We start from the raw sequence: 144,179 nt of genomic DNA, 5'->3' as shown, positions 1-144,179 counted from the left end.
ATTGATGCAAGAAGGTCGATTTGTGGCCTATCGTCGAGGCAATTAAAGCCACATGAGAAAAATTATCCGACCCATGATCTCGAATTGGTCGCCATCGTATTCGCCTTAAAGATTTGGCGACATTACTTATTTGGTGAGAGGTGCCATGTGTACTCGGATCACAAAAGTCTCAAATATTTGATGACCCAAAGAGACTTAAATCTGCGACAAAGACGTTGGCTCGAGTGTTAAAGGATTATGAGTGGTCATTGACTATCACCCGGAAAGGCGAATGTGGTTGCGGATGCCTTGAGTCGTAAATCATTATTCGCTTTACGAGCGATAAATGTGCACTTGTCCGTTCGATCCAACAACGTGTTAGTAGCTGAATTGAAAGCCAAACCATTATTGATACATCAAATTTGTGAGGCTCAGAAGGTCGACAATGAGTTGGTTGCAAAACGGGCCGAGTGTGTTCGAACAAGGAATCGGAGTTTCGGATCGATGATGACGATTGTTTGAGGTTCGAGAAGTCGTCTGTGTGTCCAAAGAATTGAACTTATTTCGATAATTCGAACGAAGCCCATTGTAGCCAAATGGCAATCCACCCGGGGAGTACGAAGATGTACAACGATTTGAAACGTCGGTTTTGGTGGCATGGTATGAAACGAGACATCTCCGACTTTGTTTGGAGGTGTTTAATATGTCAACAAGTGAAAGCGGAACATCAAGTGCCTTCAGGATTACTTCACCGATCACGATACCCGAGTGGAAATGGGATCGAGTCACAATGGACTTCGTGTCCGGACCGCCATTGTCGTGAGTAAGAAGGATGCGATTTGGGTCGTTGTAGATAGATTGACTAAGTCGGCTCACTTTGTCCCCGACGTCACGGATTTTTCAATGGACAAATTAGCTTTGAATTGTACGCTTCTCGATTGTGAGATTACACGGGTGCTTATTTCTATCGTGTCGGATAGAGATCCGAGATTTACCTCGCGATTTTGGAAGAAGTTGCAAGAAGCTTTGGGTACCAAGTTGCATTTCAGACCGCCTTTCACCCCAAACCGATGGTCAATCCGAGTGGATAATTCGGATACTTGAGGATATGTTGAGATGTTGCATCCTCGAGTTCGATGGTTCATGGGAGCGGTATTTGCCTTTGATTGAATTCGCTTATAACAATAGTTTTCAATCAAGTATTAGGATGGCACCTTACGAGGCTTTGTGCGATTAGTAAATGCCGTACACCATTGTTTTGGACCGAGCTCGGTGAAAGCAAAATTTTCGGGTGGATTTGATTAGAGATCTTTGAGCAGAAAGTGAAAGTAATCCGTGAAAGTCTCAAGATAGCCTCCGATCGTCGAAAGTCGACGCGGATCTGAGCGTAAGGACATCGAGTATCGGTGGGAGATAAAGTGTTTCTCAAGGTTTCGCCTTGGAAAAAGATACTCAGATTCGGTAGTAAGGGCAAGTTGAGCCCGAGGTTCATTGGACCATATGAGATATCTGGCGAGTCGGTCCGGTGGCATATCGTCGATTTTGCCCCGAACTCGAAAAGATTCACGATGTCTTTCATGTTTCGATGCTTGACGCTATAGATCGATCCATCGCACGTGATTAGTCCATCGGAGGTTGAAATTCAAGCCAATATGAGTTATGAGGAAGAACTGATTCGTATCCTATCACGTGAAGTGAAAGAGTTGCGAAACAAGCGGGTTCCGCTAGTGAAAATGTTATGGCTCAAACACGGGATAGAAGAAGCTACTTGGGAAACCGAGAACTCTATGAAAGAGCGATACCCAACCCTATTTACCGGTAAGATTTTCGGGGACGAAAATTTCTTAAGTGGGGGAGAGTTGTGACAGCCCAAAATTGACCCTAGTCGGAATGTGGTTTCGGGACCACAAAATCGAGGCATAAAAATAATTTAAAATTTATTTTGATGCCTATGATATGTGTTAAATTGTGTGTGACATTTTTGATAATTTGATTTAGTGTTATAAATGTGAATTTCACTAGAAAGGGCCTAGTAGTAAACTTTGAAAGTATGATGGGAAGATGTGGGATGACTAGTTGATCATGCATGCAAAAATAAGGGATTTGCATGTCAAATTTCCCCAAAAGAAGCATAGTGGCCGCCAAGGTAGGTGTTGATGGGCAAGGAAACATGTTTCCAACATGTTTGGTTAGTGAGTTATGTATGAAGAAATAAAATAAGAATTAGCATTAAAGAAATGAACAAAAAAAAAGATGAGCATGGATGCCCCCATTGCCGTGCAACCAAGAAAGAAAACAAAAAATTTTGTTCATCCTTTTCTCTCCTTTTTGGCCGAAAATACTAAGAGGAAGAAGAGATTTTTGCTTCATTTTCTTTGTTTAGAAGAGATCTAGAAGGAAATTTGGCTAAACTTGCATCAAGAGTAAGGTATGTATGAGGTTGTGTTATGAGTTTCATGCATGTTTTAGTTGCTAACTTGATGTTCATGTTAGCCATGGTTCAAATCCTTGTTATGCCATGGGAATGGTATTTGGCCAAAGTTGTTATTGTGTTAAAGCCATTGCATGCTAAATGTGAAGCTTGGTAATGATGCATGCAATGATGGATTGTCTACTCTTGAAATTTCTTTGTAGCCATCTTGAGTAAGACATTGAGTTTTCTTTTGTTTAACCATGATTGAAGTTGAAAGGGCATGATTGTGATGTATTCGGCCATGATGCATTCATGAGCATGGTTCATGCTTCTTGCATGTTAGTTAAAATTTGTGTTTTGGATGGCTATGGACACCTTGAAATTGACCTTGCACCTATATGTGTATATATGATTGCACATGATATTTTGATTATGAAGAAAGTGATAAATATGTTGTTTAAAGAAGAAATTTGTTGAAGAATGTTGTGAAATTTGCATGTACAATCGGCCTAGTACACATATGATGTGAAAATCTTGCAATTTATTGTTGATTTTGTGCAAGTATGACCAAGTATAATCGGCCACATGAGGGGAATTATTGTGCATGCATTCGGTTAGAGGCAAGCTTAATGATGCCTATTCTTGACTTAGGTAATCGGCTACCTTGTTGTGAGCTAAGGCCGAATGTGTGCGTAATTAAAGAAAATTGACTAAAGTGCTTAGTTATGTGATGTTGAGTCAATGATATGTGTATTCGCCAAGGCTAGCAAGCGAGACTTTAATGAATTGAATTTGTTTGAATTAGCTCAAGAGCTTAGAGGGCCACAATTGGATAAGGGAAAGAAAAAGTGATCGATTAGCCGTCGAAGCCGTTCGACAACATCCGAGGTAAGTCCTCAAGAAATGACCCTACTCAATTATGTGAAATGAAATATGGATGTGTAATGATTATTGATTTATGTGTGTATGAGTATTTGAATGATACCGGGCTAAGTCCCAAGGCAATTATGCAAGTGATATGTTTGTGTTTGAGCCTTAGTAACGAAAATGAAACATGGATGTGTAATGATTATTGATGTATGTTAGTGCATGAGCAATTGAATGATATCCGGCTAAGTCCGAAGACATTTATGTTAGTAATTATATCCGGTTAAGACCAAGGCCATTGTGCTAGTGACCACATCCGGGCTAAGACCAAAGGCATTCGTGCAAGTTGTTAAATCCGGCTAATACCAAGGCATTTGTGCAAGTCGTTCTATCCGGGCTAAGACCCGAAGGCATTCGTGCATGTGGTTATATCCGGTTGTATTCCGAAGAAGCTTGGGCTGAAGGTGAACGTTGGTTGCTGTAATAAATTTAATTAGTACGCTCGAAAAGCCCAAAGGAAAAGGTATGTTTATATGTGCATTGGAAAAGTCGATATGTTTGAGTAACATTCGTTCAATCGACTAACGAATTTTCAGCTATTGAATTGGTTGATATCTTGTGAAAGTATACAATGATGAAGTGTGAAGTAAGTATGATTATGTGAATGTGTATTAATGAAATGATTCATTTGGCTATGTGAATGTAATGCTTTAGTTAAAGCTGATTTTATTGCTTGAGACTTACTAAGCATAAAAATGCTTACCCGTTGCTTTGGCTCTCTGTTTTATAGATTTTGCTCGTTAGCGATCGGATTCGGGATCATTAAAGTCGAAGTCATCTACACTATCAAAGCCTCCATTTTGGGTATAATTTTGGTTGAACTTTGAAATGGCATGTATAGGACTACCCTATTGTAGAAGGTCATGTACCTTTCGGTTTTATGTAAGCTTGGATAGCCATGCGAAAATGGCTTAGATACGTTGTTAGTATGATTCTATAATCGTTTGTATGATGATCATTATGGGGTATGGAATGGTTTTGAAAAGATTAGCCATTGGAATGGTTAATCATGATCACACTTGTGCTATGTATGCAAAAAGGGCCAATTGAATCGTGGAAATCATGAAATAGGTAAAGGTTACCTTGAAAACAGATGCTGGCAGCAGCAGTGGTGTGGTTTTTGAAAAATCACCAAAATTTGTAGGAATGGTATTAAATAGTGAATAAGTTATGTAAATGAACCTTGATGAGTCTACTTTCATATGGAAGAAACGAAATGGTCATAGGAGTTACTTGTTAAGAGATATTAAAGTTATTGTGAGATAGGGCCAGAACGGTTTCTGGGTCCCCTGTCGCGACTTTAAAAATTTTCTATAAATTATCCGGAAAGAATTAGAAGTCATGCCTTATATCTGAAGATTCCATTTTGAGTCTAGTTTCATTAGAAACAAACGGCACCAGTATTAAAGCCCTGTACAGAGAGATATTCAAGTTGTAACGCGCGAAGGTCAGAGCAGTCGATCCCTGTAACATGGGTGACTTTAACTAATAAACTGTACCAATTGGCAGGACCAAAAATTCTAGAAATAAATCCATGGAAGGATATATGAGTCTAAATTCAGGGAAAATTTACGGAATCAGTTTCCGAGTTTTGAAACTCGAGATATGATTTTTAAGACGACAGTGACGCAGTTTTCCAGCCTGTCTGGAAATGCCAAATTGGTCGGTACTTTAAGAGGATTTAGCTCGTCAACCCCTCGCGTCCGACACCGGCGATGGTCTCGGGCTCGGGGTGTTACATTAGGAGTATAACAGGTTGGGATAATATTTTTTTTTAATCTGAATCTAATTGAATTGATTTAAGTAATAACTCAATCAATATCAAACTGAATTTAATAAAATCAAACCGAATAGTATGATTAGAATCTATTTTTGATTTTTTCAATGACATTAAATTGGAATCCGACTCTGTAAAATGCTTGTCGTAACCATTTTTTGGAAAAAAACGGGTATCGACTTGGAGAAAAAAAAATGAAAATAGGAGTCGCCACCAATCTTTTTAGGTGTGATTGGATCACCTTAAGTTAATCATTTTAATAAAAGTTAAGATTTACTAAAACGATAATTTTGGTCTCGAAAATCGAAAATGAGTTCGGGAGTCGGTTACGCATACGAGGAAGGATTAGCACCCTCGATCGCCCAAAATTGGTACCTAGTTGATTAATTAGTGTCTTAGTGTCGAAAATTTGAAAACTTGAAAGAATTTAAAATCGATCCTCTTTGTAAAGAAAATGCTCAAATGTTAAGGACCTTCTCGTCTCACAATATAAAATGTCACATCCGTAAGTTAGGACACGACATCTTGAATTTTCGAGAACGAGCTTGCCTTTTATATAAAAATTGTGTATTTCAAAAGGTTATTCAGTTAGTTAAGGTGAACGAGGAAAATCGAAACCCGAGTAAGTTAGGCACGTTTTCTCGAATTCCCAAACACCGAATATTGCCTTTACTTGCAAAAATCTTATTTCGAGGTAACAAAATGCCATACCCAGTAAGTTAGGGCACAACACCTCGTATCTCCGAGAATAAGCATTTTTCAAATCTCATGTCGCGATTTAAAAGAGTATTCCGTTATTTAGGTTAAAGGAGAAAAATCGAAACCCAATAAGTTAGGGCACGATTGTCTCGAATTACCAAATACGAATATTACTTTTATGAAAGAATTATTATTGGGTTGGATATAATGATAATAAGAATAATATTAAAGTAAAGTAAACAATAATACTATATATAAATATATATATATGTATATAATAGAAATACACACTACTATATAATAATAATAATAAATATAGAAATACAAAAAGCAAATATAATAAAAATATTAAATTAAAGTAATAAAAACAATACTATATATAAATATATATATATATACATAAAAATATACACTAATATATAATAGTAATAGTGATAGAAAAATAATGAAAATATGAGTAATATTAATAATATATTAGAATACAAAAGTAAAGTAATAACAATAGGGTGATAATAATAATAATGATACAAACAATAATACATATATATATAATAATAGTAGTTAGAAATAAAAATAATAAAAGTAACAATAATGATAGTAATAATATAAATAAATATGGAGATGGCATATATAATATAATAATATAAATAATAATATATACATGAGGAATAATAATAATAATATAAATAATAGTAAAAATAATAAAATAATAAAATAAAGCTCTCAACTCTCTTTTTCCCTCTTTTCTAAATCCGGCCGTTGGTCCGGCTTTGCTTCGGTCATGGACCCCCCACGGGCCGCCATCGGCACCACCGTACACGGCGGCCGGACATCAAAAAAAACCTTTTTCGGTAATGAAAATATGGGTAAGCTTCTTACTTTTATTTTTACTTTCGTATAAAAAAACAAAATAAAATTGAAAGGAAAACAATAAACAAACAAAGAACTAAAGATGAGAATAGACAAAAGAAACCTCTTTTGCTTTGATCTTTGATTAATCTCCAAAAACTAGCCTTTCCAAGAAACAAATACAACCTTCTTTTCAAAAAAACAAAAAAACACCTCCAAAAAAACAAAAAAAACCTCCTCCAAAACAAAGAACAATCCTCCTCCAAAAAACCAAAACCCCCCCTAAAACAAAGTCTTGAATGGCTTTTATAGCCAAATTTTACAAGTGGAGTGGTTGGGGTGGTTTAGGTGGCCAAGGGTGGTGGAGTTGGTGGCCAAGGTGGGTGGCCAACAAAGGTGGTGGAGTAGGTGGCCAAGGTTTTTATTTATTTATTTATTTTTATTTTTTGTGTTTGGGTTGGGATTAGGCTTGGGCCAAAATTGGGTTTGGGCTTGTAACTGGATAATAGGCTAGGTTTAATTCGGGTTTGGTTTTATTGGGTCCCAGGCAAAATTTGGGTCTTACAACTGCCCCTCTTTGCTCATTATCGTGTAACGCGAATGGAGCAAAGACTACAAAAGACCAATTTTGCCGTGGCTCACGAGTCTTGAGTTCTTGATCTTCTTTAAAATGGCCTCTTGACGGCTTCAATCGCTTCACCGCAACTCGTGAAGGCGATATCCGCTATCTTTGATCTGCTTCATCAGTAAGCACAGGAATGTCGATTTGCTATCTTCGATCCGTTCCTATAAGCACAGGATACCAAATCGATGTTTTCAACTTTTCCCTATAAGCACAGGGGATGCCAAATCGATGTTTTCAACTTGTTCCTATAAGCACAGGATGCCAAATCGATGTTTTCAACTTGTTCCCTATAACCACGGGGATGCCATGTTGAAATCTTTGATCCGCTTCACTTGTAAGCACAGAATGTCGATCTGCTATCTTCGATTTGTTCCTATAAGCACAAGGATGCCAAATCATTGTTTTCAACTTGTTCCCTAAAAGCACAGGGGATGCCATGTTGAAATCTTTGATCCGCTTCACTTGTAAGCACGGGAATGTCGATCTGCTATCTTCGATTTGTTCCCTATAAGCACAGGATGCCAAATCATTGTTTTCAACTTGTTCCCTATAAGCACGTGGATGCCATGCTGAAATCTTCGATCTGCTTCACTGTAAGCACAGGAATGTCAGATCTGCTATCTTCGGTCTGTTCCTCTGCAACTTCAGGGAGATAAGACTTGTTTTGATCTTCTTCTACTGAAACTTCAAGGAGATCTGCTGTGGCTTTAAGCCTCTCCAATGCCATTTCTGGAAGAAGAGGTTTGCTGAAACTTGAAGGAGATCTGTTGTGGCTTTTAGCCGCTCCAACGCCATTTCAGGAAGAAAAGATCCTCTGAAACTTCAAAGAGATCTGCTGTAGCTTTTAGCCGCTCCAATGCCATTTCAGGGAAAAAGAAATTTGTAATTTCCAGCCTGTTACCCTACTACTTAGGGGTTTAAGGCCCATCATCTTTGATCTATTTCCCAACCGCTTAAGGGATAAGATCTAAATTCAACTGTTACCCTCTTGGTTGGGGGTTAAGATTTGTAAATCTTCAGCCTGTTACCCTACTGCTTAGGGGTTTAAGGTTTGTAAATTCGGCTTGTTACCCTACTGCTTAGAGGGTTAAAGCCCATCATTTTTTATCTGTTTCCCTACTACTTAAAGGGTTAAGATCTGTTTCAGCCAGTTACCCTACTGCTTAGGGGTTTAAGGCTTGTAAATTCGGCTTGTTACCCTACTGCTTAGGGGGTTAAAGCCCATCATCTTTGATCTGTTTCCCTACTGCTTAGGGGGTTAAGATCTGTAAATCTCCAGCTTGTTGCCCTACTGCTTAGGGGGTTAAGGCTTGTAAATTTGGCTTGTTACCCTACTGCTTAGGGGGTTAAAGCCTATCATCTTCGATCTGTTTCCCTACTGCTTAGGGGGTTAAGATCTTCATCTTCGATCTGTTTCCCTACTGCTTAGGGAGATAAGATCTGTAATTCGGTCTGTTACCCTACCGATTAGGGGTTTAAGACCCTTCGTCTTCGATCTGTTTCCCTACTGTTTAGGGGGTTAAGATCTGTAAATCTTCAGCCTGTTACCCTACTGCTTAGGGGGTTAAAGCCCATCATCTTCAATCTATTTCCCTACTGCTTAGGGGGTTAAGATCTTCATGTTCGATCTGTTTCCCTACTGCTTAGGGAGATGAGATCTGCAATTCGATGCATTACCCTACCGATTAGGGGTTTAAGACCCTTCGTCTTCGATCTGCTTCCTTCTTGCTTAGGGGTTAAGATCTGTAAATCTTCAGCCTGTTACCCTATTGCTTAGGGGCTTAAGGCTTGTGAATTCACTGATTCTAGGGACATCACCTGTAGAATCAGTTCCATATATCTATGCTTATGTCAAATGATTAGGATGCTATGATCGAAATGAATCAAATGCTCCTAACTAGATGTGTTATGAATGTGTCAAATAATTAGGATGCTATGATTGAAATGAATCAAATGCTCCTAACTAGATGTGCTATTATATGAATGTAGAAATGTCATGAGCCCTTTTAAAAAGGCTTAAGGTATCATCGTGTTGTTCATTAGGACATTATCAACGACGATTACGTTGGCATCTTGTTCTACCGGTATTCTTGATGAAAAGTCAAAGAAACAATCACATTTTGCTTAGAAAGCTTGCCCCACTATAATTTTAGAGTCCCTTCCACTGTACCTTTTAGGACATAAAGTTTGTGCCTCCTCTCGCAATTTCGGAGGAATAACATTTGGTTTCTTCCATCCATTCCATTTGCAACTCAAAGGCATAGTATTTGTATCATCTTCAATCAGTTTGATCTGTTACACTATTCCCTAGGTGTAATGACCGATGTACATGAATGCAAAGTATCAATTCTTTTCTCGAGAATGACCCTCTTTTACACTTAGGTTGACATTACTCGTCATTTGTCGAGGTTGTATCACTGATGAAATGTCTCGTCTTTTGGTTCAACCAATAAAAAGTCCAAAGAGATAATATTTCCAACCTTTAGGCTTGGTGAGTTCTAAACAATAGTCCTGTTTCAGGTTCTTGTATTATTTAGAAACTTCCAGAGTAATATGCAAAACTTCTTTTGTGAAAGTGTTATTAGTCCATTAATCATTATTTCAATGCAAAATGCTTGAAAAAGATCAAAACAATTAACAAAAAGGAAATTGGTTATGAGCATAGCTCAAAATGGATAAATTAATCAAAGATTGCAAATGCAATAAGAATGAAATCAACTCAAAACGAATGATTTAATCAAAGATAGCAATGCAATAAGAAGAAAATTTATTTGGACATATCTTGAGAAGAATCAAAGATAAAAAATTCAAAATGGGCAAAATGGAAGCTAGATGCCCCAGATATCGTAGCCTGAGCTTCTCTGTACCAACTTCTTGAGGACCTTTCTGAGTTCAATATGTGTTTAGGGGATCCGGAGTACTTTGTCGATGCCCCGAGACGTAGCATACTTCTTCATTGTTAATTAAGGCATAGCAAGACTAATGTATGCCCCACTTTGATCCAAATTTGAGCTGCCTTTTCGAGTTTTCAACTTGAATCCTTTTAGTCTCAAGGCTCCATTTATGGGTTTCGCCCGACTTCTTTTTTTCCGCTTTTTTAGAATTTTTTGTTTTTTTGTTTTTGTTTTTGTTTTGTGTTTTTTTTTTTTTGCCTTTGCCTTTGCCTTTGCCATATAACGCCTAATCTTTAAACAGATGCGACCTTTTGATATTGTACAATTTGTGTTAGACATGATTTTTGGCACTCTTTATTGGCACCCTTTTTGAAATTTGATGATTGTCGACCTAGTGACATTGGCATATGAAACAACTTTTATCCTTTTCATGGGTAAACGATGACCCCAAAGGCTAATCGGTATTGGTTAGAAGCTTTCAAAGAGATCGCCCATAACCTCCATGCCCCACATGAAGGGGCACATGAATTTTCTCTCTATAAATTTGGCATTTACAACATACTGTTGCAATCCCTTTCTATGGTGGGCCAGTGAGAACCCAAATCTCATGATTAGGTGGCCATCGTAAAACCATTAGCATATGTCATTCAAAACCCTGCAACATCCTCCTATCTTAGTAGCCAGGCGTATCTTGATATGACCATGCAAAAAATCTTTAAATTCTAGGAAGTGACTCAATGACGTCTCGCTTTGCCTTTGTGGTAATGCAGACTCGATGTTTGCATCTTTCTCTTGTCATAGGCCCTCTGGTCTACTGTCTTTTTGTAAGAGAGGATCTGTTTTCATCTTACTCTACCATCCTTAACAAATTAGAGAGTAGTCTACATCTCTATCATCTTCAGAGTGTTGAGATCCCTTTAGGCCCATATTTCGCTCAAAAGGAGACTCGGAGTCAATGACAGTGTTACTCACATCATTGATATCTGGGGACCCGCTGAAGGCAGATTCCAAAGAAATAAATGATTCTAAGGATGATTATTTGTATGGTATGATCATGAATGAAGAATAAATGAATATTTGAAATAAATTCCAAAGAACAAAAGAATCTAAGAACAATTATTTGTACCGTATGAGATGAAATCAAAGAATATTTACTCAAAAAGATGCATTTTATTGAAATAAAGACTTAGGATACAAGCCTATTTCACAAAAGGGGTTTAATTGCTTCCAGGCTTAAAGCAACAAGCGTGTTTTGAATATTACTCTAGATTAGCTCTAAAAACTACAAGAGGTTCCTCTACAGACTAATCATTCAAAACATTTCCAGGTTTGTAAGGACGAATGCCTCACAAGTTTCTCTACTCAGGATCCGATGCTACTAATCCTCTTCTTATTTTTCTATCTTTGATAGAGTCCTTTAATCATTTGCTCTTATCATCGTGATTTGGTAACGGACTCTTTGTACCAGGGGTGTCATCAAACTTCACAATCCCCATCTCGAGGAGTCTTTCAACCGCCTTCTTGAAGGCGATCAGCTTTTCTATTGAATGCCCCGATACTTCGCATGATAATCACATTGAGCGTTTGAATCATACCATTTGGGGTATGGGGTTGCAACGACCTTATATAATATGGGGACACCACGTGTGAATCAAATAAACTTTGATATAACTCCTTATATGACATTGGGATTGGCGTAAATTGGAGCTTTTCAAAATTTTGCCTTACACTTGATTCTGCTTTGTCGAACCTTGTTGCCCCTCGTAGTCACCTTTGGTTGATTGATGTTATTGACCTTGAGTGATCTCTATTGTATGAGCTCATCTGTTCACTTCATTCTCCTTTTCTTTGAACCGACCTCTTGGTAGTTTCTCCAACTTCAATCTTGCCACCTCTTATGGCATTCTCAATCATCTCTTTGCCATTACCATATCGAAAAACTTTTGGTAGCATTCCCAATCATATGGGTGATGAATGGGGCCTTCAAAGTATTAATGAAGAGCATGGTCGTTTCCTTCTCCAAAAGAGATGGTGGACTTGCATCGCTATTTCCCTCCACCATTGTGCATCTTGCTGAAACTCTCACTCGGCTTCTTTTCCATGTTTTGTAGTGTGATCCTATCTGGCGTCATATCACCACATGGTTATCTTGTTGCATGAAAGCTGTGCAAGATCTCTCCATGAACCGATCTTTGCAGGCTCAACTGATTGTACCACCTAGTCATTGCTCCCATTAGGTCATCTCGAAAACAATGGATCAATAGTTGATCGTTGTTCACATAGCCAGTCATCCTTCCACAAAACATTGTTATGTGCGCCTCTGGGCAAGTAGTCCTGTTGTACTTTTCAAACTCTGGCATCTTAAATTTATGAGGAAGCACCAAATCTGGAACCAAACTTAAGTCTTTGGCATCGATCCCCTGATAATTGCCAGCGCCTTCTAAAACCCTAAACTTCTCCTCTAACCACCTACAACGATCTTCCAATTGTTTCGAGGATTCAGTGGCCATTCTTTCCTTCTCTATTAAATCCAGATCAGGAGTAATAGGGTTAACCGAGCTATCACCCAAATTATTTCCCAACCCAGATGGGAAATTTATGGGGATTCCAGTATCCACTGGCCCATGTTGAGGCCTCACTGTGACAGATGGCCTTCTAGGAGGTGCCTCGGTTTGCAGGGGCACATGAGGTGGGGTAAAACCCGGAGGGTAGGTAGGATCTTCATTATCTTCTCCCGCATTGATCAAAGGGCTTTTCCCCTTTTCTAACCCGCCAGCCAATAGACGAGTTAATTGATCCATCATGCTTTTCTGGGACTCTAACATATGGTCCCTCATATCTTGATGTATCTTAGCCAGTTGCTCTTGCATCTGCTCTTGTAATTGTTCTTGCATCTCCCTTTGCATTTGTTCTATCCTTTCTAATCTCTGGTCCATTGCTTTGGTTTTACGGCGGGTATAGTGGCTGTGTTCGATTGCTTGATTCTCGTTGGTTTCCAGATTAACTGAAATAATTTTGTTTAATCAGGGTTCTTTAGTGAAAGTTTAATGCAAATGTTGCAATGTAATGCAAATGTATGGAATGAATGCAAAAGAAAGGAAGATGTTGATCTTGAATTCAATTCCATTAGAATAACTTTTCTAGAAAACATATTTCTTTACATGAAAATATATTACATATGCGGTATTGCCCTTCATATCCCAAGTAAACGCTGATCTTTTCTTCATGGTCGAATCTCAGAAATTCTCTAAAAGATGCCTTTACTAGTTCCTTGTCGCTTAATCGAGCCTCGATCTCTTACTCACTTATCTCCATGATATTCATCAAAAGTGCCGGCTCTTGAATAATCTTCGTTGGCAATTAAATCAAGTCATGTATTCCTTCGTGGACTTCCAGCTTTCTCTTGTCATGCCTTTGTTGGCTTGAATCTCTGGCAATTACATCATGTATTCCTCCGTGAACTACCAGCTTTCTCTCATCGTGTTTACTTGGACTATATTCAGGCGATCGCACTATAATCTACTTTATCAAGAAATTCGTTTCCTTATGACAAACTATTCTATTTAGGAATTGAATTTTGAATCAACATATTCTTTTCTTTAATGTAATGTAATGCAAATGCATGAACGCAAAAAAAAAAAAAAAGGAAGGCATTGATTCTAAATTTAATTTCATTAGAACAACTTTTCTAGAAAACAAATTCTTTTACATAAAACGGACTACATATACGGCTTTTCTCTTGTATTCCAAGTGAAGACACCTATCTTCCTCTTCATATCCGGATCTTGTGGTCGAGTCTGACGAATTCTCCAAGAGATGTCTATATTAACTCCTTTTTTGCTCGATCCAGTCTGCGACTCGTTGCTTACTTATTACTGTGATACTTGTCAACTCCTTTAAGAAGGTCAAGATGTGACGGCTCTCGAATAATCTTTGTCAGTTTCTGTCTTCAGGCAATGAAGCGAAGTCTTGTATTTCTTCACGAGCTATCAGTCTTCTTTCATGTGTTCACTTGGATCGTATTTAGACAACCGTATTATAATCCACTTTATCAAAAAATTCGTTTTCTTATGACAAACTGTTCTATTTAGCAATCAAATATGAATCAACACCTCCTTCCTAGGATGATGTAATGTAATGCAATTATAAACAAAACAAAAATAAAACACGTTAGTGCAGGATAAATAAATAACAAATAAAGCAATTCGGGTGACCACTAGTGGTTCGGAGTGGCTCTACCTAGGGTGGGCTCCTAGGTCTCTCTATATGTGGTTTGGTTCTAGAGTAAGGATACCTGAACCAACAGATTCCTCGATCCTCACCCATTATAGGCTCATTTGAATCGAGTTCAATTCAGGAGAATACATTTCCCTATGGCTACACGGAGATGAAAATCTCACGAAACCATAGGTACGGATGTATTCCGAAAGTGATCCACTATCCTGCACGGAGGTGAAAACCTCACGAAGGCGTAGTTTCTCACTCCCACTTAAGGGTGTGACCACAACGGTCATGCAATGCAATGCGAGAAGATATATGCATAAAAACTTGAAACAATTAAAGAAAATAGGAATAAAATGATGAAAACAGTACGAAAAACGGGTGAAACGCAATAAAGTGATCGTATATCAAAACCAAATTCTCAATTTTCGAAAAAAGACAACAGTTAATCAACTTGTGGCTTGACTCTCTTATAAAACTCCCTAGTGGAGTCGCCAAGCTGTCGTAACCATTTTTTTGAAAAAAACGGGTATCGACTTGGAGAAAAAAAAATTAAAACAGGAGTCGCCACCAATCTTTTTAGGTGTGATTGGATCACCTTAAGTTAATCATTTTAATAAAAGTTAAGATTTACTAAAACGATAATTTTTGTCTCGAAAATCGAAAATGAGTTCGAGAGTCGATTCACATACGAGGAAGGATTAGCACCCTCGATCGCCCAAAATTGGTACCTAGTTGATTAATTAGTGTCTTAGTGTCGAAAATTTGAAAACTTGAAAGAATTTAAAATCGATCCCTCTTTGTAAAGAAAATGCTCAAATGTTAAGGACCTTCTCGTCTCACAATATAAAATGTCACATCCGTAAGTTAGGACACGACATCTTGAATTTTCGAAACGAGCTTGCCTTTTATATAAAAATTTGTGTATTTTAAAAGGTTATTTAGTTAGTTAAGGTGAGCGAGGAAAATCGAAACCCAGTAAGTTAGGCACGTTTTCTCGAATTCCCAAACACCGAATATTGCCTTTACTTGCAAAAATCTTATTTCGAGGTAACAAAATGCCATACCCAGAAGTTAGGGCACAACACCTCGTATCTCCGAGAATAAGCATTTTCAAAACTCATGTCGCGATTTAAAAGAGTATTCCGTTATTTAAGTTAAAGGAGAAAATCGAAACCCAATAAGTTAGGGCACGATTGTCTCGAATTACTAAATACGGAATATTACTTTATGAAAGAATTATTATTGGGTTGGATATAATGATAATAAGAATAATATTAAAGTAAAGTAAACAATAATACTATATATAAATATATATATATGTATATAATAGAAATACACACTACTATATAATAATAAATATAGAAATACAAAAAGCAAATATAATAAAAATATTAAATTAAAGTAATAAAAACAATACTATATATAAATATATATATATATATATAAATATATATATATATAAATATATATATATATATATATATATACATAAAATATACACTAATATATAATAGTAATAGTGATAGCAAAAATAATGAAAATATGAGTAATATTAATAATATATTAGAATACAAAAGTAAAGTAATAACAATAGGGTGATAATAATAATAATGATACAAACAATAATACATATATATATAATAATAGTAGTTAGAAATAAAAATAATAAAATTAACAATAATGATAGTAATAATATAAATAAATATGGAGAGGGCATATATAATATAATAATAATATAAATAATAATATATACATGAGGAATAATAATAATAATATAAATAATAGTAAAAATAATAAAATAATAAAACAAAGCTCTCAACTCTCTTTCTCCCTCTTTTCTAAATCCGGCCGTTGGTCCGGCTTTGCTTCGGTCATGGACCCCCCACGGGCCGCCATTGGCACCACCGTACATGGCGGCCGGACCTCAAAAAAAACCTTTTTCGGCAATGAAAATATGGGTAAGCTTCTTACTTTTATTTTTACTTTCGTATAAAAAAACAAAATAAAATTGAAAGGAAAACAATAAACAAACAAAGAACTAAAGATGAGAATAGACAAAAGAAACCTCTTTTGCTTTGATCTTTGATTAATCTCCAAAACTAGCCTTTCCAAGAAACAAAACAACCTTCTTTCCAAAAAACAAAAAACACCTCAAAAAACAAAAAACCTCCTCCAAAACAAAGAACAATCCTCCTCCAAAAACCAAAACCCCCTAAAACAAAGTCTTGAATGGCTTTTATAGCCAAATTTTACAAGTGGAGTGGTTGGGGTGGTTTAGGTGGCCAAGGGTGGTGGAGTTGGTGGCCAAGGTGGGTGGCCAACAAAGGTGGTGGAGTAGGTGGCCAAGGTTTTTATTTATTTATTTATTTTTATTTTTTGTGTTTGGGTTGGGATTATGTTTGGGCCAAAATTGAGTTTGGGCTTGTAACTGGATAATAGGTTAGGTTTAATTCGGGTTTGATTTTATTGGGTCCCAGGCAAAATTTGGGTCTTACAATGCTTATGCATGTTGATTCAGACCAGACAATGATCAAGCTTTGCTATGGCTTCTCGTTCTACATATATCACAAACAGAGAATGGGATAGTATTGCATGGCAGACTCACTACTTAAAGCAGGGTTGGTCCAGGTGCAGTTGTTGGCGTTCAAAAATCAGACCTTAATTCCATTGTTACTTTTATTGGTTATTTAATTCCAGCAAATCAGTTCAGAAAGAAAGAAAGAAGAAAAAGAAGTAACCAGCGAACAAGTACTCCGCATTACAGACCACACTTTGGCAACCTTACATTTCTAGATCATAAAGATACATCCATTTTGTTTTTAACCAATTCTACACTTTTAACATTCTGGTTCTATATATATGTCTAACTTCCCCCTGCTTGTACCACTACTTTCAGAACAAAATTAACCACTTTACAATGCCCATTTCCTGTTATACCTTGCTCTTCTTCCTTCCAATATTGCTTCTCACTTCATCACCACAAGTGGCCTCATCATCGCATTGTCTTCGTGATCCAAGATCTGCATTTTCCAATGTTTTATATTTAAATATATATCCACCAAACATAAAAGGAAACGCAATGTAGTTACTTACATGACAATGATACACGTAACCGGGCATTCCAGTTGGATCAAATGAGTATGAAGTGTTGGAATGTATGTAAGAAAACCTAACTAATATCCTTGTCACATATCCAGGTGTCATCTTGTACACATTCTTCCACCCTTTCTCATGAGCTGCCACACTTAACTTTTTGCCACGTGCGTGTTTGCTTATTTGGCACTTGATGGCGTCGTTCATTTTCGACATGCATGCCTTAAACTCCTCTGCTCTTACTAGCTCCGTTTGATCCAACACCGTAAACAGTGCCAAATGAATGTGCATCGGATGATTATCTTCCGTTAAATTAATTACGTTCCAGATCTCACTCGTTCCTGCCTTTGGAGTCTCCGTTGCCGGCTCCTCGTACGGTTTCCCATTGATGTAGAGATGCGTAGGCTCGCCGATGTCGCTTGTGTATTCGTACATTGCGATGTATCGTCTTTGCGTCGCACTGGATAAATCCGGGGAAGGATATTGGATCAATTTATCGGGTACTCGCCACGTGTCAAACTCTCTCTTTTTCTTGATTGTAAATTTCATGATTTTACCGTTTGATCCATTGACTGGGTCACCAGAAGGGTAAGGGTAGGGTGCATCGTTAGCTAGAACAGCTTCATCCGTCTCTGATTTTGAAAAGTCAACGACCACGTCAGCAATCTCTGAGGGTGCCAGCAGAGTTTCATTGGTCACCACGGGTTCCCCGAGGTAAGTCGAGTCAGATGCCACGTGGATGAACTCCAAGCCATTTGTGAAGAAAAATCTGAAGAATCTAGCATTGCTAGCGTTGATTATACGTAATCGGTATTTACGACGTCGAACCGTCATCTTCGGCCATGCCTTACCATTCACTATGATTACGTCGCCGAAATATTCCGGCTGCCATTGCGGATGTATAGAGGGGTTGTTTCCTGTGGAATTCATGTATATGGATCCATCCCTACGAAAGCTACGATCAAAGACGATCAAAGGCCGATCGAACTCTACGCCGTGGGGAAGTTCAAGTGGGCCCTCAACCTCAGGGTGTCGAATAACATAGGCTCCAATCAGACCGGCTAATAGGTTGACTCTGGTCAACCCCATGGCATGATCATGGTACCAAAGACTTCCAGGCTGCTGATTATTGTTGTAGTGATATGTTCTCTTAGACCAGTCAGGACCGTTCTCTTTGAATCCAGCAGTGAACCATGAGTTTGCGTTTCCATCATTGGCGGGTTCATGCATGCCGCCATGGAGGTGCACTACGGTAGGGATTCCCGTCTTGGTTGCAGGTATGGCAGTGGGAATTGTCGGATCCCATGGCAGTATGTGCTTTGATGGGAGAAAGTTTTTCCATGTCACGTAAGTGTCAATTCCCTGGAGTGCCTCGATGGTCGGACCGGGGACTGTTGCCCTGCGGCTTGAAGCACCATAGGCGAACACTGGCGTTGGAGGCAAGTCCCTGTGGAATTTCTGAAATCTCGAATTAAGACAAAGTAGAGCGATTATGATGATGTTGTAAGACCCAAGCTTTGCAAAAAGATTAAACATTTTTCCCTCGAATTTACCAACACAATTTAATTACTCTGTTAATAAAAAAGTGTAAAAAATAAACTAATCAATCAAACAAATAAATAAAATAAGACTACAACTCATAACTTATTATTATCACTCACTTCGCTGTCTACTTTATATTATTATTATTATTATTTTGGTAAATATATTAAGATGGGAAAGCACCAAACTTTACAACTGGCCAAGGTGTCGAAGATAGCAAAGAACCAGTCTCAGTTTTTAACTATACTATATTTGGGGGTTATGTAATTACATGAATTTGCAGCAATTTTTGAAGACAAGAAGGTAAGGTGACTGAGGAACACGCTTCTTTTTAGCTACTGGAAGAGGAGACTTAAAACATTTTAACTCTTTTCTCTAGTTTTGCGCTATAATTCTTAAAAGAAAAATAAGAATACAAGTTGGAGGTTGTCAATAGCTGTAGATTTTGAAAAAGAAATTCTCCTATTTGCTTAGCAAGAATATTTGGAATAGAAAAGAAAGGAATATAGTTACCCATTTTTTCTTGAACATGCCAATCATGAGTGACTTGGGTTTGGGGGAAGTATTGAGCATACGAAAACCTTGGATTTTAGGCATATCTGGAAGCTCATCAACGAACATCTCCAGTTTTGATGGATTCAGAAGCCTATCTTCAGCGCCGAGCTCCCCAAGGTGAGCTAAAAGTAGGAGAGAAAGCAGAATCCTCCTCATGGAAACCAGAGAAAACAAAGGGAGGAAGCGTGAGTACTGTGTGTGAGTGAGAGAAAGAGAGAGATAGGCTTTGAAAGGGAATGCCTTCATAGAGGTTAACTTGGTAAAAGATATGGCACTTCCTTCTGTTTATATAATTTTCATGTGTGTGTTTTTACTATTATATCATATTCTGATATGAAAATGATGGTATAATCATTCCATGCCAGAATCAAAATCCATATAAAATAGAGTAAAAGGTAATTGACAAAAAAACATTGTTATGAACCAAAAAAAAAAGTACACCCAATTACCATAGCCAGACAGATAAAAACAAAGGGAGATAAGTTTCCAACTCCACCTTGGCATCTCCGATAAAAAGAAACTCATTGATTTTGCTTAAATTTCTATGAAAAAGTTAAATAACATTAAAAGTTTGGAGCTGAAAACCTACAGTTACTTAAGCTTAATTAATGTAGTTATATATTTTTCATCCCCTTCGTATTCAACTACATTTTTATTGTTATAACGTTTGGTTTTACTGTTTAAACTCACGCAATATGTTTTATTTTAATTTATTAATTTCAAAAGAAAATTTAAAAAAAAAAAATCTTGAACACATAATGTTAATTGTTATCGAATGGAATGAGCATAGAATTGATTCCAAATTAATAGTACATATTCTTTAGTTTCTTCTCAATGTGACTGCTGTTAGGTGTTTGATTTTTGTTTAAACAGCTTTCTCTTTAATTGAGGTGTGAAGTTGAAGACGCTAGATTTCTCTGGTTGACTAATAAATATGTGTACTGAGGAGGACCCTATATTGGTCCAAACTAATTAATCTTTCCATAGATTCCATGTTCCCTTTGTAACTTGATGTCTGCAGAATTTTAAACCACAACCAAAGCTTTTTGTTTGGTTGATTAACTGTTAACATCACTCCCAAAAGTCTCCCACTGCTTGACTTAATTTGCTCGGTTGATGGATTCCATCAGACCATATTTCAATACCAACCATCAAGATTTTTTTTATTTTTTATTTTTGATTAATTCGTCAAAAAGGAATAGTGATGACGCCTCAATTGCAACATATCAGAAACGTGCTTTACTTTTCCACAATATTAAGAGTGTGAATGGTATTATCAACTGGAATTATATTAGATAAATTAGTTTTTATACATTAGATTAAAAAGTAAATTGGCTCTTTTGTTAAAAATTTATTTATCTCCACTATTAAAATGAGTTAATGTATGTCAATATGAAGTACACGTAGCACGCTAAGTATCATTGTCTGGTTATTTTGTTAGCTATGTCGGTTTTTAATCATATAAAGATATGAAATTTTAACAAAATGATCAATTTACTTTTTGATCTAATGACTAATTTATTTATTTTTTATAGAAAGACCAAAATGTAATCTAATTCCTAATATATTACTTTTATCGAGTTTCAATAAATTTTAGCATTCTTATCTTTATAAAAACCACATTGACTTTCATGATGAGCTAAATAATAACCTGCTTGAACCTAATTTTAAAGTGAAGCAATAGCAGTCTGGACATGATTTTCATAATGAGCATGAAGAATATTTATTTACTTACTGATTTTGTGGATGTCCAAAGTGTAAAGCATTGGGCACAAATTCATCACTTAGTGAACACCACATGCTTGTGCATTTAAACTAAATAATTAGGTCTCGACCACCAACATTGAATTTTTCTTAAATAATTAGGTTTCGACCGCCAACTGTTTCTTTTGGAACTTTTGCCCTTTGCTACATCTTTATTGTCTTTTGAAATAATATAAATGGGAACGAATCAATTAGATTAAGTTTAAATAATCTGTGTCAATATTTATATTGTGAAGCATTATGATGAACTGAAGTATATGAATTTGAATAAATGAAAGGAATCAAGTTATCAACAGGCTGTTTTCCCCTTTAAATATAGGGTAAATTACAAAAATATCACTAAATTATTGTTTTGGTCATTAAATTATTAAGTTTTTCAATTTACTCACTAAATTTTTCAAAATCAAATATGTTGGTCACTCTCTTTAGTGGCCATTACATGAGTGATAAGTACTTGATGTAGACTTTTTTATTGATTTAATAATAAATTTAGCCATCTAATATTTATATATTCTATCAATTTAATCCTAAATATAAAATATTTAACAAATTTAGTCCTCAATATTTATAAGATTTGTTATTTTAGTTTTAATTTTTGAAAATTTTAATAAATTTGTCATTTGTGGGTGCTCACCTTTTATACTTTGCCACGTTTAAGTAACATCCTCACATTAACCTTACTCATTATACAATGAATGAGTGAATCAGCAAAAAGCTCTAATAGGAAAATCCAAGAACCAACAATATAAAGAAATCAAATAGTCAAGCAAGACACCCTCTCAAAACATATTCATCGGCAATCCACAGTCATTACAGCAGAAAAATCTTCCAAACCCATGAAAAATAACAGTAAATCAAGACACGACCCCATAAAATGTTCAATAAGAGCTTGAGTAAATAAAAAACATCATTTTTTCTCTTTCCTTCTTTAGAATCTCCATTGATAGTTATAAAATTTAGTTTATTTCAGAATCTGCCAAGAATCAATAAAGATATTCATGAAGATGAAAAAGAAAATGAAGGAAAGGATCTCTAAGGCTATTTTACCCATCTTATCTAAAAATAAAATATTTACAACAATGACTCAAGTTTAAAAATAATAACTAAAATTATCTGAAATGAACAGTGCTGGGGGTTTTGGTCACTCCATGGCCGGCACCCACATAAAATTCCCCCCGATCATTACCTTATAATTGATACAGACTTAAAAAAAATAAATTTTTTTGGTTGTCGCCATTCCATGATCAACATCCATGTATAATTTTCACACCGTATCATACTAGTATACAAAATATATTAGTATTTAAAAAATTTTCGGAGTGCCGTGAAACAGTTGACCGACACCCCTTTTTTGTATAAAAAAATTTGGGGAGGGGGGTTGGACACATCATAGTCAGCACACTTTGTCATTCAAAACATTGTTCAGGTGTCGTGTATCAAGTGGCCGACACCCTAACTATATTTTGAAACAAAAATAATTTTCTTGGGTGTCGAACATCCATTACCTAGTAGTGAAGCCAACTATATATAAATAGATCTTCTATTCGAGTTTTTTTTTTTTTTTTGCTTTATCAATTGAAAAACAAAAATAGCCATACCGGTGTTTTGTTGAGGAGGAAGCAAATATTGTTGAAAATGAGTTCTTAATTTTTTTTTAGTGTACGTTCATTTCGATGGAGAAATGATAAATACAGTTGAAGAAGGTTGTGTATTTTAAAGTCGCCTAAAAATCGGAATGAGATTCAACAAGCGTGTTTTGATAGCAAAATTGAAACAGAATATCAGTGCAAAAATAGCTACCCGTTGTGAGAAGCAAATGTTAAGATTGTTTTACAAATTTTCAATTTCAACGGATCCACTCAAGTTCTCAAAAATAAAGCTTGAAGATGATAATGATTGAGGCACAATGATTGCAATTTATTGCCCCTTGAGATCGAGAATCCCAATTCGGTTGAGTTGTTCGCAGAGATAGCCGATCTTAAACTCGTTTAAGTTGTAATTCAAGTAAGTCAGCATTTTGGATTTGATTTTGATCTTAATGTCTGCTGGGAAGATCAGTCAGGCTGTATAGGGTCATTGCAAACTCTTGAAAATCCAAACTACGGTGGATGTTTGTGTAGCATCTCAATCAAGGGCTCTCGTCTAGAGATACATCCAGAGGTATTGGGCACCATAACAGGTGGTGATGAAGGTTCCGATAATGAAGATCAGTCCCCCTATGATCTTGAAGATTTTAATATCCTCGATTCCGATGAGGTCTCCAAATATATAGACGATGAAGGGGGTGGTGGAGGGTGAAGATGTGCATCACCATTCGGCCAGTAACACAAGATCTAGTATAGTTATTCGTAATAATCTAGAGGCCTTCATGTTGAATGTAGATCCTGATGTAGCGTATGCATGAGAGTCTCTCGAATACCTAGATATAGTACCTGCTCACCTACTTGAGAGAGAATCGGACGCTAGAGAGTTGCTCGTAGGACAACAATTCGATAACAAGAAAGACTATGTACATGCAATAAAGCAATACAACTTGAAGTTATGTGTCGACTATAAAGTATCGAAGTTTACATAGTCTTTATATGTTGGAGAATTTTGGAAAGCCAAAAACAGTTGTAACTACCGTGTTCGAGCTACATTAATGCAACAGACTCAGATGTGGACAATTAGGAAAATAGAAAGGCCTCATGCTTGCACAATAGCTTGTATGATGCTAAACTACTGAAAATTGGATGCAAAAACTATATGCAATTGCATCATGCCGTTGGTAAAAGACATGCCCACCATCCCTGTATCGGTTCTTATTATAGACATGCAAGCTCGATTCAAGCATAAGGTTTCCTACAGGAAGGCATGGGAATGCTATACCGTGAGCTTATAGTTGGGGGTCTACAAGCTTAATTAAACAATGTCGGGGCTTACAGTCGGGGGTCTGCAGTTCTAGCGACACTATACTACGAGTTTTGTCAAGGGACAAAGCCAAATACAAAGGACATTGGCGGTTGTTGCTGTAACACTCCTTACCCAGCCTAGTTGCTAAATTCGAGTAAAGAGATGCTATAGCTAAATTCAATCATCGACAAATACTTTATTAAACAAAGATTCTATTATTTATAAAGTTAAACACACATAATTGAACATATTAAGAATTTGAACTTTACAAGAACCTAATTATGAAATCCAAGCTCGAAATAGGTTTATTTACAAAAAATTTAAAGCTTTAAAGTTAATAGTGAAAATCCATAGTTGGTATCGATACTACATTGATACCTTTTTGAAAATCAATACCAAAATTGAATATTGTTTTCTTTACAAAACAAGGGTATCAATATTTTATGAAAAAATATTGATACTCAAATAAAAATTGATACCATTTTGGCATTCTATTTGTTTTAAAAACTGTTCATATGGTCAAGTATCGATACCAAATGTAAAAATATCAATGCCTAAGTTCAAAATGGTAAAAATATCATCTTTAAAAGTTCATTTCATGCCAAATTTTCCTATCACACAAAAGGCATTAACAATATCTATTCAAACACTTAAAAATCTAACCAATGTACCCTCATTGACAGCACAATTCAATATTCAAATCAAACTCACATGCCATGCCAAATTAGATTTCATTCAAAGTACTCAAATTTTATAAAATTACATGCCAAACCTATCATTACCAACCAGACCATTCACAACTATTATATCATATTTCAATTACTTCCTTAAGACTTATGTCAAATAGACAAAATCAAGTTCACAAGCAACCTAATTATACCAAATACTGAAGAACATTACAAGCAAGCTAAAACAACTATACATCAAACTAAAATATATCATACAGAGTAAGTATCTAAACATATACTAGCACACCTATTACATGTCATTTAACCCAAAAATAAACACCCAAAAACTACCAAAAGATATCTAGATAGTGTGATTCTTCGAGTTGATCTGATCGCTCAATTTCCACAAAACGTAATCTACAAAGAAACAGAAGAAATAACACGAGTAAGCTTTACTAGAACTTAGTAAGTTCAATGGTTAAAATGATAAACTTACTATAGAAATATATATTATTCACACATTAACACTTAATAAACTATGGTATTGTTGATCACAATCACTCAACAGGTGAGTCTTAATAGCAATACATTAATGAATAATCTATTTAATAATACTAGATCACTCAATATCAACTCAAGTTAATCTATCAGGACATCATATAACCATTTAAAAATTGCCCAATAAACAATATAACAAATTCAAATACACGATTAACCATTCAGAACACACCAAAACACTCGAATGAGCTTAACCAATCGAGAACACACCTTGGCACCAAGTGCCTATCCGTAGGCTAACATCCCTCCGAAACACAGCTGGGCACCAAGTGTCCTGCCCGAAGGCTTTACATCTGGCCCTGGTAACACAATAGAATCACTAAATGCTAGACTTTGGTATATTCAGTGAATGGTAACGAATCAGTAATCACCATCTCATCATAAATCAAACCCGTATTGCACGCATTAAAACATATTAACATGCCAATTATATCCTATCCTACGTTTACCGGCTCAATATATTATCGAATAACAATGTTCAAATCAAATACTTTCTTGATTCATGTAACACCCCCTACCCGTATCCATTGCCGGAATAGGTACGAGGCATTACCGGAGTTTACTGAATATTTTCAGATAATTTTGAGTCATTTATAATTCATATTTTGAAAATAATCATAACGTCTCTCTATTGGGCCCTCGAAGCCCCAAACATACATTAAAAACCAACCAGAATTAAATCGGGATCATAAAAAAATTTCGCAAAATCTTAAATTTTATTTTCATCTAGGTACTTACCATTTCAATACTTCTTATAATTAAACATGTTACCATTCAATCAATAGCTTGACACTTGTCTAAGCGTCAAACAACATCATTGTTAGTATACTTGCATATATTTCATATAAATTCAATATTTATATTACACTTAAGTTTAATAATTGTCTTTACTTACATAATTTCCTTGTATTAACATATCAAAGATAATCATATATGTACATGTCATGAAACATATCATTCTCTTACCATTTCTTCATAAGTATATATCAATTATTTCATTATATCAATATTTCATGCACCATCATTTCCATATATTTTATGTATATTTATTCCTAAAGTTTATATCAACCTTAACATAAATTATATTCCATGTACTTATTCTTATTTTGTTTATCTATCTTCATAATTATTTCATACAACTATTTTGTACATATATTTCCATATGACCAGTTCTTGTAAACATTTCACACAACTATTTCATATAACCATTCGTCATCTGATACATATTACCTAAATATCAATTGCTCAATAGATGTCATCGCGTCTCCCATCCGCGGTCTTATTTATCTTTGACATGATGCCATAGTGTCTTTCAACTATGGTCTTACTCATTTTTTGCCATGTTGCCATGGTATCTTTCAACCATGGTCTTATTCATTTCATGTCACGCTGCCATGGTATCTTTCAACCATGGTCTTATTCGTTTCCGTCATGTTGCCATGGTATCTTTCAACCAATGGTCTTATTCATTTCATATCAGGTTGCCATGGTATCTTTCAACCATGGTCTTACACATTTCATATCAGGTTGCCATGGTATCTTTCAACCATGGTCTTACACATTTCATATCGAGAGCACACTCCGCGAACCTCATCCTTACAATGGGATTACCGGTCGAGCTAAATCTCTGTAATATAAACTCATAGAGTATTGTCGGATTACGGTCCGAGCTAAATTCCTGCAACGACAATTACTCTAATGAGCTTGAATCAATTACCAGTCCAGGCTAAATTCAGACCCTAATTTGGATTACCCGTCTGGGCTAAATCCATTTACACGTATTCTTCTGGAGGGCTATATCAGGATAGGATCACCCATCCGGGCTAGATCCTTTTTACCGTCAATTCCTTTTCAGAGATCCATCGAAATTTCCTTTTATTCAACCGGGATTTCTTCCCCTTTTTATCAAATATCAATGTTCCATCAATTTTCATACAATGAACATTCAAATTATTTTCACAACAATAACATACATTTCAAGCATTTAAGAATATAATTCAAGTTACACGAACTTACCTCATTGCTTGTTTGTATTTATAATTTCATTAATCCGATATCTTTTCTTTTCTACGATCAAGTCTCATATTTGAGTCGTCTGAATCTTTATAAATAAATTTGATCATCATTTTCATTCATTTCATATTCTAATGCATTTAATTAATGCTCTAGGCAAAATTACCATTTTACCCCTAAACTTTTAATTAATAACAATTTTATCCTTAGGGTCAGAGAAAATAAAATTCTTGCAATTTAATCCTTATTTCCAGCTATTATTCCCATATGTGTTGATAACAGTTCATGAATTCTATAAAATATCAGAATTTTCCATAATTTCAACACTTTTTAATTTAATCCCTAAAACATGTTTTCCCCCGATCTTGAACTAAATTAATAATTTCATTCAATTTTGTAATTTAAATAATAAAATAATCAATTTCATGCAATTTGGTCATTTCTGACATTTTTACAAAATTGCCCATAAAGTTTTACTTTTATTCAATTTAGTCCCTGAGCCTAAAATATACAAATTAGCCATGCTAGATGAATATTAATACATATTTTTCCTCCTCATCCTCTCCATTCCACATCCTTAATGTAGATAACACACTTGTAAGTAACATTATCCATAATTTTTATTATTTACTTTTATGAATATTCAAGTTGTCTATCTGCGTCATAGTCACTAAATTATTTATATCTGGAGCTATAGAACTCAAAATTAAGATCCTATAATTTTCCCTGAAACTAAACTCATATATCTTCTTACCATAAAATTTTCAGAATTTTTTGTTTAGCCAATAAGTACAGTTTATTCTTTAAAGTTACCCCTGTTCTGCTGTCTAACATTTCTGGCCCTTCTTCACTAAAAATTAATTATCTCCTCGTACAGAATTCGAATGATGTTCCCGTTTGTTTCTATTGAAAATATACTTATTAAGGATTCTAAAAATATAAATTTAAGCCCATAATTATTTCTATCCAATATTTTATGATTTTATAAAGTCAGAATAGGGGAACCCGAAATCATTCTGACCTTGTCTCACAAAATTCATCATATCTCATGATTTACAATTCCATTGCTTACATTATTTCTTCTATAAGAAACTATACTTAATAATATTTAATTTCATATTTTATTCATCCTATAATTAGATTTCTACAATTTTTTTATGATTTTTTAAAGTTAGACTACTGTTGCTGTCCAAAACTGTTTTAGTACAAGACATTAATTACCATGTTATAACACCCTTATTTTCTTTTTCTATACCATTTCTCATCACTTTCTCTTATTTTCTCTTCACTAACATATCAAGAACATAGGACCTTATATAAGAAAACTCTACTATAACATTATTTCCATGCTTTGTCAATAATAACAAACTTAAAAACATATTGAAATCTTGATATACTTACCTTGTTCTATTGATACTAATCTTTAACTTGATTTTCTCTCTCCTCCAGCTTCTATTTCTTGAATCCAACTTGATATTCTAACTCCCCATGGTCTCCTTAACATTTTTCTCTCCTAGTAGCTATGGAAATTCTTTTGATTTCTAGGTGAAAATGGTGAATTTTTGGTGGAAGGACCAAATTGTAAAGAAAACAAAATTTCTTTCTTTTCCTTCTCTTCTAACGTTGGTTGCATGGGAAAGGAAATGTGATGTTAATTCGTCATCTTTCCTTCCTTTTATACTAAATAAATAATAATATAATAATAATAAACATCTCATAAAAATATTAATAAAATAATATTTATCTAATTAATTAATTTAAAATATCATCAACATAATCATTACATTCTAGAATTCTCTCTCTTACTAATTGACCATTTTGCCCTTCATGATCTTTTAGAATTCCACCCTTGAGTCATCACTTAATTTGGTAAAATTGCAATTTAGTCCCTCATAAATTTTCACCTATTCAATTTGACCCTAATTCATCAATTTTTCTTGGTTTCTAGATCATTCCACTCTTAAAATATTTGCACCATTAGTCCTTCAAATTTTTTATATTTACACTTTAACCCCTTAAATTTTGAGTATTTACTCTTGTGCAACAAGACTTTTCTCATCTTTGCAATTTAGTCCTTTCTTGAATTAATATATCATAATATACTTCCCAATATTGACATAACTCAAAAATTCCCTTTTTGTCACTTTATTTCCTTATTTTACTATATCACGGATAATATTTTACTGTAAAAATTTTCGGGGTATTACAATTCATATCCATTTACTACAATTCAATACTTCTCAAATATCCCACAACCTTAATTCACAATTAATATAACATTTAATTTAATACAAAATGAAACCATATGAACTTACCAGGGCTAAACTGCATAGGTAATGAAAGTTCAGGGACTACTCGGCAACTTTCCTTTTTCCTCAGTTTTCTACTTGTTCTTAATCTATAAAATAGTTTATTTCAATTTATCAACCTCAACTTCATATAATATTCAATTTAGTGCAAATGATTTCCTATTTATTAATTTTCATATTTACTTTTCATATTTACTCCAAACTTTTATACTTTATTCAATTTGATCATTAAGACCAAAACATTTTTATTTTCACAATTAATCTTTATACCCAATAAACCAAATTCAATTATACCAAAATACAATCCACATATGCTAAAATTTTCCAAGAAAACCTTGTTTATTTTAATTTATTTTCAATTAAATCCCTAAACTTAAAAGTCATACAAAATTACTTAACAAAATATTTCTATTTAGCACCCAAGCATAGTAATCCACCATTAAACTTCAAAAACACTCTAAACTCATCAATGACATCTCCTAAAACATTTAACATTTTTACAAATTAACCCTTGGGTTATCTAGATTAAGATAAAACGATCTTAAAAATATAAAATTCATGAAAAACAGGTGGAAAAATACCTACCTTGCATATGAGTAAGCTTTGGCCGAAAGCTTCCTTCACCTATCAATGGTGTTTCGGCTACCAACATTGCAAAATGAAAAAGATGACACTTTGGTTTTACTTAATTTTAAGTTTAATTAATTATTTACCATTTTACACTTTTAATTTTAAATCAAATTTCAATTCAAAACACACTTAAACCGTCCATTTAATATATACATGGTATAATTACCTTTTAAATCCAGTATTATATCTTTCAATTGTCATTTAGTACCTTTAACTAATAGAAATCAAATTTTACAGCTTTTATGATTTAATCCTTTTAATTAATTAACTATTTAAACGTTAAAATTATTGGACCAAAATTTAATACGACACTAATGACTTCGTAAATATTAAATAATTAATATTTAAAAACTAACACATTGGAATTGTGATTCCGAAACCGCTGAAAAACGGGCTATTATAATTGCCTTCTACTGCATCCTTGGGCATTATACCGGATGTCATTTTTGGCATTAGGGAGTTACCAACCACTTGTGTGGCTACTTGTTAATAGGTAAAAAAATTGATTTAACTTTTTTTCAATATTATTAAACTTTTTGTGTGCCAACTATACTAAAAAATTTTAACCAATTTTTTATATGGGCAACGATACCGGCAGTTAGGAGATCGTACACGGTGCCCATATATCGCCAAATGATTGAGGCTCATTCCGAGGACAATGTAAAATTACTATAATTTTTTTCTTATTGTAACATTTGGAATAAATTTACTTAACTATATAAATTGTCAATACTGTGCAGTTTCTATGGATGTCGTATTCGGGGCAAGACGTTGTGACAATCATACCATAATGGGTCCACGACAAGAAACTAGTGTTTGTAACCAACGTGTCATTGATTAATTTTAATATTTTCGAGTGGTACAATGCAAATCGGGTTTTGAGGCAATTTGGGTGAATGCAACATATCCCGGACCCTCCATGAGATTTCAAACACACTCACGGGATAGATAAAAAGGGTAAAGACACCAAAAATTGGGTTGTCGAACATTCTCCATACATCGTTTTATGGAATGTCCAACATGAGAGGCATTCCTCCTTGCATGTTTATGTTATAAAGTTCATGCATTAGCCCGAGTATGCAAGTTGGTACATGGAGAACGAGAAGTCCTTCATATATCATGGTTAGTACATGGTGGTCTAGCTACACACTCAACCAAAGGGGTCTTGATGGCAACAAAAGAAAACCCAATTGCATCGTAACTGAGTTCCTCCGTCCAAGAACACTGAATCTGACTCATACCCCAATCTCGAGCCCCAATATTTCGTATCTAAATCATACTCACACCTTTCCCATCCCTAAGAACAACCATCGTCATTCGAGGACACATTTGGCCCAGACCCCGACCTCGAGCCTCAACATTCGACACACTCCGAACCATACTCATACCACATGGAACTCTAACATCAACACCTACCATGGAGGATATCTTTTGCTCAGTACCTCCGATCTCACAAAACCCTATCACCCCCGATGATGGGGAATACGATTTTACCGATTTATTTAGTACACCTATAGGAACATCGAAGGCTGGTTCGAGCACTTATGAATTACCACATGAAGGTGTACAAGGTCGTTGACAGAGGTAGCCCAACCGTTACCTTCCAGAGCCGGGGACAGCGCCTAGGTCCACACAATTTTTATTTTTTTAATTATTTACTTTGTAACGTTTTTTTGTAAATCGTAAACTGAATTTCCAACATAACTATTTTTTTTTTGCATTAACAAGTACAGAATATTACATAAAATGTTAACCGTGAAAAAATATAAAATTCAATTTTAAATGAAATGAACCATAATTGATTTACAAATACAAAAAATCCACACTTAGTCTTTTTCTACTTGAATCAGGCCTATGTTGTATTTAGTAATATTGACCATGTTCGCCCGCCATCTTGTGTAAATCGTAACTGGTCTACATAGTTAGTCACCATCGGCGAAAACTGCCACCAACTTGTGTAGACCGTAATTGGTATCTCCACCCTTTGATGGCATAACCTTTAAGTTCTCGTGACAGTATATAATTCAACCTCGTAACGTATGACAGTACATAATTCAACCCTGATAACAGATATCTGTAATTGATGGTACACTCCCCCAAAAAAAATTGTTAACAGTATCCCGTTAAAGAGAAAAAATGGAGAGAAAGAAATGGGGGAAAAGATGGAAAAGATTCCACTGGTAATGGCTAGATGTGATGTTTTATACTTAGATCTAATGTGAAATAGTGGAGCCCTTGATTGTTTTTAGGGTGAAAGAAGGCTTTTAAATTACTAGTGCAATCTTTTCCCCCATTTCTTTCTCTCCATTTTCTCTCTTCAGCAAGATACTCTCAACAAATTTTTTTTCCTGAGGGTACCATTAACACAACCCAAACTGCATCCATATATATAGGCTACTAGTGCAAGCAAAGAAAAGGTCGTCACCAAAAAAATTACTTTTAAATTCTGACAAAGGGGTGTTGACCATCTGGTACACGACACTCCAAAAAAATTTTGAATGACAAAGGGGTGCCGACCATGGGTTGTCCAAAACCCCCCAAAAAAAATTAATACAAAAAAGGGGTGTCGACCATAAGGTGTCCAAAACCCTCAAAAAAATTTTATACAAAAAATAGGTGTCGGCCATCTGTTTCAAAGCACCCCAAAAGGTTTTTTTTTTAAATATTAGTATAATTTGTATACCAGTATGATATGGTGTGGAAAAATATACATGGATGTTGGTCATGCAATGACCGCAACCTAAAACATTATTATTTTTAATTTATATTAATCATGAGGTAATGATTAGGGGGAATTTTATGTGGGTGTCGACCATGAAATGGCCAAAACACTCCGACACTGTTCATTTTAGGTTATTTTAATGATTTTTTTTAACCTAAGTTATTGTTGTAAATATTTTATTTTTTTGATCAGATGAATAAAATAGTCGGATCTCAATGAAAGACCAAATAGAAAAAACTTGAGATTTAAAAAACAAAACCCAAAAATAGAAATTTGCCCTTTGATCAATCAAAGATAATGAAAAACGAACAGAAACTTAAAAAAGGAAAAGCCAAAGTTAGAATATAATCTTACGAGTAAAAAAATAAAATAAAAGGTCATGCTTACCATAGGAGTAATTTGGGAATTAAAAGTAGGGTAAATTACACCAACAGTCACTCAACTTTGGGGTAGCTAACAAAACAGTCACCTAGGTTTCATTTCAGTCACTAAACTTTTGAAAAAAAATAGTCACTAATGTTATAAAAAAGTGACAAAATAGTCACTGATTAATAGTTTCCGTTAATGTCTTAACGAGACATTGATGTGGCAAATTAACTAGCTAATGTGGCCAGTTAACTTGCCACGTTAGATTTCCATAGTGGAAACCCACCCAATTTAAGAAGAAATTGAAAAAAAAACCCTTAATAACAAAGGAGAAGAAGAAGAAGAAGAAGAAGAGACTATAAAAAAAAATATGTAGTCGTTTGCAGGTGGGTGAATCAGTGACCAAGCTTGATCGTAAAGTTCCACCAGTCATCAAACAGGTCTCAACCGAAGCCATCTTGGCAGCTCAAAAGGCTCCTGATATTGCCTGTAGCGTAGCTTTTGAAGTCCACCGTGCTAGAGTGGTGAACACTGTCTCAGGATTAGCAAAATTAGTGTACACCAAGTATGAACTCACAACAAAAGAGCTTTATGTGAAGTATGAACCCAAAGCCAAACAATGTGCGATTTTAGCTTGGCGTAAACTCAACAAGCTCTCTCTTTTCCCTCAAGTTGCCTCGGTCATTATCCCAACAACTGCTTATTGCGGCGACAAGTATAATGAGACAGTTGTTAGCAGTATAGAGAACTCCTATTTACCTTTGGTCCCTACTAAAAAAATCGCTAAGGTGTTTGGTGAGTAGACGACTAAAATAGAGCCATTGGTATCTAAGAGTTGATCTACTTTGAGTCTTGTTCATGTGGGTTATGACTTGTGAAGATAACCTGGACCTATTTTATGGTTTTACTTGTGACTGTCTCTTATGATGGATAGAACAATGGGTTTTAGTTTTCATTTTTGTTTACATTGTAATTTATTTTTGTTTAAATAAATTTTTTTATGAAAATTGTTTATATTTTATATTATGGGGTTTGAGTCTGCAAATTTGTTCTTAATTTGATCAATTTTCTTAATTTGATCAATTTTGTTTGAGTTGCTTGAATAGATGATTCATTTTGATTTGTTTTAAAGCCTCTTCACATATATGTTGTGAAATTTATTTGTCGTTACTTTACGTTGTCACCTTTTGTAGATAGTATTTGGTGCAATAATCTAAAAGGTCGAGACTATTTTTCTCAAATCCATGCTATTAAAATGACTACATATGCTATTCCTTAGACCAAACGACTACAAACATTTTTTTTTACAGTCTCTTCTTCTTCTTCTTCTTCTTCTTTTCTATTATTAAGGTTTTTTTTTTAAGTTCTTCTTAAATTGGGTGGGTTTCCATTGTGGACATCTAACTTGGCAAGTTAACTTGCCACATCAGTTGTCCAGTTAAGACACTACGGAAATTGTTAATCAGTGATTGTTTTGTCACTTTTTTATAACGTTAGTGATTGTTTTGTTATTTTTTAAAAGTTGAGTGATTGAAATAAAACCTAAGTGACTGTTTTGTTAGTTACCCCAATGTTAAGTGACTGTTGGTGTAATTTACCCTTAAAAGTATAATGTTTTAATATAAAATTTAAAAAAAGGTATTAATTTAATCTTAGATATTTATTTATTTTTGATTTCATGTCTATAAAATAGTATAAAATAAATTAATTTTACATAATGTAAGTGGACACTTCCTATTATAAATATTTTGTCATATTTATTGAAATAATTTTTTTGAATGAAATAAAAGAAATTTTAAACTTTATTAAACAAATGGGTAGCATTTATGGCAAAATTAAAACTGGTGGCAAAATTAAAACTGGTGATGTGTAAGACATGTGGCAAGTATAGAAGTACTTTGGAACAAAATATTCCAAAGATGCTTTCCTTACTTTTAATATACACGGTAATTTACTTTCGTATGTTATGCATGGGTTTGTAATGTATTAATTAAAATACAATTTATTCATTATAAATATGTTTTTAATATAATCATTCATTATTTATTTAAATATATTTTAAAAATTAATTGAAATTAATAAACTAACAATCATTATTTAAATTAAACAATAAAATGTTAAGATAAATAATATATTTTATGACAAATTTTAAAATTAATTAAATAGTTAGAAATAATTTTCTTTTAAAAATAGATAAATGTTATAAAATAATCAAATAAAAGAATACTTAAAGTAAACAGATAATTTCTCGTATTTCTTTTTCATTTACGAAAGAGTTCTATTTATAAGTAAATTGAAATTCAATGCAATACAATAAATGAAGCTTATTTAAGTGCTTCATTAACACATTAAACAACTTGCATAATGAATGAGAGGTTTTCCCTTATAAATGAGGGGGTTAGAATATGGACATTCACATTTATTTGTAACACTCTCCCTTGGATGTTCACTAGAGAAAATTGTGCCTCATTAAAACCTTTATTAGGAAAAACCCTGTGGGATAAAAACTTAATGAAGAAAAAAGAGTACACAATCTCCTATTACAAGTTGCCTCATTAAAAACCTTTACCAAGAAAACCCAGTGGGACAAAACCTTGGTTAAAGGAAAAGAGTACAACGTGTTTTAAACTCCCCCTAATGGCAACATCACATTATATCTTTGAGTCAACGCATTCCAATCTTGTTTCGTAGTCTTTCAAATGTTGAAGTTGACAATGCCTTGATAAAAATATCTGCTAAATTATCACTAGAACAAAATTATTGAACTTCTATGTCACATTTCTTCTCAAGATCATGAGTGAAGAATAATTTTGATGAAATATGTTTCGTTCTATCACCTTTAATATAACCACCATTTAATTGAGTTATACATGCTGCATTGTCTTCGTATAAGATATGTAACACCCCTTACCCGTACCCGAGGCCGGGATAAGGTACGAGGCATTACTGGACAAACATACAAAAATTAAACTAAAATACAGGCCATAAAATTTCATTCATATTTCAAAACGTTCATTCACTTACACATAGTCCCTTATTTGAGTCTACGAAGCCTAAAACATACTTTAGAAAGGGTTCGGGACTAAACCGAGAACTTACGAAAATCTTGGAAATTTCATGCTTTAAGAATCTATACTTTGTGTCCCAAAGTCAGAAATGTTCCATACACTTTGAGACACATGGTCGTGTCTCTGCACATGTGGAATATACCTAGGCTATTTTCCAAGCTTTGGTCAACCTTAATCTCTTACACACTTATACAAAATCAAAAGCATTAATGATTAAATATTCTTAATTAAACCACAAACATAGCATTTGTATGTTATCATACATGTGTCTCTCATACTCATTTTACCTTGTTTATTATAGTACTACTTATACATTTATACCAAGATTATCATCTTACCAAATATCCTCACTTAATCATCAAGCATTCATATTTAAAACTAGATCATATCTTTATAAAATACCACAATTCAGATCATAAAATAACATGTTTGCTGAAACATTTCAATTCAACTCCATACCCAACAAGCATTACATTGAGACTAGTCATATATATATATATATATATATACATGTCATGATACATATCATTCTCTTTCTGTTTTCTTATAAACACATATCATTTATTTCATTATATCAATATTTCATATACCATAGTTTCCATGTATTCCACATATATTTATTTTCCTCCTCCTCCTCTCCATTCCACATCCTTAATGTATATAGCATTCTTGTAAGTACGATCATCAAACTGTCCACACGAGTCATAGTCACTTACTTATTTATAATTCGAGCTACAGAGATCCAAATTAAGATCTGTAAATTTCCCCTGAAACTAGACTCACAATCTTTCCACCATAAAATTTTCATAATTTTTGGTTTAGCCAATTAGTACATTTTATTCATTAAAATTTCCCCTGTTTCACTTTCTGATAGTTCTGACCTCTCTTCACTAAAAATTAATTATCTCACAGTACAGAACTTGGATAATGTTATTGTTGATTTATCTTGAAAATAGACTCATTAGATATTTTAAAAATATAATTTTAAGCCTCTAATTATTTTTATCCAAATTTTTGTGATTTTCCAAAGTTAGAATAGGGGATCACATAATCTTTCTGAACCAGTCTCACAAAAACATAAATATCTCAAAATATAGAACTCCTTTTCTTTCTCTGTTTCTTTTATATGAAAATAGACTCATTAAGCTTTAATTTGATATCTCATTCAGTCTCTGATTCAATTTTTACTATTTTTTATGATTTTTCAAAATCACATCACTGCTACTGTCTAAAACAGTTTTATTGCTAATTCACTCTTTCACACTTTCTTTGTATTAACCTCATTTTAACATACATATCACAAATCATTTTCACCACATTTCATACATCACAAGTATAGGCCCATGATCACAAGGTCACCATAAAATCATCCTCATGTATAACTTACTTGTTTATAACCTCACCACATCCTGGTCACTTAATGAACACAATATCATTCACATAATCAAGTTCCTGCACTTATTCATCACAAAACTCACAAAGCAATACATAGAGAGTATCCCGTTAAACACTTCGGATCAATCCTCGATACTTGGTGGTTTCAGCACATAGCTCCACCCATCATATAGTTCGGCTCTCTTGTACACATGGTGAACACTCAGTACCACCCATGTGACCTAGCCAATTTATCTCGCAGCTCCCTTGTCTACATGGTGTCCTTCACCTGGAACCACTCATTCGACCTAGCTACATATATCCTGTAGCTCTCTTGTCTACATGGTGTACACATAGTATCACCCATGCGACCTAGCTACATCATAATGTCTTGTAGCTCTCTTGTACACATGATGTGCACTCAGCACCATACATGTGACCTAGCTACATACTATCTGTATCATCCAATCTTTCCGAAGTTCAACCGGGATTTCTCTCTCTTTTCCAACAATTTCACCAATCAAATAATTATCCACAAGCATATATCCAATATTATTATAAAATATCATAATACAAGTAATATTGATGTATTACTTACATATAAACTTACATCTCATTTAATATCAAGGCAATAACATTAAATTACACATTGCCTTATTAAAAATCATATGAACTTACAATTTCCCATAATATCCATAATCATAGAAATCACATTTATGTATGATAATTCAATGCACTTCATGTACCGTAGACATATTTTTAAATCAATTCATAAACTTGGCACCATAATCATTTAATTTAATCTAATTCAATTAATTCACTAAATTTAACTTTCAAATATAAATTACAGCATTATTGCTGTATTATTATCATACCAACTTACATACTTTCAACACCTCGGAAATCATGATGAATATATCAATTTTACATTGAAACATGCATATATTAATGCTTATTATACATATAAACTTACCTCGATACTCAATTTTTGATTTTTCTCTCATTCTAGGTTCAAATCTCGTTTTCCGGGATCTAAAACATCATATTTTACTTATTTAATTAATGTACTATTCAAAACAGTCCTTAACTCAAACTTTTGTAAAATTACAATTTTACCCCTAAACTTTTGCATATTTACACTTTTCCCCTAGGCTCGGGAATTAAAATTAATCCCTTATTATTATGTTTTATGACATTCTGATCACTTTTCCCTTCTATGGAAACATCAAATTCTCACTCTAACATATACTTATGACTATTAGGTATTTTTACCGATTAAGCCCTTTTACTCATTTTCACTCAAAACCGAGTAGCACAAGTTGTCTAACATAATTTAAAACCTCATATTCTATTATAAAACAGAAAAATAAACGCATTTAACCTATGGGTATTTTTCCAAATATGAACCCTAGCTTAAATTATTGCTAGAATAAGCTTAATCAAATTAAAGGATTCCAAAACGTAAAGAACTTGAAAACGGGTTAGAATGGACTTACTATTGAGCTTGGAAAGCTTGAAAACCCTAGCCATGGTTTCCCCCATGCTAATTTCGGCCTCCACGAGAAAGATGAATCAATTTTGGCTTTATTTTCCCTTTTTATTTCTTTTAATTACCAAATGACCAAAATGCCCTTCCTTACTAAACTTTCAACAATTCCATCCATATCCAATTTTTGTCCATCACTTAGAAATTGGTAAAATTTCTATTTAAGACCTCCTAATTAATATTTCAAAGCAATTTCATACTATAAACTTCTAGAATGCAAGTTTTGCAACTTATTCAATTTAGTCCCTAACTTCAAATTGAGCACTTTATGCATAGAATTTCTTCACGAACTTTTCACACAATCATGAAATCATACCATAGACCTCAAAATAATCATAAAATAATTATTTTTATCTCGAATTTTGTGGTCCCGAAACCTCTGTTTCAACTAGACCCAATTTTGGGCTATTACAAGATAGTTGGCATATTTCCTTATAAAGGCAAAGTACATATCTTCTGGATATGTTGGGTTAATAACCTTAGCCAAACACACTCTTGGCTTATGCATTGCAATTATTTCAGCATGATTTGAAAATGTAGCAACTAATGTCTGTTCTGTCGAATGTCATGATATGGTAGTACCTCTACATGTAAATAAATGTCCCGTTTGAGATCAACCTTTATGTGGATCCGATAAATATCCAGCATCAGCATAACCAACTAATAGAGATTTTGAATCATTTGAATAAAATAACTACATATCAATGGTTCCTCTAAGATATCTAAATACATGTTTAATTTTATTCCAATGTCTACGTGTTGGAGAAGACCTAAATCTTGCTAACAAGTTTACAGCAAAAGCTATATCAGGTCTTGTGTTGTTTGCAAGATACTTCAATGCTCCTATGGCACTTAGATATGGTACTTCAGGACCAAGAAACTCTCATCATTCTCGCAAGGACGAAATTGATCTTTATTCACATCTAATGATCGTACAACCATCGGGGTACTCAATGGATGTGCTTTATCCATATAAAATTTCTTTAAGATATTTTTCATATAAGTTGACTGATGGACATGAATTCCATCTTTTAAATGCTCAATCTGCAGGCCAAGACAAAACTTTGTTTTTCCAAGATCTTTCATCTCAAATTCTTTCTTTAAATAAGTTACTGTATTTTGAAGCTCTTCAAGAGTTCCAATAATATTTAAATCATCAACATAAATAGCAATTATCACAAAGTTTGATTTAGACCTTTTTATAAAAACACATGGGCAAATTGAATCATTTTTATAACATTCCTTTAACAAATTTCACTAAGACGATTGTACCGCATACATCCAGATTGTTTTAATCCATATAAACTTTTCTTTAATTTGATTAAGCAATTTTCCCAGGAAACTCTATGTCCTTCAGGGATTTTAAATCCTTCTGGGTTTTTCATATAAATTAAATTATCAAGTGTATCATGCAAATAGGTTGTAACAACATCCATAGACGCATGTCAAGTTTTTCACGTACTGCTAGACTAATAAGGTATCTAAACGTGATTGCATCCACAACAGGAGAATATGTCTCTTCATAATCAATGTCGGGCCTTTGTGAAAATTCTTGTGCTACAAGTCATGCTTTATATGTTATGACTTCATTTTTCTCATTTTGTTTTCGCACAAATATCGATTTATATCCTACCGGCTTTACATAATTAGATGTTTGGACTACAGGGCCAAGAACCTCATGTTTAGAAAGTGAATTTAATTCTGCTTGAATCGCGTCTTTCCATTTTGGCCAATCTTTTCTATTTCTACATTCCTCAATAGATTTAGGCTCAGGATCCTCATTTTCTTTTGCTATTTCAATAGCAACATTATAAGCAAAATTGTTGTCGATAACTATATTTTTTCGGTTCCATTTTTTTCTTGAAATAACATAACTTATTGAAATTTCTTCGTTATCACCATTTTTAGGCACCTGAACCTCTTCTGGGGTTTTTCGATTAGTTATATCTTTGGTCTTTTCTTGGGCACTTGCCTCCACAATATTATCATCTTGAATAATTGCTCATTTCCTTTTATAAGGATTTTTATCTTTGAAACCGATTAGCCTTCCACGCTTTAGGCGTGGATTACTTTCTTTTGCACTAACAATTTGCCCTATTAGGATATTAATTCGTATTGGAGCATTTTTTGCTGGTATGTGAGATTTTGTAATTCTTTTTAGGTCAATAAATGAATCTAGCAGTTGATTGGAGATGTTATGCAAATGTAAGATCCTTTGAACTTCTTGTTCATCTTGACTTGTGCGAGGATCCAATTAAGATAATGATGATTCATTCCATGTAATTCCTTTTACTAGTTGTATTTTCTCTTTCCCTAATGTTGGGAATGTTGTTTCATCAAAATGACAATCAATAAATCGTGTAGTAAATAAATCTCCAGTTAATGGTTCAACATATTTAATTATAAAAGAAGATTCATAACCAACATATATTCCCAACCTCTTTTGAGGACCCATCTTTGTGCGTTGCGGTGGAGCAATTGAAACATATACCGCACATTCACAAATTCTAAGATGGGAAATATTTGTCTTTTGACCAAAAGTCAATTGTAATGGGGAGTACTTATTATAACTTGTTGGCCTTAAGCGCACAAGTGCTGCTGCATGCAAAATAGCATATCCCCAAGCTGTAACAGGGAGTTTTGTTCTCATAAGCAACTACAGGATGTTCAACTTTTATCCCAATTGACATACAATAATCATTAAAAGCTTGAGATGTAAACTCACCAGCAGTATCAAGACGAATACTTTTGATTGTATAATCTGGAAATTATGCTCTTAATCGAATTATTTGAGCGAGTAGTCTTGCAAATGCCAGGTTGCGAGTTGATAATAAAGACACATGTGACCACCTACTAGATGCATCTATTAATACCATAAAATATCTGAATGGTCCATATTGTGGATGAATGGGCCCATATATATCACCTTGAATACGTTCCAGAAATGCGGGAGATTCAATCCTTACTTTAGCTGATGGTGGTCTAATAATCAATTTTCCTTGAGAACAAGTGACACAAGATAAATCCTTGAATTCAAGAATCTTTTGGTTCTTTAATGGGTGTCCAATTGAATTCTCGATGATTCTTCACATCATAATAGATCCGGGATGGCCTAATCGGTCATGCCAAATAGTAAAAGTATGTGGCTCTACAAACTTCTGGTTTGTAGTAACATGTGACTCAACTGCACTGATGTGTGTATAATATAAACCTGATGAAAAAGTAGGTAGCCTTTCCAAAACATATTTCTTTCCACATTCAACATTTGTAATTTATAGATATTCAATATTTTTCTCATTAATAGTCTCAATATGATATCCATTAAGATGAATACCTTTAAAACTCAATAAATTTCTTTGAGACTAAGTGGAATATAAAGCATCATTAATGAGAAATTTTGTACCTTTAGGTAATAATACAATAGCTCTTCTAGAGCCTTCAATAAGTTTTGAACTACTCGATATTGTATTAACATGGGCATTACTCATTGTCAAATTAGAAAATATTTTTTTTATCTTTGAGTATCGTATGTGTTGTAGCACTATCTGCAAGACACATATCTCCATTGACTTTGGGTCCATCGAAATTTTATTGAATATTCATATTCTTCATAAAAACAAACAAAATATAAAATGAAAATTATTGCAAATATTTATTAAATATATAAATTATTCTTTATGCAAGAAAATAAAACATACTTAAAACAACATAAATATGTCAAAATAACATCAATTTTTCTAATGATTCTCAAAGAAATCTGCCACATCTAGGTGAGTTATATTATTAAGGTCATTAAATTTATCACCTTCGTAGGCATAGTTAGTTTTAGTATTATAGTGAATATCTTCATCTTTTGCCTCCATTTCATCATTTTGAGATGTAAAATTTGTCTCCATATGCTTTCCCTTCTTTTTAATGGATGCTTGATAAAGTTTCACTAAATGCTCAAATGTATGATAGGTACGTGACCAGTGCCCCTTCATACCACATCGGTAACATATATTCTCAACAATCTTTGAAGGATTATTTTGACCGCTTCTTTCTTGTCTTTCATTGTTATTCTTTTTCTGGTGGTTAGAAGTATCAATGTTATGACCACCATGATAGCTATTACTAATACGTCCTTGACCATGTCCCCCACTATGTCCACGACCACGGTCGCGACCTTTATATTTTCTATTTTCATAATTAGTGTACTGCTACATTCACTTCAGGGAATGGTGCTGAACTAGTAGGACCAATTCCATGATTTTTCATCAATAGCTCATTATTTTGTTCAGCCACCAAAAGGCATGAAATCAATTCAGAATACCTTTTAAAACCTTTTTCACGGTATTGCTGCTGCAGGAGCACATTAGTAGCATGAAAGGTTGAAAATGTTTTCTCTAACAAGTCCTCATCAGTTATGTTTTCTCCACATAATTTTAGTTGAGAACTAATTTTGAAAAGTTCTGAATTGTATTCACTTACAGTCTTAAAATCTTGCAACCGTAAGTGCATCCAATCATAGCGAGCTTTAGGGAGTATCATCGTTTTCTGATGGTGAAATCGTTCTTTCAAAATTTTCCACAACTCAAGAGGGTCTTTCACAGTGAGATATTCCATTTTTAATCCTTCATGTAGATGATGACGGATGAAAATCATTGCTTTTGCCTTATCTTGATTAGATACTTTTTTATTTGCTAATATAGTATTTCCTAGACCTTTAGCATCTAGGTGAATTTCAACATCTAACACCCATGACAAATAATTCTTGTCTAAGATGTCTAAGGCCGCAAATTTAAGTTTGGCAAGATTTGACATTATAATCACTTGAATCAAAATAAAAAAATATTTGTAAAATAATAAGCATTCTCAATCATAAAATAATTCAATTATATATACCAAATTTGCTAAATAATAATATGTATGTCAAATATTGGCATAGAGAGGAATAGTCATAATAATAACTTAACACAAATTACATTAATTGAAATTTCTTAATAAAAAAACATGTATATATAATTATCATTATTAGATTTTAGTTGTAAAAATAAATGTGAAAATGTTACCCAAAGCAAATATTTTATCTAGAAAATAAAATAAAAGAATTATGAAAATATGTGTACCGTATATAGTTTAATGGGAGTTATACGGGTAAATTATATAAAGTTGAAATGACTGAACTTCACTATGAACTTGTAGAAGCTCGTCTGATAACGTGTTATAAAATAATCAAATAAAAGAATACTTAAAGTAAACAAATAATTTTATCGTATCTCTTTTCATTTACGAATGAGTTCTATTTATAAGTAAATTGAAATTCAATGCAATACAATAAATGAAGCTTATTTAAGTGCTTCATTAACACATTAAATAACTTGCATAATGAATGAGAGGTTTTACCTTATAAATGAGGGGTTAGAATATGTACATTCACATTTATTTGTAACAATAAACATATATTAATGGTATATGCTTAAATATATTAAATTTATCTATTTAAATTTATGTATTGATTTTAAATTTAAATCGGATACGTAAATTTTTCTAGTTATCTTAAATTAAAATTAAATAATGCAAACATTGTTATAAATGCTATTAAGTGGATGTTCATTACAATCAACTTTTCACCTTTCATCTTTATTAGCTCTTCATTTTTCATCTCCTTGTAATTATTTTCCTATTTATGTATTAGAAAAATAAGGAGTTTAATCTCCTAAATAAAAAATATATCTTTTTAAAAATTATAATTTTTACAAAATTATTAAAATTTATAAAAAATTAAAATTAATTAAAAACCATTTAAAAGTTAAGTCCAAGATGAATCGGACATATAGTTCTAATTCAGACAATCATTTCTATTCGAGATGATTTTTCTACATTATATAAAGTTTAAAATATTAAAAATATTTTTCTTAAATTTATATATATATTTGATTTTTAATTCTATTGGTACCTTTTAGAATTTATAATTTTTTTTATAAAATCAATAAATAAAATAATCTTAATTTTGTTAGTCGTGTGTAAAGTATTTTTAAATGTATGAATATATCTAATCATTTAAAACTTTTAGCTATAAAATAATCGATACACTTTTTAATTAGATATATTTATACATTCAAAAAAAAAACTTCAAACGTTTGAGTAATAAAATTAAAATTAAAATTATTTATTTATTTTATAAAATATTTTTATTTTGTATACATCTTAAAAGGTATCAATAGTATTAAAATGTTGATACATATATCAATTTTTAAAGAAAATTAATTTTTAATAGTTTTTAAATTTTATATAATTTAGAAATGTCATCTTGAATAAATTTAGACATATGGTTGTTCGATCCAATGCAAATTTGGATAATCACGTTTCTAGTTTCATTTTGGACTTAAATTTTAAATGGGTTCTATTGATATTTTTCTGAAATATTTGAACTTTATTTAATATTTTTTATAAATTCTAATAATGTTTTACAAATTTATAAAATATATATATTTAATTTTTTTTGTTAAAAATTAAGCTTTTAAATAGATGTCTAGGTCAGTAAAAAAATTAAATATTCCTTTTGTTTTTTATTTTTTAAAAATAAATTATTTATTTATTTTTGTTGATTTTGCAATCATTGACATGAAATATCACTTCTACACCATTAACGATCATGTATATCAATTAATATTGGTCAAAAAAACTATTCGACCAATTTTATTAATTAAGTAACTAAATTGTGTGCAAAAAGATCTCAGAAACTCAATTAATTTTTTCGATAAAGTTGGAAAGTCGGTAGGAATTCCTTTGTTACTTCACTATTTTCTAGATCCATTTAGGATTGAATGGTTGGATTAAGTTGAAGTATTTATCAATGTAAAATTAATTGCATTGAAATGCAGCAAATCACTTAATCCATTTAAGGTAGGAAAAAATCAAAATAGAAACAGCGTACAACGACTATAGATTGCAGTAGATCCATCTTTATTTTGAACTACACTGCCATTTTCAGGCTCTATACCTTGCTCTTTTCATTCCACTATCTCTTGTAAATACAGTTCCTTTCATGCATGCATAGAGATCATCTGAATGTTATAGAAATTCCAAAGTTTTGAATATAACAAATTAATTTACGCTTAGCTTTTGAGATCATCACCTCGTTTACAATTCTCATTTCATCACTATAAGTGGCCTCATCATCACGTTATCTTCGTGATCCAGGATCTGCATTTTCCGATAATATTATTATAACTTTGTATAGAAAAAGGAAAGAATGATGTAGATACTTACATGACAAGGATATAGACTTAGCCAGGCATCCCAGTTGGATCAAATGAATATGAAGTGTTGTAATATATGTAAGAAAACCTAACTACTATCCTTGTCGCATATCCTGGTTCCATCTTATACACATTCTTCCACCCTTTTTCATGTGATGCAACCCCTATCTTTCTGCCACCTGCCTACTTGCTTATTTCGCACTTCATGGCGTCGTTCATTTTCGACATGCATGCCTTAAACTCCTCTGCTTTTACTAGCTCCGTTTGATCCAACACCGTAAACACTGCCAAATGAATGTGCATCGGATGATTATCTTCCGTTAAATTAATTACGTTCCAGATCTCACTCGTCCCAGCCTTAGGCGTCTCCGTCGCCGGTGCTTCGTACGGTTTTCCGTTTATGTAAAGATGCGTCGGTTCGCCAGTGTCGCCTGTGTATTCGTACATTGCAATATATCGTGTTTGGGTCGCACTGGATAAATCTGGAGAAGGATATTGGATCAATTTATCGGGTACTCGCCACGTGTCAACCTCTCGCTCTTTCTTGATGGTAAATTACATGACTCTACCGTTTAATTCGTTGACTGGGTCTCCGGACGGGTAAGGGTAGGGTGCATCGTTAGCCAGAACAGCTTCATCAGTCTTTGACTTTGAAAAGTCAACGACCACGTCAGCAATCTCTGACGGTGCCAGCAGAGTTTCATTGGTCACCACGGGTTTCTGAGGTAAGTCGAGTCAGATGCCACGTGGATGAACTCCAAGCCACTTGTGAAAAAAAAATCAGAAGTACCTAGCATTGCTGGCATTGATTATACGGAATTGGTATTTACGACGTCGTACCGTCATCTTCGGCCATGCCTTACCATTCATAATGATTACATCGCCGAAATATTCCGGCTGCCATTGCGGATGTATAGAGGGACTGTTTCCGGTGGAATTCATGTATATAGATCCATCCTTACAAAAGCTACGATAAAAAACGAATAACGGCCGATCGAACTCGTCACCCCAGGGAAGTTTAAGTGGGCCCTCGATCTCAGGGTGGCGAACAATATAGGTCCCAACCAGGCCGGCTAATAGGTTAACTCTGATCAATCCAGCGACGTGATCATGGTACCATAGAGTTCCAGGCTGTTGATTATTGTTGTAGTGATATGTTGGCTTAGACCAGTTAGGACCCTTCTCTTTGAATCCAGCAGTGAACCATCAGTTTGCGTTTCCATCGTTGGCGGGTTCATGCATGCCGCCATGGAGGTGCACTACGGTAGGGACTTCCGTCTTTGTAGCGGGTATGGCAGTGGGGATTGTCGGGTACCATGGCAGTATGTGCTTCGAAGAAAGATGGTTTTCCCATGTCACGTAAGTGCCAACACCGTGGAGGGCCTCGATAGTCAGACTGGGAACTGTTGCCGTGCGCCATGAAGCACCGCGAACACTGGCGTTGGAGGCAAGTGCCTGTGGAATTTCTGCAGTATCGAAAGCAGAAGTGTTTATGAAAAATGCAAAAAGAATATTAAAATTTAAAATATATTGCGAATACTTATAAATTTATTTTAGGAATGTAAAAATAAGCTTAATTTGATTAGTCATAATGCTAAATTTAGTGCTTAATATTTAATTTTTTTGTTAATTTAATTTTTTAGTTAAATTTTATTATTAATTTTTAAAATAATAATTTTTTTCTTTAACAGAAATGTTGATTAATACATTAATTTTTTAATATGATTGGCATGACAATTACTATGCCGATTAATATGCACTTCATGCTAACATAACACTATTTCATTTATATGTCACGTCACGCCAATAAATAATTTAAATATTAAAATTATTTTAAAAATAAGTTAAATTAAAATTCAACAAAATAAAATAAAAATAGTAAAAAGTTCATAAAATTTCAAAACTATTAGCAAGAAATATACACGGATTATCATGTGGGCAGCCATATTTAAAATGTAACATTTTAATCAATATTTTGTTTAAAGAATATCAATTTGACTCCTTCTAAAATGTTGAATATCAAATATAGCTTTAAAAAGGAATAAGAGTCAAATTGACAAAATAGATAAACATTAAGTACTAAATTTGACATTATGTCATTTAATTAAAATTTAAATTCTTAAATCTTATGATATATAGAATATTAAGTTTAAATATTTTTTAAGTAATTAATATAAATTGTATAGGTCCGCTAAACCAAGAATCGGAGTTTAGTCTAAAATAAAATTAGAAGGGTTTGAAGGATAAAAGTTAAAAATTTGTTTTAAAAAATAAATTGAATAATTGATAATTAAGAAGAATCAAAATTGATGTTGTTCTATTTAACCAAAGGAAATCCAACACGGGGCGAAATTAGGAATTATTTTTAGGGGTCAAAATTAAATTGTAAATTACGATAGTAAAAATGTAATTTCATCATTTTAATAGTTTATATCTTTATAACTTTTAAAAGATTAAATCAAATTTTTATCATTTTTAGGGGATCAAAATATAATATCAAATCTCATCGTCACCCTTATTAATTTGCACCCTAAGGTGCGAAAGTAGAAAGCTATAAAGCTTTCCAAGTGGGCAAGGGGTGGGAAATAGCAACGAACCACTTCAGTGAACCCAAACTATATGTACTATAGGAAATTAAGCTTTTACCGGCGTTTTTAGTGGCGTTTGGACCGAAAACGCGCAATAAGTAAAGTAATAGCGGCGTTTTTCTCATAAAAGCTGCAAAAGGTAAAGCAGTAGCGGTGTTTTTCTCATAAACGTTGCTAAAAGTAAAGCAATATCGGCGCAAAATATCTTTTTATTTTTAACGAAACAACACCTTTTTTGTTATCCTTAGTTTTATCCCCAAATCAGTTTCCTAGAATCCTTTTTTTTCCCAAAATAATTTCCCCAAATCCCTTAGTTTTTTCCCCAAATCCCTTAGATTTTCCTTGAATGTCTACTACATCGCCGTCAATAGTCCTCTCCAACATCGTCGTTGATAGTCCTCTGCTGCATCACTGTCGATAGTCCTCTGCTCCATCGTCGTGTACGTTTTTATGTTTAGGGTATAGTTTGTTTGTTAATTTATTTTCTCATCTTTCAAATCCTAACCCACAGCAACACATAAACATCTCTTCTGTATAAACACTTCATCAGAAACAGCAACCTTATCTGGTAATTTTTCATTTCATTCTATTTTTTTATATCTCGGATAATGTTCTTAATTTGTATGAAAAATATGTGTACTTGATATAATGTAAGCTTTACATTTTGCCTTGCAAATTGCTTGAAAAGGATCCGTTCCACCTAAAATGTACCTTGGTGCATTTAGCAGCGGCAATGGAGCTTGGGAATTCAAATGAGCTTTACCTAATTGCTTGAAAAGGGTCTGTTCCACCTAAGTTGTTTGATAATTCCTTCTTTAGCATGCATTATACCTTTAATCTCTATATTTTTCTGTACCGCTAGTAAAATATATTTTAGTTTTGATCTTATTAGGATTTTGTTTGTTAATATTAGCTTTGCCCATTGTCCTTTCAAATTTTCATGGGTTATCTATCATTTTTTTTCTTGGAGATCTGTTGTTGTTTGATAATTCGGTTTCAATATGAATTACACCTTTAGTTTTGAGATTTATCTCTACTGCTTGTCAAAAATATTTTAATTTTAATCTTATTAGGCTCCCATATCAATTAAATTGATTGATGTTGCTCCATTCTGCAGCAAGTCAACAAGTTTAGATGGAACATTTGCTCCTACATGGATAGGTTTTTGGAAATGCTTATGCTGTTCGCGAAGAGGGCAATCAAGCAATGTCAGCTTATAGGACTATTGCTCGCCTGTTTCCAGGGTAATTTCATATTATATGTTCTTCCTTCAATCTAGATGTTGCTTTATGGAGAAGCTAAAAGGATATATATTTCTATAGTTCTTGTTCATTCTTCGTTCTCATTATCCAAAATCTCTCCCATTTTGCATCGCATGTAAGCGTAGTTGAAGTCATCTTATTATTTATGGATTGTCATTATCCAACTTTGTACATTGGAATGGAGTACATGTGGACTCATAGCTTCAAGCTTGCTGAGCAAGTGATTTGTGATTTATTAAACTTGTCACATTATGATTTTGACTAAGCTTAGTAATTATCCAGAGAGTTGTTTTATTGTAATACCCCCTAACCCCAAACCGTCGTCGGAACAGGGTTACGGATAGTTACCGGACCTATCGGATAATTTACAATTAATTCAAAATAAATGACGTACATATCTTGATTTAATTATAAAGTTCCTAAAATGGACCCTCAAGGTCCAAATCACACGTTAGAATCGAATCGGGACTTGTTCGGATACTCCGAATTTTTTTTTTTGCGAATTCAATATAACCCCTTTATAAATATCTAACCTTCCTTGCAAATTCAAATCGAGACCAATCCAAACAAATCAATTCATGAATTTATACATTTCTAATTATAACAAACTAATAATATAAAGTTCTAACATTTTTATGTTTATAACAATCTAACATAAGATATCTAATTGATTCATTTAAATTATCATTCAACAAAATTGCCCAAAGCTATGATATAGACTATGTTTAAGACATATGTAATTGTATAGAACAACCATTACCATCATTTATCATTAATATTTATGTATCAAAATAACACCAAATTACAACCTAGGTACATGCCATTTTCAAAAGAGAAAATACATCACCACGTATTTGAGTTCGGGATTGACTTGGATGCTGAGTCGTTAGTCACTTTTGTACCTAACTTGCTCACGAAAATAAACCGTGCGCTGAGTATGCACTCAGTGATATTTCTATAAACCAATACTTAAATCAATTATTCGCTCATATCCATTTTGACTATAAAACCTTATTTACATAACAATAGTTAATTTCTTAACTCTTCCTCGATAAAGTATATGATTCTAATCATATTTAATCAGTAACAATCAGTTATTCAGTACAGTAATTTAGTCATTCAGTAACTATCAAATATTCAGTGCAGTAGTTTAGTTATTCAATAACTATCAATTATTCAATACAGTAATTTAGTTATTCAGTAACTATCAATTATTCAGTACAATAGTTTACCCCTATTAACATAACTCAAACCTAGAGGGATACACGAATCCAACCAACACACCAGTACGGCACTTAATGCCTCATCGACTAAAGGTCAAAGTATCCCTAAACACTTCCAATCTATGGCATGCCAATTATATCTGATTCAGTCCGATATAGTTAAAAGGGTATTCAATTCATTTCTCAATTCACAATAATTAATCATTTCAATATCCATTTCACAATAATCACAAATTCACATACATTCAATTCAATATCAAACACCAATACTTACCTTAATATCTTTCCATACACATATAATAATAAAAACAACAATTTAAATGTTAAGTTCGATTTATAGAAATACAAATCGTAATTCTCGAATTACTCTTCGTCAACCTTCTCCTTTCCTTTCTTTGTCGAGGTCTCCGGTATTACGTTAGCTACGGAAATTAAAATAATTATACCATTAATTACAACACTCATTATAACAAATAATTGAATTTCTATTCAATTTATACCTTATTTTCAATTAGGTCCTTACTAACTCATTCACTTTACTAACTTAATTCATACTCCATTCTTATTCAAATTCCTATCAAATTCAACTTAACTATCAAGTGTTCATAATAAAACCCTAATTTAAAACTTCTTTCAATTTGATCTCTTAATCACCAAAACTTATAGCCTAGTTTACAATTTAATCCTTTAATCAATTCTAACTTAAAATTCATTCAATTAAACCCCTAATTCATTATTTTGTTCAACATGAACTATGTTCAAAAACCTAAAAACTTCCAAAACCTCAACTTAATTTCAACAAAACTTTGTTCTAAAGCTTCTAAAACGTCAAATTTAAATAAAAAGGACTTAATTGACTTACCAATTAAAGCTTAAAGCTTTCAAACCCTAATTTTTCATTTTTCTTTCTTTTCTTCTTTTCCGCTGGTACTTTCGAATAGCATATTCTGTTTTGGTTTCCTTCTTTGTTTTATTTTCTTTTATTTTATGCTTTATTTGTTTAATAATAATATAATATATTAATAAATATTCAGTTAATAATCAATCTATTTATTACAAGTGTAATATTACTTATATTTACACATGTGCTATATCATCATCATACATTTGTCATGTTTTAATTTATTTATCACATAAAAATCTTATAATATAATTATTTAATTAATAAATATCTTTTACTTAATAATAAATAATAAATATCTATTTACTTTAATAATAAGTAATTTAAATCCATGAATTACAATTGTATGCTTATTTTATTACAAATGTATATTTTATTACCATACGTTTGGCTTTAATTTATATATATTTCATTAATTTAATAAGATAATATCAATTAAATAATAATTTATACTATTATATTCTAATATTAATTAATAATAACTTAAATCATTAAAATCTTTAGATTTTTCTCGTTGTTTTGCCGCCTCGACTATTACTTAATGGCATATTTGTCATTTTGGTCCTATATATTTTCTTTTAATCTATAATTCAACTTTTACCCCTTATTCAATCTAGTCCTTCTTCCTATTTTCTCTTAATTAAGCTAAATTCACCTAATTAAAACTTAATTAAACACACAACTAGACTTACAAATATTCCTAATAATTATTTTTGAACTCGGTTTACTAAGACGGAGGCCCGATAATGTACTTTTCTGATGTCTGTGAACTTTGAGTCATTACATTTATGGACTTCAAACTTCCTAGTTGGTATATGAGGGTTGTTTTATGGACTCTTCGGTACTTTCTAGGCATCTGAAGATCTTTGATTTTGCAGAATAAATTAACCATTATTGTAACACTCCTATACCCGGTTCGACCGAAGGAACCTGATATAGGAATATTACATTTGGTGCCAAAGTGATTTTGGCTAATCACTAATATATTTGAATATTAAAAAAATAAATAAATTTTTATAATTTATATTTTAGTCCCTACTACTTGGAACATACTTGATCTTCCTAAGTACATGTCATTTTATTCAAAATATTGAAACATACCCTCTTGGACACTTGGAGATGTGATGAGATGAATGCTCACAACCTCGTTTACAACTTTTCAAAATCACTGTACCTAATCTGCGCACAGAAACAAATCGTATGCTGAGTAAAAACTCAGTGGTACTTCTATAATCTGAATATTTAAAAAAAATATATAATATAATAATAGGCACAATTAAATTTATAAGGACATATTAATGTCTAGTATCACATCATAACTATCATTTTCATTTATTAAATAATATCCTAATTCACACAACTGCTATATAAATGATTATTTACATATCAACCGTATTTATTCATATAATGGCATCAGTCATGCAGTACTCAATTCATGAATACATCATTTCATACCATACTCAATTCATAAGTATATAACTCATATATTCCATGTATTATCAACATATTTCACATTCTATTTTCATTTCACTATATCACTTCCATTTCTCATATCATTTCATTTCAATATCAATTGTAAGGCTTTATTATTCATTTACCCCTATTAACAAGACTCGGACTTTGGCGAATACACGGATCCAACCAAAACACACCAGTATGGCACCCAGTGCCTCATTGGATAATTCGAAGTAATAGATTGACACCCAGTGTCTCATCGGCCATGCCGAAGTAAGTTAGTACCCAGTACCTCATCGAATTTATCCGAAGTAATAATTTGACACCCAGTGTCTCATCAACTCATGGTCGAAGTATCCCTAAACTCTTCCAATCCTATGGAATGCCAACTATATCCGACTCAGCCCGATACAGTTAATAGGGTTTCCAATTCACTTTTCAGATGCAACCAATATTCAGTATTCCATTGTCACAAAATTCACATTTCAATATCAATCAATAATTTCATCAATCACAAATTCATATAATCTCAATTCAATATCAAGATAATAATAAACAAAACTCACCTTAATTACTTACCATACACATTAATTTAAAATACAACAAATAAAAATTTCTAAATTCGGATTATAGAAATACAAACCATAATTCTTGAGCTACTCCTCATTAATTTTATCTTTTCCTTTCTTAGCCGAGGTCTCCAGCACAACATTATCTACAGAAATTAAAACAATTTAAAATCATTAATACACACAATTTCACATTAAATATTTAAATTTTTATTCAACTTTTGCTTACATTTCAATTTAATCCTTAATCAAAACTAACTTTATTTTATTTAAAACTAATATCATATTTTCATTCAACTCCCACTTTAGACTAATTTCAACCTTCAAAATTCACCATAAACCCTAATTTTGAAATTCTCTCAATTTAGTCCCTATTACTCAAAACTTATGATTTATTTTACAATTCAATCCCTTTTTCACTTCTAACTTGAAATTCTATCAATTTAACCCCTAACATTTCAATTTATTCAACATGAACAACTTCTAAAAATTCACTAACTTCTAAAATTTCAATATAAATCAAGTAGTATTTTGTTTTAGGATTCTAAAAAAAATAAAAATTTTAAGAAAAAGGACTAAATTGACTTGCCACTTTGAGTTTGAACCTTAAAACCCTAAATTTTCTCCTTTCTTTTTCTTTCTTTCTTTTTCTTCTTTCTTTCCCCTGTTTTGTTCCCCAATTTTGTTCTTTCTTTTTCTTTTATGCTTTTTTATTATCATATTATAATATAATATATATTTTATTTATACAATAAGAAATACATGTATTATTAATATATACATATGATTATTATTTTTACACATGTATTTCACCATTATCATACATTTGTCATAATTTGGTTCAATTACTTATTTATTTATTTTATACTTTAATTATAATATAATATAGTATAATATAATATAATAATATTTTCATAAATAATAAGTATATATAATTATTACAAGTATATGTATAATATTGTTACACATGTAATTTACTATTACCATACAATTGTAAATTTTATGGTTTATTTGCTTAATTAGTCCCTTTACCTTTCTCTATTCTATTATTAACCTTTCACACTTTATTCAATTTAATCCTTATACCTAATTAACCTTAATTTAAAAAATTCACCTAACCAAAACCCAATTAACTACACTACTAACGTCGTAAATATTTTTAATAAATATTTACGAATTCGTTTTTTGAAAATGGAGACCCGAAAACACACTTTTCGATATCCGTGACTATTGGGTCGTTACAACTAGAGAGTGGTTATTGTTAAATTATTTTTGGAAAGAGAATATGTAGAAATGGCATATTACATGGTTTGTACGTTAGGGTATATTTTCTAACAAACTAAGTAGGTGGGCATAAGGACAACTCTAGGAAATATAGTCTTGTGGTGGGGAGGACTATAATGTTACATAGTGAAGCAAGTAAATATATAACAGCTAGTATCAATATTGATATTATTTTCTATTACTTGAAAATTGCCTTGGTAGCGTACACTATGCCATCTTCCCCAAGATTAGGAGAGACTGCTGTTATAACTTATTCTGTAGAACTATAAAATATCTAAACATTAAAACTTGGATTTTCATGAATAAGTTTCGAAACTAAAGCAAACTGTAACATCCCAAAATAGGGCCTAGTCGGAATAGTGGTTTTGGGACCACAAATTTGACATCAAAATATTTATTTTATGATTATTACGAGGCTTAGAATATGAGAATATGCATGTGTTAAAATTTCATGAAGAAATTCTTTGAGTAAGTGCTTAATTGGAAAATTAGGGACTAAATTGAATAAATTGCAAAACTTGGATTCTAGAAGCAATTTGCATGAAGTTGCTTTAGATTATAAAATATAAGGTCTTGGGGAGAAATTTTCCCAATTTGTAAGTTTTTTGACAAAAATGGGCTTCCATGGATGAAATTTCAAAAAAAGGGCTTAAAGGTATTTTGGTCATTTGGCATATTAATGAAATAAAATGAGAAAAAGAAGGCAAAAATAAGCCATTCTTCTCCCTTGTCCAGCCAAAATTCCTAAGCCACCATAGATAGGGTTTCCAAGCTTTTCAAGCTCATTAGTAAGTCTCCCAAGCCCCGTTTTTAATGTTCTTTGTAATTTTGAGATCCCAATAGCTTACTCTCTCCATTTCTACCCATATTTCATGCTAGGGTTCATGTTTAAAAATTTACCCATGCATTATTTACTTGTATTTTGATGTTTTATGGAGGAATATGAAAGTTTAAGGTGTGTTAAACAACTTTTCCTAGGTGATTTTCATGAAAAACCCCTAAAGGGACCTTTTTGCAAAAGTTATAAAATGTGTGGTAGAAATGTGAAAATAATGGAAAATGTGGGCTGCCATAAGAGGGAAAAGTGTTCGGCTAGGCTTGAGTAAGGTAGAAATTGCATGCGTTTCATTATACGAGCGTAGGGACTAAACCGTAAAAATATGAAAGGTTAGGGGAAAACGGTCATTTGGACTGAGGGTGGAATTTGGACTTGAAATGTATAATTTGGAGTGTTAATGATCTATTTTTGTTGTTATAGACCCCGAGGAACAAATTTCGGAGGTCGATCGAGGAAAACGAAATGTTTTAGAATAACCGAAACACGACATTGAAACGAATACCAGGTAAGTTCGGATAACTTACAATAAACACTCAATGTGCCTAATTATATGATTTATGAATGCATGATGTGTAACACCCTCACCCGTACCCGATGCCGGGATAGGGTTCGAGGCATTACCAGGACTTTACATTTTGAAACGTACCAAATTGGGTCACCAAGTTTTACTCAAATTTTAAGCTTTTCATCCATGAACAACTCGTCCCTTATATAGGCCTTCGAGGCCTATAACATACCTAGGGGCAGTGCGGGACAAATTTGGGTACGTTCAATAAACCTTGGGCTCCTTAGGAAAATTTTCCTTATCATAAAGTGTCACACGCCCGTGTAGATGGGCCATGTGGACTCACACGCCCGTGTGACTTGGGGCACGCCCATGCCCTTCAGCCGTGGGCAACACTGACTTATCAACATGGCTATGGCACACACCCGTGCTGCCTGCCTGTGGATGACACTGTCTTTTTAACACGGCCATGGTGCATGCCAGTGTGGCCTACCCGTGTGCAACTTTGAGCTAAAATTTTAAGTGCAGGGGACACACGGCCATAGCACACGCCCATGGGAGGGAACCGTGTGTCACACACGGCCTAGACACACGCCCGTGTGTCTAACTATGTGGACTCTAATAGGTTATTTTCGAAGCCTTTAGTCACTCATTTCTACTACTTGTGCTTAGTGGTTACCAAATTCAAAGTAAAACACAATTATACACTTGTAAATAATCTTGATTAAACTAGATGTATGGAAACCTCATATCATTGGTTTCATACATGATAGGTTATTTCCCACTTAGTGTTTATGGGTTCCCATGTCACTTTAATTCATTCGAAATTGGGTCGTTCATGTGACTCATTGCCAATTGGTAACGACTCATCACTTGTAAATAAAACTATGCATAATTTCGTAGGTCATAGCCTACTTCAATTAAGCCAATTTTCGTGGCCATATGCAAAGAGATAAACATATTCTTACATGCCTTCATTTGACAAATCAAATAACACATATAACAAAATACTCAAAAATACTATACATGCCATTGAACAAAATAAACAAAGTCTTTATACAAAGCTTGTCTAGTTGATAGTGTGTTGACTCTCCAATCGTCTTCCAATCCTTTCGAATCCTCAAGCTCTGTGAGACAGGAAAAAAGAGAGGGGTAAGCATTTATATGCTTAGTAAGCTCGAATAACCGGAAAGTAAACTTACCGAGTAATTAGCATACATCCATATTTAAATCATGAATCATCAATTATGAAACGATTCCCTATCACATGCACTCAATCAATGAGTTAGTTACGTAACAAAGCATCATGTAATTTATGTAGATGAGCTCATCATTCATCATCTTATTGACATACATCATATTAATCCCTTTGAGTTTCTAGTAAATCTCGATGGAATACCCATTATCCGTCAATTCTTACGAATGATCATTTCAAATATATGCACTCCCGCGAACCTCACATCTCATGGCAGGATTACCAGTCCAGGCTGAATCCCCCATATCATGAACTCATAAGGTGATGTCAGGATTACCAGTCTAGGCTAAATCCCTTATAACGACAAACACCCTTAATGAGCTCGGATCTGAATTACCAGTCCAGGCTAAATTCAGACCCTAATCGGATTACCCGTCCGGGCTAAATCCATAATGTACACATATTCTTCTGGAGGCTTGATCATTCAAGGAACACCCGTCCGAGTTAGATCCTTTTCATAATTGAGATCACGGATTACCCGTCCGGGCTAAATCCTTACTGCAACACATGCAGGATCTCTTTACACATATCAATGAGGGTTTATCCATCGAATTCCCTTTGTCAACCTCATCCGAGACATTTTTCACATGTTACCATCAAATATGCATTTCTATGATATTTCATACTAATAATAAATGCAATCATCATGCATTCATAAATCATTCAATTATGCATATTAGGGGTTTACTTTAAGTTATCCGAACTTACCTAGTATTCTTTTCGGAGTTGTGTTTTGGTTATTCCAAAACTTTGCATTTACCTCGATCGACCTTTGGAATTTGTTCCTCGGGGTCTATAACAACAAAATTTAACTCATTAATACACTACATTATACATTTCAAGTTTAATATCTACCCCAGTCCAAATGACCGTTTTGCCCCTAACCTTTCACATTTTTACGATTTAGTCCCTAGGCTCGTATAATGAAACAAATACACTTTCTATCTTACCCGAGCCTAGCTGAACACTTTTCCTTCTAATGGTAGCTCACATTTTTCATTATTTTCTCATTTCTACCATACATTTACATCTTTTGCAAAATAGTCCCTATAACGGTTTTTCATGAAAATCAACTAGGAAAAGATGTTTAATACACATTCATCTTTCATATTCATCCATAATCCATCAAAATACAAGTAACTCATGCATGGGTAAATTTTTAAACATGAACCCTAGCATGAAATATGGGTAGAACTGGAGAGAGCAAGCTACTGGGATTTCAAAAATACAAAGAGCATGAAAAACAGGGCTTGTGAGCACTTACTATTGAGCTTGGAAAGCTTTAAAACCCTAGCTATGGAAACCCTTGAAGTTTCGGCTGGACAAGGAAGAGAATGGGCTGATTTTGGTTAATTTTTCCCATTTTATTTCATTAAAATACCAAATAACCAAAATGTCCTTAAGCCATTTCCTTAAAATTCCATCCATGAAAGCCCATTTTTGTCCAAAAACTAAGAATTTGGGCAAATTGCTCTCCAAGACCTTCTAATTCATAACCCAAAGCAATTTCATACAAATTTCTTCTAGAATTCAAGTTTTACAATTTATTCAATTTAGTCTCTAATTTCCAATTGAACACCTTACTCAAAGAATTTCTTCATGAAACTTTAACATATGCATATACTCACATTCTAGGCCTCATAATAATCATAAAATAAATATTTTGATGTCGGATTTGTGGTCCCACAACCACCATTTCGACTAGACCTTATTTTAGGATGTTACATGATGATTGCATCTATTAATAACATGAAATTCTATGAAATGCATGTTTAAGTATAAATTGTGATAAATGTCTCAGTTGAGGTTAAAAAGGGAATTCGATGGATAAACCATGATTGATATGTGTAATGAGGTCCTGCATGTGTTGCAGTAAGGATTTAGCCCGAACGGGTAATCTGTTGATCTCGTTTATAAAAGGACCTATATTGGATGGGTGTTCCTTCGAATGGTCGAGCCTCCCGAAGAATATGTGTGCATTATGGATTTAACCCGGATGGGTAATCTGATTAGGATCTGAATTTAGCCTGGACTGGTAATTCAGATCCAAGCTCAATAAAGGTGTTTGTCGTTATAAGGGATTTAGCCTAGACTGGTAATCCCGACATCACCTTGTAAGTTCATAAAATGGGGGATTTAGCTTGGACTGGTAATCCCGCCATAAGATGTGAGGTTAGCGGGAGTGCATATCTGAAATGATCATTGTACGAATTGACGGTAAATGGATGTTCCATCGAGATTTCCTAGAAACTCAACGAGTTTAATGTGACATATATATATACAAATGAGATGTTGAATGATGCTCATCTAAGATAACTTTCATAGTGCATTGTTATGTGACTAACTTATTGATTGAGTGTAAGTGATAGGGAAGCCATCTTATGCTCATTGAATTTATTGCTGGAACGGTGGAAATGTGCAAGTGTACACAATCGTAACAAGTAATAAAGTGACAAGTAAATGTCGAGTTATCATACCCACAGGGACTGTAAAAAGCGATATTTATGAAATTAATTAAAACACTTTGGTGAGGTAAAAATGATTTTGGTTTGAAAAGAGCAATTTATAAACTAAGATTTTAAAACTAAGCAAACAATTTAAATAAAACAAAAGAGTTCTAGTGCACGATTTCAATTAAGATTTAATTAAGATGATATAATTGTGTTGGATTAATTATACCTTTTTAACTTAGAAATATTAAATTCGTGCTTACGCTGTTATGAATAAATTCACGGCATATTTACTAATTAAAAAATTCCATTTATCTATTGAACATATCCCTTTGCCAATTCAACCGACTAAACAGATTTAATAAAGTAAACATACTATCGCACATACATACTTATTGAATTAAATTATCTCTCGCATATTCCTATGTCGATTGAACCGATTAATTCAACTTAATAAACATGTAAAAGATTATGTGAAGTAACAAAGTAGCCATAACTTGAAACAATTTAATCACAACAATCTTGCAAGTTATGCAAGGCATATGTATCGCCAAATACAATGCTAATTTAATTTTCAATTACCTTAGAAGAATTAAACATGCACTGATTAAGTACTGAGTCCATTAATTGCAAAATCAATCCGTTTAAACAATTAATTCTTTAGTTATCTAAACAATTATAATGCCAGATAACCTAAACATGATTTTACTTATTCAAGCATTTCACTGAGGCCTATAACGGCATAAACACTATTTTAATAATTCAAGTAGGCAAAATATAATCAACCCAACATGAATTAAATTCAAGATAAATTGATTAAAATAACCATTTCAACAACAATATTTTTCATAGATATGTTCATCATAAAAACAACAGAAATTAAAAAGAAAGGGAACAGAAAGCAAATCCAGTGTTTCTCTGCGGCTTGACTGTTGCTCCGTTCTTAGTCTCCGTTGTCTTGGCTGAGAAAGGCTTCTATGAATCCTTGATTGCTGCCCAAGATGGCTGAAGAACACGTCTTTCTCAAGAGAGGAAATTGGCACAAGAGGAAGGGAAAATGGGATGGAAAAATGGAGAGGAAACTTTGAGAGAAGTGAAGAGAGGATGAGAGAATGTTGTGGAATGAGGGATTTTGAGGGATGCTTTGAAATGGGCAGCATAGGGTGGCTTTTATAGCTGAAGAGGGCTGCTAAAAATAGCAAATTCAGCAGCCAAGAGAACCCTCCCATGGCCGGCCACACACATGGCAAAGTTGAAGCTTTCAACCTTGCTAAAAATAGGCTGGGGCAAATCTACAAAGCCTAAAATAAAGGTGGGGTTTGAACGTAATCTGGAGGTTTTTCAAGGGAATTTTTGCAATAATATTTTATCAGATAATTTGTTGATTTGGGTCAGCCAATGGACGGTTCTGGTCAGCCCAATTAGTGGCTGGTTCGGCTCACTCCATTCGGTTCAACCAGTGCGGTTCACTAGGCCCTTTCTTCATAATTAATTAAAATTAATTCATTAAACCTAAATTAAATAGGAAATAAATTAAAATTAATTTAATTATGAATTAATACACATTTCTGGACCGTCTTGGGTTGGAAATTAATTGGCCTCGATACTTCAAATTGCTTTCGGTTTTGTTCTTCTCGCAGTGTTCACCGGGCCCTTTTTCTCCAATTGTGTAATTCTGTCAAAAATAACCAAATTTAATCAAAATTAACTAAAAAATTAATTAAACTTCATAATGTTCATATTTTTAACATAAATTAATTATTTTATAATATTTAATTATTTTTTGACAAGAATTTAATCGAATTTGCATGAATTTAAGTAGAATTGGGTATGAAAAAGTATATAAATTTTTGTGTTTCCACACCCCCAAACTTAATTCATTGCTCGTCCCGAGTAATGCGCAAATTTTGAAAAGAATCTCTCGGAAAACACCTTTGAAAAATTCCTTCAGAACAACATTTCTCCCAAAATTATGAACTTAAAATACTTATGCTCAAAGACAAGAAATCTGTTAGTTATGCTACTTAAGAATGCATATTGTTCAACTTAAATTCAACCACTTATTATTATAGTAAAATTTAGACTAAATGCTTTTGTAACAAAGACATGTTAATCCTTACCAATTTGATTTTTATTCCTTTATTAGAGACTAAGCTGCAATCATTAACCTTAACTTATGTCTTCATATGTTGATCGTAGCAATTTCTCTCCACTAATGTAGGTAGCATGAGGACTTTGAATCAATAGGTCTTTATCAGGGTTGTAACGTGGCTAGGCTGGGGGTAAGTGAAAGATGGATAAATTTTGGTTTTAAAAAAAACCTAGACTCAGCGTCAATTGAACCTTCGGAGTTTTTACCTTCGATACACCAACTTGACTTTCATATGCTCTTTTTCAAATATATGTGCTTTTTTTTTTACTTAACACGAGCACTTATTTTGTGTACTGCAATTCTCGAGCAATTGATACTTCTTGTCAACTCCCCCAAACTTATTTTTGAACAACATCTAGAATATTACCGAGTCTAGTGTTTGGGCCAATTTTAAGATTATTAAGCATAAAGTAATGGCTAATTATTATAAGGGTCGGAATAAAATCAAGCCATATAGTCTCAAAGTTGGGTTTCAATGGATAAAATATACCATGGTTGGCTTGAAAGGCTCAAACGGTCCAAACAATAGTTGCCTAAATCATTTCCAATGTTTCATGCTCCCTAGGATTTCGCCTCAAGAAACTTACTAAGTCAATTCTAAAGACTTAAACTTTCATGCATACCTAACTTTCCTAAAGAACTAAAAATTTTATGGTACGAATTTGCATGCTTTTTTTAAAAACACATTCATGTCATTATTAAGCTAACATAATAATTTATTGACATAATAGAACTTTATTCATACTTAAATTGAGCATACTTAGTGGAATTCAAATTTCTGAAAAAAATATATCCTAATGTGACATCCCAAAATTGACCCTAGTCGGGAAGTGGTTTCGGGACCGCTAAACTGAGTCACTGACATGTTCGAACGTAATATTTATTGTCTAGAATATGTGAAAATGCATGTGTGAATTTTGAATTCTTTGATTTAGTTAATTTGATTGTGAATTGAAAGAAAAAGACTCATGTGAAAGGATTTAAAAATATGTAGCTAATTTTAAGAGGTTAATAAAGGAATGAAGTAAAATAAATGGAGTTGCATGTCAAATACTCCATTTATTTTGGATGAGTGGCCGACCATGTCTAGATTATGGGCAAGGGACATGTTTCCAACATGTTTAGTTAGTGCATTATGTAGAAAGAATTAAGAAATGAAAAAAAGAAAAAATGAGCATGGATGCCCCCCATGGTGCCGTAGCTAGAGAGAAAGAAAGAAAAAAAAGTTGTTATTCATCCATTCTTTGAGCAAAGACTAGGAAGAAAATACAAAGAGAAAAGAAAAGCTTCACCCTTTGGTTCTTCTTGGCGGTTTGAAAAGAGAAAAGTTGAAGACATTCGCCATATTTGCATCTAAGTTAAGGTAAGTTTGATGTTGTGCCATGAGATTCAAGCATGTTTTAGTAGTTAGCTTGAGTTCTAAACTAGCCCATGGTTCAAATCTTCACTATATCATGGAGATAAGGTTCGCTAAGGTGGATTTGTGGATGTTATTTGCATGCTAAAAGTAAAGCTTGTAATGATGCATGGTATGGTGTTGTATGGCATTCGCCATGGTAGGAAATAAAAGGAAACTATGTTCGTTGTTCATGTCATTTGAATGAGAAGTGCTAGTAAGGTGAAGTACAAATGTTAGTGTTGATTTACTAGTGTATATGTGCATATTAGCCTAGTTGTGAACTTGAAACAAATTGGTGTTTAGTCGATACAAGCGACCTTACTTGTAGAATGTATCAAGTGTGGAAATCGGCCTTAACATGGATGTGTATGTTCGCCACATGAACGAATACATATGTTGATGTGTATATTCGCCTTAGGTAGCCTATTGATGGCCTTAGCTTTCCTTGATGCTTGAATGAATTGTATTGAATTGCTTGATGTAATATAAAATGTGCATGACCATTGTGTATTCAAGCTAAAGGGTGGCCATATGACCATTTAAACTCCTTGTCATATTCGGCCATAAGCTAGCATAATGAGGTTTTAATAAGTTAAATTTGTGTGAATTAGCTCAAGAACTCAAAGGATCAAAGTTGGACAAGGGGAAAGACAAAATAATTGAATAGCCGTTGAAAACGTGCGACAACATCCGAGGTAAGTCATTAAGCACATATGTTTGATATTGCTTCAATGATTATAAAATCTATGCAATTGTGTTTAATGGGATGCTATATATATATAAATGAAATTGTATGTGTATGGAGTGATGACAATTGTTTAATGTAAAAGAAATAGTGAAATGTGTAGAAAGTTTGCTTTCGGCACTAAGTGTGCGGGCAATACGTGTGTACGGTGACGAGATTGGCACTAAGTGTGCGTGCTGGAAATATATGGCACTAAGTGTGCGTGCTGGAAATATATGGCACTAAGTGTGCATGCTGGAAATATACGGCACTGGGTGTGCGAGCTCGAAGGCTATGGCACTATGTGTGCGGGCTTAAATCGAATGGCACTAAGTGTGCGAAATCGAGTATTAAGCACTGTGTGTGCGTACTCTATATATATGGAGGGTGTGTCTCCATCGAGTTGAGTATGGATAGCGGATCGGGTAAGTACCTTGAGCTCATGACGAATAGGAAATACGTTCATGCTCGGGGTTGAGCTTGGTAAGCTTTAAATCTATGTGATGATTGAAATTGTATGGTTGTGGTGGAAATGAGTTAGTGTGTGAAAATGCCTTAAATATCTTGTTGTGTGGAATATGAAATGTGGATGTATGACTTGGTATGAGATTGAACCGAAAGGTCCGAGGAATTATGGTATAGTTTTGATATGGATGAGTACCCAGCCTCGTTTATTGTTTCATGTTGTGGTAACTTTATTAATGGATGGTTGTTGAATGCTTATGACTTACTGAGTTATAAACTCACTCGGTGTTTTCTTGTCACCCATTTTAGGTCTCTTGGACTCGTATTGTTTGCGTGCTCGGAACCATCGTTGAAGTCATCACACCGCTGGAAATCTTTTGGTATTGTCTTCGTAGTTGAACTAGGAGAACATTTGGCATGTATAGGCTATTTTGTTTTGTTGAATTGTGGGTTGTAAACTTTAAGCCATGTGAAAATGGCCTATGTGGTCGTTGAGTGGGATGCTAGAACCTATAGCCACGAGTCTTAGAAACTTTAATTTTGATAAGGTGGCCATGATTTGTGTCATGTATAATGGATGATTAGTAAGGCCAAGGAAAGATTCATGAAATTGGCATAGTCTACTGCAGTAACTGTTGCGGACAGCAGCAGTGATATGAGATTGAAAAATCACTAAAATAGTATAAGTAGAATTAAATAGTGAATAAATTATGAAATTGAACCTTGATGAACCTATTTTCATATGGACGAAACGAAACGACCGTATGAGCAGTATACTGAGAGATATTAAAGTTCTCGTGAGACAGGGCCAGAACCGTTTCTGGATCCCCTGTCTCGACTTTGAAAATTTACCATAAATTATCCAGAAGGAATTAGAAGTCGTTCCTTATATGTGAAGATTCCCCTTTGAGTCTAGTTTCATTAGAAACAAACGGTATAAGCATTGAAGCTCTGTACGAGAAGATATCCAGGTCGTAATGCACGAAGGTCAGTGTAGTCGACCCCTGTAACATGGGCGACTTTAACTAATAAACTGTACCAATTGGCCCGACCAAAAATTGTAGAAATAAATCCATAGATGGATATATGAGTATAGTTTCAGGGAAAATTTACGGAATTGGTTTTCGAGATCTGGAACTCGAGATATGATTTTTAAGGTAACAGTGACGCAGTTAGCTAGCCTGCCTGAAACAAAAATTTCATAATTTCCAAGAGGGAAATAAGGGAAGTAAGCCCGGTAACACCTCGTGGTCGAATCCGGTGATGGTCACGGGTTTGGGGTGTTACATTTCATTGGTATCAGAGCTATGGTTTAGTCGGTTCTAGGACTACCATAGCGCGTGTGAGTTTAGCTATACATGCCAAATTGTTAGTGCTTAATAATGTGATGACTTCTGACGGTTGAAATTTTTGTTTTGATTAGCAATGGAACCCGGGGTAGAGAGACCCTTGGCGGATGACGTTGAAAGTGTAGCGGCTGCTCCTGCGCAAGGGACACCACCGTTGAGCCTCATCATCCGCGAATAATCAAAATGAAGGGGCGAAACAAGCCTTCTTCACCATGATGAATGAGTGGGTCGCGTAATATGCCCGAACCAATCCGGCTGTCCAACCATTCTGAATTTAAATAATCCACCCCAAGAGCCCGCAATGCCTCCGATTCATCGATCCTGTGAGGTGAGTAAACCACCGTGGACTTGATTAGGAAGCGTGGGGCTGAGGAGTTCAAGGCCATAGTTCTTGATGATGCCGAAAAGGTGAGTTCGCTCGATAACACCATTAGAGTGTTAGATGAACTGTCATGCACACCGATGAATGTCTTAAGTGTGCTATATCCTTGTTGCGAGACTCAGCTTACTATTGGTGGAGGACTTTAATTTCCATAGTCCCAAATGAACGAGTTACTTGGGATTTCTTTCAATCTGAATTTCAAAAGAAATACATTAGTCAACGGTTCATCGATCAGAAGCGTAAGGAGTTCTTGGAACTCAAGCAAGGCCAGATGATCAGATCTCGAATCTGAACATGAGTTCGTAAGACTTAGTCGGTATGCTCGGGAGTGTGTGGCTGATGAGGTTGCTATGTGCAAAAGATTTGAAGAAGGATTGAATGAAGATTTGAAGCTGCTAGTGGGTATTTTGGAGATAAAGGAGTTTGTAACACTAGTCGAACGAGCCTGCAAGGCGGAAGAACTTGGAAAGGAAAAGAAGAAGGCTGAATTTGAAGCAAGAGATTATCGTAAAAGATCGGCGAGTAAAGCTCCATTCTCGGCGGTAAAGAAGTTCAGGGAGGACACTAATAAGTCGAGGGCGACTGCGGGAATTTCCATCAGAGCCCGACCATTGACGGACTCCCGAGCTACATCGGTAGCTAGTGTGGGCAATAATCGTCAAGAGAGACCTGAATGCCCCCAATATGGAAGACGACACCTAGGTGAATGTTGGGGTAAGTCTGTTAACCGGGCCTGTTACGGATGTGGTTCGAAGGACCACTTCATTAGAGCTAGATGAGAAGAATAAGATGCAAGGTGCAAGATCTAGTGGGGCGACGGCTAGAGGTAGACCCCCGAGGATTTCAGGAGGTAGGGGTGGTAATCAGAGAGGAGCCACTGATACGACTGTTCGATCCGAGACCCGTGCTCCTGCTAAAGCATATGCCATCCGCGCATGAGAGGAGGCATCCTCCCCTGACGTTATCACTGGTACTTTTACTCTCTTTGATACTAGTGTGATTGCATTGATTGACCCCGGCTCTACTCATTCATATGTATGTGAAACTTTAGCATCCAGTAAGACTCTACCTGTTGAGTCTACTGAGTTCGTAATTCGAGTGTCAAACCCTTTGGGTCAATACGTACTCGTTGATAAAGTGTGCAAGAGATGCCCCTAATAATTCGAGAATCTGTTTTCCTACCGATCGATGCTTCTACCATTTGATGAATTCGATGTTATTCTTGGTATGGATTGGTGACCGTACATGATGCAAGGTGGACTGCAAAGGAAAACCATTGATTTGAGGAGTGCAAATAATGAGGTAGTCCGAGTCGAGTCTCATCGATTTAAAAGGAGTGCCACGATAATATCTTCTATGACCGCTCGGAGATATGTGAAAAAGGGTGTGAAACATACCTTGCGTATGTGTTTGAAAGTAAAGAGACGGAAAAGAAACTCGAATCGGTACCGTGGTTTGTGAGTATTCAGATGTTTTTCCGGAGGAGTTACGGGATTGCCACCGGTTCGAGAAGTGGAATTCGGCATCGAAGTTGTACTGGGTACTACGCCGATCTCAATAGCTCCGTATCGTATGGCATTAACGGAGTTAAAGGAATTGAAAGTTCAATTGCAAGAATTGACGGATAGAGGTTTCGCTCGACCGAGTTTTTTCTCCATGGGCGACTTTGTATTGTTTGTGAAAAGAAGGACGGAACCATGAGGTTGTGCATCGACTATCGTCAACTCAATAAAGTGACGATAAAGAATAAATATCCATTGCCACGAATTGACGATTTGTTTGATCAATTAAAGGAAGCCTCGGTGTTTTCAAAGATAGATTTGAGGTCGGGTACTATCGGTTGAGGGTCCGAGAATCGGACATACCCAAAACCGCTTTTAGAACGAGGTACGGTCACTACTGAATTCTTGGTGATGCTGTTTGGGCTTACTAATGCCCCCGCAGATTTATGGATTTAATGAATAGAATTTTCGAGCCATACTTGGATCGGTTCGTAGTTGTATTTATCGATGACATTTTGGTCTATTCGAGATGAAACCGAACATCTTGAGCACCGAGGCTAATGTTGCAAATTTTACGAGATAAGCGATTATACGCAAAGTTCAAGAAATGTGAATTTTGGTTGAAAGAGGTTAGCTTTTGGGGCACCGGTGTCCGTGACGGTGTCGGGTGGACCCGAACAAAATTTCGACCATAGTCGATTAGAAACCTCCAAGGAATGTTACCGAGGTTAGGAGCTTTTTGGGCTTGCGGATACTATCAACGATTTGTGAAAGGTTTTTCGATGATAGTTGCACCGATGACAAAACTACTTCAAAAGATGTTAAGTTCGAGTGGTCGAACGCTGTCAAGAAAGTTTCGATCGACTAAAACCTGTTTAACCGAGGCCCCAGTACTAGTACAACCGAGTCCGTAAAGAGTTTGTCATATCTGATGGCGCATCCTTGCTTGGGTTAGGTTGTGTGTTGATGCAAGAAGGTCGAGTTGTGGCTTACGCGTCGAGACAACTAAAGCCGCATGAGAGAAACTATCCGACCCATGACCTTGAACTAGCACCATAGTGTTCGCCTTGAAGATATGGCGGCATTACTTGTTTGGAGAAAGGTGTCACATTTATTCGGACCACAAGAGTCTAAAATATTTGATGACTCAGAGAGATTTAAACCTGCGACAAATACGTTGGCTTGAGTTGTTGAAAGACTATGAACTCATCATTGATTATCACCGGAAAGGCCAACGTGGTGGCCGATGCTTTAAGTCGCAAGGCACTTGCTTGCTTTGAGAGTGATGGATGCTCATCTATCCGTTTCACCCGATGAGGTGCTAGTAGTCGAATTAGAGACCAAACCGATGGTCAATCCGAACGGATAATTCAAATACTCGAGGATATGTTGAGATGTTGCATCCTTGAGTTTAGTGGTTCATGGGAGCGGTAATTACCTTTGATTGAATTCACTTACAACAATAGTTTTCAATCAAGTATTAAGATGGCGCCTCACGAGGCTTTATACGGTCGTAAATGCCGTACCCATTATTCGGACTAAACTTAGTGAAAGTAAAGTCTTGGGGTTGATTTGGTTAAGGATGCCGAGCAAAAGTTCGAGTAATTCGTGAAAGTTTGAAGGTCGCCGGATCGCCAAAAGTCGTATCGGATTTGAAAAGGAAAGACATTGAATATCAGGTTGGAGACAAGGTATTTCTCAAAGTTTTACCTTGGAAGAAGGTGCTTAGATTTGGTCGTGAGGGCAAATTGAGTCCGAGGTTCATCGGGCCATATGAAGTATCCGAACGAGTTGGGCCAGTCGCATATCGATTAATTTTGCCCCCTGAGCTCGAAAAGATTCACAACGTTTTCATGTCTCGATGCTTGACGATATAGGTCGATCCATCGCACGTAATCGCTCCATCTCGAGATTGAGATTCACCTAATTTGAGCTATGAAGAGGAACCGGTTTGCATTATGAGGCGTGAAGTAAAAGAGTTGCGCAATAGGAAAATCCCGTTAGTGAAGGTGTTGTGGCATAAACACGGAATGGAAGAAGCCACTTGGGAACTTGAGGACTCTATGAAAGAGCGATACCCGAGCCTATTTACCGGTAAGATTTTTGGGGACGAAAATTTCTTAAGTGGGGGAGAGTTGTGACATCCCAAAATTGACCCTAGTCGGGAAGTGGTTTTGGGACCGCTAAACCGAGTCACCGACATGTTTGAACGTAATATTTATTGTCTAGAATATGTGAAAATGCATGTGTGAATTTTGAATTCTTTGATTTAGTTAATTTGATTGTGAATTGAAAGAAAAAGGACTCATGTGAAAGGATTTAAAAATATGTAGCTAATTTTAAGAGGTTAATAAATGAATGAAGTAAAATAAATGGAGTTGCATGTCAAATACTCCATTTATTTTGGACGAGTGGCCGGCCATGTCTAGATTATGGGCAAGGGGACATGTTTCCAACATGTTTAGTTAGTGCATTATGTAGAAAGAATTAAGAAATGAAAAAAAAGAAAAAAAGAAAAAATGAGCATGGATGCCCCCCCCATGGTGCCGTAGCTAGAGAGAAAGAAAGAAAAAAAAAGTTGTTATTCATCCTTTCTTTGAGCAAAGACTAGGAAGAAAATACAAAGAGAAAAGAAAAGCTTCACCCTTTGGTTCTTCTTGGCCGGTTTGAAAAGAGAAAAGTTGAAGACATTTGGCCATATTTGCATCTAAGTTAAGGTAAGTTTGATGTTGTGCCATGAGATTCAAGCATGTTTTAGTAGTTAGCTTGAGTTCTAAACTAGCCCATGGTTCAAATCTTCACTATATCATGGAGATAAGGTTCGGCTAAGGTGGATTTGTGGATGTTATTTGCATGCTAAAAGTAAAGCTTGTAATGATGCATGGTATGGTGTTGTATGGCATTCGGCCATGGTAGGAAATAAAAGGAAACTATGTTCGTTGTTCATGTCATTTGAATGAGAAGTGCTAGTAAGGTGAAGTACAAATGTTAGTGTTGATTTACTAGTGTATATGTGCATATTAGCCTAGTTGTGAACTTGAAACAAATTGGTGTTTAGTCGATACAAGCGACCTTACTTGTAGAATGTATCAAGTGTGGAAATCGGCCTTAACATGGATGTGTATGTTCAGCCACATGAACGAATACATATGTTGATGTGTATATTCGCCTTAGGTAGCCTATTGATGGCCTTAGCTTTCCTTGATGCTTGAATGAATTGTATTGAATTGCTTGATGTAATATAAAATGTGCATGACCATTGTGTATTCAAGCTAAAGGGTGGCCATATGACCATTTAAACTCCTTGTCATATTCGGCCATAAGCTAGCATAATGAGGTTTTAATAATTTAAATTTGTGTGAATTAGCTCAAGAACTCAAAGGATCAAAGTTGGACAAGGGAAAGACAAAATAATTGAATAGCCGTTGAAAACGATGCGACAACATCCGAGGTAAGTCATTAAGCACATATGTTTGATATTGCTTAAATGATTGTAAAATCTATGCAATTGTGTTTAATGGGATGCTATATATATATAAATGAAATTGTATGTGTATGGAGTGATGACAATTGTTGAATGTAAAAGAAATAGTGAAATGTGTAGAAAGTTTGCTTTCGGCACTAAGTGTCTTGCAATACGTGTGTACGGTGACGAGATTGGCACTAAGTGTGCGTGCTGGAAATATATGGCACTAAGTGTGCGTGCTGGAAATATATGGCACTAAGTGTGCATGCTGGAAATATACTGACCTTGGGTGTGCGAGCTCGAAGGCTATGGCACTATGTGTGCGGGCTTAAATTGAATGACACTAAGTGTGCGAAATCGAGTATTAAGCACTGTGTGTGCGTACTCTATATATATGGAGGGTGTGTCTCCATCGAGTTGAGTATGGACAGTGGATCGGGTAAGTACCTTGAGCTCATGACGAATAGGAAATACGTTCATGCTCGGGGTTGAGCTTGGTAAGCTTTAAATCTATGTGATGATTGAAATTGTATGGTTGTGGTGGAAATGAGTTAGTGTGTGAAAATGCCTTAAATATCTTGTTGTGTGGAATATGAAATGTGGATGTATGACTTGGTATGAGATTGAACCGAAAGGTCTGAGGAATTATGGTATAGTTTTGATATGGATGAGTACCCAGCCTCGTTTAGTGTTTCATGTTGTGGTAACTTTATTAATGGATGGTTGTTGAATGCTTATGACTTACTGAGTTATAAACTCACTCGGTGTTTTCTTGTCACCCATTTTAGGTCTCTTGGACTCGTATTGTTTACGTGCTCGGAACCGTCGTTGAAGTCATCACACTGGCTGGAAATCTTTTGGTATTGTCTTCGTAGTTGAACTAGGAGAACATTTGGCATGTATAGGCTATTTTGTTTTGTTGAATTGTGGGTTGTAAACTTTAAGCCATGTGAAAATGGCCTATGTGGTCGTTGAGTGGGATGCTAGAACCTATAGCCACGAGTCTTAGAAACTTTAATTTTGATAAGGTGGCCATGATTTGTGTCATGTATAATGGATGATTAGTAAGGCCAAGGAAAGATTCATGAAATTGGCATAGTCTCTGCAGTAACTGTTGCGGACAGCAACAGTGATATGAGATTGAAAATCACTAAAAATAGTAGAAGTAGAATTAAATAGTTAATAAATTATGAAATTGAGCCTTGATGAACCTATTTTCATATGGACGAAACGAAACGACCGTATGAGCAGTATACTGAGAGATATTAAAGTTCTCGTGAGACAGGGCCAGAACCGTTTCTGGATCCCCTGTCTCGACTTTGAAAATTTACCATAAATTATCCAGAAGGAATTAGAAGTCGTTCCTTATATGTGAAGATTCCCCTTTGAGTCTAGTTTCATTAGAAACAAACGGTATAAGCATTGAAGCTCTGTACGAGAAGATATCCAGGTCGTAATGCACTAAGGTCAGTGTAGTCGACCCCTGTAACATGGGCGACTTTAACTAATAAACTGTACCAATTGGCCCGACCAAAAATTGTAGAAATAAATCCATGGATGGATATATGAGTATAGTTTCAGGGAAAATTTACGGAATTGGTTTTCGAGTTCTGGAACTCGAGATATGATTTTTAAGGTAACAGTGACGCAGTTAGCTAGCCTGCCTGAAACAAAAATTTCATAATTTCCAAGAGGGAAATAAGGGAAGTAAGCCCGGTAACACCTCGTGGTCGAATCCGGTGACGGTCACAGGTTTGGGGTTTTACACCTAATCATAATTAAAAGAAAAATTTTATCCTAAGTGGAAATAATTCAATTTCTCGGTCCCCCCAACTTAAAATGAACAATGTCCTCATTATTTAAAGTGAATAGATACTATACACCAGGTAGGATTTTAGAAAAGAGGAGGTGAGTCAATTTGACTGCTTAAGTACCAAGCTATTTCTAAATCCAATCCTAGATATGTATATATCTATTGCCACACTTTAAGTTTCGTGACTTGCTCACATTTTATTAGTGATTTTTCTCTCTTGTTTTATTATGCAAAAAATAGAAATAAATTCCTAATTAAACTTAATCCTAAAATGACCTAAGAATAGAGATAAAATAAAGTCAAGATCCTCCCTTTATTTATTTGCAGACCCTTCCGTATTTGACTCATCTTTTGCTCCATCACTATTGCCTTTGCATGAATCGCTTATCTATTTTTTCGAGAGTGGAGTCCATGGCTCGAATATGAAATCTGGAAATTCAGGCACAAAAATAAATGGGTCATTGTATATTTTCTTAAAAGCACTTCTCATCGAGTCATCACTTATTTTTGAGTATCTCCAGTAGGCTTATTGCTGCCATTGCATATGTTGCATTAAGTCCATCAGTTTTGATAGCTCATCTCAAAGGTCTGGGCTCGACGATTTAGCTCGAAACATTGAAGTTCCAGCATTCGATTCATCTTTTGGCTCTACTGGGTCCACCTTATCAGGGACTTCAAATGATTGCATCGTGGGATCTTCTTCTTCATCAGGTTCCTCAGGCTCTTCACTTTCTTCAACTCGTTGTTGTAGAAATGAGTCTCCGGCTACTCGGTAGAGGTCCTAATCTGTAATTGTGCCTTGGGTGTACCCTGTCTTCTTGACATTAGCAAGAATTTCTGCTTTCAAGCACAGAATAGTTATTGTAAAGGGGAAGTAAGCAGGGCCAGAACGTCTAGCGGCACAGTTTCGAATTTCTTTCAGGATGATCTTTCCCGCATCAATGGTCTTACCCATTAAGATTGAGTATAGTAAAATCATTCGCTCTAATAAAATTGTAGTCCCATGTGAGCTAGGCAAAAGGTTGAAACGGATGAAATAGAACCATACCTTTGCAATAGGTGTTAAGTATTCTCTTCGACACGTGTGGGTTCCTTGTTTCGACATAGTCCAACTGGAACCTTCAACTGTAAGCTCCTCGAGAATTTCTCGCAGATTTTCAGGTTTGATATTGCTCATCAATGTGGAATATTCATCGTTTTCGAGATTTGGTAATTCAAAGAATTCATTAATAGCATTTGAATTTATCGGTACCTTGATTCCGCGAACTGGAACTTCTATCATCTCGCCTGAAGTTAAATTTGCATAAAACTCACGAACTAGTTCCTTATCCACACTTGGTCTCTTTTCACAAAACAACTCCCAATTTAGGGTTTCAGCAACTTGACGAATATGAGCCATAAATTCTCGGTAGTTGCTCTCCTTTAAAGTGAAGCCTTTTTCTAGATGCATCTGTTGGTTTTTGAAGATACTTTCGTATCTCACTTTGGCTTCTTCACAGTGGAATTTGTTTTGTGTTTCATCAATTTGAGCGGAAGCACGAGTTCTCTTGCGAGGCATGTTTAACCTGATCATAAGATGGAAAAATTAGTTTCTCAATAAATTTTAATAAAAATTATTAGTAATTCAATGATATGAAAAATTAATTAATTAAAATTAAAATTAAGAAAAACTAGGTCTTACCACCTTTTTTGTAAAAATATAAAAACTCTAGGAATTAATAATAATAATGAAGAAAAAGATGGGAATTCAAAAGAAGGGTTGGAGGTTTGTGGCTTAGGATGGATGGGAAAGGAATGCTGCACAAGCAGCTAGGGCATGCGGGCGTGGTGCATGTGGGAGCAAAGGTGCGCAGTAGGGCTGGTAGCAACACGGGCGTTCGACAGTAGGTGGGACTCGGGCACGCGCAGGATGGTGCAGAGGGCAGGTATCGCGCGCGGGGTGAAGCCCTGGTGCGAGCTGAGGCTGGGGCCGCTCGAGGCAACGCGGCGTTGTGTGTGGGACGTGCGTGCGATGGAGCTGGGCGTATGCTGGCCGAGTGCTTGGAGCTGCTGCTACTTGGGGTTTCGGCACTTGGGTATTTTGGTGCTTTGGGTTTTAAGTGTTAGGTGAATGGGAAGATGGGTAGTATTTATAGGGGGAGAAATAGGAATTAGAGTAGAATTCTTTAAAACAAATTAATTAATAAAATTCTAAATTCTAATCCTATATAAAGATAACAAAAATTAATAATTAGATATATGCATATATTAAACTATTAATTGCTATTTAATTTATTAAAACAAAGATAAAATCCTAATTTCATGCTAAATTGATAAAGATTAATATATAAATAGCTATAATTATATATTAAAGATTATCATCTTATTATCAAAACTTATCAAACAAAATCCAAAATTGATAATAATTAATATATATTATAATGGGTATAATTATATATTAATAATTATCATTTTTTAACTAAAACATTTATTCTAGAAGCCCTTTAAAAAATATTTACGAAAAGAGGCATTTAGTTTTTATTATTTACTTAAAAGAGCAATCAAATTTTAAAAATAATTCAATTTAAGTCCCTAGACTTAATGAAAATTAAAAATTGAGTTGCAAATTAAAAATTGGATCAAATTGACCCTTTTATTTGAAAAACAAAAATTTATTTTATTGATTAGGGAAAAATTTCTTGGAAAATTATGTTAAAATAAATTCCCAGGAAAGATTGGAGGGGTCACAAATTGTCCCGCTTAAGTTCCAACCTCCTAGACAGAATTTATTTTAACATACTAAACCCGAAAAATATACCTTAAATTATTTATTAAACAAAACACGAAAATTATTAAATATCTGACAAAATGAACGAGACTTTATCCCGTTCGGTTTTATTCCCCCAATAGTGTTTCAAACGCTGAGCATTAACTTGAAAATTACCTCTCTTACCTTGGAGTTCAACAACTCCGTATGGATAGACTCTGTGAATTGTAAATGGACCGGACCAACGTGATTTTAGCTTACCTGGAAAGAACTTCAATCTCGAGTTGAACAACAATACTTGCTGACCTGCTTCAAATTCTCGAACCCGGATGTGTTTGTCATGCCATTTCTTGAGTCTCTCTTTAAGTAATTTGGCATTTTCATATGAGAACATTTGGAATTCTTCTAACTCGTTGAGTTGGAACATACGTCTTTCTTTTGCGAGCTTAGGATCTAAGTTGAGTCGTCGAAGAGCCCAATAAGCTTTGTGCTCTAACTCCAAAGGTAGATGACATGCTTTACTGAAAACTAGCCTATAGGGTGACATTCCTAAAGGTGTCTTGTACGCTGTCCTGTAGGCCCATAAAGCGTCATCTAGTCTTTTGGACCAGTCTTGTCAGTTCGGGCAAACTACCTTCTCCAATATGCCCTTGATTTCTTTATTTGCCAGTTCAGCTTGTCCATTCGTCTGCGGATGGTAAGCCATTGCAACCTTGTGTTTCACCCCGTGCTTGTCTAGTAACCATTTTAACCACTTGTTCACAAAGTGGGACCTTTCATCACTAATGATGGCTCTCGGGGTTCCAAACCTCGTGAACACGTGTTTCTGCAAAAACTTCATCACAACCCTAGCATCGTTTGTCAGATATGCCTTTGCCTCGACCCAATTGGACACATAATCTACTGTGACCAGTATATACTTGTGACCAAAAGACGAAGGAAAGGGCCCAAGAAAATCAATACCCCAAACATCGAATAATTCGACCTTAATGTTGTTTGTTCGAGGCATCTCATTTCTGTTGGTGACATTTCCAACTCTTTGACATCGGTCACAACTCTTTACATATGCATATGCATCATTGAATAGTGTTGGCCAAAAGAATCCGGCTTGCAATACTTTGGCTGCAGTACGAGTTCCTTCGAAATGACCCCTACTTGGGGCTGAGTGACAGTGGTATAGAATCTTAAGTATTTCTTCTTCTGCCACTTATTTCCTAATCATCTGATCTGCACACTTTTTAAACAGATATGGTTTCTCCCAGAAATAGTACTTCACATCGTGAAGAAACTTTCTCCTTTGTTGATATGTCTTATCATACGGCATTAAACCATAAGCTAAAAAGTTAGCAATATCAGCAAACCAAGGGGTATTATGGACATGACTTACCTTCAATATATGTTCATCTGGAAATGTTTCTTGAATCGGTACAAGTGGAGAATTTCCTTCTTGCAGCTCCAATAAGGACAAGTGATCTGCTACTTGGTTTTCTACTCCCTTTCGATCTTGAATTTCCAAATCGAACTCTTGAAGTAGTAGTACCCATCGGATCAACCTCAGCTTAGTGTCTTTCTTGGCAAGTAAATATTTAATTGTCGAGTGGTCTGTATAGACAGTTATCTTGGTACCTACAAGATAAGATCGAAACTTGTCGAAAGCAAATACGATAGCAAGTAACTCTTTTTCTATTACCGTATAGTTTAACTGAGCTCCTGTCAGAGTTCGGCTTGCATAGTAGATGGGATGAAAAACTTTGTTCCTTCGCTGGCCCATGACAGCTCCTTTTGCGAAGTCATTTGCATCACACATCAATTCAAATGGCAAGTCCCAGTCTGGTGTGACAATTATGGGTGCCGTGACTAATCGATTCTTCAAGTCATTGAAAGCTTTTAAGCATTCTTCATTAAATTTGAATATCGTGTCCTTCTCCAATAATTTGCATAAAGGTTTAGTAACTTTGGAGAAGTCTTTGATAAATCTTCGATAAAACCCGGCGTGGCCCAAAAAGCTCCTAACACCCTTTACAAATGTTAGAGGTGGGAGTTTCTCAATAACATCTACTTTTGTTCTGTCTACCTCGATCCTATGTCTTGTTATCCGATGCCCCAGAACGATACCTTCTCGTACCATAAAATGGCACTTTTCCCAGTTAAGGACTAGGTTTGTCTCTTCGCATCGCCTAAGTACCTTAGCCAGATTGGCTAAGTAATCATCGTACGTATCTTCAAACACTGAAAAGTCGTCCATGAAAACTTCCAAAAATTTCTCAACCATGTCAGTGAAAATAGACATCATACATCTTTGAAATGTAGCAGGTGCATTACATAAACCAAATGGCATGCATCTAAATGCAAATGTACCGTACGGGCAGGTGAATATGGTCTTGTGTTGATATTATGGTGCTACCGTAATCTGGTTGTACCCTGAGTAGCCATCGAGAAAATAATAGTAATCTCACCCCGCGAGTCTATCCAGCATCTAGTCTAAGAAAGGCAAAGGGAAGTGATCTTTCCTAGTTGCCTTGTTTAGCTTCCGGTAATCGATGCAGATTCTCTATCCCGTAACTGTTCTAGTCGGTATCAACTCGTTATTCTCATTCTCTATGACCGTGATACCTCGTTTCTTTGGTACGCACTGGACCGGACTTACCCATAAACTATCTGAGATGGGGTAAATGATACCCGCATCTAACCACTTGATAATCTCTTTTTTCACTATGTCCTTCATGATGGGGTTCAGCCTTCGTTGTCCATCGATCATCCCTTTTTCACCATCTTCCAGGATGATCTTGTGCATGCATACAGATGGAATAATACCGCGAATATCGGCTATGGTCCATCCGATAACCTTCTTAAATTATTTCAGAACTAAGATAAGTTTCTCTTCTTGCTCAGTAGTTAACTCTGCTGAAACAATCACAGGCAGAGTAGAAGCGTCACCTAAATAAACATATTTTAAATGAGAAGGTAATACCTTGAGTTCTAGTTTAGGTGGCTCCTCGATTGATGCTTTCGGCTGTGTGTAATCTCTTTCCTCTAAATCCAAAGATTTGAAACGGGATTGTGGATTAAATTCATTTTGATTAGCTTCTAACAAAGCTAAGTTTCCATCCTTCTCTTCATCACTTGGAGGGTCTGATGTCAAAATTCTTTCCAGAGGATCCTCAACAGAGTTGAGTTCCTTCTCCACTATTAAATCCTCTAAGTTGGATACTGCAGAACAATCATCTATTGTGTCAAGAAATCGGATTGACTTGAAAACATTAAATGTTACCTGATCGTCCTGAACGCGTATAGTAAGTTCGCCCTTCTACACATCAATAAGTGTCATTTCGGTTGATAAGAACGGTCTCCCCAGGATAACTGGTACTTCTTTGTCTGCTTCGAAATCTAAAATTACAAAATTAGCAGGAAATATAAACTTATCTATACGTACCAATACATCCTTGATTTTTCCTTCTGGATGTGCTAAGGATCGATCTGCTAGCTGAAGTGTAACCGTAGTAGGTCTAACTTCACCTATCCCTAACTTCTTAAATATCGACATAGGCATCAAGTTGATACTTGGGCCCAAGTCGCATAGTGCCTTACCACAATAAGCTGCTCCAATGTTGCATGGTATGGTAAAACACCCAGGATCCTTCAGCTTAGGGGGTAATTTTTCTTGAAGATATGCACATCATTCCTTCGTCAAAGCTACCGTCTCAAATTATCCAAGTCTTCGCTTCTTGGACAGGATATCTTTCATGAATTTTACGTAATTTAGCATTTGTTCAAGTGCTTCAACCAACGGGATGTTGATATGAAGTTGCTTGAGTACGTCAAGGAACTTCTTGAATTGGACCTCCTGTTTTTGCTTTTGGAGTCTTTAAGGGTAAGGTGGTGGAGGTTTATATACTAGAGTTGGTACTGGTTGATTTATCTTTGGCGGCAATTCTGCTGCTAACGAAATGATTGGCTGATCAGAATTGGCTGGTTCTGAGGTTACCTTTTTAAGTATTGCAGGTTCTGGTTCTAGTGGAACAGGAACTTCAACACTCAGTTGAACTTCTTCCGAATCTTAAGCTTCAGCATGCTCCTTTTCAGCTTCAATGATGTTGGGCTCTACCGATTTTCCGCTCCTTAATGTTAGTGCTTTACAATGCTCCTTCCCTAGATTTCTTGGATTTTCTGTGTTACTAGGTAAAGCACCTTGTGGACGGTTCCTAAGTTCAGTAGCAAGCTGGCCCACTTGATTCTCCAAATTCCTTAGAGTGGCGTCATTTTTCGCCATGTATGCCTTCAATAAATTCTCTAAGCTATTGGACGATTCAGCCTGAACTAGTTTCTGAACTTGTTGTGAAAAACTAGGCAGCTGGGTTGGTCTAGGTTGGGCATAGTTGTTACTGCCTCCAGCCCCTTGGTTACTTTAGGAAAGATTGGGGTGATTTCGCCACGATGGGTTGTAAAAGTTATATTGCAGCCCTTGCCTTCCTCGGTTCTGGTTCTGATTACCTATGTAGTACATGGATTCTGGGTTTGACGGACATTCTTCAAACACATGTCCTTCCCCACAATAGACACAGGCTATATTCTCATATTAGTTAGGTGGTTGAGCTGCAAAACTGTTTGACCCATTAGTGGTAAGATTCTTTAACATTGAAGATATCGAAGATACCTGGGATGCAAGTGAAGTGAGAGCGTCCACTTTATAGATTCCAGCAGCTCGTCTTCCTGATGTTGCTCGATTGGTTGGCCACTGATAATTGTTACTGGCGATCCTCTCGATGATTTCATAAGCCTCATTGTATGAATTGGATAAGATAGCACCGTTAGCAGAAGCATCTACTACCATCCTTGTGTGAGCGTTGAGACCATTGTAAAATGTCTCAAGTTGGATGCAATGCGAAATTCCGTGATGAGGGCACTTTCGTAATAACTCTTTGAATCTTTCCCATGCCTCATACAAGGACTCATCATCCATTTTTTGGAAAGCAGTAATCTCATTCTCAACTTAGCAATCTTGCTAGGCGGGAAATACTTCACAAGAAATCTCTCGCTAACTCTTGCCATGTAGAAATCGAGTTCGTGGCGTTGAGTTTAACCAGCTCGAGCTCATCCCTCAGCGAGTACGGAACAGTTTTAATCGTAATGCATCTTCGAGTACTCCAGCTAGCTTGAAAGAGTCACTCACCTCCATAAATGTCTTAAATGAAGATGAGGATCTTGATGAGGCATTCCACCGAATCGACCCATCGTCAAGCATCGGAACATGACCGGCTTCACCAATTGTTGTGCCTCGATCTCGGGTCTTCTAATACCTGGATTAAGGTCATTAAAAACTGGCACGTCATATTTTCGTAAAGCTCTATCCCTATCATCAGCAATAAGGATAGGATTTTGAGCAAGGTTTGCTTCGTTTCTTTGATTGATATTCTCGAAATTCATCTCTTCGGTCCTTCTCTGGTTCACTTGTCTTCTTCGTTGGCGAAAGGTTTGTTCTATTTTAGGGTCCACTAGGAGTAAGTAGATAATTCGGTCAATACTCATAAACACCTGAAATAATCAGAGATGAATTAATTAAGTAAGTAAAATTGAATAAGAAAATAAAAGAACCAAAATGTAAAAATAAATTCACAAATAATGTTTTTTTTAAAAAACAATCTCCGGCAACGGCGCCAAAAACATGGAACGGTGGAAATGTGCAAGTGTACACAATCGTAACAAGTAATAAAGTGACAAGTAAATGTCGAGTTATCGTACCCATAGGGACTGTAAAAAGCGATATGTATAAAATTAATTAAAACACTTTGGTGAGGTAAAAATGATTTTGGTTTGAAAAGAGTAATTTATAAACTAAGATTTTAAAACTAAGCAAACAATTTAAATAAAATAAAAGAGTTCTAGTGCACAATTTCAATTAAGATTTAATCAAGATGATATAATTGTGTTGGATTAATTATACCTTTTAACCTAGAAATATTAAATTGTACTTACTACTGTTATGAATAAATTCACGGCAACCCAAAGAATTTGCTAACTTATGAACATATTTACTAATTAAAAAATTCCATTTATCTCTTGAACATATCCCTATGCCAATTCAACCGACTAAATAGATTTAATAAAGTAAACATGCTATCGCACATACATACTTATTGAATTAAATTATCTCTCGCATATTCCTATGTCGATTCAACCGATTAATTCAACTTAATAAACATGTAAAAGATTATGTGAAGTAACAAAGTACCCATACCTTGAAACAATTTAATCACAACAATCTTGCAAGTTATGCAAGGCATATGAATCGCCAAATACAATGCTAATTTAATTTTCAATTGCCTTAGAAGAATTAAACATGCACTGATTAAGTACTGAGTCCATTAATTGCAAAATCAATCCGTTTAAACAATTAATTCTTTAGTTATCTAAACAATTATAATGCCAGATAACCTAAACATGATTTTACTTATTCAAGCATTTCACTGAGGCTTATAACGGCATAAACACTATTTTAATAATTCAAGTAGGCAAAATATAATCAACCCAACATGAATTAAATTCAAGATAAATTGATTAAAATAACCATTTCAACAACAATATTTTTCATAGATATGTTCATCATAAAAACAACAGAATTAAAAAGAAAGGGAATAGAAAGCAAATCCAGTGTTTCTCTGCGGCTTGACTGTTGCTCTGTTCTTAGTCTCCGTTGTCTTGGCTGAGAAAGGCTTCTATGAATCCTTGATTGCTGCCCAAGATGGCTGAAGAACACCTCTTTCTCAAGAGAGGAAATTGGCACAAGAGGAAGGGAAAATGGGATGGAAAAATGGAGAGGAAACTTTGAGAGAAGTGAAGAGAGGATGAGAGAATGTTGTGGAATGAGGGATTTTGAGGGATGCTTTGAAATGGGCAGCATAGGGTGGCTTTTATAGCTGAAGAGGGCTGCTAAAAATAGCAAATTCAGCAGACAAGAGAACCCTCCCATGGCCGGCCACACACATGGCAAGGTTGAAGCTTTCAACCTTGCTAAAAATAGGCTGGGGCAAATCTACAAAGCCTAAAATAAAGGTGGAGTTTGAACGTAATCTGGAGGTTTTCAAGGAATTTTGCAATAATATTTTATCAGATAATTTGTTGATTTGGGTCAGCCAATGGACGGTTCTGTCAGCCCAATTAGTGGCTGGTTTGGCTCACTCCATTCGGTTCAACCAAAGGCGGTTCACTAGGCCCTTTCTTCATAATTAATTGAAATTAATTCATTTAACCTAAATTAAATAGGAAATAAATTAAAATTAATTTAATTATGAATTAATAAAAATTTCTGGACTATCTTGGGCTGGAAATTAATTGGCCTCGATACTTCAAATTGCTCTCAATTTTGTTCTTCTCGCAGTGTTCACCGAGCCCTTTTTCTACAATTGTGTAATTCTGTCAAAAATAACCAAATTTAATCAAAATTAACTACAAAATTAATTAAAATTCATAATGTTCATATTTTTAATATAAATTAATTATTTTATATTATTTAATTATTCTTTTGACAAGAATTTAACCGAATTTGCATGAATTTAAGTAGAATTGGGTATGAAAAAGTATATAATTTTTTGTGTTTCCAATTGCCCAATTTGATTTCATGCTAATTACTTGGTAAGTTTTTTTTCCGATTATTCGAGCTTACTAAGCATGAAAATGCTTACCCCCTCTCTTTTCCTTGTCTCTCATAGAGCTCGAGGACTCGTAAAGATTGGAAGACGGTTGGAGAGTCAGCATACTATCAAATAGACTAGCTTTGGTATAAAGACATTTCTAAATTGTTCAATGACATGTATAGGTATTTTGAGTATTTTGTTATATGTGTCATTTGATTTTCCAAATAAAGGCTTGTAAAGATAAATCTATCTTTTTGTTTATGGTCATAGAGATCGGCTTGTTTTGAAGTAGGCTATGATCTACAAAATTTCCATGCAAGTTAATAATCATGTGCGATGGTTAAATTCCAATTGGCAATGAGTCATAAGAACGGGCCGAGAAGAGGCCCGAGCTGCCTTCTTTGATATGATGGATGAATGGTTTGGGGATTACCTGAAGAATCGCCCCAACATACCAAGACCTCCCCCGCCCCCTAACCAACTTGATGAGGATATGCCACGAGGTATGGCACTGGTAAGAATTGGTAAAGCCCCTGTTGATAAGCTTAGAAAGTATGGGGCTGAGGAATTCAGAGCTAAAGTTGATGATGATGTTGAAAGAGCCGAGTTTTGGCTCGAGAACACTACACGAGTGTTAGATGATTTGTCGTACACACCTGAGGAGTGTTTGAAGTGTGCCATGTCCCTTTTAAAAGATACTGTGTATCATCGGTGGAAGACTGTATCCTCGGTAGTGCCAAAGGAAAATATCACTTGGGATTTATTCCAAGCAGAGTTTAGGAAGAAATACATTAGCCAACGGTTTCTAGACTCGAAGCAAAAGGAGTTCTTGAAACTCAAACAAGGGAACAAGACTGTCGTAGAATACGAACGAGAGTTCATGAGGCTAAGTCAGTACGCAACTGAATGGGTCCAAACCGAGTCAAAAATGTGTAAACGCTTCGAGGAAGGTCTGAATGAGGAAATTAAGTTATTGGTTGGGATCCTGGAAATACTGGAGTTTGCCGCATTGGCTGATCGGGCCAAGAAAGCTGAGGAGCTTAACAACGAAAGAAAGCAAGCAAAGAGAGAAGCCCAAGTCGTGAGCAAGAGGTCCAGTGGTAAAACACTCTCGTTTGCCACAAAGAAATCAAAGAGCCAGCATGAACGTTCGATTTCATCAGTAGGATATTCAGGTAGAGCGAGAAGCTCTAAACGATGAAGCCAAAAGTCTTCCTCCTCGATAGTAACTAGTGTGGGGAGTGTAGATGATCAAAATTCTAAGTGTAAGAGTTACAACAAATTTCACTATAGAGAATGTCGAGTGAAGAGCGGTGCATGTTTCAAATGTAGATCTCTTGACCACTTTTTCTCAGGGACTGCCCAGAGTGAGTCGAGAAAGAAAAGGAAGTAGCCCTGAAGTAGAGTACTCCCATTTCACGAGGTAGACCTCTGAGATATCCTGGAAGTGTCAGTGGCAGTCGAGTTGCGGCTAAAGACGCTGCAAAACTAGAGGCCCAATCCCCGGCAAGAACGTATGCGATACGCGCCCGAGAGAAAGCATCTGCTCTTGATGTTATCACGGGTACCTTTTCTCTTTTCGATACATGTGTTATTGCCTTAATTGACCCGGGGTCGACGCATTCATACATTTGTATAAGCTTGGTATCTAGAATGAACATACTCATTGAGCCTACAGAATTTATTATTAAAGTGTCAAACCCACTAGGCAGATCAGTCATGGTTGATAAAGTCTGTAAGAATTGTCCTTTGATGATTCAGGGTCATTGTTTTTCGGCTAATCTTATGTGGTTACCATTTGATGAATTTGATGTAATACTTGGTATGGATTGGTTAGCACTGCATGATGTAATTGTAAATTGTGGTAGTAAGTATACTAAATTAAAATACCCGGATAGTGAGATTCTACGAGTTGATTCAAGAGAGTTGGGTACGCCTCCGGTAGTGATCACGGCAATGGTTGCTCAGTGATATATGAGAAAAAGGTATGAAGCCTACCTTGCAATTGTATTGAACACTAAGGAAATAGAGTTGAAGATTGAGTCTATGCCTATAGTATATGAGTACCCAGATGTATTTCCAGAAGAATTACCTGGATTACCTCTTGAAAGGGAAATAGAATTTGGTATTGAGTTGGTGCCAGGGATAGCTCCTATTTCAATTGCTTCGTATAGGATGACACCAACTGAACTAAGAGAGTTGAAAGCACAGTTGCAAGAGCTGACGGATAAAGGATTTGTAAGATCGAGCTTTTCACCTTGGGGTGCTCCCATTCTATTTGTAAGGAAGAAAGATGGTTCGATGAGGTTAAGTATAGATTACCGCCAACTGAACAAAGTAACTATTAATAATAAGTATCATTTACCAAGGATCAAAGATTTATTCGATCAGTTGAGAGGAGCCACCGTGTTCTCTAAGATAGACTTGAGGTCTGGCTATTATCAGCTGTGAGTTAAAGAATCGGATGTACCTAAGACAACTTTTAGAACGAGGTACAGTTATTATGAATTTCTTGTCATGCCGTTTGGGTTAATGAATGCACCAGCCATATTCATGGATTTAATGAATAGGATCTTTCAGCCATATTTGGATAAGTTTGTCGTTGTGTTCATTGACGACATCTTTATTTATTCCAAAGATGAGTCAGAACATGCAAAGCACTTGAGAATTGTGTTGCAGACTCTACGGGAAAAACAACTGTATGCTAAGTTTAGCAAGAGTGAGTTTTGGCTTCAGGAAGTTGGATTTTTGGGTCATATTGTTTCGGGTGAAGGCATCCGAGTCGATCCAAGTAAGATTTCTGCTATCGTCGAATGGAAACCACCTAAGAATGTAATCAAGGTTAGAAGATTTTTGGGCTTAGCCGGTTACTATTGAAGATTTGTGAAAGGATTCTCCATGATAGCAACTCCAATGACGAGATTGTCACAGAAAAACGTTAAGTTTGAATGGACAGAAAAATCTCAACAAAGTTTTACGAAGTTAAAGACATTGTTAACTGAAGCTCCTATTTTAGTATTGCCTAAGTCAGGAAAAGAATTTGTAGTCTACAGTGACGCATCCTTAAATGGACTGGGTTGTGTACTTATGCAAGATGGCAAGGTAATAGCCTATGCTTCACGACAGTTGAAGCCGCATGAGAAGAACTATCCTATACACGACCTAGAATTTGCCGCCATTGTTTTTGTTTTGAAAATTTGGAGGCATTATTTATATGGTGAGACTTGCCGTATATTCACTGACCACAAGAGTTTGAAATATTTGATGACTCAAAGAGAATTAAATTTGAGGCAGCGGATGTGGCTAGAGTTAATCATGGATTACGAACTGATTATTGACTATCACCTAGGAAAGGCGAATGTGGTCGCTAACGGTTGAGCAGAAAATCCTTGTTTGCATTAAGGGCCATGAATGCTCGTTTGGCATTGCTTGATGATGATTCAGTCTTGGCTGAGCTAGAGGCTAGGCCGACATTCCTTCAGGAAATCTATGATGCTCAAACTAATGATGATGACTTGCAAGCTAAAAGAACTCAATGTGAGTCAGGTATTGAATCAGATTTTCGGATTGGTTCTGATGGATGTTTAATGTTAAGAGATAGGGTTTGTGTACCTAAAAATAATGAATTTATTCGGAAAATTTTGCAAGAAGCACATAACAGCTATGTGTCAATTCACCCGGGAAGTACCAAGATGTACAACGATTTGAAGAAAATGTACTGGTGGAACGACATGAAAAGAGATATTTCTAAATTTGTGTCGAAATGCCTAGTATGTCAGCAAGTTAAAGCTGAACATCAAGTGCCTTCAGGTTTGCTACAGCCTGTGATGGTCCCCGAATGGAAGTGGGACAGAGTTACTATGGATTTCGTGAGAGGATTGCCATTGACTTCGAAGAAGAAAGATGCCATATGGGTCGTAGTAGATTAGTTGACGAAGTCGGCTCATTTTATTCCGGTGAGAATAGATTACTCCCTCGATAGATTGGTCGACTTGTACATTTCTGAGATTGTAAGATTGCATGGGTACCACTATCGATTATTTCCGACAGAGACCTAAGGTTCACTTTGAGATTCTGAAAGAAATTACAAGAAGCCTTGGGTACGAAGTTAAGCTTTAGTATAGCTTTTCACCCTCAGACAGATGGTCAGTCTGGGCTAATGATTCAGATTCTTGAGGACATGTTGCGATGTTGCATCCTTGAATTTCAGGGTAGCTGGGAAAAATATTTGCCGGTAGTAGAATTTGCCTACAACAACAGTTTTCAGACGAGTTTGAAGATGGCACCTTATGAGGCCTTGTATGGCAGGAAGTGTCGAACTCCATTGTACTGGACAGAACTTAAGGAAAATCAGATTCACAGAGTTGATTTGATTAAAGAAACTGAAGAGAAAGTTAAAGTGATACGGGACTGTTTGAAAGAGGCATCGGATATGCAAAAGTCATATGCTAATCTGAAAAGAAAGGCAATTAAGTTTCAAGTTGGAGATAGAGTATTCTTAAAAGTGTCTCCATGGAAAAAAGTGTTGAGGTTTGGCCAGAAAGGCAAGCTGGGTCCGCAATTTATCAGACCGTACGAGATTATTGAAAGAGTTGGACCGTTAGCCTATCACTTGGCATTGCCACCTGAACTGGAAAAGATTCACGATGTGTTCCACGTATCTATGTTAAGGTGATACCAATCAGACCCCTCTCACGTGATTTCACTGACTGAGATTGAAATTCGACCGGACATGACCTATGGAGAGGAACTAGTTAAGATATTGGCTTGTGAGGTTAAACAGTTGAGGAATAAAGATGTGGCCTCAGTAAAAGTTTTATGGCATCGTCATGGTGTAGAAGAGGCTACATGTGAACCAGAAGAAATCATGAGAAGCCAATATCCAAATCTAATCACTGGTAAGACTTTCGAGGACGAAAGTCCCTATGAGGGGAGAAATGTAACATTCCAAAACAGGGCCTAGTCGGAATAGTGGTTTCGGGACCACAAATTCAACATCAAAATATTTTTTTTATGATTATTATGAGGCTTAGAATATGAGAATATGCATGTGTTAAAATTTCATGAAGAAATTCTTTGAGTAAGTGCCCAATTGAAAAATTAGGGACTAAATTGAATAAATTGAAAAACTTGGATTATAGAAGCAATTTGCATGAAATTGCTTTATATTATAAAATAAAAGGTCTTGGGGAGAAAATTTCCCAATTTCTAAGTTTTTGGACAAAAATGAGCTTGCATGGATGAAATTTCAAAGAAAGGGCTTGAGGGCATTTTGGTCATTTGGCATATTAATGAAATAAAATAAGAAAAAGAAGGCAAAAATAAGCCATTCTTCTCCCTTGTCCATCCAAAATTCCTAAGCCACCATAGATAGGGTTTCCAAGCTTTTCAAGCTCATTAGTAAGTCTCCCAAGCCCCGTTTTTAATGTTCTTTGTAATTTTGAGATCCCAATAGCTTACTCTCTCCATTTCTACCCATATTTCATGCTAGGGTTCATGTTTAAAAATTTACCCATGCATGATTTACTTGTATTTTGATGTTTTATAGAGGAATATGAAAGTTTAAGGTGTGTTAAACAACTTTTCCTAGGTGATTTTCATGAAAAACCCCTAAAGGGACCTTTTTGCAAAAGTTGTAAAATGTGTGGTAGAAATGTGAAAATAATGGAAAATGTGGGCTTCCATAAGAGGGAAAAGTGTTCGGCTAGGCTTGAGTAAGGTAGAAATTTCATGCGTGTCACTATACGAGCGTAAGGACTAAATCGTAAAAATGTGAAAGGTTAGGGGCATAACGATCATTTGGAACAGGGGTGGAATTTAGACTTGAAATTTATAATGTGGAGTGTTAATGATCTATTTTTATTGTTATAGACCTCGAGGAACAAATTTCGGAGGTCGATCGAGGAAAACGAAAGGTTTCAGAATAACCGAAACACGACACCAAAACGAACACCAAGTAAGTTCAGATAACTTATAGTAAACACTCAATGTGCCTAATTATACGATTTATGAATGCATGATGATTGTATCTATTAATAACATGAAATTCTATGAAATGCATGTTTAAGTATAAATTATGATAATTGTAACACCCGAACCCGAGACCGTCACGAGTCGAACACGAGGTGTTAATGACTTCAAACCACTTATTGAGAATTTCCCGACAAGCTGCCAATCTGTGTACTAGTCGCTTCAAAAATCATAACTTGAGTTTTACAACTCGAAAATCAGTTTCGTAATTTTTCCCTGAAACTAGACTCATATGTCCATCTACAGATTTTTTTCTAGAATTTTTGGTCGAGCCAATTAGTACAGTTTATTAGTTAAAGTCTCCCATGTTACAGGGGTCGACTACACTGACCTTCATGCATTACAACTAGAATAACTCCTGTGCAGTGCTTCAATACTGATGCAGTTTGTTTATATAGAAACTAGACTCAAAGAGGAATTTATACATATATGGTATGACTCCTAATTACCTCTTGTTAATTTATAGTGAATTTTCAAAGTCGGAACGGGGAATCCAGAAACTGTTCTGGCCCTGTTTCACGAAAACCCAAATATCTTTTAACATACAACTCATATGACCGTTTCGTTTCTTCCATATGAAAATGGATTCATCAAGGTTCATTTACATAATTTATTCACTATTTAATTCCATTCCTACTATTTTTAGTGATTTTTCACATCCACGTCACTGTTGCTGCCAGTATATATTTCTAGGGTAGACTTTCTCTAACACATAGTTTCTATGATTCAACCACCCCTTTTACATATATAGTCCAAAATATAATCATGATGACCCATTCTAATGGCTGGTCATTGCCAAACATTTCCATGCTTCTTAATGAGCATATACATACCAAATGATTATAACATTATGCTCAAAACATTTATAAGCCATTTTCGCATGGCTATTCAAAATTTTACATACCAAGTTCAAACACAACATAATAGCCTATACATGCGAAATGTACTCCAAGACCAACTAAGAAGAAAATACCAAAAGTTGTTAGCCGGTGTGATGACTTCGATGACGGTCCCGAATACGCAAAAAGTTGAGTCCAAGAAACCTAAAATAGGTGACAAGCAAACACCGAATGAGTATATAACTCAGTAAGTCATAAGCAATGCACTAACAACCATTAATAACATTATCGCAAGAGGAAACAAAATGGAACGAGGCTAATTACTCCATTCAAACCGAACTATACCATAGTTCCTTAGACCTTTCGATTCAATCATACATCTACATGACCTTTCACTCATTCCGCGATAATTCTTATGTACGTGACTTCAATTTACATTGTCACATAGGTTCAAACTTACCAAGCTCGACCCCAAATATAAACATAGCACCTATTAGCCATGAACTCAAGGTACTTACCCGATCCGCTGTCCGTGATCAACTCAATAGTGTCGCACACTCAGTGTCAATAGTGATTCAAAAGCATATAGTGAGTCCGCACACTTAGTGCTATATAATCAACTCGCACACTTAGTGCTACATGATCAAACTCGCACACTTAGTGCTGTACAAGTTTTAAACCCGCACACTTAGTGCCATTCTCATGATCACAAATGTTTATACCCGCACACTTAGTGCCGAAATCAACAACTCAATACATCTCACCTCTTTTCCTTCCATTCAATACTTCCATCACCACATACACACATGTATATAAATTCATCATTCCTTTCAGCATAATTACTTAGACATTATGTCTATTCAAATCAATACAAAATATATGCTTAGTGACTTACCTTGTGTTGGGTAAAACAGTCCAAGTCGGCTACTCGATGACCTTCGTCTTTCCCTTGCTTGATTCTCCTTCTTTAACTCCTTGAGCTTAATCAATAAATCAACTAGTTTAACCATCTTGCTAAACATTCATAATTCAATTACACATGCATATGTATGTTTGTATATTCGGCAACCATCCTCACTTATTACCCATTTAGTCAATTATCTAAGCCAAGATAAGGCTTCAATACGGTTGCCTCTAACCGAATACATGCACACCAATCTACTTCATTTGGCCGAATATGCATGTCTATGTTGAGGCCAATTTTACACTTAATACCACACAAAAAAAACAGCATACATTTTACTAACTAACGATTACATATTGTAGCTCAATACACATCTCTCATTTACTACATAACCGAAACATCATCACAAGCAAATATACACCTTGAAATAGTATATATGTCATACCAATTCATCATGTGCAAACACATATTCATGTAGGTGCAAGGGCGAATCTCAAGTTGTTTATATCCAAATATAAACACATATCCAAAGCTCAAATCTTACCTACCATGCAACATGCATGAATCATACTTATGGATATACCATGACCGAATACATCACAACACCATAATTTTGGTCATGATTAAGCAAAGAACTTAATGTCTTACTCAAAATACTAAAAAGAAAGTCCAAGAGCCATCAATCCACCATCACATATACCATTAGAAAGCTTCATATTTAACATGCAATGGCATTAACACAAAATCCACCTTGGCCAAATACCATCCCCATGATATAACAAAGATTTGAACCATGGGCTAATAAGAACATCAAGCTAGCAACTAAAAACATGTATGAATCTCATGGCACAACCTCAAACATACCTTAATCTTGATGCAAGTATAGCCAAATCTCTTCCTAATCCCCTTCCAAACCAAACATGAAGCAAAAACTCCCCCTTCTTCCTTAGAATTTTCAGCCCAAAGGAAATGAAAAATGATGAACAAAAATTCTTCTTTCTTTCTCCACAACTCACGGCAAGGGGGGGCATGGATGAGACCATTTTTTTTTCTTTCTTTGTCCATGCTCTTTATTTTATTATTTCTAACATCAAGCATTCACCCAACATGTTTTATGACATTTATTTGCCCATAATTCTTTTTCATGGCCGGCCACTAGGCTTTAGTTTAGGGAAATTTGACATGCAAACCCCTCATTTTTGCATGCATGATCAACTAGTCATCACACATTTCCCTATCCTATTTTCAAAGTTTACTACTAGGTCCTTTTTAGTGAAATTCACATTTATAATCCTAAATCAAATCATCAAAAATGTCACACACAAATTAACACATATCATAAGCATCAAAATGAACATTAAATTATTTTTATGCCTCGATTTTGTGGTCCCGAAACCACATTTCGACTAGGGCCAATTTTGGGCTGTCACAATAAATGTCTCGGTTGAGGTTAAAAAGGGAATTCGATGGATAAACCATGATTGACATGTGTAATGAGGTCCTGCATGTGTTGCAGTAAGGATTTAGCCCGAACGGGTAATCTATTGATCTCATTTATAAAAGGACCTACCCTAGACGGGTGTTCCTTTGAATGGTCGAGCCTCCCAAAGAATATGTGTGCATTATGGATTTAGCCCAGACGGGTAATACAATTAGGATCTAAATTTAGCCTGGACTGGTAATTCAGATCTGAGCTCAATAAAGGTGTTTGTCATTATAAGGGATTTAGCCTGGATTGGTAATCTTGACATCACCTTGTGAGTTCATAAAATGGGGGATTTAGCCTGGACTGGTAATCCCGCCATAAGATGTGAGGTTCGCAGGAGCGCATATCTGAAATGATCATTGTATGAATTGACGGTAAATGAATATTCCATCGAGATTTCCTAGAAACTCAACGAGTTTAATGTGACATATATATATACAAATGAGATGTTGAATGATGAGCTCATCTAAGATAACTTTCATAGTGCATTGTTATGTGACTAACTTATTGATTGAGTGTAAGTGATAGGGAAGCCATCCTATGTTCATTGAATTTATTGCCCAATTTGATTTCATGCTAATTACTTGGTAAGTTTACTTTTCGGTTATTCGAGCTTACTAAGCATGAAAATTCTTACCCTCTCTTTTCCTGTCTCTCATAGAGCTCGAGGACTCGTAAAGATTGGAAGACGGTTGGAGAGTCAGCATACTATCAAATAGACTAGCTTTGGTATAAAGACATTTCTAAATTGTTCAATGGCATGTATAGGTCTTTTGAGTATTTTGTTATATGTGTCATGTGATTTTCCAAATGAAGGCTTGTAAAGATAAATCTATCTTTTTGTTTATGGCCATAGAGATCGGCTTGTTTTGAAGTAGGCTATGATTTACAAAATTTCCATGCAAGTTTATAATCATGTGCGATGGTTAAATTCCAATTCGTAATGAGCCATAAGAACGAGCCAATCTTGAATGTATTAAAGTGATATGACAACACATAAATACAAGATGGGAAATAACCTAGCATACACGAAACCAATGATATGATGTTTCCATGCAATGAGGTTTTGCAAAGATCATTTATGAGAGCATAATTATGTTTTACTTCTTTTAATATTCATTAAGTATAAGTGTTAAAGGGGTGACCATAGGCTTGGAAAATAGCCTAATAGGGTCTACAGTTGGGTACATGGGCGTGTGCCTATGCTGTGTGTGACACACGGGCTACACACTGTGGGCGTGTGGCATGGTCGTGTGTCCCTTGCATTTAAAATGGTAAGTCTGTTAAATGAACACGGGCTAGACAAACGGGCGTGTGTCTTGGCCGTGTGAATTTAATAGAATGCTCAAGTCTTAGACACGGGGTGATTGCACAGGCATGTCCCAATTCACACAGGGGTGTACCACTTCAAGTTGAAAGAAAATTTCCAAGGTACCCAAAGTTTATCAAACGTTCTTGGTTTTGTCCCGCACCACCTCAAGGTATGTTTTAGGTCTCGAAGGCCTGTTTAAGGGAAATGATATACATATTTGAAAAGTTTTAAATTAGAGCACTACTTAGTGACTTGATTTAATATGTCTATGAATGTGAAATCCCGGTAATACCTCAAGCCCTATCCCGGCGTTGGATACGGGTGAGGGGTGTTACACAAACTCTATATGAATGATAATCTCTCCTTTTTTTCTTAAATTAAGAAAAATTGGTGGTCATTTATTTGGCTGCAAAAGAGATCAGTATAATGATTGATAAGGTTAAAGAAAAATTTCTTTATAAATTATTAATCATTGCTTTTTTTTCTTTTGGTTGTGGATTGTGTTGTTTTCCTATGTTTTCTTCGCTTATAATAATCTCTTTTGTCTTTGTTTCATTTCAATTATCTTTTCCTAGTATCTTCAGAAATCATTATTTTCCGGCATGATTAAAAATTTTAACAAGGGCATTGCTTTTCAGGTTTATCATGCAAGCAAAGGCAATTTGTCTTGCGATCCACTTGTATATAATGAGCTTGGAGTTGTTGCATATCATATGAAAGAATAAGGATAATGCACATTATTTTAGAGTTGGATTTTAAACTTGTTGAAGCTTGTTTTTAGTTTAGTAGGTTGATACTTCTATGTTTGAAAATGAGAACCGTGGAATGTCTAAAATTTATTATTACTATTATTCCATTGAACTTTGTCAATGATTAATACAAACTAGTAAGTTTTTGTTTTCTTCCAAACATATTTTTCTATTACTTGTTTACCTGGTATACAGTTATCTTATGCACCATGTTTTTATGTTTTAAATAGTCATTTCATTGTATGCCATTTTTGGTAAAGATTCCATTTCATATATATGTAAATATATCATGTGCTTGTATTCCTTTCGGAAGGTTAAGTTCTTTTGAAGTTATATATCTAGTTTTAATTATTATACCAACATTTTCCTTCCTTGGAAACCTTGCAAGTATAATCAAGCTGTTTCGTGGCTTGAGAAAACATTGGCTCTTATTCCAAACCCATTAAGTGAAATGTGGGAACCTACTGTGGTTAATCATGCCCATGCTTACAAGAAACTAAAGTATGTTATTTTAACTTTTTAGAACTCCATGCTATCTTAAAACTTTCATTCCCTATTAACCCCACAAGAATGTCCATGCTTTTTTAGAAATATTTCTATATTCTGATGTTTTCAGATCTTTTGCAAGAAAGAATTATAGATACTTGTCTAAAGAATATGATCTTTAACGGCGTTTTACTAAATAGAACATGATCTTTAACGGCGCTTCTCACAAAAACACCGCTAAAAGCCGCTAAAGATCATGTTCTATAGCGATGTTTTCCCACATAAACGCTGCAAAATTTAGTGGTGTTTTTTGCTGCGCTTATCAAAATGTTGCAAATTGTTTTAGCGGCGCTTATAAGGCCAAAAAATGCCGATGCCGCTAAAACCTATCTTGCTATAGTGATGTGATGGTAAGGTAAGGAGATAGAGGAACACACTTATTTTTGGCTACGGAAGAGGAGAGACTTAAACCATTTCTACCTCTTTTCTTAAACTAATAACATGTTAGACAAAATATGAATTAGGATACAGGGAAAAAAACTATTTCATATCTAAATAGCTAGTTTTAACTTTTAAGACAGAGAAGGAAAAGATTGGAAGAAAGAAAGATAGTTTACCAATTTCTTATGGAACATGCCAATGGTGAGTGAGTTAGGTTCGGGGAAAGTATTGAGCATGCAAAAACCTTGGATTTTAAGCATATCTGGAAGCTCATTAATGAACATCTCCAATTTTGAAAGATTCGAAAGCCAATCTTCAACGTTGAGCTCTCCTAGGAGAGTTAAAACTAGGACATAAAACACAATAATCCTCCTCAGCAAAACTAAAACCAAACACAAAACATAGAAATAATGTTATGTGTGAGTGAGAGAAAAATATATAAGCTTTTAAAGGAATGCCTTCTTAGCGGGTTAACTTCATAAAGATATGACAATTCATTCTCTTTATATAATTTCCCTCGATTGAATTTCTTTTGTATACTTTTTGCTGTTATATTTATGTATCATATCATATTCGATTTTGTATTACAAGGTTTTATCTAAAAATGGAAATAAACAATTTTTTTACGGGATATTCTCTATTTAAAGCACTTATTTCTAATTTAGGTTTATTATTATTTTTAATCCTTACCTTTTAAATTATATTAGGTAATTTATTTTAGATATTAATCAATTAGTATATGTATACTACAATTTATAAAAAATTTTAAAAATTAATTTTAGTGTTATTGTTTTTCAAACTTCATAATAAAACATATATTTTATATACTACTAAGATGTATTATATATTTTTATGTTAATTTAAATTTACATTTTTATTTCTTTTAAAATAATTACATCATATAGTAAACAAAAATGTTCGCATTACAATTTCTTAACACATGGCATTCTCGAACACTTATTTCCAATTTAGATTTATTACTCTTTTAAGAGGAAAGGTGCACTTATATCGGTGCAAAACTAAAGTAGTTTTACACCTAACTTTTTATAGGTTTACTATTTTAATAATTCAACTATTATATTTTATACTCCAATCAAGTAGATGATGCATGTCAAGTTTTGCATAAATTAAAAATTTCTAACTATTTATTTTCGGTGAAAAACTTTCAACTATTAAATATATATTAAATCGAGAATATTTTAGATCCATATGATAGAGTTATCGGATTGATTTAAAAATGTCAAGCCATTTAAAATTTATATCGATGTAAGTGGATCTCTCCCCCCTTTTACTTCTTAGCTTTTAAATTATATTAGATTTTTTTATATATAATTGAGAGAGGGTGTACCAAGAGGTTATTGGCATTAAATAATTTACTTTATGTTATAAAATAAATAAAGATAGAGAGAATAAAAAACAAAGAAAATATGAGAAGCAATAGAGAATGTATTTTATTGATCAATGGGATGATCACAATGCTTCTTTAAAGTCTCTATTTATAGGCATAAGAAGTATAAATGAAGTAGAGATCTAATTCTAATAGTTATTAGAATTTAAAATGCAACAAAACTTATCTTGATCTTAATGGACATCCACTTTATAAAATATTCATAACACTCCCCTTTGGATGTCCATTGGTAGATAACGTGCCTCGTTAAAACCTTAGTAGGGAAAACTCAATGTGCCTAATTATACGATTTATGAATGCATGATGATTGTATCTATTAATAACATGAAATTCTATGAAATGCATGTTTAAGTATAAATTATGATAATTGTAACACCCCGAACCCGAGACCGTCGCCGGAGTCGAACACGAGGTGTTAACAGACTTCAAACCACTTATTGAGAATTTCCCAGACAAGCTGCCAATCTGTGTACTAGTCGCTTCAAAAATCATAACTTGAGTTTTACAACTCGAAAATCAGTTTCGTAATTTTTCCCTGAAACTAGACTCATATGTCCATCTACAGATTTTTTTCTAGAATTTTTGGTCAAGCCAATTAGTACAGTTTATTAGTTAAAGTCTCCCATGTTACAGGGGTCGACTACACTGACCTTCATGCATTACAACTAGAATAACTCCCTGTGCAGTGCTTCAATACTGATGCAGTTTGTTTATATAGAAACTAGACTCAAAGAGGAATTTATACATATATGGTATGACTCCTAATTACCTCTTGTTAATTTATAGTGAATTTTCAAAGTCGGAACGGGGAATCCAGAAACTGTTCTGGCCCTGTTTCACGAAAACCCAAATATCTTTTAACATACAACTCATATGACCGTTTCGTTTCTTCCATATGAAAATGGATTCATCAAGGTTCATTTACATAATTTATTCACTATTTAATTCCATTCCTACTATTTTTAGTGATTTTTCACATCCACGTCACTGTTGCTGCCAGTATATATTTCTAGGGTAGACTTTCTCTAACACATAGTTTCTATGATTCAACCACCCCTTTTACATATATAGTCCAAAATATAATCATGATGACCCATTCTAATGGCTGGTCATTGCCAAACATTTCCATGCTTCTTAATGAGCATATACATACCAAATGATTATAACATTATGCTCAAAACATTTATAAGCCATTTTCGCATGGCTATTCAAAATTTTACATACCAAGTTCAAACACAACATAATAGCCTATACATGCCGAAATGTACTCCAAGACCAACTAAGAAGAAAATACCAAAAGTTGTTAGCCGGTGTGATGACTTCGATGACGGTCCCGAATACGCAAAAAGTTGAGTCCAAGAAACCTAAAATAGGTGACAAGCAAACACCGAATGAGTATATAACTCAGTAAGTCATAAGCAATGCACTAACAACCATTAATAACATTATCGCAAGAGGAAACAAAATGGAACGAGGCTAATTACTCCATTCAAACCGAACTATACCATAGTTCCTTAGACCTTTCGATTCAATCATACATCTACATGACCTTTCACTCATTCCGCGATAATTCTTATGTACGTGACTTCAATTTACATTGTCACATAGGTTCAAACTTACCAAGCTCGACCCCAAATATAAACATAGCACCTATTAGCCATGAACTCAAGGTACTTACCCGATCCGCTGTCCGTGATCAACTCAATAGTGTCGCACACTCAAAGTCAATAGTGATTCAAAAGCATATAGTGAGTCCGCACACTTAGTGCTATATAATCAACTCGCACACTTAGTGCTACATGATCAAACTCGCACACTTAGTGCTGTACAAGTTTTAAACCCGCACACTTAGTGCCATTCTCATGATCACAAATGTTTATACCCGCACACTTAGTGCCGAAATCAACAACTCAATACATCTCACCTCTTTTCCTTCCATTCAATACTTCCATCACCACATACACACATGTATATAAATTCATCATTCCTTTCAGCATAATTACTTAGACATTATGTCTATTCAAATCAATACAAAATATATGCTTAGTGACTTACCTTGTGTTGGGTAAAACAGTCCAAGTCGGCTACTCGATGACCTTCGTCTTTCCCTTGCTTGATTCTCCTTCTTTAACTCCTTGAGCTTAATCAATAAATCAACTAGTTTAACCATCTTGCTAAACATTCATAATTCAATTACACATGCATATGTATGTTTGTATATTCGCAACCATCCTCACTTATTACCCATTTAGTCAATTATCTAAGCCAAGATAAGGCTTCAATACGGTTGCCTCTAACCGAATACATGCACACCAATCTACTTCATTTGGCCGAATATGCATGTCTATGTTGAGGCCAATTTTACACTTAATACCACACAAAAAAAACAGCATACATTTTACTAACTAACGCATTACATATTGTAGCTCAATACACATCTCTCATTTACTACATAACCAAACATCATCACAAGCAAATATACACCTTGAAATAGTATATATGTCATACCAATTCATCATGTGCAAACACATATTCATGTAGGTGCAAGGGCCGAATCTCAAGTTGTTTATATCCAAATATAAACACATATCCAAAGCTCAAATCTTACCTACCATGCAACATGCATGAATCATACTTATGGATATACCATGACCGAATACATCACAACACCATAATTTTGGTCATGATTAAGCAAAGAACTTAATGTCTTACTCAAAAATACTAAAAAGAAAGTCCAAGAGCCATCAATCCACCATCACATATACCATTAGAAAGCTTCATATTTAACATGCAATGGCATTAACACAAAATCCACCTTGGCCAAATACCATCCCCATGATATAACAAAGATTTGAACCATGGGCTAATAAGAACATCAAGCTAGCAACTAAAAACATGTATGAATCTCATGGCACAACCTCAAACATACCTTAATCTTGATGCAAGTATAGCCAAATCTCTTCCTAATCCCCTTCCAAACCAAACATGAAGCAAAAACTCCCCCTTCTTCCTTAGAATTTTCAGCCCAAAGGAAATGAAAAATGATGAACAAAAATTCTTCTTTCTTTCTCCACAACTCACGGCAAGGGGGGGCATGGATGAGACCATTTTTTTTTCTTTCTTTGTCCATGCTCTTTATTTTATTATTTCTAACATCAAGCATTCACCCAACATGTTTTATGACATTTATTTGCCCATAATTCTTTGTCATGGCGGCCACTAGGCTTTAGTTTAGGAAATTTGACATGCAAACCCTCATTTTTGCATGCATGATCAACTAGTCATCACACATTTCCCTATCCTATTTTCAAAGTTTACTACTAGGTCCTTTTTAGTGAAATTCACATTTATAATCCTAAATCAAATCATCAAAAATGTCACACACAAATTAACACATATCATAAGCATCAAAATGAACATTAAATTATTTTTATGCCTCGATTTTGTGGTCCCGAAACCACATTTCGACTAGGGCCAATTTTGGGCTGTCACAATAAATGTCTCGGTTGAGGTTAAAAAGGGAATTCGATGGATAAACCATGATTGACATGTGTAATGAGGTCCTGCATGTGTTGCAGTAAGGATTTAGCCCGAACGGGTAATCTATTGATCTCATTTATAAAAGGACCTACCCTAGACGGGTGTTCCTTTGAATGGTCGAGCCTCCCAAAGAATATGTGTGCATTATGGATTTAGCCCAGACGGGTAATACAATTAGGATCTAAATTTAGCCTGGACTGGTAATTCAGATCTGAGCTCAATAAAGGTGTTTGTCATTATAAGAGATTTAGCCTGGATTGGTAATCTTGACATCACCTTGTGAGTTCATAAAATGGGGGATTTAGCCTAGACTGGTAATCCCGCCATAAGATGTGAGGTTCGCAGGAGCGCATATCTGAAATGATCATTGTATGAATTGACGGTAAATGAATATTCCATCGAGATTTCCTAGAAACTCAACGAGTTTAATGTGACATATATATATACAAATGAGATGTTGAATGATGAGCTCATCTAAGATAACTTTCATAGTGCATTGTTATGTGACTAACTTATTGATTGAGTGTAAGTGATAGGGAAGCCATCCTATGTTCATTGAATTTATTGCCCAATTTGATTTCATGCTAATTACTTGGTAAGTTTACTTTTCGGTTATTCGAGCTTACTAAGCATGAAAATTCTTACCCCTCTCTTTTCCCTGTCTCTCATAGAGCTCGAGGACTCGTAAAGATTGGAAGACGGTTGGAGAGTCAGCATACTATCAAATAGACTAGCTTTGGTATAAAGACATTTCTAAATTGTTCAATGGCATGTATAGGTCTTTTGAGTATTTTGTTATATGTGTCATGTGATTTTCCAAATGAAGGCTTGTAAAGATAAATCTATCTTTTTGTTTATGGCCATAGAGATCGGCTTGTTTTGAAGTAGGCTATGATTTACAAAATTTCCATGCAAGTTTATAATCATGTGCGATGGTTAAATTCCAATTCGTAATGAGCCATAAGAACGAGCCAATCTTGAATGTATTAAAGTGATATGACAACACATAAATACAAGATGGGAAATAACCTAGCATACACGAAACCAATGATATGATGTTTCCATGCAATGAGGTTTTGCAAAGATCATTTATGAGAGCATAATTATGTTTTACTTCTTTTTAATATTCATTAAGTATAAGTGTTAAAAGGGGGTGACCATAGGCTTGGAAAATAGCCTAATAGGGTCTACACAGTTGGGTACATGGGCGTGTGCCTATGCCGTGTGTGACACACGGGCTACACCTGTGGGCGTGTGGCATGGTCGTGTGTCCCTTGTATTTAAAATGGTAAGTCTGTTAAATGAACACGGGCTAGACAAACGGGCGTGTGTCTTGGCCGTGTGAATTTAATAGAATGCTCAAGTCTTAGACACGGGGTGATTGCACAGGCATGTCCCAAGTCACACAGGGGTGTACCACTTCAAGTTGAAAGAAAATTTCCAAGGTACCCAAAGTTTATCAAACGTTCTTGGTTTTGTCCCGCACCACCTCAAGGTATGTTTTAGGTCTCGAAGGCCTGTTTAAGGGAAATGATATACATATTTGAAAAGTTTTAAATTAGAGCACTACTTAGTGACTTGATTTAATATGTCTATGAATGTGAAATCCGGTAATACCTCAAGCCCTATCCGGCGTTGGATACGGGTGAGGGTGTTACACAAACTCTATATGAATGATAATCTCTCTTTTTTTCTTAAATTAAGAAAAATTGGTGGTCATTTATTTGGCTGCAAAAGAGATCAGTATAATGATTGATAAGGTTAAAGAAAAATTTCTTTATAAATTATTAATCATTGCTTTTTTTTCTTTTGGTTGTGGATTGTGTTGTTTTCCTATGTTTTCTTCGCTTATAATAATCTCTTTTGTCTTTGTTTCATTTCAATTATCTTTTCCTAGTATCTTCAGAAATCATTATTTTCTGGCATGATTAAAAATTTTAACAAGGGCATTGCTTTTCAGTTTATCATGCAAGCAAAGGCAATTTGTCTTGCAGATCCACTTGTATATAATGAGCTTGGAGTTGTTGCATATCATATGAAAGAATAAGGATAATGCACATTATTTTAGAGTTGGATTTTTAAACTTGTTGAAGCTTGTTTTTAGTTTAGTAGGTTGATACTTCTATGTTTGAAAATGAGAACCAGGGAACAGTCTAAAATTTATTATTACTATTATTCCATTGAACTTTGTCAACAGATTAATACAAACTAGTAAGTTTTTGTTTTTCTTCCAAACATATTTTTCTATTACTTGTTTACCTGGTATACAGTTATCTTATGCACCATGTTTTTATGTTTTAAATAGTCATTTCATTGTATGCCATTTTTTGGTAAAGATTCCATTTCATATATATGTAAATATATCATGTGCTTGTATTCCTTTCAGAAGGTTAAGTTCTTTTGAAGTTATATATCTAGTTTTAATTATTATACCAACATTTTCCTTCCTTGGAAACCTTGCAAGTATAATCAAGCTGTTTCGTGGCTTGAGAAAACATTGGCTTTTATTCCAAACCCATTAAGTGAAATGTGGGAACCTACTGTGGTTAATCATGCCCATGCTTACAAGAAACTAAAGTATGTTATTTTAACTTTTTAGAACTCCATGCTATCTTAAAACTTTCTGTTCCCTATTAACCCCACAGTAATGTCCATGCTTTTTTAGAAATATTTCTATATTCTGATGTTTTCAGATCTTTTGCAAGAAAGAATTATAGATACTTGTCTAAAGAATATGATCTTTAACGGCGTTTTACTAAATAGAACATGATCTTTAACGGCGCTTCTCACAAAAACACCGCTAAAAGCCGCTAAAGATCATGTTCTATAGTGATGTTTTCCCACATAAACGCTGCAAAATTTAGTGGTGTTTTTTGCTGCGCTTATCAAAATGTTGCAAATTGTTTTAGCGGCGCTTATAAGGCCAAAAAAATGCCGATGCCGCTAAAAACCTATCTTGCTATAGTGATGTGATGGTAAGGTAAGGAGATAGAGGAACACACTTATTTTTGGCTACTGGAAGAGGAGAGACTTAAACCATTTCTACCTCTTTTCTTAAACTAATAACATGTTAGACAAAATATGAATTAGGATACAGGGAAAAAAACTATTTCATATCTAAATAGCTAGTTTTAACTTTTAAGACAGAGAAGGAAAAGATTGGAAGAAAGAAAGATAGTTTACCAATTTCTTATGGAACATGCCAATGGTGAGTGAGTTAGGTTCGGGGAAAGTATTGAGCATGCAAAAACCTTGGATTTTAAGCATATCTGGAAGCTCATTAATGAACATCTCCAATTTTGAAGGATTCGAAAGCCTATCTTCAACGCTGAGCTCTCCTAGGAGAGTTAAAACTAGGACATAAAACACAATAATCCTCCTCAGCAAAACTAAAACCAAACACAAAACATAGAAATAATGTTATGTGTGAGTGAGAGAAAAATATATAAGCTTTTAAAGGAATGCCTTCTTAGCGGGTTAACTTCATAAAGATATGACAATTCATTCTCTTTATATAATTTCCCTCGATTGAATTTCTTTTGTATACTTTTTGCTGTTATATTTATGTATCATATCATATTCTGATTTTGTATTACAAGGTTTTATCTAAAAATGGAAATAAATAATTTTTTTTACGGGATATTCTCTATTTAAAGCACTTATTTCTAATTTAGGTTTATTATTATTTTTAATCCTTACCTTTTAAATTATATTAGGTAATTTATTTTAGATATTAATCAATTAGTATATGTATACTACAATTTATAAAAAAATTTAAAATTAATTTTAGTGTTATTGTTTTCAAACTTCATAATAAAACATATATTTTATATACTACTAAGATGTATTATATATTTTTTATGTTAATTTAAATTTACATTTTTTATTTCTTTTTAAAATAATTACATCATATAGTAAACAAAAATGTTCGCATTACAATTTCTTAACACATGGCATTCTCAGAACACTTATTTCCAATTTAGATTTATTACTCTTTTAAGAGGAAAGGTGCACTTATATCGGTGCAAAACTAAAGTAGTTTTACACCTAACTTTTTATAGGTTTACTATTTTAATAATTCAACTATTATATTTCATACTCCAATCAAGTAGATGATGCATGTCAAGTTTTGCATAAATTAAAAATTTCTAACTATTTATTTTCGGTGAAAAACTTTCAACTATTAAATATATATTAAATCGAGAATATTTTAGATCCATATGATAGAGTTATCGGATTGATTTAAAATGTCAAGCCATTTAAAATTTATATCGATGTAAGTGGATCTCTCCCCTTTTACTTCTTAGCTTTTAAATTATATTAGATTTTTTATATATAATTGAGAGAGGTGTACCAAGAGGTTATTGGCATTAAATAATTTACTTTATGTTATAAAATAAATAAAGATAGAGAGAATAAAAACAAAGAAAATATGAGAAGCAATAGAGAATGTATTTTATTGATCAATGGGATGATCACAATGCTTCTTTAAAGTCTCTATTTATAGGCATAAGAAGTATAAATGAAGTAGAGATCTAATTCTAATAGTTATTAGAATTTAAAATGCATCAAAACTTATCTTGATCTTAATGGACATCCACTTTATAAAATATTCATAACACTCCCCTTTGGATGTCCATTGGTAGATAACGTGCCTCGTTAAAACCTTAGTAGGGAAAACTCAATGTGCCTAATTATACGATTTATGAATGCATGATGATTGTATCTATTAATAACATGAAATTCTATGAAATGCATGTTTAAGTATAAATTATGATAATTGTAACACCCCGAACCCGAGACCGTCGCCGGAGTCGAACACGAGGTGTTAACAGACTTCAAACCACTTATTGAGAATTTCCCAGACAAGCTGCCAATCTGTGTGATAAAAAAGACCTAATGAAGAAAAAAGAGTACACGATTTTCTATTACAAGCTGCTTCGTTAAAAACCTTGGTTAAAGGAAAATAGTACAACTTGTTTTTAGACTCCCTCTAATGGCAACATTACATTACATCTTTGCGTCGACGCATTCCAATCTCGTGTAGTAGCCTTGTAAATGTTGAAGTTGGCAATGCCTTAGTAAAAAGATCTGCTAAATTATCACTATAACGAATTTGTTGAACGTTTATATCACCTCTTTTCTCAAGATCATGGGTGAAGAATAATTTTGGTGAAATATGTTTCATTTTGTCACATTTGATGTAACCACCCTTCAATTGAGCTATACATGCTTTTCAATTGAGATATACATGTTGCATTATCTTCGTATAAGATAGTTGGCATCTTTTCCTGTAAAGGCAAATTACATATCGTCTGGATATTTTGGGTCAATAACCTTAGCCAAACACACTCTCGACTTGCCTCATGCATTGCAATTATTTCTGCATGATTTGAAGAAGCAGCGGCTAATGTTTGCTTTATTGAACACCATTATATGACAATACTCCCACACGTAAATAAATATACCTTTATGTGGATCCGATATGTATCCAGCATCAGCATAGTTGATTACTAAGGATTTTGATCCATTTGAATAAAATAACCCCATATCAATAGTCTTTGAGATATCTAAATACATGTTTAATTCCATTTCAATGTTTACATATTGGAGAAGAACTAAATATTGCTAACAAGTTTACAGCAAAATTATGGCACTTAGATATGGTACTTCAGGACCAAGAAACTCTTCATCATTCTCGCAAGGACAAAATTGATCTTTATTCACATCTAATAATCGTACAACCATCGAAGTACTTAATGGGTGTGCTTTATCCATGTAAAGTTTCTTTAATATCTTTTTCATATAAGTTGATTGATGAACATGAGTTCCATCTTTTAAATGCTCAATCAGTAAGCCAAGACAAAACTTTGTTTTTCCAAGATCTTTCATCTCAAATTCTTTATTTAAACAATTTACTGTATTTTAGAGCTCTTCAGGAGTTCCAAAAATATTTAGATCATCAACATAAATAGCAATTATTAAAAAATCTGATCCAAACCTTTTTATAAAGACACATGGACAAATTAGATCATTTTTGTAACCTTCTTTTAATAAGTATTCAATAAGATGATTGTACCACATACGTTCAGATTGTTTTAATCCATATAAACTTTTCTTTAATCTGGTCAAGAAATTTTCCCTAGAAACTCTATATCCTTCTAGGATTTAAATCCTTTAGGGATTTTCATATAAATTTCACTATCAAGTGCACCATACAAATAGGCTGTAACAACATCCATTAGATGCATGTCAAGTTTTTCATGTACTGCCAGACTAATAATATGTCTAAATGTGATTGCATCCACCATAGAAGAATATGTCTCTTCATAATCAATGCTGAGCCTTTGCAAAAATCCTTGTGTTACAAATCATGCTTTATATCTTACGACTTCATTTTTTTTCATTTCGTTTTTGCACAAATGCTAGTTTATATCCTACTGGCTTTACACCTTTAGGTGTTTGGACTACAGGTCCAAAAACCTCATGTTTAGAAAGTGAATTCAATTCTTCTTGAATTGCATCTTTCTATTTTAGCCAATCTTTTCTATTTCTACATTCCTCAATATATTTAGGCTCAGGATCATCATTTTCTTTTTCTACTTCAATAGCAACATTATATGAAAAATTGTTGTCGATAAATATATTTTTTCGGCTCCATCTTTTCCCCGAAGTAAAATAACTTATCGAGATCTCTTCATTATCATCATTTTCAGGTACCTGAATCCCTTCTAAGGCTTTATGATTATGATTAGTTATATCTTTGGTCTCTTCTTAGAAACTTGTCTCCATAATACAATCACCTTGAATATTTGTTCCTTTCCATTTACGAGGATTTTCATCTTTGGAAACCAACCTGTCTTCCATGCTTTTGGTATAGATTGCTTTCTTTTGCACTAATAGTTTACCTTATTGGGATATCAATTCGTATTGGTATTTGTTCAAATTCATTATGAACTTGAATTCTTAAATAATTTTTATTTTAAAAAAAAAACATTTTACTTATGCAGATGGTATGCATCATAAAAACTACCTCAACAATTGTTAATGATTATATCAATATATATAGCCAACAACAAAAACGTTCATCAAATAGTCTAATCGTTAAATTTTAATATTTAAAAATTAATTAAATATATTTTAAATAAATTGAATTATTTTTTGAAAAGTAGAAAAACTTCACGCTAATTAACCCTCCCATAGTTTCTAGATGAAAAAGATTACTTTGCCAAATCAGTCATTTAGCCACCAACCTTGCATCAATGTCTCTGCCCATTTTTATTCTTTACGCTAAGTTTGATTATTGGTGTAATATCATACAAGAAAAGCTTCTTCTATAATTATATAAAATAAAGAATAATTAGTGTAAATTTAAACATGCAATTAGAAATATAAGTAAAAGCTTTAATAAAAAATAAAAGTGAAAATTCATTTTTTTTCTTTGTCAAAAATGAGTATTTTACTAAAAAAGACCCATTTCCAATTTTATTTACGGAAATTGACCACTTTAAACTTTATTTACCGAAATAGACCAAAAAAACTAAAAATGTGCCTACGTGGAAGCGTTTTAAGGGAAAATTTCAGTAAAACACGTCCTTGAGGGAACGCTTTTGCCATGTCAACAAAGTGCTTCCATGTTAGCACGTTTTATGCTTACATGGCAAAAACGCTCCCTCAATGACATGCTTTAGTCCATGTTTTGGCCCCAATGATCACTCCAACAATCATTTGAAAATTTGACTGTTGGGGGGCCAACGGTCATGAAAAAAAGTATAAACCCCTCACCTATTTTTTCACACAAAATTTCCTCTAAGTTGCATTTCTTCCAAATTTCTCTTTAAATTTTTCAAAAAAGCTCTCAAAGCTCTCTAAGTTTTTAATTTTTTTCTAAATCAGAATTTTTTTTTTATAATTTCTAAGATATTTGATTATGTTAGCAATGACCCGAGAATTAATTCGTCTCAATCATAAACATATCTCCATCGACCAAATGAAAATGGTAAGGGTTAATTTCAATTTTTGAATATTATTTAGTTTTTTAATTTATGTAATTTTAATTAATATTTATTTTATAATTTTTTATAACAGTCGGTAGATTAGGTTCTACTATAACAGCCCGATTTTGGGCTTAGTTGGATCAGTGGTTTCGGGACTATAAATCCGAGGCTAAGAAATTATTTTTATTATTATTTTGGTGTCATATTAAGATTATATGAGTGTATGAAAATTTTAGTGGATTAATTTTAGCATTTGGAAGCTTAATTTTGAAAAAGGACTAAATCGTATAAAGGGTAAAAGTTATATTTTACTTGATAGATATACTAAATAGCTAGAGAGCCATCATTGGAGGCCTTTAAAGTGCAATTAGACCTTTAAAATAAGCTTGGCCGGCCATTGGGACAAGATTTGTCCAAGTTAACTAGGTTAGGTGGGTTTTGGTGACTAAATTGGTTAAAAATAAAATTGAATAAGAAGAGAATGATATTTTAATTTATCTCATCATATTCCCACCGTTCATACCAGAAAAATAGGGGTTTTTAAGGTTCAAAAATTTCTTTCACTCTCTATTCTTATAGGTAAGTGATTTTGATAGTTTTTTTTTATGATTTTTGCATTTTTTGGACCCCTTGTAACATGAGCTTTCTAATGGAGGACTATTTTATAAAATGATTGAGAGTCTAGGGTTTTTACATGAAATAATATGTGTTGTTAACTAAAATTTTATGGAAGAATATGAGTCTTGGATGTGTAATAAAAAACTTTTGTGAAGAAGTTTTCATGGAAACCCTAACTAGGGACCATTTTTGCATAAGTAATAAAATAAGTGATAAATGTGTGAAATAGTGGAAATTTGGGGTTGTTATAAGAGTAAAAAGTGTTCGGGTAGGCTTGATTAATGAAAAAATGTGATAAAAATCAATTTTTGGAGTTAGGGGTAAAATGGTTATTTTGTAAAAGTATAGGGGCAAAATGGTTATTTTGCCCAATTATAAATTGTTGAGTACCTAGATCATTAAAAGGATTAAATTTTTGAATTTTTATCATTATAGATCAAGAATTGCAAAATTTAGGCCTAGATCGGGGAAAAGCAAAGCTAGTGGACTAAGCCGAACGAGTAGCCTACATTTTGTATACCGAGGTAAGTTGTGTGTAAATAATGCAACTACATTGTTATCAATTGTACATGAATTTTTATAGCATAAATTTTTTGATTGTTGGAATGAAAATACATTATGATAATTGAGATAATAGAACTCCCGAGTGAACCTTAGGAACAAATCGGATATTCATGCCATGACATTTGAGTCCTTTGTGCGCTAGTGTAATACATGTCTGGGACATGCATCGACCACATTATGAGAGCTAGTGTAAGACCATGTTTGAGACATGGCATCGGCATTGAGACTAGAGCTAGTGTAAGACATGTCTGGGACATGCATCGGCTACAAGATGTGTCAGTATAAGACCATGCCTGGGACATGGCATCGATTTGATGGATGAGCTAGTGTAAGACCATGTCTGGGACATGGTATTGGCATTATACCCTTTGTTTGAGGCTTAATGAATATCCGATAGCATTCCAAATGGTTCAACGGTGAGAGTTATAGTTTAATGTAAAACGAGAAAAGTATAACCTTGATGTGAGTGGTACAGGTACCTATTTGAAATGCATGAGATGTGAGCTTAGTATAAGCTATGTAAATGTTATTGGATAGTGATAAGCAAGTTGTGCTTATACCTTTTTTTTTTTTTTGTATTATGAGCATGATGATGATTGGTAAAGTTGTCATTATATTTATTTTCATGCAACTTACTAAGCTTTATGCTTACTCTATTTCTTTCCATTTTCTTATAGGGCAGCCTAATTAGCTCGTGGATCAACAGTCTTCGGAGGCATCAATCACACTATCAATCAAAGTATTTGGTATAGTTAGATCTATTTATTTTAATTATGGCATGTATAGGGCCCTGACTTTAGGATTTGGTGTCATTGTTATTTGGCCAAATGTATTGGCTTACTTTAGCATTTTGATTCATTTTGTATAAGGCCATGGATATGGCTAAAGTTGAAAGTTTTTATATGAATACAAAAATTTATTTCATGAATGGGTAATTTGTTGGTCGTTTTAGTACATATGAAATGTGTAAAGGCCTTAGATGTGGTTCTTAGATTGAGGAATCATATTATGATGATCTTTAGCATGATGGATGTTGTTATTTTGTGTTTCAAGGTGGCAAAAGGCTTGGTAAATAGCCCTACGTTGTCCATATAGGTAGACACATGGGCATGTGTCTAGGCCGTGTGTGACACACGGCAATCCCCATGGACGTGTTGTCCAGCCGTACGTCTCCTGCACGTAAAAATTTCAAGTTAATATGCGTGGTCGTAAACACACGAGCAGAGACACATCCGTGTGCCTCAACCGTGTGAAGGACACGACCTAGTACACGGGCGTGTGCCTTGGCCGTGTGACCCTTAAGGATTGCTGACGTCAGAAATAGAATGTCAAGGTTTTTAGATACGGCCGAGGACACGGGTGTGTCGTGGTCATGTGAGGGACACGGGCGTGTCATGGTCATGTGAGGGACACGGGCCATAGACAAGAGCGTGTGTCAAGCCGTGTGAAAACCCGTGTAGGCTCAAAATTAGAATTTAATTCACATGGGTATGGGACACAAGCGTGTCCCTAGATGCTTAGGCCGTGTGCATCACACGAGCCATCAGCATAGCCATGTTACAATGATTACACGGGTGTGTTGCCCCTCCACACGAGCGTGTGCCCTGTTTCAAGGGGTCATTCTTATTAAGTCAGTTTAAGGACTCAAGTTGGTTATGAACGGTTTCCAATGAAAGTTTGAGGCCTTGTAGGGCCGTATTAAGAAGATTAAAAAAAGCTCGAAAAAGTTTTCAATTTGATCAAGTCTTGATGACTCAGGAACGATTGTATGCATGTGGTTAAGTATGGTAATGTGACAGCCCTAAATTGACCCTAGTTGGAAAGTGGTTTCGGGACCACAAAACCGAGTCATAAAAATAATTAACAGTCATATTTGATGCTCATTATATATGAATATGCATGTGTGAAAAAAATTCATGCTTAAATTTTGTATATAGTATGTGAAATTTATTAAATAGGACTTGTATGAGAAAATTTAGAAATGTGCTAGGCAAATGCTAAAGTGGCCTATTAATATATGTTGGAAAGTGCTTGTACTTGCATGTCAAATTAGCCAAACTATAGGTAGTGGCCGGCCATGCTACAAATTATATAATAAAATATGAATTTTCTATTAACTTTAATTAGCTAAATGGCATAATATCATGAATTAATGAAAAGAAAATATAGAAAGTGGGTGAAAACAACAAAGTGTTCACCTTGTTCATTCCAAAAGGCCGAAAGTGAAGGGGAGTTGGGAGGAAAGGAGCCATTCGGCCATTTCAAGTCTCCATTAAGGTATGAAATTCATGTTTATTCTTGAAATTTTAGATAAAATTGAACTAGTTACCAAGTTCTTTAGGTAACCCATGTTAGGAATTTTGATTTTGGGAAGACTAGAACTTTCGGCCATAGTAGCTATTGAGGATTTAGGTTTTTGTTTCATGTTAAATTGGATGAATCTTGGTGTATGGGTGTTTGAACTAAACTAATGATCAAATAGGTGCATAGATACAAAGTGGGAAGAATCGGCTACTAAGTTTGATACTATTGCCGAATATGAAAATGTTATGCTTGAGTAATGCATGTGGTTAGAGTTGGTAAAATGAAAAGAATGCTTAGAGGTGTTATAATTGATTAGGTGTTAAATTAAAAGCTAATAAATTTTCATTGTTTTAGCATAATATGTGTTTGTTCAAAGAAGGAATTATTGAAGAATGTATATGAACTTGGCAAGTGAATTCGGCTTAGTACATAAATGATGTGAAAATTTTGGAATTTATTTTTGATTATGTGTATGTATGACCAAGTATAATTGGCCACATGGGTAAAATGAGTTTGATATGTGATTGCCGAATGTGACTAACAAGTAAATATTATTGGTAAAAATATTGAATACTTCTACTTGTATTCATTAAGCTCAAGAGCAAGGGGGATCAAAGTTAGATCGGGGAAAGGAGAAAGCAATAGAGTAATCAATCCACAACCGTTTCAATATACCGAGGTAAGTTTTTAAGTAGGCTCTTCTAGTATACATAATTAAAGATGCCTATAAGAATATGGTAAATGAATCGAAATTTTGGTTGGCACTTGAATAAAATTGTTCATTAATTAATGTGGGTATGCGATTCATAGTGAGGATCATTTGGAGTTAAGTCAGTAATGGTGTTATGAACATGTGAATTTGAGTATAACTTTGGAGTTAAAATGTGAATGATGATATGTATATTGATAGAATCTATCCGCCTAAAGGTCCGCAGCTATGAGCTGGAAAAAAAATATAACCGGTTAAGTCCGAAGGCATTCGTGCGGGTTACTATAACCGAGTTAAGTCCCGAAGGCATTCGTGCGGGTTACTATAACCGGGTTAAGTCCCGAAGGCATTCGTACGGTAATAACCGGGTTAAGTCCCGAAGGCATTCGTGCGGGTTATTATAACCGGGTTAAGTCCCAAAGGCATTTGTGCTGGTTGTTACATCCGAGCCAAATTCTGAAGGTATTTATGTTTGGAAAGGTGAGACTCTGTCGTAATAATTCCAATTAATGTGCTCATAATCCCTAATATGACCATGTATGGATCGTATATACATTGGAAAAATTTGGTACAGTGTCAGTTGTGATTACATAATCGAATAATGCTCTTCCGGCCATTTCTTACGATTATATGAAGTCTATAGCTCACTCGAGCTACATGAAATTGAATCAAATGAAATTTAGTTAAGTTTGACTTCGAATGTATAAACCTATTGATAAAAGTGTAAATTAAAACGAATACGTGATCTTGTGCATAGGCATTTATTTATCCTTATGAATGCTATTTCTTTTGTGTTTTTGTTTCAAATGAGTTCCTTACTTATAAACTTACTAAGCATCGAGACGCTTACTCTATTGCTTAAATTCTCTGTATTATAGATTTTGTTCGTCAGCTATCAGACTCGGAGGTGTCAGTGTCGAAGTCATCCACACTATCTAAGCCACTTTTTGGTACTCTTCAATTGAACTTGATAATGGCATGTATAGGGCTGACCCTTGTTGTTAATTAAGTATCTTTTGGTAATGTATATTCGTATAGCCATGCGAAAATGGCTTGTATATTTTGAGTATAACATTATGATCATTTTGTATATATGGTCTTATGATATGGTTATTAAGTGGTGTGGAAATGTTTGGTAATGATTAGCCATTGGAATGGCCAATCATGGTCCTATTGCTGCTACGTATGTCATGGCTAATCATGATTATACTTGGAAATAATGTATGTCAAATTACTAGTTGATTCATGGAAAACTATGAAATAGGTAAAATTTACCTTAAAATAGATGCTGACAGCAGCAGTGATGTAAATTTGAAAAATCACTAAAAATAGTAGAAATAAAATTAAATAATGAATAAATTATGTAATCGAATTTTGATGAGTCTATTTTCATATGAAAGAAACGAAAGAACCATATGAGCCCTATTTTATGAGATGTTTAAGTTTTCGTGAAACAGGGCCAGAGCGATTTCTGGATCCCCTGTTCTGACTTTGGAAATTCACCATAAACTAACCAGAGATAATTAGAAGTCATGATTTATATGTACAGATTCCTTTTTGAGTCTAGTTTCATTAGAAACAAATGGCATAAGTATTGAAGCCCTGTACAGGGAGATATCTAGGTCGTAATGCATGAAGGTCAGAGTAGTCAAACCCTGAAACAGGGGAGATTTTAACTAATAAACTGTACTAATTTTCCCGACCAAAAATTCTAGAAAAAAATTAGTAAATATATGTATGAGTATAGTTTCAGGAAAAATTTACGGAATTGGATTTCGAGTTTTGGAACTCAAGATATGATTTTTAGAGTGACTGTGATGCAGTTAGCCAGCTCGTCTGGAAATTTTAAAAATGAATTGTATGAGCTGTTTAAGTAAGGAATTAAGTCCGTTAGCACCTCGTGTTCGACTCCGGCAATGGTCTCAGGTACGGGGTGTTACATTTAATTGGTATCAGAGCTACGGTTTAGTCGATTCTAGGACTACCGTAATACGTAAGGGAATAGCTATACATGCCATTATGTGTTTATCGATAGTGTAGTGATTTACGCGATTAAAAATGTGTTTATTTATAGTAATGGATCCTGATCCCAACCGAGCGGTAGCTGATGATGTTGAGAGTGTAACGCCTGCTCTCGCACATGGGACGGCGCTGGTGGACTCTCAACCTATTGCTAGTAATCAGAATGATGAAGCTGGGCAGGCTTTTTATAGCGTGATGAATGATTGGTTCAATCAGTATATTCGAACTAATACGGCTGTCCCACAACCCCCACCCCCAACTAATGCAAACCCTGCACCTGTAATATCTCCTGGAGTTGACCCGTCGAGATTGAACAAGCCCCCGGTTGATAGGATTCGAAAGCATGGGGCTACTGAGTTCAAGGCTACTGACAGTGATGATGCTGAGCAGGCTAAGTTTTGGCTTGGTAATACCATTCGTGTGTTCGACAAATAATCATGCACACCTGATGAATGTTTAAAATGTGCTATATCTCTGTTACGTGATTCTGCCTACTATTGGTGGAATACTTTGGTTTCCCTCGTGCCGAGAGAACGGGTTACTTGGGAATTCTTTCAAATCGAGTTCCGCAAGAAATATATCAGTCAAAGATTCATCGATCAGAAACGGAAAGAATTTCTTGAGCTTAAGCAGGGTTCTATGTCAGTTACTGATTATGAGCGAAAGTTTGTCAGACTTAGTAGATACGCTCGGGAATGTGTTTCGTCCGAGGCTATCATGTGTAAACGCTTCGAGGACGGGATGAGCGAAGATATAAAACTGTATGTTGGCATTCTTGAAATTCGAGAATTTGTAGTACTTGTTGAACGAGCTTGCAAAGCCGAAGAGCTCAATAAGGAGAAAAGAAAAGCTGAAGTGGAAGCAAGAGAATTTCGTAAGAGGTCTTCGGGAAAGCCCTTTCAACAATCATCGAAGAAATTTAAAAGTGATCCAGGCTGATCTAAAGACACTTTGGGCTTTTCCAGACGAGATCGTGATCGACCCCCTGTGAGTACGCGAGTCACTTCGGTTGCCAGTGTTGGAAATGATCGTCGGGACAGGACGAAGTGCCAGTGTTGCGGTAAATGGCATTCAGGGAGTTGTAGATTCCATGACCGCTCCTGTTATAAGTGCGGATCAGCTGACCACTTTATCAAGGATTGCACGAGACTGTCTGAACAGAATGTAAATCAGAGTGGGAAACCGGGTGCTACTACTGCTCGAGGTAGACCATCTAAAAATGCGGGGATGCTAGTGGCGGTCAGAAAGGATCTAGAGATGTTACCACCAGATCTGAGGCTCGTGCTCCTGCTAGAGCTTATGCTATACGTACACGCGAGGATGCTTCTTCGCCTAATGTTATTACCGGTACATTCACTCTCTTTGATACTGATGTGATTGCTTTGATTGACCCTGGTTCTACTCATTCTTATATATGTGAGACTTCAGCATCCAATAAGACTTTACCTGTTGAGTCTACTGAGTTCGTTATTAGAGTGTCGAATCCCTTGGGTCATTATGTGCTTGTTGATAAGGTGTGTAAGAAATGTCCCCTAGTAATTCGAGGTTCCTGTTTTCCAGCCGATTTGATGCTTTTACCGTTTGAGGAATTTGATGTTATCCTCGGGATGGATTGGTTGACCGTACATGATGCATTTATAAATTGCAAAAGTAAGACCATCGATTTGAGATGTGCAAATAATGAGATAATCTGAGTTGAGTCTACTAATTGGAACGGATTACCAGCAGTAATATCCTCGATGTTGGCTCAAAAATATGTGAGAAAGGGGTATGAAGCGTATCTTGCATATGTACTTCATAATAAAGAATCAGAAAAGAAACTTGAATTGGTACCAGTGGTTTGTGAATATTCAGATGTTTTTCCCGAAGAATTACCGGGGTTACCACCTGTTCGGGAGGTAGAGTTTGGCATTTGAACTTGTACCTGGGACTACACCGATTTCGATAGCTCCGTATCGTATGGCACCAACAGAATTGAAAGAATTGAAAACTCAGTTGCAAGAGTTGACGGATAGAGGTTTTGCTCGACCGAGTTTTTCACCTTGGGGTGCACCAGTATTATTTGTGAAAAAGAAGGACGGAACCATGAGATTGGGCATTGACTATCGTCAGCTGAATAAAATGACAATAAGGAATAAATATCCGTTACCGCGTATTAATGATTTGTTCGATCAACTGAAGGGAGCCTTTGTATTTTCAAAGATAGATTTGAGATCGGGATATTATCAGTGCGAATTCGAGATTCGGATATACCCAAAACTGCTTTCAGAACGAGATACGGTCACTACGAGTTCTTAGTGATGCCGTTTGGGCTCACTAATGCCCCTGCGGTATTTATAGATTTGATGAATCGGATCTTCAGACTGTATTTGGATCGGTTTGTAGTTGTGTTTATCGATGATATTTTGGTCTATTCGAGAAATGAAACTGATCATGCTGAACACCTGGGATTAGAGTTACAGATTTTACGGGATAAGCAGTTATATGCTAAGTTCAGTAAGTGTGAGTTCTGGTTAAGAGAGGTTAGTTTTTTGGGTCATGTGGTATCTGCATTGGGTATTCGAGTTGATCCGAGCAAAATTTCAGCCATACTTGAATGGAAGGCTCCGAGAAATATTACTGAGGTTCGGAGCTTTTTGGGACTTGCCGGTTACTACAGACGATTTGTAAAGGGTTTCTCGATGATAGTCACACCAATAACGAAACTACTTCAGAAAGATGTTAAGTTTGAATGGACAGAAAAATGTCAGAAAAGTTTCGATCAACTAGAAACTTATTTGACTGAAGCTCCAATACTAGTGCAGCCCAAATCAGGCAAAGAGTTTGTCATTTACAGTGATGCATCCTTACTCGGGTTGGGTTGTGTATTGATGCAAGAAGGTCGAGTTGTAGCTTATGCGTCGAGACAATTGAAGCCACATGAGAAAAATTATCCAACCCATGATCTCGAACTAGCTGCCATCGTATTCGCTTTGAAAATATAGCGACATTATTTATTTGGTGAGAGGTGCCATGTATTTTCGGATCACAAAAGTCTCAAATATTTGATGACTCAAAGAGATTTGAATCTGCGACGACGTTGGCTTGAGTTTTTAAAAGATTATGAGCTTGTCATTAACTATCACCCGGGAAAGGCTAATGTGGTTGCGGATGCTTTAAGTCGTAAATCACTTTGTTTTTTCTGACGATGAATGTACACTTGTCCATTCTATCGATAATGTGTTAGTAGCGAAATTAAAGGCCAAACCATTGTTGATTCATCAAATTCGTGAAGCTCAGAAAGTCGATGATGAATTGGTTGCAAAATGGGCTGAAGGTGTTTCGAATATGGAATCAGAGTTTCAAATTGATGATGACAATTGTTTGAGGTTCAGAAGTCATTTGTGTGTTCCAAAAAATTCAGAACTTATCTCGATGATTCTGAACAAAGCTCATTGTAGCCGAATGTCAATTCACCCAGGGAGTACGAAGATGTACAACGATCTGAGACGTCAGTTTTGGTGGCATCGTATGAAACGAGACATATCCGATTTTGTTTCGAAGTGTTTAATATGTCAACAAGTGAAAGCGGAACATCAAGTGCCTATAGGTTTACTTCAGCCGATCATGATACCTGAATGGAAATGGGATCGAGTCACGATGGATTTTGTATCTGGGTTGCCATTGTCGGTAAGTAAGAAAGATGCGATTTGGGTTGTTGTTGATAGACTGACTAAGTCGACTCATTTTATTCCCATACGTACGGATTATTCACTGGATGAACTAGCTGAATTGTATGTTTCTGAGATTGTAAGATTACACGGGGTACCTATTTCTATTGTGTCGGATAGAGATCCGAGGTTCACCTCACGATTTTGGAAGAAATTGCAAGAAGCTTTGGGTACCAAGTTGCATTTTAGCACCGCTTTTCATCCCCAGACTGATGGTCAATCCGAGCGGATAATTCAGATACTCGAGGATATGTTGAGATGTTGCATCCTTGAGTTTAGTGGTTCATGGGAGCGGTATTTACCTTTGATTGAATTCGCTTACAATAATAGTTTTTAGTCAAGCATTAAGATGGCACCTTACGAGGCTTTGTATGGTCGTAAATGTCGTACACCGTTGTTTTGGACCGAGCTTAGTGAAAATAAAATTTTCGGGGATGATTTGATTAAAGATGCTGAGCAGAAAGTAAAAGTAATCCATGAAAGTCTGAAAGCAGCTTCAGATCGTCAGAAGTCGTATGCAGATTTAAAGCGAAAAGACATTGGATATCAGGTCGGAGACAAAGTGTTTCTTAAAGTTTCACCTTGGAAAAAGGTGCTCAGATTTGGCCGTAAAGGCAAATTGAGTCCGAGATTCATCGGGCCGTATGAGATATCCGAACGAATTGGGCCAGTCGCATACAGATTGATTCTACCCCCTGAACTTGAAAAGATTCACAACGTTTTTCATGTCTAGATGCTTCGACGTTATAGATCCGATCCATTGCACAGAATTAATCCATCAGAGGTTGAAATTCAACCTGATTTGAGTTATGAAGAAGAACCGATTCGAATCCTAGCTCGCGAGGTGAAAGAGTTGCGAAACAAAAGGGTTCCGTTAGTAAAGGTGTTATGGCTCAAACACGGGATCGAAGAAGCTACTTGGGAAACCGAGAACTCTATTAAAGAACGATACCCAAATCTATTTACCGGCAAGATTTTCGGGGACGAAAATTTCTTAAGTGGGGGAGAATTGTGACAGCCCTAAATTGAACCTAGTCGAAAAGTGGTTTCGAGACCACAAAACCGAGTCATAAAAATAATTAACAGTCATATTTGATGCTCATTATATATGAATATGCATGTGTGAAAAAAATTCATGCTTAAATTTTGTATATAGTATGTGAAATTTATTAAATAGGACTTGTATGAGAAAATTTAGAAATGTGCTAGGCAAATGCTAAAGTGGCCTATTAATATATGTTGGAAAGTGCTTGTACTTGCATGTCAAATTAGCCAAACTATAGGTAGTGGCCAGCCATGCTACAAATTATATAATAAAATATGAATTTTCTATTAACTTTAATTAGCTAAATGGCATAATATCATGAATTAATGAAAATAAAATATAGAAAGTGGGTGAAAACAACAAAGTGTTCACCTTGTTCATTCCAAAAGGCCGAAAGTGAGGGGGAGTTGGGAGGAAAGGAGCCATTCGGCCATTTCAAGTCTCCATTAAGGTATGAAATTCATGTTTATTCTTGAAATTTTAGATAAAATTGAACTAGTTACCAAGTTCTTTAGGTAACCCATGTTAGGAATTTTGATTTTAGGAAGACTAGAACTTTCGGCCATAGTAGCTATTGAGGATTTAGGTTTTTGTTTCATGTTAAATTGGATGAATCTTGGTGTATGGGTGTTTGAACTAAACTAATGATCAAATAGGTGCATAGATACAAAGTGGGAAGAATCGGCTACTAAGTTTGATACTATTGCTTAATATGAAAATGTTATGCTTGAGTAATGCATGTGGTTAGAGTTGGTAAAATGAAAAGAATGCTTAGAGGTGTTATAATTGATTAGGTGTTAAATTAAAAGTCGCTAAAATTTTCATTGTTTTAGCCGAATATGTGTTTGTTCAAAGAAGGAATTATTGAAGAATGTATATGAACTTGGCAAGTGAATTGACTTAGTACATAAATGATGTGAAAATTTTGGAATTTATTTTGATTATGTGTATGTATGACCAAGTATAATCGGCCACATGAGTAAAATGAGTTTGATATGTGATTGCCGAATGTGACTAACAAGTAAACATTATTGGTAAAAATATTGAATACTTCTACTTGTATTCATTAAGCTCAAGAGCAAGGGGGATCAAAGTTAGATCAGGGAAAGGAGAAAACAATAGAGTAATCAATCCACAACCGTTTCAATATACCGAGGTAAGTTTTTAAGTAGGCTCTTCTAGTATACATAATTAAAGATGCCTATAAGAATATGGTAAATGAATCGAAATTTTTGGTTGGCACTTGAATAAAATTGTTCATTAATTAATGTGGGTATGCGATTTATAGTGAGGATCATTTGGAGTTAAGCTGTAATGGTGTTATGAACATGTGAATTTGAGTATAACTTTGGAGTTGAAATGTGAATGATGATATGTATATTGATAGAATCTATCCGGACTAAAGGTCCGCAGGCTATGAGCTGGAGAAAAAATATAATCGGGTTAAGTCCCGAAGGCATTCGTGCGGGTTACTATAACCGGGTTAAATCTCGAAGGCATTCGTGCGGGTTATTATAACCGGGTTAAGTCCCGAAGGCATTCATACGGGTTATTATAACCGGGTTAAGTCCCGAAGGCATTTGTGCTGGTTGTTACATTCGAGCCAAATTCCGAAGGTATTTATGTTTGGAAAGGTGCGACTCTGTCGTAATAATTCCGATTAATGTGCTCATAATCCCTAATATGACCATGTATGGATCGTATATACATTGGAAAAATTTGGTACAATGTCAGTTGTGATTACATAATTGAATAATGCTCTTTCGGCCATTTCTTAGGATTATAATAAGTCTATAGCTCACTCGAGCTACATGAAATTGAATCAAATGAAATTTAGTTAAGTTTGACTTCGAATGTATAAACCTATTGATAAAAGTGTAAATTAAAACGAATACGTGATCTTGTGCATAGGCATTTATTTATCCTTATGAATGCTATTTCTTTTGTGTTTTTGTTTCAAATGAGTTCCTTACTTATAAACTTACTAAGCATCGAGACGCTTACTCTGTTGCTTAAATTCTCTGTATTATAGATTTTGTTCGTCAGCTATCGGACTCGGAGGTGTCAAAGTCGAAGTCATCCACACTATCTAAGCCACTTTTTGGTACTCTTCAGTTGAACTTGATAATGGCATGTATAGGGCTGACCCTTGTTGTTAATTAAGTATCTTTTGGTAATGTATATTCGTATAGCCATGCGAAAATGGCTTGTATATTTTGAGTATAACATTATGATCATTTTGTATATATGGTCTTATGATATGGTTATTAAATGGTGTGGAAATGTTTGGTAATGATTAGCCATTGGAATGGCCAATCATGGTCCTATTGGTGCTACGTATTTCATGGCTAATCGTGATTATACTTGGAAAATAATGTATGTCAAATTACTAGTTGATTCATGGAAAACTATGAAATAGGTAAAATTTACCTTAAAATAGATGCTGACAGCAGCAGTGATGTGAATTTGAAAAATCACTAAAAATAGTAGAAATGAAATTAAATAATTAATAAATTATGTAATCAAATTTTGATGAGTCTATTTTCATATGAAAGAAACGAAACAACCATATGAGCCGTATTTTATGCGATGTTTAAGTTTTCGTGAAACAGGGCCAGAGCGATTTCTGGATCCCCTATTCTAACTTTGGAAATTCACCATAAATTAACCAGAGATAATTAGAAGTCATGCTTTATATGTACAGATTCATTTTTGAGTCTATTTACATTAGAAACAAATGGAATAAGTATTGAAGCCCTGTACAGGGAGATATCTAAGTCGTAATGCATGAAGGTCAGAGTTGTCGAACCCTGAAATAGGGGAGACTTTAACTAATAAACTGTACTAATTGGCCTGACCAAAAATTCTAGAAAACAATTAGTAAATATATGTATGAGTCTAGTTTCAGGAAAAATTTACGTAATTGGATTTCGAGTTTTGGAACTCGAGATATGATTTTTAGAGTGACTGTGATACAGTTAGCCAGCTCGTCTGGAAATTTTAAAAATGATTGTATGAGCTGTTTAAGTAAGGAATTAAGTCCGTTAGCACCTCGTGTTCGACTCCGGCAACGGTCTCTGGTACGGGGTGTTACAGGTAATGCCTCGTGCCCAGTCCCAGCCTCAGACTTGGGTAAAGGGTGTTACATTTAGTGGTATCAGAGTATGGTTTAGTCAGTTCTAGGACTAACCTAGCATCGATTCTCACTATACATGCCATAGTTCTATATTGATAGTGTGACGACTCCTGACGATAATAAATTATGTTTTTAATATAGTAAGTGGATCCTGACATAGCTACGGTGGATGATGTGGAAAGTAATGCGCCGACTCCCACTGAAGGGACCGCTCTAGTAGACAGTGAGCCCATGACACTGAGTCAAGGTGGAGGGGCTAGAGAGGCTTACCTCCACATGATGGACACTTGGTACACAGAGTTTATTCGTGTGAATCCAAATATTCCAACTCCCTTGATTCCTCAGTATGCCCCTGTAGCTCCGCAACGACTGGATCTGGTTAGGAGAGAGAACCCCCTAGTAGATAAAATACGAAAACAAGGGGCTGAGGAATTTCGGGCTAAGATTGATGATGACCCAGAGAGAGCAGAATTTTGGTTAGAAAATACCATTAGGGTATTTGACGAGTTATCGTGCACGTCTGAGGAGTGTGTGAAGTACGCAGTATCACTCCTACGAGACTCAGCCTATCAATGGTGGAACACCCTTGTGTTGGTTGTACCAAGGGAAAGGATTACACGGGAGTTCTTCTAAGAGGAGTTCTAGAAGAAGCACATTAGTCAGAGGTTTATAGAGCAGAAAAGAAAGGAGTTTTTAGAGTTGAAGCAAGGTCGTAGGACGGTGACGGAGTACGAGCGCGAGTTTGTGAGACTCAGCAAATATGTACGAGAGTGCATATCTACAGAATCCATTTTGTGTAAGAGGTTTAAAGATGGTTTGAACAAAGACATTTTTCTATTAGTTGGCATCTTGGAGATAAGGGAATTTGTGGTGTTCGTGGAGAGAGCATGTAAGGCCGAGGAGTTGGTCAAAGAGAAGAGAAAAAATGATATCGAATCTCGAGACTCAAGGAAAAGACAGATGGGGAAATCACAGCAGAACTTATCTAAGAGATCGAGAGAGTTTCCTACTCGATCAAACACGTCAGTAGGATTCTCAAATAAGAGAAGAACAAGCAGAATATGGCTTCTAAGGCCTAGACCACTTCTATCGCAAGTGTCGATAGTGCTCGGCCAAACAGGCCGGAGTGTCCGCAGTGTGGTAGACGTCATTTCAACGAGTGTCGGGGGAATGAAAGAGGTTGCTTTAAATATGAATATTTGGACCACTTCATACGAGACTGCCCTGAATTAGATGAGAAAGAGAAAAAGCAAGATGTGAGGGCGAGTAGTGCTCCTACGAGGGGTAGACCACAGAAGAACCCGGGTAGTGGGGCTAGCAACAGAGGGGCTCCTAGAGATTCAGCTGTGAGGTTCGAGGGCCGAGCGCCTGCAATGACTTATGCCATTTGCGCTCGCAAAGAGGTATATTCACCAGATGTAATTACCGGTACTTTTTCTCTTCTTAATATTCTTATTGTTGCTTTAATTGATCCAGGGTCTACCCACTCTTATATTTGTATGGATTTGATACCTCGTATGAACATGCTAGTAGAGTCCACTGAATTTGTGGTAAAAGTGTCCAACCATTTAGATAGACATGTACTAGTTGACCAAGTGTGTAGAAATTGTCATTTGACAATTTTGAAGTTACTGTTTTTCGGCTAACTTGATGTTATTGTTGTTTAATGAATTTTATGTAATCCTTGGGATGGATTGGTTAACTTCTCATAGTGTTGTAGTGGACTGTGGAAGGAAATCTATTGAGTTCAAATGGGAAGACGGGAATGTTCTTCGGGTTGAACCAGATGAATCGGATAACTCCCCTGTAGTGATATTGTCAATGACTGCATAGAGATATTTGAGAAAGGGATATGAGGCTTATCTCACTTTTGTACTAAATACTCAAGTGTCTGAGTTGAAGATTGAATCGGTACCAATGGTTTGTGAGTTTACAGATGTGTTTCCAAAGGAGTTACCCGGATTCCCTCTTGTGAGGAAAGTTGAATTTGGAATCGAGTGAGTCCCTGGTACAGCACCCATCTCTATTTCTCCGTATAGGATGGCTCCTACAGAGTTAAAAGAGTTAAAAGTTCAAATGTAAGAGTTAACTAACAAGGGTTTTGCGAGACCGAGTTATTCACCGTGGGGTGCTCCGGTACTTTTTATGAAAAAGAAAGACTGGTCGATGAGATTGTGCATAGACTATCGACAGCTCAACAAGGTAACTGTGAAAAAAAAGTATCCCTTGCCAAGGATCGATGATTTGTTCGATCAGTTAAAGGGAGCCACCGTATTTTCTTAGATCGACTTAAGGTCGGGCTACTATCAGCTGAGGGTTAAGGAGCAAGATGTATCAAAAACCGCATTTAGGACGAGGTATGGGTACTATGAGTTTCTAGTTATGCCCTTCGGTTTAACAAATGCCCCTGTGGTATTTATGGATCTGATGAACCGTATTTTTTAGCCATATTTGGATAAATTCATGGTGGTTTTTATTGACAACATACTGATTTACTCACGTGATGAGAGCCAGCACGCGGAGCATCTAAGAATGGTTTTACAAACCTTGAGAGATAAGCAGTTATAAGCCAAGTTTAGTAAAAGTGAATTTTGGCTTAAAGAGCCTGGATTCCTAGGACACATCGTGTCGGGAGATGGGATCAGAGTTGACCCGAGTAAGATCTTGGCTATTGTTGAATGGAAACCACCGAGGAATGTGTCAGAGATTCGAAGCTTTTTGGTCTTGGCTGGATACTAAGAATATTTCTAAATGGGTTCTCGATAATAGCTACTCTGATGACAAGGTTCTTAGAAAAGGATGTCAAGTTTGAATGGTCAGAGAAATGCCAACAGAGTTTCGAGGAACTAAAGGCTTTGTTGACTGAAGCCCCACTTTTAGTGCAACCAGAATCGAGAAAAGAGTTTGTGGTGTATAGTGATGCATCCTTGAATGGGTTAAGGTGCATGCTTATGAAACAAGGCAAGGTAATAGCCTATGCCTCAAGACACTAAAGCCATACGAAAAGAATTACCCGACACACGATTTAGAGTTGGCCGCCATTGTGTTCGCGCTGAAGATTTGGAGGCACCTTTTGTATGGTGAGAGATGTCGGGTATTCACCAACCATAAAAGTCTAAAGTATTTAATGACTTAGAAGGAGTTGAATTTACGACAATGGCGATAGTTAGAGTTGATAAAAGACTATGAGTTGGTGATTGACTACCACCCTAGAAGAGCTAATGTAGTAGCCGATGCATTAGGTAGGAAATCATTGTTCGCCTTGAGGGCTATGAATGCTTAGTTGTCTGTGAATGATGATGGTTTGGTTCTGATAGAGTTGAGAGCTAGATCGATGTTCGTGCAAGAGATTTGCAAAGCTCAGAATAAAAATATTGAATTGCAAGCCAAGAGAACTCAGTGTGAGTCAGGTGCCGAATCAAAGTTTAATATTGGTACTAACAGGTATATGATGTACCGAGACAGGATTTGTGTACCCAAGGATAATGAGCTCATTCAGAATATTTTAAGAGAGGCACACAGTGATCGAGGATGTACAATGACTAAAGAAAATGTACTAGTGGTCGAGGATGAAAAGATACATTTCTGAGTTTGTTTCTAAGTGTCTAGTTTGTCAACAAGTGAAAGCTGAACACCAAGTACCTTATGGATTACTTCAGCCTATCATGGTCCCCGAGTGGAAGTGGGATCGGATTACTATGGACTTTGTGACGGGTTTGCTGGTAACCCAGAGGAAGAAAGATGCTGTGTAGGTTATGGTTGATCGACTGACAATATCGGCTCACTTTATCCCAATACGTACAGACTTCTCACTTGATAAGCTAGCAGACTTGTACATTTCCAAAATTGTGAGACTTCACGGTGTGCCCTTGTCAATTGTTTCAGATAGAGACCTAAGGTTTACCTTGAGGTTTTAGAAGAAGTAAAAAGAGGCTTTGGGAACAAAGTTGAACTTTAGCACAGCTTTCCACCCGTAAACCGATGGATAGTCAGAGAGAGTAATTCAGATCTTGGAAGATATGTTGTGGTGTTGTGTTCTCGAGTTCCAAGGCAGCTGGGAAAAGTATTTACCGCTGGTGGAATTCGCCTACAACAATAGTTATCAATCAAGTCTGAAAATGGCACCTTATGAGGCTTTATATGGGCGTAAGTGTCGAACGCTTTTATATTGGATCGAACTGAGAGGGAGTCAGATTCAGGGGGTCAACTTAGTCAGAAAAACTGAAGAAAAGGTTGAAGTGATTCGTGACTATATAAAGACCGCATCGAATAAATAGAAATCTTATGCAGATTTGAAATGGAAAGAGATCGAGTTTCAAGTTGGGGATAAAATATTTTTTGAAGGTATCCCTGTGGAAGAAGGTTCTCTGATTCAGAAGGAAAGGCAAATTGAGTCCACGGTTTATTGGACCTTATGAGGTGACCAAGAGAATTGGACGAGTAGCATACCGATTGACTTTTCCCTCAGAATTTAAAAGATTCACGACGTGGTTCATATGTCCATGTTACGTCGATATAGATCAGATCCTTTGCATGTGATTGCACCAACTGATGTTGAGATTCAACTAGACATGACTTGTGGTGAAGAACCGATTAAGATTTTGGACCGAGAAGTCAAGAAGTTGAGGAATAAAAGTGTAGCACTCGTAAAGGTTTTGTGGCATAAACACAGAGTCGAGGAAGCCACATGGGAACTCAAAGAGAATATGAGAGATCAATACTCGAACTTATTCAACGGTAAGATTTTCGAGGACGAAAATCTTTAAGGGGGAGAATTGCAACAGCTCGATTTTGGGCTATTGCAGCAGCTCGATTTTGGGCTTAGTTAGGTCAGTGGTTTTGGGACCACAAATTTGAGGTTGAGAAATTACTTTTTTTTATTATTTTGGTATCATAGTAAGATTATATAAGTGTATGAAAATTTTAGTTGATTAATTTTAGCATTTGGAAGCTTAATTTTGAAAAAGGACTCAATCGCATAAAGGGTAAAAGTTCTATTTAACTTGATAGACATACTAAATAGCTAGAGAGACAAAATTGGAGGCCTTTAAAGTGCAATTAGACCTTTAAAAGAAGCTTGGCCGGCCATAAGGACAAGATTTAACCAAGTTAACTAGGTTAGGTGGGTTTTGGTGACTAAATTGGTTAAAAATAAAATTGAATAAGGAGAGAATGATATTTTATTTTCTCTCATCATCTTCCCACCGTTCATACCACAAAAAGAGGGGTTTTCAAGCTTCAAAAACTTCAGCCACTCTCTATTCTCATAGGTAGGTGATTTTGATAGTTTTTCTTGATGATTTTTGCATTTTTGGACCCCTTGTAACATGAGCTTTCTAATGGGAGACTATTTTGCAAAATTATTGAGAGTCTAGGGTTTTGCCATGAAAGAATATGTGTTGTTAACTAAAATTTTATGGAAGAATATGAGTCTTGGATGTGTAATAAACAACTTTTGTGAAGTTTTCATAGAATCCCTAACTAGAGACCATTTTGCATAAGTAATAAAATAAGTGATAAATGTGTGAAATAGTAGAAATTTGGGGTTGTTATCAAAGTAAAAAGGATTCGGCTAGGCTTGATTAATGAGAAAATATGATAAAAATTGATTTTCGGAGCTAGGGGTAAAATGGTCATTTTGCCCAATTATAAATTTTTGAGTACCTAGATCATTAAAAGGAATAAAATTTTATAGATCAAGAATTGCAAAATCCGGGCCTAGACCAGGGAAAAGCAAAGCTAGTGGACTAAGCCGAACGAGTAGCCTTTATTTTGTATACCGAGGTAAGTTGTGTGTAAATAATGCAACTATATTGTTATCAATTGTACATGAATTTTCATAGCTTAAATTGTTTGATTGTGTTAATGAAAATACATGATGATAATTAAAACAATAGAACTCCCGGGTGAACCTTAAAAACAAATTGGATATTCATGCCATGACATTTGGGACTTTGTGTGCTAGTGTAAGACATGTCTGGGACATGCAACGGCCATATTTTAAGAGCTAGTGTAAAACCATGTCTGGGACATGGCATCGACATTGAGATGAAAGCTAGTGTATGACATGTCTGGGACATGTATCGACCTCGAGATGTAAGCCAGTGTAAGACATGTTTGGGACATGTATCAGCTACGAGATGTGTCAGTATAAGACCATGCCTGGGACATGGCATCGGCACGGATATGTGAGATCTAGTGTAAGACCATGTTTGGGACATGGCGTCGGCCTCGATTTCGATATTCACTGTAAGACCATGTCTGGGACATGGCATTGACTTGATGGATGAGCCAGTGTAAGACTATGTCTGGGACATGGCATCAGCATTATACCCTTTGTTTAAGGCTTAATGAATATCCGATAGTATTCAAAATGGTTCAATGGCGAGAGTTACAGTTTAATGTAAAACGAGAAAAGTATAACCATGTTGTGAGTGGTACAGGTTCCTATTTGAAATGTATGAGATGTGAGCTTAGTATATGCTATGTAAATGGTATTGAATAGCGATGAGTAAGTTGTGCTTATACCTATTTTTTTTTTGGTATTATGAGCATGATGATGATTGGTAAAGTTGTCATTATATATATTTTCATGCAACTTATTAAACTTTATGATTACTCTATTTCTTTCCATTTTCTTATAGTACCGCATAATTAGCTCGTGGTTCAACGGTCGTCGGAGGCATCAATCACACTATCAATCGAAGAACTTGGTATAGTTAGATTTATTTATTTTGATTATGGCATGTATAGGACCCTGACTTTAGGATTTGGTGTCATTGTTAATTGGCCAAATGTGTTGGCTTACTTTAGCATTTTGGTTCATTTTGTATAAGGCCATGGAAATGCTAAAGTTGAAAGTTGTTATATGAATACAAGAAGTTATTTCATGAATGGGTTATTTGTTAGTCGTTTTAGTAAATATGAAATGTGTAAAGGCCTTAGATGTGGTTGTTGGATTGAGGAATCATATTATGATGATCTTTAGCATGATGGATGTTGTTATTTTGTGTTTCAAGGTGGCAAAGGGCTTGCTAAATAGCCCTATGTTGTCCACATGGTTAGACACATGGGCGACACACGGCCAGCTCCATGGGCCTGCTGTCCAGCTATGTGTCCCCTACACGTAAAAATTTCAAGTTAGTATATATGGTAGTAAACACACGGGCAGAGACACGGCCGTGTGTTTCAGCCGTGTGAAGGACATAGCCTAGCATACGGGCGTGTGCCTTTGCCGTGTGACCCTTAAGGATTGCTGACGTCAGAAATAGAATTTCAAGGTTTTTAGACACGGCTTAACACACGAGCGTGTCATGGCCGTGTGAGGGACATGGGCCATAGACATGAGCGTGTGTCAGGCTGTGTGAAAACCCCTGTAGGTTAGAAATTAGACTTTAATTCACACAGGTATGGAGCACGGATGTGTCCCTAGATGCTTAGGCAGTGTGCATCACAGGGGCCATTAGCACGGCCATGTTATAATGATTACACGAGTGTGTTGCCCCTCCACACGGGCGTGTGCCCTGTTTCAAGGGTCATTTTTATTAAGTTGGTTTAAGGACCCAAGTTTGTTCTGAATGGTTTCCAATGAGATTTTGAGGCCTCGTAGGGCCGTATTAAGAAGATTAAACAAAGTTTGAAAAAGTTCTAAATTTGATCAAATCTGGATGACTCGAGAACGATTGTATACATGTGGTTAAGTATGGTAATGCCTTGTGCGTAGTCCCAGCCTCGGACTCGGGTAAGGGGTGTTACAGTTACAATGTTATATTCATAATATGTCAGGTCCTCCATCACCATTGATAGAAAATTACTGAAGGGAAGTAGGTTTTTGGCACGTGGCCAATATAAGTCGGGGGTGCAAATTGGACCTGAAACTTATCAGCGCATTCATAGAGAGGTAGAGACCCGAGACGCACTCATTTCGTCTTCCATGCAAGGATTGAACTGTCACTTTGGAGGACGTGCATTTACAATTAGGGTTACCAGTGGATGGGTCTGTACTCACCGGGTCTGCTCAATCTGCTAATTGGAGAGCTATATGCTTCAATCTTTTAGGTGCGATTCGAATAATATTTACGGAGGTTGAATTGGGATAGGCTGGTTACGAGACACATTGCTGGAGTTGAGGGATTATTCGACTAAATTAGAAAGAATAAAATACGCTCGGGCATACATCCTTGAGATCCTCGGAGGTTATCTGATGCTGGACAAGTCACGAAACCTCATACATTTGAGGTGGTTGCTAAAACTCATCGATTTTATAACAACTAGCAAACTCAATTGGGGGTCTGTTGTGTTGTCGATATTGTACCAGAAGATGTGTTGGGCGACGCAACCAAGTAAAATAAAAATTAGAGGTTGCCTCTCACTGCTACAATCGTGGGCACGATTTCACTTTCCATTTTTACATCCTCGAGTGAACCACCCGTATACATTCCTGCTCTTAACGAGGTAAAATTTAGATTAGATTTTACAATTATTACATAAATTTAAAATATAATTTTATGCTACAATTTTATTTAATTAGGTGGAACCATTTGACGAGTTACAACGGAATACCTAATGCTCTTGAAGATATATGACTTCTATTAGACAAACGGTTGGAAGCGCACGTAAGTATATATATTTCATTTTGAGCTATATATATAATATAGTCGTTTCATATTTAGTATTTAATATTATGTATATAACTAATATTTTTATCACATTCATATAGTTTCAATGGACACCATACAAGGATCTGGCAATTCGAACAGTAATTCCAGATGACTACAGAATTCGAACATCTGGCATGTTAAGGTCCCAATGATCAACTACACTACCGTCATGATACACCAAATGGATAGAGTGTTGCGAAAATTCATATTCCAACAACCGATTCTCGTGGCTGAAGAGCACAAAATCGACTTATGGTGATCGAATACGCATTGGCCAGTCTTCTTCTCATAATATATTAAAATGTGGGAAAATTGGTATGATAATATACCTACTCGCGAACCGATTATTGTTCCAAAGTTAGCATATGAGCCGGATTACATGCCATTGTTTAGGATCCATGGCAAGTCATATTTTCTCTAGGAAGAGCAGAGGAGTCGGCAATTCCGTATTAAAAGGGAATGATAAGACCCTTTAAATCCAAGAACAAGGGCTGACAGGGCGAGCCCATCAACAGCGCCCATGCAACCACAGGGCTCAACGCCTCAAGTGATGATGCCCACACCACAACTCCTTCAGATTAGCCAGGTGCGTATCCTAGCCCTTATATGTACCCTAAATCTTATATATTTCCTTTTCTCAGTTTTATGCTAGGTTGGAATGCATGGCACCATGAATCTCCTTTCCCGATGACTTCGGCTCAACTGATGATATATAGGCCATTATCGCATGAGGCACCGTCGAGGAGCTCATCTCATTTCCAATCCCCATCTCCTTATAGGATTCAAACACCTCTGCCATAGGTGATGCAAACTGTAATACCCCATATTTTGGGGTTAGAAGTTTTGTGATTTGTAGGTAAGGTCAATGGCTAGATCGGATAATTGGGTTTGTTGCTATGTTTTATGTAAGAATAGGCCTACTGGTCTGGTGGTTTGTTGTGTGTTAATTTGCCTCTGGGTTATGGGTTCAAATCTTCGTGTGTGTTTATGGGAGTAATTTTATTTTATATATCTATGTATTTTTGTTTTTATTTTATGTATTTATTTATCTTATTTCAGTCAGTGAATTAAAAAAAGATTTTAAACACGTTCTTTTCTCCCTCTCTAGCATGTTTGTTTTTCTTTCTATCTTCTCCTCCTTCTCCCTTATTTTTTCTTGGTGGTTTTGTTTTTTGAATCATTTTAGTTTGTTCTTTTTATTTTCTTTCTGATTTCACATGTCATTGCCTCACATTTCCATCTAATATGAGTTTGAATCGAGTAAGTGTCGTCTTTTGGTATGTTTTTCTGTGACTTTCAACTTAAATTAGTTGAGTTCTTAAATTAGTTGTTTGTGGAATTGAGATTTCAATCAGGTAAGTGGTGATGTCAGATCCGTTCGAAGGGTTTGGTTCGCAAAATCAGGTGTGGGTTCGGTAACTCTTTCTTTTCATTGTCAAAATTTTGATTTAGTTCAGTGAAATTCGACATATTTGGTGTATCTCTAAAAAATTATCATTCAAAGCATCAATTGTTGTGGTTTTGCTTGAAATATTATTACTTAAAAAATTATCATTCAAAGTGTCAATGGTTGGGTAGCGTTTCGAGAGCAAAGGTACGTTCTGTAGCGAGTTCTGGTATGGTTTCGTGACCACATGGGTGGCCATACGAGCGTGTGCCCCAACATGGGTGGTTCACACGGCCGTGTAGAATTTGGAAGTAGAGCTTTAGAGCCAATTTTGGTGCCACACGACCTGGCCACACAGGCATGTGTCCCCACACGGGCGTGTAAGCTCTCCACACGGCCATGTCTCCTCTGCTCTTAATTTTTAGCATTTTGAGAAAGTGAGTTACACGAGCTGCTCACATGGGCGTGTGCCCTCTCCACATGTGTGTGGCCTTCACACAGGCGTGTGTGGCCTTCACATGGGCGTGTAGACCCCCACACGGCCTGCGCATTTTCCACATGGCCGTGTGGCCTTATGTCTACAAATTTTGTACTGTGTCTATTTTTAATCTGATTATGATTCTGTGTGTTTCAACCCTTGGCTAGGTCTTTGTAATGGTGGTCAGGACTTTGCTTCGGCCTGGACTTGCGCGTTATTCGCAATCATAGCTCTAATTAAGCAATTCGGTTGGGTGTTAATTGATGTTATGTTATATTTGATTCTGATTTTGGGTATTTGAATGTGTGCATTTCTGATTTCATACTCTGTTTTTGTAAGTTTGTCTTAAAATAGAGTGCATTTTGCATTTGCATTAATCTTTTTGGGTTTGGTTGCAAAGAGAAGGGAGTCTGATCTATTCTGGCAGTTTCAACTGTAACATGTCTGTACAGCGATTTACCACAATGCACAGTACGACATATATGTCAGCTCTGCTGCATATTAACATTTGAGTGGCTTAGTCCACATGCTAGGCGTAAAGGGTTGGATGGGCCTTTCGAGGTCATATGTGGTGTGCATGGTTGGATGAGCTTAAATAGCTCTTTTTCGACTGTGATTGGAGGACGGATAGGTGTTGGGTCGGTTGGGTGGGTTTTTTATTACTTGTTGCATTCATTCTGTATTCTGTCTGTCTGTTTGATTGTGAGGCTAACTGTTTATAGATCGAGATGTTTCAGTACTGATACATTTGATTTGTTTATGTAGACTATTTGTATAGTGGATTGCCACTGAGTTTTTTTTTTTTTATTATGAAATTTTGGTGTTCACTTATCTATTGTTTTTGAACTCACACTGAGCTCGTATAGCTCACCCCTTAGTTTATCCCTTTACATGTACCCTCGTTTTCTGTAGCTGGACTTGGCATGTTAGAGGTCTCAAAGTGACATGTTTTAAGCCGGACTAATAAATGGACTTTTCAGATTTTTAAATTTATGAATTGTTTCGGACTGTAAACAGCTATAAAGACTGTGGTACAATCTAATTTTGGATTTTCGTAAGTAGTTTTCTTTTGATTCCTAGAAACTTCGGAACTTTATTTTCGAGCCGTTTCAATGTGACTTGAGTTCTCTGTTTTGAATCCTAAATGGGCTAAATGGTTTATTTCGATTTCAATAACTGTGTTCGAATAAGATTTTAACAACTCATTTTGTAAAAAAATTTCAGATCACTTCGGTGATCAATGTGACCTCTGAAATTTGACCTAAACTCCTAGGTCGGGTTTTGGGGCGTTACACAAACATCTCCGTAATCTTCGTTCTATCAAGGTGGGTCAACCTCCCAACACCCACAACCAGAAAAAATTCTTGAACAACCATAACCCCCGTCGAAAACTGAACCAAGAAGGAATCAGTGCATAACCGTTGACCACCCTAATGTGGCACTGATTCCAACCGGCACATGCATTGATTTTTTTAAAATATTTGTACAAACTATTTTTATATTATTTCATTTAATAAATTAGAAGTTGTTTTGAATATTTTTGTATAAATTATTTGTGTATTTTGTCCTATTTAATAAAATATAAGTTCTTTTAAATAAGGCAATAGAAATTATTTTTTCATAGTTTTATTTAATCGATTATGAACTGTTTCGATTTGGACATGTTCAAATTGCATGACCTAGGTTCCTACACCATTCCCAAAACTTCTGTTGATTTGTTCCTTCCTGGATATCCATATTATCACGTATTCTAATCGAGCAAGTCGACCTTTTGGTTTGCAGCGCAATTCTCTATTCGGTAACAACTTAAACGAAGCAAGCGATATAGAAACCACTTACGTCCATCTAGGACTGATAGGAATACATGACTCCACAAGTTGTACATGTATTCTAATTGGTACACTTCGTCTACATAACTTATGGGATCCAAACAGAGATTCTAACAAGTTGCAAATACATGAGCACATGGATAACGAAGTGTGTCAAACCTCCCACAGTCGCAAGTCCTATTTCTCAGCTATACACGATATTGCTCACCGGTAATACCTTGGTTCTGTAACACCCCTAACACCTCTCTATCGTTGGATTAGGGTCACAAGCATTACTAATAAATCAAACAATTAATTCAATCATAATCAACATATAAACTAACTAATAACATTATAATATGCAGGGGTAGATCACGACAATCTAATACTTTCATGATAGATTCTTATACATTCGAATAATAAATTACGCTATGCATTTCTGAACTTGGTCTTCCACTGTCTACACTCTTATCACTATTTATACATTGCTAAACTTAGTCTTCCACTATCTACACTTTTATCACTATTTATCCCTTCCAGAATGTCAGAATTCGGATGCATACAAGACTATTCCAATTATTTGCATCAGAGTATTAGTCCATAATCTATCTACGAATATCTTTTTAATTTACCTTCAATGGTGTTAGTGGAATGCACTTAATTTAGGTTTCCTAATCCATACCAATTTAGAGTAAAAGTTAGTCTTACAGCCCCTATTACGAGTCTACGGGACCCTAAAAATAGTTTAAAAATAGATAGGGACTAATTTGAAACAATTCTGGAAGTTTAGGAAATAATTAAAAAAAATTTGATTTCAGGGTCACACATCCATGTGGCCAGGCCGTATAACTCTTTGACTTGGGTCACACGCCCATGTGTGTTGCCTGTGTGTGACACACATCCGTGTGCCCAAGCTGTATGCACCCAAAAGTACCTTAGAACTCAAGTTTACCATTTCCTATTTACTTGGACACTAAGCAACTCAATTACCAATAGTTTAACCTATTCAAAACATGATTAAACATGCCCAAAATACACCAAATTCATCACCTAATATGTCTAACCAATGCACCCTCATTGGTACTACATTTTATATGTTCAATTACATCAACAACACATCAAACATTCAAGACTTTCATTCATGTCACACTTACCATATTTGAACTAACTTTCAAACTTCTAAAGTTACCAAATATGATGCTAAACACATACCAAGAACTATGCTACGCTACCAAGCTTTAAACAATCACATACCAACATATAAACTAGGCTAGTATACCAACATAGCCTCAACCACAACCATATACACATTTAACCATCATTTCACTAGCAACTAAGTTAACAACATCTTATAAATGATATAAACAAAAGACTCCCTAGGTACATGCCATTAAAAAATGAAATATCACCACACTTGAGCTCGGGATTTGTGATTTGATGCTGGGTCGGTAATAATTCGTATAGTACCTAGCCTGCGTACGAAAAACAAAATTGCATACTGAGTAAAACTCATTGGCATTTCTATAATCCAAATAACATAACTTGATGTAAGTATTTAAAATGCAAAATGCAACAAGTAAGCTATGTTCATATGTTTCAATTTAATAATATAATTTTTGCTCATTCCTTATTCACATATACTAAGATTTTCACATGTTCAGATATATAAGTACATATATCAATGACATTTCGTTTAACATTTGATAACATCATCTCATGCAATGGCATTATTAATATCTTTAATCAATACTTGAATTCATTCAATTTTCACATCTTAATTTATCATTTCATATTTCATTTATCATCCCATAATCATTTCTCATATTTTCTATTTCAATATTTTCTCATATCATATTCATTTCTTATCTTTGTCATTTCAATATCAATCACATAAATTATTAATTTGCGTTCCCCTATTAACACAACACGGACTCGGACGGATACATGGATCCAACAAACACACTAGTCTGGCACCCGGTGCCTCATCGGATAAATTCGAAGTAATAACTGCGCCCAACGCTATATAAATTGACACCCAGTGTCTCATTGGTTAAACCGAAGCAAATTGGCACCCACTGCTTCATTGACTCGAGGTCGAAGTAATCCCTGAACTCTTCCTATCCTATTGCATGTCATCTATATCCGACTCAACCTGATATAGTTAATAGGGATTCATTTCACTTTTCAATACAACCAATGTCTCAATTTCATGAATGTATATCATCACATATAAGCATATATTCAATTTGATAATAATCACATTTTTCTCAATACACATATATTCATAGTCAATATGTTTCATAATATACAAAATTAATCCATTTCATTTCAATTGCAAATTTAATTCAATCCCAAAGTACCAAAGTACTCACCTCAAATGCTTACAATATGCAAACAATTATATATACAATAATCTACTATTTAATTCGGATTACAGAAACACAAACCATGATTTTTGAGCTATTTAACGTTGATTTTATCCTTCCCCTTTTTACTCGAGGATTCTGGTACGACGTTAGCTATGGAATAAAACAATTAAATTACATTAATATTACACATTTCAACTTCACATTAAATTTCAATTTTTACACTATATTTTTCTTATTCTTTAATTTAGTCCCTAAATCGAGACTAATTTTAACCTTCACAATTAACTTCATATTTTTATACTAATTTCACTCTAGACCACATTTAGCTTCCTCCTTTCCAATTCAACCCCTTAATTTTGAATTTTTTACAATTTAAGTCCCTATTGTTCAAAATCAACAATTAATTCCACAATTTAGCCCTTTTTCATTTCTAATTTAAAAATCTATCTATTTAATCCCCAATACTTAAACTATTCTACAGTGTCAACATCTAAAATTTTAAACAATACTAAAAATTACAATATGAGTCGGGTAGCCCCAAGTACCAAAATTCCAACAACATAAAAGTTACAAGCATAGGGACTAAATTGCACTAACCAGTTTGGATTTGAACTTCCAAACCCCTAGTCGTGCGTGACTTCTCATTTTTCTTTCTTTCTTTTGTTTGTATGTAACAAAGAATGAAACATTCTCTTTCTTTTCTTTTGTTTATATTAATATAACTATTATTATTATTATAACTTAATATATAATATATATACATAATACACACAAGCAAAATCATTAAGACATGGTCGGTTACCATCCCACCATTTACTAATTGGTATTTTTTCTACTTTATTCCCTTTAATTTATTTCAATTTATAATTCAAACTTTTAACCCTTACGTGATTTAGTCCCTGTACCTTAATAACTCTTAATTTCATAAAATTCACTATTTTAAAAATTAATTAGCTACTAAGTTAGCCTCATAAATATTTAATAACAATTAGCTAATAAAAATATTTATGGGTCGAGTTTATGAAAACAAAGTCCCAAAAATACATTTTCTGATACCTCTGACTATCGGGTCGTTACAGGTTTGGTTTGTCTATCTCTGTCACACAAAACCATAGATGGTTACGATCTTGACACACAGTGTGCATTATGTTGGCCCACACCTTTGCCTTTGCCTTATTAATTTCTTGCACTACCGTCTAGCACCATACATGACCTCCCTGTATTTGACCTTTATAACTCGTCGTTCGCTTTGGAAATACTGCCACCAAACAGAATTATGTCTCCCGTACAATGGAGAATATCGACAAAGGACACATTCCTTTTAGAACAGAATTTATGCATTCAGTTAGGTTTAAGGTCATATGACCATATTGTAGGCCACCGTCGTATGCTTGTGTCCACTGATTGAAAGGTATGTTACAGAGGTAGTTTGCATCTTGATCGTTAATTAACCCCCAAAATTGCCAACATCTCATGAAAACGGTCTTTACTGATCTCGTACCCTGTCAATTTAAGTGGATAGCAATAATTACATACTACTCTTCCATTCAGAATAAATTGAATATTACAAATGAAATAATATTGGTGGCGATTAAATACCCATGTTGGTCACTTGTTGTCGTTCAGTGGTAGATCGATATTGCCCATAATAGTTGGACGCAACGTGCCTTAGACAATATCGATGGTGTGTGAGATCCCATAGGCTTCCCTATCTCTCAATTGTGGCTAGTATTCTAGGCCCCGCTCTGATATAGTACAAATATCAGGTTGGGGGCAGACATGCCTCATCAACCTAGAAAAAAAGAAATCCCAGTCGTCACCTGACTCCCTCGGTGTTATTGTAAATACAATTGAAAGGATCCTCCTATCACCATCTTGTGCCACAACTAGCAGTAGTTTATGGGTATATCTACCATACATTAAGGTACCTTCAATTTGTACCAATGGCTTGCAGTACACAAATGTATCTCGATATTGCTTAAAGTTCTAGAATAGACGATTCAACACTTGGCATCCATAGAGTAAGCGATCATTGTAGTACGTAGGGCCCATTTCAAGCTCTATTACGCAACCTGAGACATACCTCTCCAGCACCTGACACCACTGCCATAACTCATTATATGAAGCATCCCACCCACTTTGCATCTTATCTAACTCCTTCTGCTTAGCTATCCAAGCCTTGCGGTAAGAAGCCGTGTACTTGAATTGCTATGAAAATTAGCAATTAAAACCGACAAAGAAGTCCTAGGATCCGCCTTCACCATCAGTAGTATTAAGCCCCCATCATATTTGAATCCATCTTAGGATGATCTTTTGAAACACCTGTCAACCTATGAGTACGTTAAATAATGCAGCATAAAATAATAACAGTAATATTCAAAAACCCTAAAAACCCAGTGATACTATACCGACAACACAAGTATGTGGACCTTTGAACTTCTTTATCTCCCACAACCCTGTCCTCCTCTTAACTGAAGCTATGATTTTCCATGAACATTTACTGTCTCGTATTGCACACTTGGCCTCAAACTTCTCGGATTTGGATTTAACCACGTGGTAGTTAACTCTGTCCATGATGTTATATTATGTCAATGCACCGAGAAAACCATCCTTACTGGAAAGCTCCTTACCAACTACCAATTCACTAGAATCCAACGACGAACTTGTATGGTCATGCCTCCTGTGTGTTAGATCTGGAAACTCCAATACATTATCTGCTGATAGATCGATATTAAGCATGTAAGCTAGAGGCGAGTATGTCGTGAATCGTAGATCTTCTTCTTCTTCATCTGAACCCCCTTCATCGTCTTCAAGTTCAGTTGGAACAGGCTCTAGTTCAGAAAATAATGCAACTTTTGCACCATCGAGGCTGGGCTCTCGGGGTGGATCCACATCAGACTCATAATCCGACCCACCATCATATGCAACGTACGAGGTCCCCTCGCTGGTGGATGTCGTAGGGAGTACATCATCCCTTTTCATAGATGTTTCATAATGTCTCCAATCAGATGTGGATTGTTAACCACTAGAAGTTGATGCCATTCCCCAATATGTATTTCTAGCATCAAACATCGACCTACCAAGGTGCATGTCTCATCCACTAATGAAGTGTTGTGCAGGGGTCGTACATCCCATATTGCCACCAAAAATGGACACTTTTGTGTTCTGCCTCCCACTAACGGACTGTTGGGTAGGGTTAATGTATTCCTCTCGAACAGCAGTAGATGTTGAAGTCATAAGTGCTTCATTTGGCGATGAAAATTGTACATATAACTCAAGATAGGTTGATTCACTAGTGAGATGAGTCTACACCATCGCCTCCAAGCCACGACTACCTTTGATATCAAATAAGTCATAAGTCACGGGATCAACCAAAGCATAACGCCGTTCTCGGTGTCAACCTCACCATTGTAGTAAATAACAGCACTAATACGTTCACTCATTTTCAACCAAATTATTTGTTGAAAGAAATTCAAAACAAAAAACATTATGCAAAAATATAATGATTCGTATAAATATTAATATGATAAATCAACTTATACCTTCTCAACTTCTTCAATTTCTATTCTTCTGAACTTCTTCAATTTCTATTCTTCTAAACTTCTCCAATTTCTCTTGCTGTAACTTATGCAATAAGAGAATGAAATTTGGCTCATTTATAGCCTAAGGTCAAGCAGGATGTACTGTAGAAAAAATACGTCCTGCTTGGAGCTTTTTCAGTACTTTTGCTGACAGTTTATCTTACTTGAAGCGTTTTTTACCCTATTTTTTCAGAACCATCTTCTCAAAAAAAAATTTAGAAAATACTGTAGAAAAAGAGCGTCCAGGTAGGACCTGTTTTCAGTACTTTTACTGATAGTGCATTTTACTTGAAGCATTTTTGAACCTATTTTTTCAGAACCATCTTCTCCAAATTATTCTTTCACAAACTACTGTACAGAAAAAGCATCCAATTGGGAGCTTTTTTTAGTACTTTTGCTGACTATACAAAAAAAATCCATATTGTCAAAATAATTTTTTCAGAACTCATCACTTACCTTTTAAAACCCTAAAATTTTAAACCCTAATTTATTTTTTAAAATCCCTTAATGCTACTTTATTTCTTCCAAAACCCTAAATTCTAAAACAAATAAAACCTTAATTTATTTTTACAAAAACCCTAAACCTACCTATAAACCATAAGCCCTAAACATGCAAATAACCCTAAGCCCTAGAAAAAACACGGGCTAAAGCGCTTCCACATTAGCACGTTTTATGCTGACATGGCAAAAGCGCTCCTTTAGGGAAGTGCTTTTTATCGCTTTTTTGAAATTTCCCCTTAAAACGCTTCCACATAGGCAGGTTTTTGGTTTTTTGGCCCATTCCGGTAAAGAAATTTTAAAGTGCCCCATTTCCGTAAATAAAGTTAGAAATTGACCTTTTTTAGTAAAATACTCGTCAAAAATGGCTAAAAGTTTTAACTATGATTAATTTAAAGTTAATGAATTAACCATGGCTAATTGCATAACGATATGACAGTTATGTTTATATAGTTTTCTTACTTTGATGGTATGCTATCATATTATAATCATTCATAATTGAACTCGATATATGACATTGGTAATAGATAACAAACTTTGTTATGAGCCAAATATATAAACCCTATTATCATAGGCAGTGAGAAAAAAAAAAACAAATGAGATAACATTGTAAATCCACCCTGGCAGCTTCTACAAAGTAAAAAAACTCCATTTTGCAATTTTATTTTTCGGTTAGATTTTCATTACTAATGGGCATCAAAACCACCAAATATAAATTCCTACGCTCTAATTTAATTTAATAGTAGTAAAAAAGTAGTAGAGTCTAGGCGTCAAAACCACCAAATATAACTTCTAATCTTCTTATTTTTGTGACCAAATTTTGATGTCTAGGCAGCTGTCATGCCCTCGACTTATGCATGTAGAACTGTAAATAAATGAAATGGGAGAATTTGGTTGATAGAGAAAATAAAATAAAAACAGAATTATGATTGCAAAATAAAATTAAGTGAATTAAATTAAATTGGTGAACTAAATATATTAAAACTTAGCCACAGCCTCAATACACTCCAAACTCGAACCAATCCTTGAAAAAATGGATTTTCCCTTCCACGTGATAAGGTGGTTATAACGACCAAGAACGTCCTGACCATCAACTTTTCCTTTTGTAGTCAGTTCTAATACAACCTGCAAACTGACCCTTGCCAAATTTCTAACCACATGACTCATGCTCATAACTTAAGATTTCAACAGCCTTATTATCTAAAAAGCTCAACTCGAATCAACGGCTTCAACCACGTGGGTCATTTAAATTTGATCACTATCTCCCGTGATGAAATCTAATTGGCCGTTTCCTACCTGGACATGTCAATTTGTTCACGGTAATTCGAACGTAGCACAATCGCTTCGACTTCCCAACTTTACACCAAACAATTCCAACCCAACACGTGCTTTTTGAATTGAAATTGAA

At 35.2% G+C, this 144,179-nt stretch overlaps 2 protein-coding genes, 1 non-coding gene and 1 pseudogene across 3 annotated transcripts; 2 read left to right on the top strand and 2 right to left on the bottom strand.

The window, feature by feature from the left end:
• Nucleotides 1–17,021: 17,021 nt before the first annotated feature.
• Nucleotides 17,022–20,079, bottom strand: LOC108474778 (multicopper oxidase LPR1-like). Its single transcript, XM_017776793.2, has 3 exons — nt 19,536–20,079; nt 17,481–18,938; nt 17,022–17,407 (listed from the first exon to the last, which is right to left on the bottom strand). Exons 1-3 carry the CDS (start codon nt 19,821–19,823, stop codon nt 17,354–17,356), a joined length of 1,800 nt encoding a protein of 599 aa, XP_017632282.1. The 5' UTR covers nt 19,824–20,079; the 3' UTR covers nt 17,022–17,353.
• Nucleotides 20,080–23,076: 2,997 nt separating this feature from the next.
• On the top strand, nt 23,077–34,302 carry LOC108475149 (REF/SRPP-like protein At3g05500). The gene is made up of 3 exons (XM_053026251.1): nt 23,077–23,146; nt 23,395–23,635; nt 33,876–34,302. The coding sequence occupies exons 1-3, from the start codon at nt 23,077–23,079 to the stop codon at nt 34,300–34,302; spliced, it is 738 nt and encodes a 245-aa protein (XP_052882211.1).
• Nucleotides 34,303–46,621: 12,319 nt separating this feature from the next.
• On the bottom strand, nt 46,622–141,266 carry LOC108475150 (multicopper oxidase LPR1-like; annotated as a pseudogene).
• On the top strand, nt 81,946–82,050 carry LOC128290947 (small nucleolar RNA R71). The gene has a single exon (XR_008280726.1). It is a non-coding gene; the product is annotated as a small nucleolar RNA R71 (small nucleolar RNA).
• Nucleotides 141,267–144,179: the final 2,913 nt, after the last annotated feature.

Source organism: Gossypium arboreum, chromosome 3 (genome assembly GCF_025698485.1).
Source record: "Gossypium arboreum isolate Shixiya-1 chromosome 3, ASM2569848v2, whole genome shotgun sequence".
NCBI classification, from domain to species: domain Eukaryota; kingdom Viridiplantae; phylum Streptophyta; class Magnoliopsida; order Malvales; family Malvaceae; genus Gossypium; species Gossypium arboreum.
Note: the sequence above shows the minus strand (reverse complement) of the source record. Positions and strands in the feature narration are given on the sequence as shown.

Bases quoted from the DNA above. Each gene is read 5' to 3' on its own strand.
- LOC108474778 (XM_017776793.2), bottom strand. From the start codon at position 19,823: ATGAAGGCATTCCCTTTCAAAGCCTATCTCTCTCTTTCTCTCACTCAC. The intron at 18,939-19,535 runs GTAACTATATTC...TCGAGATTTCAG, and splicing joins GCATGTTCAAGAAAAAATGG to AAATTCCACAGGGACTTGCC. The intron at 17,408-17,480 runs GTAAGTAACTAC...TGGAAAATGCAG, and splicing joins GTTACGTGTATCATTGTCAT to ATCTTGGATCACGAAGACAA.
- LOC108475149 (XM_053026251.1), top strand. From the start codon at position 23,077: ATGAGATTCAACAAGCGTGTTTTGATAGCAAAATTGAAACAGAATATC. The intron at 23,147-23,394 runs GTGAGAAGCAAA...TCTGCTGGGAAG, and splicing joins TGCAAAAATAGCTACCCGTT to ATCAGTCAGGCTGTATAGGG. The intron at 23,636-33,875 runs GTGAAGATGTGC...AAAAATATGTAG, and splicing joins GATGAAGGGGGTGGTGGAGG to TCGTTTGCAGGTGGGTGAAT.